Source organism: Pan troglodytes, chromosome 19, assembly GCF_028858775.2.
Source record: "Pan troglodytes isolate AG18354 chromosome 19, NHGRI_mPanTro3-v2.0_pri, whole genome shotgun sequence".
NCBI classification, from domain to species: Eukaryota; Metazoa; Chordata; class Mammalia; order Primates; family Hominidae; genus Pan; species Pan troglodytes.
Window position 1 is genome coordinate 29,117,955 of NC_072417.2, and position 125,386 is coordinate 29,243,340.

General features: G+C 47.8%; 3 protein-coding genes, 2 long non-coding RNA genes, 3 other non-coding genes and 1 pseudogene across 16 annotated transcripts in view; 4 read left to right on the top strand and 5 right to left on the bottom strand.

The window, feature by feature from the left end:
* Positions 1–4,582: 4,582 nt before the first annotated feature.
* On the top strand, positions 4,583–36,171 carry FBXO47 (F-box protein 47). 7 transcript variants are annotated; one of them, XM_054669890.2, is made up of 12 exons: positions 4,682–4,888; positions 6,409–6,503; positions 9,068–9,274; positions 10,049–10,219; positions 14,807–14,883; positions 17,131–17,208; positions 20,363–20,471; positions 27,574–27,750; positions 28,979–29,125; positions 29,795–29,937; positions 33,613–33,772; positions 35,054–36,171. In XM_054669890.2, exons 3-12 carry the CDS (start codon positions 9,094–9,096, stop codon positions 35,167–35,169), a joined length of 1,359 nt encoding a protein of 452 aa, XP_054525865.1. In that variant the 5' UTR covers positions 4,682–4,888; positions 6,409–6,503; positions 9,068–9,093; the 3' UTR covers positions 35,170–36,171.
* Positions 36,172–42,962: 6,791 nt separating this feature from the next.
* LOC104002845 (uncharacterized) lies at positions 42,963–46,098 on the bottom strand. The gene is made up of 2 exons (XR_675264.5): positions 45,113–46,098; positions 42,963–44,586 (listed from the first exon to the last, which is right to left on the bottom strand). It is a non-coding gene; the product is annotated as an uncharacterized LOC104002845 (long non-coding RNA).
* A 3,128-nt stretch (positions 46,099–49,226) lies between these two features.
* LASP1 (LIM and SH3 protein 1) lies at positions 49,227–104,643 on the bottom strand. 2 transcript variants are annotated; one of them, XM_016930795.4, is made up of 7 exons: positions 103,990–104,643; positions 96,125–96,219; positions 80,779–80,863; positions 72,787–72,894; positions 56,541–56,691; positions 55,876–55,979; positions 49,227–52,405 (listed from the first exon to the last, which is right to left on the bottom strand). In XM_016930795.4, the coding sequence occupies exons 1-7, from the start codon at positions 104,056–104,058 to the stop codon at positions 52,232–52,234; spliced, it is 786 nt and encodes a 261-aa protein (XP_016786284.1). In that variant the 5' UTR covers positions 104,059–104,643; the 3' UTR covers positions 49,227–52,231. The 2 variants fall into 2 exon arrangements, with proteins under 2 accessions (XP_016786284.1, XP_016786285.1); XM_016930796.3 differs by lacking the exon at positions 103,990–104,643 and adding an exon at positions 100,139–100,398.
* Positions 104,644–104,884: 241 nt separating this feature from the next.
* TRNAC-GCA (transfer RNA cysteine (anticodon GCA)) lies at positions 104,885–104,956 on the top strand. Its single transcript has one exon. It is a non-coding gene; the product is annotated as a tRNA-Cys (tRNA).
* Positions 104,957–106,536: 1,580 nt separating this feature from the next.
* Positions 106,537–106,608, bottom strand: TRNAC-GCA (transfer RNA cysteine (anticodon GCA)). Its single transcript has one exon. It is a non-coding gene; the product is annotated as a tRNA-Cys (tRNA).
* A 12,031-nt stretch (positions 106,609–118,639) lies between these two features.
* On the bottom strand, positions 118,640–119,122 carry LOC129137762 (small ribosomal subunit protein uS10-like; annotated as a pseudogene).
* A 1,402-nt stretch (positions 119,123–120,524) lies between these two features.
* On the top strand, positions 120,525–124,278 carry RPL23 (ribosomal protein L23). Its single transcript, XM_511444.7, has 5 exons — positions 120,525–120,666; positions 121,259–121,342; positions 121,632–121,760; positions 123,877–123,990; positions 124,132–124,278. The coding sequence occupies exons 1-5, from the start codon at positions 120,654–120,656 to the stop codon at positions 124,212–124,214; spliced, it is 423 nt and encodes a 140-aa protein (XP_511444.2). The 5' UTR covers positions 120,525–120,653; the 3' UTR covers positions 124,215–124,278.
* Positions 121,370–121,501, top strand: LOC112206164 (small nucleolar RNA SNORA21). The gene has a single exon (XR_002940364.1). It is a non-coding gene; the product is annotated as a small nucleolar RNA SNORA21 (small nucleolar RNA).
* The window catches only part of LOC129137763 (uncharacterized), an 8,662-nt gene continuing 7,378 nt past the window's right edge, over positions 124,103–125,386 (bottom strand). For both annotated transcript variants that reach the window (XR_008540545.2, XR_008540544.2), the window contains one exon: positions 124,103–125,386. This exon is cut by the window's right edge and continues 696 nt beyond it. This is a non-coding gene — a long non-coding RNA (uncharacterized LOC129137763).

The window sequence follows — 125,386 nt, forward strand, 5'->3', positions numbered from 1 at the left end:
ACTGTGCTCCAGCCTGGCACAGAAGGAGATCCTGTCTATAAAAAAAAAAAAAGGTAGAGTTGGAAGAGACAGCTTTCTGAGCAGAGAAATCAGCATGAACAAAGCCACCAGGGATGATAATGGGGGCTTCAGATTAAGGAGATAGGCTGGAGACCTAAAAATGCAGCCACATTGAGGCAGGCATTGAAGAACAAGCTTATATTTAATCAGAGGCATTGAAAGCTCTGGGGCAAGGGAATGATATGATCAGTAAGTAAAGCCCTTACATAAATCCCTGTTAATAAAACAAGCTTAATAAATCAACAAATATGTGAAGTTAGCTAATTCTGAGCCCATCAGCAAATATTTCTTCAATCTTCATCTGCTGTTTATGAATACAGAATTACAGGGCTGGGCACAGTGGCTCAGGGGCCAGGTGTGGTGGCTCATGCCTGTAATCCCAGCACTTTGGGAGGCTGAGGCGGGCAGATCACCTGAGGTCGGGAGTTCGAGACCAGCCTGGTCAATATGGTGAAACCCCGTCTCTACTAAAAATACAAAAATCAGCTGGGCATGGTGGCAGGCACCTGTTGTCCCAGCTACTTGGGAGGCTGGGGCAGGAGAATCGCTTGAACCCAGGAGACGGAGGTTGCAGTGAGCCGAGATCGTGCCACTGCACTCCAGCCTGGGTGACAGAGCGAGACTCTGTCTCAAAAGAAAAAAGAAGACTTAGAAGGGGCCTGAGCAAGCAGGGGACCCTGATGTTTCCATAGCCTCACAGTAGATCCATCTCTGTACCTGGCATTCTTTTCTATGTGAAGAATACAAAAGAGATATAAGGCATCTCAAGGGGTTTACAGCATCACTTAGGCAAGAAGGCACACTTATTGATGCAGGGTGTGAATCTTAAAGTGGAACCCGGAGGGAGATTTAGAAAGCAGGGAAGTCATTTTTAATGGGAGTTTTAGCACAAAGAGGTAGGGATAAATCTGTTAAGGAGGAGGTACCGCCTCCACCCCTGCTGGAGTAGCGGATTTGGGAAGGAGGGGTTACATTTTATTCAAGTTGGGTGCTCTGAGCATGAGCCATTGAAAGGCCAAAACTGTATTTATCCTGAGCTACCACTAGGCCAGGCAGAAAATAGGCGTGGCTTGAACGTAACAAATGGATGAATGAATAGGTGAACAACAGATCATAGAGGACGCTGATGAAACAGCAGAGAGATTTGAGTTTCAGGTGGTTGGCAAGGCAAAGTTACTATGGGTTATTGAAATAGGAAATGACAAGGTGGACCTGCAGTGCTTGTACCTAAATTGGATTGCCAAATCCAGCAGACACCTGCAATGCTCATGTAACAGACACCTTGCTCAACTGGGTGGCACTTGTCACAGAGGGCTACTCCTCATTCTTGAAGCACCGATGCTTCAGGATTCTGTGACCCCAGACTCTCCTGGTTTTCTCCAGTTTACTTTGCTAGATACTCCTTTTCAATCTCCTTTAAGATCTTGCCCTCCTTTTCCCAATGTCTGAGTGTCAATATTCCTCTAATGCTTACAATTATATTCCTCTAATCCTTAAATGTATATCTCCGGCCCAGACATTTTCCTCCAAAAGCACTCTGATTTTTAAATTCAACTGCCTCCTTAACATGACATCTTCACTTGGATGCCTCAGAGAAATCTCAAATTTACCACTTGGAAAATTAATTATCCACTAGAATTCTCTTAATTCTCCACTAGTTGGCCCGGCGAGGTAGCTCACGCCTGTAATCTCAGCACTTCACTGAGGTGAGAGGATTGCTAGAGGCCAGGAGTTTGAGGTTATAGTAACCTGTGATTGCACCATTGTACTCCAGCCTGGGCAACAGAGTGAGACCTTGTTCCGAAAAGAAAAACATAAGGCTGGGCACAGTGGCTCATGCCTGTCATCCTAGCACTTTGGGAGGCAGAGGTGGGCAGATCACCTGAGGTTGGGAGTTCAAGACCAGCCTGACCAACATGGAGAAACCCCGTCTCTACTAAAAATACAAAATTAGCCAGGCATGGTGGCGCATGCCTGTAATCCCAGCTACTGGAGAGGCTGAGGCAGGAGAATCGCTTGAACCTGGGAGGCAGAAGTTGCAGTGAGCCGAGATTGCACCATTGCACTCCAGCCTGGGCAACAAGAGTGAAACTCTGTCAAAAAAAAAAAAAAAAAAAAAAAAGAAGAAAGAAAAGAAAAGACAAAACTCCACTAGAAAAACTCCTCACTTGCATATCTCAGTAAATGGGATTAACTTCTACCCATTTATTGAAGTCAGAAACCTGGGAATTATTCCTGTCTCCTTCCTTTCGCTTCCTTCCACCCATATCCAATCCGTTAGGTAAATTCAGTTACTTCTACCACCAAAATATATCTCAAACCCATCCCTCAGAGCCACCATTCTAGTCCTGCAACATCCTAACAGATCTTACCCTCCACTCCTAGCCTCATTTATTCTCCACATAAAAGCCAGAGCAATCTTTTAATGATGTAAATCAGATCATAGCACTCTCTGCTTAAAACTCTTCAAGGACTTCCCATGACACTTCCCATGACACTTTGAGTAAAAGCTAAATTCTCACCACTAAGGATCCTTGTTTCCATTATGTGCGTCTGGCCCACTGCCAATGGGATGATACTTGGTCAAGGACCTCTAATCAATGTTGGAGACAGGGGGAAAAAAAAGAATTGTCTGCAGCTGGGCACGGTAGCGCACGCCTGTAATCCCAGCACTTTGGCAGGCTGAGGTGGGTGGATCACCTGAGGTCAGGAGTTCAAGACCAGCCTGGCCAACATGGTGAAACCCCATCTCTACTAAAAAACACAAAAAAATTAGCTGGGCATGGTGGTGGGTGCCTGTAATCCCAGCTACCTGGGAGGCTGAGGCAGGAGAATCACTTGAATCTGGGAGGTGGAGGTTGCAGTGAGCCAAGATCACACCACTGCACTCCAGCCCGGGAAACAGAGGCAGACTTCATCTCAAAAAAAAAAAAAAAAAAAGAAGAAGAATTGGCTGCAAAAGGATACAAAGCCAGGGCTGGGCCCGGTGGCTCACACCTTTAATCCCAACACTTTGGGAGGCAGGCAGATCGCTTGAGCCTCGGAGTTTAAGACCAGCCTGGGCAACATAGCGAAACCCCATCTCTGCTAAAAATACAATGGTGGTGCCCACCTGTGGTCCCAGCTACTGAGTGGCTGAAGCAAGATAATCAATTCAACCCGGGAGGCAGAGGCTGCAGTGAGCCGAGATCGTGCCACTGCACTCCAGCCTGGGCGACTGAGCAAGACTCTGTCTCAAAAAAAAAAAAAAAAAAAAAAAAAAATGGCCAGGAGTGGTGGCTCACACCTGTAATCCCAGCACTTTGCAGTGCTGAGGTACGCAGGTCACCTGAGGTCAGGAAAAAAAAAAGATACAAAGCCAAACGGATGAATATATGTGACTATATAAAATAACAGCATGCCAACTAATCCTAAATTTCCACTCAGTCTTTATGTAGTTCCTTATATATTTTGTGTTGGGTATAATGTAGAATTGATCTACAAAAGTAGAATCTTTCCCCCATTCCCTCTTCCCTCAGCCCTTCTCCTGACTGGCTCCTTCTCCTCCATCAGTTCTCAAATCGTCATATCAAAGGGACCTTGAGGATCAGTCTATCTAAAGTAGCTCTCCGCCAACACACACACACCCCATCATTCTGTCTTATTTCCTCTGTCACGCTGCTCTCACTGGAACTGCTCTCAACATCTGTAGATGCTCTGTCTGTTCATTCTATCTTCCCCATTAGGCTAATAAACTCCATTAAAGCAGGAAACGTATCTGTCTTGTTCTCTATTCCATCCTTAGGGCCTACTCCTGTGCCCGGCCCAGAGCAGGCTTCAATAAATAGTTACAGAATGAATGAAGAAATGAATGAATGAGAATTTAATCTTCTAGCCAGGAAGGCCTAGCTAGAAAGATTTGTCTTGATTCCATCTTGAGAGGATGGAGACACATCTTCCTTTGATTCCAGACAGATTTATTATTTATGTGTTTATTTAGAGACCCGGAGCAGGGTTATGGCTGGGGGTGGGGGTCTCCCTATGTTGCCCAGGCTGGTCTCAAACTCCTGGACTCAAGGGAGCCTCCCGCCTCGGCCTCCCAAAGTGTTGGGATTACAGGCGTGAGCCACCGCACCGGCAAGACAGATTTAAAAAGGAATGTCTGGAGGTTTTTTTTCCACCAAAAGGTTTGATGAAACCCCTTGTAACTTGCCCTACTGGAGTTAGTGGGGGTGGGAGGAACTCAAAAATTGTCTCAAAACTAGGTGAAGGGAAAGGCAGTGGAGCAGAGACGTGGCTCGCCGCGTTCAGGATCTTGGGCTACACCCTCCCCTTCCCCACACCACAACGGCTCCAGCCCCTTCTTGTCTTCAGCTTGGAGCGAAGGGTGGCTGAGGCCTGAGTTTGGGCTCCAGGAACCTCGCCCTTGTTAGTTATTCATGAGAAGGAGGGCACCATGGGAGCTGGCTCTCTTGCTATTCATAAAGCGGGGCGGGGGGAGGGGGGGGAAACTTCCTTCCCGCTAGGGCTTCTGGGAAGATCTACAATATTCATGAGGGAGGCGGGCACTACGAGAGCTGAGGCTGCTTGCTATTCATGAGGGGGCGGGCCTCCTTCCCGCGGGGGCTCTTGGGAAGATTCTACACTATTCTAGAGGCCGCGGGGACGCCTGGTGGGTAGGACTGCAGCTCCGGAGCCTACGGGAGTGTGACCGTCTCGCCTCCTGGCGGGAAGCTCTTGAGGAGATATTTTCTTTTCTAAACACTAAGAAATTTGAGGATGGTGGGGCAAAACGACTAACTCCCACTTTCCTGTGACTCTGTAGCCGGAAAAACTGTCAAAATCTGTGGTAAAAGAGGGGTTTTTTCCCCAGTATTTTATTGCGATAGTTTCATCTTTCATGGACTGAAGGGAGCGAAACATGTACCCCGTGTGGTCTGATTCTCCTGTTGACCAGTTTGTCCTTTAGGCTTCCCTAGTTTGCGGCTTTGGAGATGTTTGGGGGCAGCTGCCCGACAGATGGGGTGGGGCCCTTACAAGAGTTTTATGTTAAAACAGACATCCCTGTGAATGTAGTTTTTATCTTAAAGGTGTGGGGGGCGGGGAGGTTCATCCAGTTGAACCCTCAAAACCTTTCGCGCGCGGTCAAAATTAGTGGGATAGAACAGGGGGCATGAAACATCATTTTATTATTATTATTTGGGGCTGTGATTCTTATTCGCTGGAGGGGTGAGCGGAAACCAGAAATAATTTAGGATTATACCTTTAGAATTTTCACAAAAGCTTGCTTTTTCCTTACGAAACGTCCAGCTCTGAGTGAGGAAAATAAGGAACTATAAGTGGAGACTTGAGTTTTAAAAGAATTTGGGCTTATCATTTTTAAATTTTTATTTATATTTATTTTAAACATGTATATAGTTCATAGTTGACACAGTGAAGTCCCCGCCTGGTGACTGACAGTCTTTGAAGAGCCCACGGGCCCAAGCCCCACTGTCCACATTTCTCAGAGAAACAGGAAGAAGCCAAGGCCGGATTTATGCTATTGTAATAAAAATGCTTTAAAACACCTACTGTGTTGGCCGGGTGCGGTGGCTCACGCCTGTAATCCCAGCACTTTGGGAGGCCGGGGCAGGCGGATCACGAGGTCAGGAAATCGAGACCAGGCTGGCTAACGCGGTGAAACCCCGTCTCTACTGAAAATACAGAAATTAGCTGGGCGTGGGGGCGGGCACCTGTAATCCCAGCTACTAGGGAGGCTGAGGCAGGAGAATCGCTTGAACCCGGGAGGCGGAGCTTGCAGTGAGCCGAGATCGCGCCACTGCACTCCAGCCCAGGAGACTGTGCGAAACTCCATCGCAAACAAACAAACAAAACGCCTACTGTGAAAAGTTAAGCTTACAAACAGCCTTATGGATTAAACAAATTAAGATTATTTTACTTGGTGGAATGACACATAGCCATTAAAATATGATTACTTGTAGAAGGTTATTAGCATGGAAAGAGAATTCATTGAAAAAAGCAGATTACAAAGTAGTATATATAGTGATCCCTCTTTTTTGTTAAAAAGAAATATATGTATGTAAAAGTCTGAAATTATATAAACCAAAGTGTTTATAAGTGAACTTAATTTTTTTCTTCTTGTTTAGCTGTATTGTGTAAAGTTGTTATTTGTGTAATTTTTTTTTTTTTTTTTTTTGAGGCAGATTCTTGCTCTGTCACCCAGCTGGAGTGCAGTGGTGCGATCTCGCCTCACTGCAACCTCCGCCTCCCGGGTTCAAGCGATTCTCCTGCCTCAGCCTCCAGAGTAGCTGGGACTACAGTCACGTGCCACGATGCCCGGCTAATTTTTTTTTTTTTTTTTTTTTTTAGTAGAGAAGGGGTTTCACCGTGTTAGCCAGGATGGTCTCGATCTCCTGACCTCGTGATCCACCGGCCTCAGCCTCCCAAAGTGCTGAGATTAAGGCGTGAGTCACCATGCCCGGCCTATTTGTGTAATTTTAATGATAATTTTAAAATACCTCCTAATTTAAGTGTTCACTGAATACTGACCCCAATCGCTGTGGTATGGTTTCAAAGGGGTTCAGAGTGTACTTTTCACTAAACACTAAATTTCTTTGTTATGTTTTCAAATGTGTAACCAATTTTAAATTGATGTAAGTTGATATGTAACATTTCAAGATGTAGAAGTAACAATGTTACTTTAGCAATTTGTAGAAAGGAGAAAATGCATTTTGGCCAGATACGATTATATATCTTTGATGAAAATGCCTTAGTTGTTACTTCAGAAACAAGGAGCCTTCGATTGGAGTTGTAATTATGCGTATATGTATATGTATACACAAAAGACATTGTTTTCTGAATTAGAACAATAGAGTGACACAAAGTCGCTGTGTGGTACACATGTTTAAATAATTATTTAGTGTAATGGGCGGGCGTGGTGGCTTTCGCCTGTAATCCCAGCACTTTGGGAGGCTGAGGCTGGTGGCTCACCTGAGGTCAGCAGTTCCAGACCAGCCTGACCAACATGGTGAAACCCCGTCTCTACTAAAAATACAGAAATTAGCTGAGTGTGGTAGCACATGCCTGTAATCCCAGCTACTAGTGGTGGCACATGCCTGTAATCCCAGCTACTTGGGAGGCTGAGGCAGGAGAATCACTTGAACCTGGGAGGCGGAGGTTGCAGTGAGCTGAGATGGCGTCGCGCCACTGCACTCCAGCCCGGGCAGTAGAGCGATAATCCGTCTAAAAAAAAAAAATTATTTAGTGTAAGTAAATAATCAGTGATTTTAATAAGTTGCATTTAATGAGTTTAAGAAATATTTGTCTTTGAAATCAAGATGCGTAGGCCCTTTCTAAGATTCATCAGTGACTATTATTATTGTTATTTTTTGTTTGTTTGTTTGTTTTTCGAGACCAAGTCTCACTATGTTGCCCCAGGCTGGAGTGCAATGACATGATCTCAGCTCACTGCAGCCTCCGCCTCCCAGGTTCAAGCGATTCTTGTGCCTCAGTCTTCAGATTAGCTGGGCTCACAGCAACCTCCGCCTCCCAGGTTCCAGCAATTCTCCTGCCTCAGTCTCCCAAGTAGCTGGGATTACAGGTGCACACTGCCATCCCTGGCTAATTTTTGTATTTTTTGTAGAGACGGGGTTTCGCTATGTTGGCCAGGCTGGTCTCGAACTCCTGACCTCAGGTGATCCACCCACCTTGGCTTCCCAAAGTGCTGGGATTACAGGAATGAGCCACTGGGCCCGGCCTAATTTTTGTATTTTTAGTAGAGACGGGGTTTCACCATGTTGGCCAGGCTGGTCTCAAACTCCTGACCCCAGGTGTTCCACCCACCTCCGCCTCCCAAAGTGCTGAGATTACATGGGTGAGTCACGTCACTCAGCCAGTGGCTATTATTAACAGAAGGTGGAATTGAGGGAAGAATTATTACTATTCATGTATTTATTCTAGTCTTATTAACACACAGTGGCTTGTGCCTATAATCCCAGCATTTTGGGAGGCTGAGGTGGGAGGATCACTTGAGCTCAGGAGTTCAAGACCAGGTTGGGCAACACAGGCAGACACTGCCTCCACAAAAACAAATTTTTTTTTTTACTTTAGCTGGGCATGGTGGCTCTGTGCCTGTAGTCCCAGCTACTCAGGAGGCTGAGACAGGAGGATTGTTTGAGCCCAGGAGTTCAAGGCTGCAATGAGCTATCATCATGCCACTGCACTCCAGCCTGGGCAACAGAGCAAGACCTTGACAAAAAAACAAACAAAAAAAAAAAACAAAAAAAAAAACAAAACAACAACAACAAAAACCAACAAAGAAAAGAAGAAAGACTTTAATTCACTGCTTATTTGAGTATTATACAGCACATAATTGGTAATAGTAATGCCACCTACTTTTTTGTGTTGGGATTACAGACGTGAGCTACCACACCCAGCCTATATTCTTTTAAAAAGTCAAAATATTAATGTAGCTTTAAAATTTCATAGTAATGTTTTTCTATTTATTTAAAACTGAGTACTGACTTTTTTTGTTCGAAACAATAAAAAAAGAGATGAAAATAGAGACTTTAAAACTATTTAAATTTTAGCTGTAATAAAGTAAGTGGGGCCAGGCTCAGTGGTTCATGCCTGTAATCCCAGCACTTTGGGAGGCTGAGGAGGGCAGATCACCTGAGGTCAGGAGTTTGAGACCTTCCTGGCCAACATGGCGAAACCCCGTCTCTACTAAAAATACAAAATTAGCTGGGCATGGTGGCACATGACTGTAATCCCAGCTACTCAGGAGGCTGAGGCAGAAGAACCACTTGAACTCGGGAGGTGGAGGTTGCAGTGAGCCAAGATTACGCCATTGCACTCCAGCCTGGGCAACAGAGCAAGACTCCGTCTCAAAAAAAAACCAAAAATCTTTTGTAAATATGGAGAAACAGCTATTGCATATCATACTATCAACCTCTTCGTTTAAAAAAAATCTCTTTCTTGCTTTAATTTCCTTTCTTTCTTGTCTCTTGTACTTTGTTTTTCTGACCAGGATAAATTTATGAGACAAGAAGAAGAATGGCATCCAGAATAAATACAAATTTCACTTTGATTCCCAACCAGAAACTTAGACGTAGTAATCGTCAAAGCAGCTGTTATTCCAAGACCCTTGGCTCAGGCTTTCAACCCATATCAACATTTGGAAATTTTAAAGCCTTACCATTGGAAATATTCCAGATAATTTTAAAATATTTGTCAGGTGAGGTTTGGGAACTTATGAATAGCCTACACAAGACACTAGAGTATTTTAATTTTTCCCAAGAACTAGTTTGTCATCTTGGGCCATGCTAAAATGTTAATGACATTCATGTTAAGTTTAAGTGTTTATTTTCTAAAGTTTCATTATTATCAGGTAAGGAGTACAATGAGAAAGCACAATACTTAAATTATTATTATTATTATTATTATTATTTTGAGATGGAGTTTTGCTCTTGTTGCCCAAGCTGAAGTGCAGTGGCGTAATCTCGGCTCACCGCAACCTCCACTTCCCGGGTTCAAGCTATTTTCCTGCCTCAGCCTCCTGAGTAGCTGGCATGCGCCACCATGCCAGGCTAATTTTGTATTTTTAGTAGAAATGGAGTTTGTCCATGTTGATCAGTCTGGTCTTGAACTCCTGACCTCAGGTGATCTGTCCGCCTTGGCCTCCCAAACTACTGGGATTACAGGCATGAGTCACTGCACCTAGCCCTAAATTAATTTTTTTAAATCTTCCTTTGAACACAGCAGTACTTAAACTCTTGAAAACATGCCTGTAATTATGACATAGTACCTTGATTGGTAAATCCAAACATGTCTCTAATTCATTGAGAACCAGATTTTAAACAATTTTAAGGTTTTTCCCTTTTTTCCCAAAGGGATGATGATGGTGATAGTGATGATGATTGAGTTAACCTGTAAGTTAATAGACTGTGTTAATAGTGATGTTCTTGCATTTAAGCCATTGATACATACACATATATATTTCTTTTGGTAGTGAAGGATATCAGCATGCTAAGCATGGTGTCCAAAACAGTCAGCCAACACATTATTAATTATATCTCAACCTCATCAGGAAGCAAAAGACTTTTACTACAGGACTTTCATAACCTTGAGCTGCCTGACAGGAGACAAGACTCTGCTATACTGGAGCACTACAGATCTCTAGGTAACTTATGTAATGAGAATTGCAACAAGTAAAGAACTGTGCTTAATTAAGAGAAACTTAGTATACAATTCTGTAAGGCCAGTAGGAAATGGAATATATTCCAAAATATGCCTGTTTCTATGATGTTTTTACTCTTTAGTGTGAGAACACTCCCTTAACCAGTTATCTTTAAAGGTGAGAAAATGCATTTTGATGTAAAGTGTCAATTCTTGAGATTTCATATAGATATAACGTCACCGATGCTTAACGTCTAGTGGCTTATCAGTTTAGGAAATTGATGTATTTTTTATGCGTCACTTCCTGTGGATCAAGTGAGTTTTCTCTATCTCTTTTCCCTTTCAACCATAATCTAGTCCTTTAAAATAGAAATTTAAACACATTATTATGGAAGACTATTTATCCTTTCAGCAGAAACTACGGTTTTTTAAGTACATTTACTATTAAGTGGCTAAGCTATAATTAAACTGACCTTATCAAAGCAAATTCTGTATAATCTTTCTTCCTTAATTTGTAATCATTTATGCCTTTTACTCCATTCATTGATTTCATTGTCCCAGAGAGTGCTGAAGTAAAATTCTAATTTTGACTTGACTTAATAACACCGATTTAATTATGAAACCACTTTATAATTCATCAAAGCATGGCAATAAAACCAAATGTCAAGATGGTGTGATTTAAATAAAGGCATAACAGTAAGTTAAGTTAATACTGCCTTTTAGTAGCCCAAGGATGCTTAGATTTAAGATATTAAGAATGTGGATATGTAAATACATCAAAATGTATTTGATGATTACCTGTTTATTTAATAAGACCAAATGAAAGAAAAGTATCTGATCTGATTACAGTGTTGTTGGTTTCAGTATTTATGATTAGGCTTAGTAAAGCCTGTAACAGAAAATGGAAACTAATTTTTCCTACTTCTCATTATAAATATAATTTTTCGGCTGGCTGCGGTGGTTCACACCTGTAATCTCAGCACTTTGAGAGGCCGAGGCAGGCAGATCACCTGAGGTCAGGAGTTCAAGACTACTCTGGCCAACATGGTGAAACCCTGTCTCTACTCAAGATACAAAAATTAGCCGGGCATGGTGGCACATGCCTGTATTCTCAGCTACTCAGGAGGCTGAGGCAGGAGAATTGCTTGAACCCAGGAGATGGAGGTTGCAGTGAGCCGAGGTCACGCCACTGCACTCCAGCCTAGGTGACAAAGCGAAACTCCATGTCAAAAAAAAAAAAAGAGAAAGAATTATTTTTAATTCATCATTAGTTGTAGAGGAAGTGGTACCTGGGTAATACAGTAGAGCTTATACTTTGGTTTTGATCTGAAAGAAATTTTTCTCCCTGATCAAGTCTCAATTGCTTAAACTAACAAAAACACTAAGACAATTATATGTATAATTCAGTAAAAAGTACAAATATGTATTGATCTTAATTGCTTTTTTAAATGGTTTTATTCATGTAAGGATTTCAACTTTCTATTTAATTTTGATGCAAACACTTGGTTTATGACTAATTCTTTAAGTAAATGTTTGATATACTTACCATTTTCTCATGTCGTCATTCTTACCTGATGTATTATTGTTTTCACTGTTTTTTTTTTGAGATGGGATCTTGCAGTGTTGCCCAGGCTGGCCCGTACTCCTGGGCACAATCGATCCTCCTGCCTCAGCCTCCTGAGTATCTGAAACTACAGGCATGTGTGACTGCATCCAGCCTTATTTTCAGACATTAAAATAAGATTTTCAGAATGCTGTGCTTTGGGCCAGGCGCAGTGGCTCATGCCTGTAATCCCAGCACTTTGGAAAGCTGAGGTGGGAGGATCGCTTGAGCCCAGGAGTTCAAGACCAGCCTGGGTAACATAGGGAGATCCCCATTTATACAAAAAATTAAAAAATTATCTGGGCATGGCGGCCCAGCTGAAAGCTGAAAAAAGTCATGAGGTTCAGGCATATATTTTCCTACCATATATCTTATTTTTAGTTTGAGGACATTTGCCCTCATAGGAATGTTAACAGTGTATTGCCATTTTAGGAAAATAGAATGTTTAAAGTTAGAGGAAACAAATTAGAGGACAAAACCTGTTATCCCAGCTACTCAGGATGCTGAGGTGGGAGGGTTACTTGAGCCACAGAGGTTGAGGCTGAAGTGAGTCAATTGTGAAAATGCACTCCGGCCTTGGCAACAGAGTGAGACCCTGTCTCATATTCATACACACACACACACAATGCTTTGAAGAATAATTTTCTTTTTTTTTTTTTTTTTGAGGCAGAGTCTCACTCTGTTGCCCAGACTGGAGTGCAATGGCACAGCCTCGGCTCACTGCAACCTCTGCCTCCTGGGTTCAAGCAATTCTCATGCCTCAGCATCTCCAGTAACTGGGATTACAGGCATGCACCACCATGTCTAGCTAATTTTTGTATTAGTAGAGACAGGGTTTCACTATGTTGGCCAGGCTGGTCTCGAACTCCTGTCCTCAAGTGATCTGCCCTCCTCAGCCTCCTAAAGTGCTGGGATTACAGGAGTGAGCCACTGTACTCGGCCAATTATAAATTTTAATTTGTTTCTTCATATAAAACAGAGCAGATGGCCAATGTGGAAAGAACATTACATCTGACTCTATTTAGGGAAGAACTTTAAAAAAGTTAGTCTCTAAAGGGTATAGCAGAGCACCTGTGGTTTTTTTTTTTTTTTTAAACAGCCAGTATTGGGTTTTATGGTAAGTTGTAATCCTTAAAAATAGGAGTTTTATATTAGGCAATCAGCATACCAAAATAAGGCTGGATGCAGTCACACGTGCCTGTAGTCCCAGATACTCAGGAGGCTGAGGCAGGAGGATCAATTGTGCCCAGGAGTAGAATTCTAAGAATTAATGCCTGGAATTCCTTAGTTATGATATGCTGTGAAACTGGATACCAATGTATGAAGGGAAAGAACTCAGCTTAAAAACCAAACACTGAAAAATGTCTTTTTTTTCCCCTTAGTTGTCAAGTATGAAAAATGTCTTTTTATATACAAAAATAAAGAGGGTTTTTGTTTAAAACAATTCTGTTCATGTGTTACTCAAACATAGCAACTTCTAAAAATAAATTAGACTCCTGTAGATTCTTCAGAATTATATAAAGTAATTATAATATGTAAAAAAGTAAATACAAAGAAGATGAAAGCTGAAAAAAGTCATGAGGTTCAGGTATGTATTTTCCTACCATATATCTTATTTTTAGTTTGAGGACATTTGCCCTCATAGGAATGTTAACAATGTATGGCCATTTTAGGAAAATAGAACGTTTAAAGTTAGAGGAAACAAATCATACACTTCCTGTCACTGTAGCTCAAGTTACACATCTCACTGAGAAATTGAGGAGTTTTTTTTTTTTCTTTTTAAAGTATCTGTACACAAAATCATATACATTCTTAACATGCAAGTCCCATAAAAGGATATCTTAGAAGGAAGAGATGGATATTTCATCCTAACTGGATACTTTCTGTGGGGGAAAAAAAAATCTAGCTTCTGAAATTTTAAGTACTTATGACTTAAATTTTTGTATTTGGAGAGAAGGATACACAACCTGTTTTCTCGGCCCAACGCAATTTATTCCCAGTGCTTTGGGAGGTCAAGGTGGAAGGATTGCTTGAGCCCAGGAATTCGAGACCAGCCTGGGCAACAAAGCAAGACCCTGTCTCTACAAAAAAAAATGTTTTTTAAAAATTGGCTGGGCTTGGGCCGGGCATGGTGGTTCACACCTGTAATCCCAGAACTTTGGGAGGCCGAGGCAGGCGGATCATGAGGTCAAGAGATCGAGACCATCCTGGCCAACATGGTGAAACCTCGTCACTAAAAATACATAAATTAGCTGGGCGTGGCGGTGTGCACTTGTAGTCCCAGCTACTCGGGAGGCTGAGGCAGGAGAATCACTTGAACCTGGGAGGTGGAGGTTGCAGTGAGCGGAGATCACGCCACTGCACTTCATCCTGGTGACAGAACGAGACCCTTTATCAAGAAAAATAAAATAAAATTAGCTGGGCTTGGTGGCACACACGAGGATCACTGGAGCCCACAAGGTCGAGACTGCAGTGAGCCATGATGGCGTGCCACTGCACTTCAGCCTGGGCGACAGAGTAAGACCTTGTCTCAAAAAAAAAAAAAAAAATCGGTTTTCTCATTCTTTCCATGTTTTAGATTAACAACTCTTAAAACATTTTCCTTTGTGGACATGAGGTTAATTTCAAGAGATATTGAAATCTGTTTTCTGTGGAATAAAGACAAAATAAAATTTCTCTAGTGTGTCTTTGTCTTATTGTATCTTTTATACTCTATGTATTTTTCCATGTGTCCTATAGTAGCAATTTAACAATTTTTTGCAAGATTTTATGTCAAGGCCTCTTAGATGAGCATCAGAGTCACTTGGTAAATACCATAAATGGAAAGTGTTTTGCACCCTTCCTCCCAAACTTTCTCTTAGAAATCATATCAACTCATAGTCCACTGTGATATACCATACTTGACTTTCAGGAAACATTATTCTGTTCTCTATTGATGTTCTTAATTGTATTGTTGTCATTTTTTCTTATGTCTCTTTACTTTCTTAGGTCTACTGTTTAAAAGATGCACATTGCTGCTACCCACCAAGGAAAGGCTAAAATACATTCACAAGATACTCACAGAAGTAAGATCATACTTCTAAATTAGTTTACAATCTTGATTTCCAGTAAAGATATTTTATTATTATCTTATGCTCATTTTACTCTATATTAGAATTTCATGAATTAGCACTAAAAAATTGATTTATTATAATCTAATACTTTACCAAGTACTTCGAGATTATATAATGTCAAAATGTAGTAATCTTTCACTTGTTATAAAACAATTTTCATATATAACTAAGCACATCATTCAAGTTTATTAGGTTTGTCAGAGTATAAAGTATATTTTACACCACATACAAATCCTAAGGAAGTTTTAAAGTAGTGATTTAGATATTGTATTAAAGTGAAATAATTTCTGAATTTTGAAATTTTATTGTTTAAATGTGTAGAAACATAGGAAAGTATTTTTAATATATAAAATGACAAACATTTTATGATAATAGACTTGGAAATGTGTATTAATATGTTTGGGCATAGTCTCTTTATAAGACTCAATTTTATATACAAATCCAAGCATATGTCCAACTCTTGATAGTTCAGTTCTACACTCAGTGGTATCTGCTGTTTCTGATACACTGACTTTTTCTTTTTTTTTTTTTTTTTTTTTTTGTTGAGACGGAGTCTCGCTCTTGTCACCCAGGTTGGAGTGCAGCAGCATGATCTTGGCTCACTGCAACCTCCACCTCCTGGGTTCAAGCTATTCTCCTGTTTCAGTCTCCTGAGTAGCTGGGATTACAGGCACCCACCACCACACCTGGCTAAGTTTTGTACTTTTAGTAGAGATGAGGTTTTGCCCTGTTGAACAGTCTGGTCTCGAACTCCTGACCTCAGGTGATCTGCCCACCTTGGCCTCCCAAAGTGCTGGGATTACAGGCATGAGCCACCTTGCCCGGCCAATTTTTTCATGTCAGCATTTGCATTGAGTTCTGGTCTATATTATTATAGCAGCTTCCCAGATGACCTTTCTGTCATCCAATTCATTACTCCCGAAACCGCTCTGTATGCTGAATCAAGATTACTCTTCCTAAAGCATGACATTCATAAATAAAACTTTTTTTTTTTTGAGATGGAGTCTCGCTCTGTCCTCCAGGCTGGAGTGCAGTGGCGCGATCTCGGCTCACTGCAAGCTCCACCTCCCAGGTTCACGCCATTCTCCTGCCTCAGCCTCCTGAGTAGCTGGGATTACAGGCATGTGCCACCACACCCGGCTAATTTTTTTTTTTTTTTTTTTTCGGAGATGGAGTCTCGCTCTGCTGCCTAGGCTGGAGTGCAGTGGCACGATCTCAGCTCGCTGTAACCTCCGCCTCCCAGATTCAAGCAATTCTCCTGCCTCAGCCTTCCAAGTAGCTAGGATTACAGGCGTGTGCCACCACGCCCAGCAAATTTTTGTATTCTTAGTAGAGACGGGGTTTCACCAGGTTGGTCAGGCTGATCTCGAACTCCTGACCTCGTGATCTGCCCACCTCGGCCTCCCAAAGTGCTGGGATTACAGGTGTGAAACCCCGTCTCTACTAAACCGGCAAAAGGTTTTATACAAGAAGTTATAAAACATGGTGAAACCCCGTCTCTACTAAAAGTACAAAAATTAGCCAGGCCTGGTGGTGTCTGTAATTCCAGCTACTTGGCAGGCTAAGGCATGAGAACCACTTGAACCCAGGAGGCAGAGGCTTCAGTGAGCCAAAGTCATGCCACTGCACTCCAGCCTGGGTGACAGAGCAAGACTCCATCATAAAAAATAAAAATAAAAAATTATTATTATTAAGTAAATTGTGAACTCCTTGAGAGTAGAGACTTTTTTTTTTTTTTTTTTTTTGAGATGGAATCTTGCTCTGTCACCCAGGCTGGAGTGCCATGGCGCGGTCTCGACTCACTGCCAGCTCCGCCTCCTGGGTTCATGCCATTCTCCTGCCTCAGCCTCCTGAGTAGCTGGGACTACAGGTGCCCACCACCACACCCGGCTAATTTTTGTGTATTTTTAGTAGAGACGGAGCTTCACCATGTTAGCCAGGATGGTCTCGATCTCCTGACCTCGTGATCTGCCCACCTTGGCCTCCCAAAGTGCTGGGATTACAGGCATGAGCCACCGCGCGCAGCCGAGACTTTTATACTACTTTTATAATCCCCACCTATGTAACCAATGTTGATCAGAATAGGTGCTGAAAAAATTCTTGCTTATTTCCATTAAATTTGAATGTCAAACCATTGTTCCACCATTGTCAAACTATAGTTTCACTGACAAGGAGGTATTAACATTGTTTTCTCTACAGGTTTCCTGCTTTAAATTCAATGGCTGTGCAGCTCCTATGCAGTGTTTAGGATTAACATGTTATGGCATGTTTTTACAGGTACATTTTTTTTAATCAGAGAAGAAAAGGGATACCTTTGGAACTGATAACAAATAGAATATCCAATATCTCTTTTCATAGGTTAATAAAGTTATAATAATCTTAAAAAGAGCAAAATAAAATAAAGATTTGAGAATGTATTAATCTAATAGTGTTTGCTATCTCAGATTTTTGTTTTGAGTTTCTCAGTGGTAAAAAATGTTTGACATTTATTTATCCCCCAAACCATTCTATATGCTGAATGAAGGTTACTCCTCCTGAATAATTGGTGTCCTCAAAGTTTCTACTAGTTGAAAAGATTAGAAATATTATGAGGTGGTGTGTGTGCATGCGTGTATCTGTATCTATATAATGAGTTTAGTCTTGGGCTGGTTATTTAAGGTGTGATATTAGTAATCAGTTGTATTATTTCAAGAACATTTTGACTAATCTTTTATTGTAAACAAAGAAGATAATAACTAGCGTTTATTCATCTTACTATGTGCCAAACACTGTTCTAAGCAGTTCGCATGTATTGACTAATTTATTTTTATTTATTTATTTATTTATTTTTTGAGACGGAGTCTTACTCTGTCACCCAGGCTGGAGTGCAATGGCATGATCTCGGCTCACTGCAACCTCCACCTCCTAAGTTCAAGCGATTCTCCTGCCTCAGCCTCCTGAGTAGCTGAGATTACAGGTGCCCGCCACCACGCCTGGCTAATTATTTGTTTGTATTTTTAGTAGAGACAGGGTTTCACCATGTTGGTCAGGCTGGTCTCGAACTCCTGACCTCAAGCAATCCAACCACCTCGGCCTCCCAAAGTGCTGAGATTACAGGCGTGAGCAACCACACCCAACAACATGTATTAACTAATTTAAATTTACAACAACCTTGTGAGGCAGGCACTGCACCCGTAAGAATCTTGCTGTGCTCAGCCTACCAGCCACCAACTCCTACTCACCCAGATTCCAGGGGTCTAAGCCCTCCTACTAGTCGTCTTCCAAGACAGATTTTTGTTATTTAATTTTGTTTTTTACTTATTTCTTTCTTTCTTTGGGACATGTAATACCTATGTATGTATTCTTGTACAATTCCAAGGGTAGAAAATGTATAAAGTAAAAAGTTAGTCTCTCCCCTTGTCCACTGAGTTTCCTTCACCAGAAATAATCAGTTTTCAGTTTCTTGTATGTCCTTCCACAGGGAATAAGATTAGTTTTTATTAATTAATTAATTTATTTTTGAGGCAGAGTCTCACTCTGTCACCCAGGCTGGAGTGCAGTGGCACGCTCTCGGCTCACTGCAGCCTCCACCTTCCAGGTTCAAGCAATTCTCCTGCCTCAGCCTCCCAAGTAGCTGGGATTACAGGTATGCGCTACCACACCCAGCTAATTTTTGTATTTTTAGTAGAGACGAGGTTTCGCCATGTTGGTCAGGCTGGTCTCAAACTCCTGACCTCAGGTGATCTGCCCGCCTCAGCCTCCCAAAGTGCTGGGATTACAGACATTAGCCACCACGACTGGCCAGATTAATTTTTTTTTTCTTTTTTTGAGATGGAGTCTTGCTCTGTCACCCAGGCTGGAGTGCAGTGGCGTGATTTCAGCTCACTGCAACCTCAGCCTCCCAGGTTCAAGTGATTCTTCTGCCTCAGCCTCCCAAGTAGCTAGGATTACAGGGGCTGCCACCACACCTAGCTAGTGTGTGTGTGTATGTGTGTGTGTGTGTGTGTGTGGTTTTTTTTTAGTAGAGACAGGGTTTCACCATGTTGGCCAGGCTGGTTTCAAACTCCTGACCTCAAGTGATCCACTTGCCTCGGCCTCCCAAAGTGCTAGGATTACAGGCATGAGCTGCTGTGCCCAGCTAATGAAAGTGTTTTGTTTGTTCACATTCAAAAGTCATAAATAGCCAGGCATAGTTGCTCACACCTGTAATTCCAGCACTTTGGGAGGCTGATGCAGGCCGATCACCTGAGGTCAGGAGTTCAAGACTAGTCTGGCCAACATGACAAAACCCCATCTCTACCAAAAAAAAAAAAAAAAAAAAAAAAAAAAGTCATAAATAAATGCTCAGAATTGTCACATTGAAATTGGATCATTCTCATTTATAAGCAATATCATAAATGACAACTGGGGGAGGTCAAAGGGGTTCTACTCTAGTCTTAAAGCCACAGCATGGTTGTAAGTGAAATATCTAAACTGTGTTCAGGGTTTTAGTTACTTGCCTCACATTGTCAAAGTTCAGGATTCAGTACCATTTAAACCTTCTCAAACAAACAAATAAAAAAGTTCTCTCCGTTGCATTCCAGCCTGGGCAACATAGTGAGATTGAATCTCAAAAAAAAAAAAAGTTCTCTGAAAAGATACTTCCTTTCCAACCAAAAAGAAACTGGATTTTGGAGCTTTCCAAGTTTTGTTTATGTAAATTTGTTATTAATTTGATTGTTCCATAATGGGTAAAAATTGCACATCACCTTGATCATATGCTAAAAACAGTTACACTCATAAGGCAGTAGTGACTTGTGTTGTTTTTGTTTTGTTTTGTTTTTGAGACAGAGTTTCTGTCTGTTGCCCAGGTTGGAGTGCAGTGGCGCAATCTTGGCTCACCGCAACCTCCACTCAGGGATCAAGTGATTCTCCTGTCAGCCTCTCAAGTAGCTGGAACTACATGTGCGTGCCACCGCGCCCAGCTAATTTTTTGTATTTTTAGTAGGGACGGGGTTTCACCATGTTAGCCAGGATGGTCTCAATCTCCTGACCTCGTGATCTGCACACCTTGGCCTCCCAAAGTACTGAGATTACAGGTGTGAGCCACCGCACCTGGCGTGTTTTGTTTTTTGTGACAGAGCTTTGCTCTTGTCGCCCAGGCTGGAGTGCAATGGCATGATCTTGTCTCACTGCAACCTCCACCTCCCAGGTTCACGCAATTCTGACTCAGCCTCTCGAGTAGCTGGGATTACAGGTGCCCACCACCACACCTGGCTAATTTTTGTACTTTTAGTAGAGACAAGGTTTTACTATGTTGTCCAGGCTGGTCTCAAACTCCTGACTGCAGGTGATCCACCCACCTTGGCCTCCCAAAGTGTTGGGATTACAGGCGTGAGCCACCATGCCTGGTGTGACTTATGTTTTGACTTGATAGTCTGAATATCCACAATGTTTTCTTTATTTTCCTCAGACCTTAACAGCAGGTTGGGATGAACTTGAGTGCCATCGCGTTTATAATTTCTTATGCGAACTGACTAATCTCTGCCGCAAGATGCAAATGGCTGTCTGCAGCAAACCAGGTAAAAAACTATAATTTGCATATAATATACAGAGATTAAAATAGAAAAAATAAACAGAGTTTTAAAAATGTAATTAAAAGTAATTTGGGCCAGGTGTAGTGGCTCATGCCTAAAATCCCAGCACTTTGGGAAGCCAAGGTGGGAGGATCACTTGAGTCCAGAAGTTCAAGAGCAGCCTAGGCAACATAGCGAGACCTTGTCTCTACAAAAAATAAAAAATTATCCAGGCATGGTGGTGTGTGCCTGTGGTCCCAGCTACTCAGGAGGCTGAGGTGAAAGGATCACTTGACCCTGGGAGGTAGAGGCTGCAGAGAGCTGTGATTGCACCACCGCGCTCAACCTGAGCAACAGAGTGTGACCCTGTCTCGATAAATAAAAAAATAAATAGTGGGCCAGGTGCCGTAGCTCACAGCTGCAATCCCAACACTTTGGGAAGCCAAGGCAGAAAGATCCTTGAGGCCAGGAGTTCAAGACCAGCCTGAGCAATGTAACAGACCTCGTCTCTACAAAAAATTAGCCAGCCATGATGGCATGTACTTGTAGTCTCAGCTGCTCAGGAGGCTGAGGTGGGAGGATAGCTTGAGCCCACTAGACTGAGGCTGTAGTGAGCCAAGATCAAGTAACTGCACTCCAGCCTAGGCAACAGAGACCCCTTTTCAAAAAAAATAAAAATAAAATAAATTGTGGCATACATATACAGTAAAAGGACAAAGAAATGTAAGGGAATGATAAATATCGAATAAGACGGTGGGGCAAAAAGCAGTATGAGATTGGAGAAAGAAGGCTTCAACTGTATTGATGATATTTTATTCCTTAAGCCAGCTGGTAGATACAAAGGGGCTCATTATAGCATCCTGTAAACCTCTCTATATACCAGAAATATTTCATATTTTTAAATTATAGAACCTTATATCAAGCTGTTTCCCTCTGAGAAACTCCCACAATATGCACAAGGAGACATGCATATGAATGGTCATTGCAGGCAGAGGGCAGTGGCTCATGCTTGTAATCTCAGCACTTTAGGAGGCCGAAGTGGGAGGATTACTTGAGCCTAGGAGTTAGAGACCAGCCTGGGCGACATAGCAAGATCCTGATCTCCAAAAAAAAAAAAAAAAAAATTAGGCGGGCATGATCCAGTCACTGCACTCCAGCCTGGGTGACAGAGGAGGCCCTCCGTCTCAGAAAAAAAAACAAAACAAACAAAAAAGACCAGGTGAATGGATAAACAAAATATGGCATATGCTGCAACATGGATGAACCTTGAAAACATTATGCTAAGTGAGAGAAGCCAGGAACACAGGGACAAATATTACATGATTCTACTTACATGAGATACCTAGAACGGGCAAATTCATAGAGACAGAAAGTAGATTTGAGGTTACCAGGAGCTGAGGGGAGGGGGGAGTGGGGAGTTACTGCTTAATGGTTACAGAGTTTGTGTTTGAGATGATGAAAAACTTTTGGAAATAGTGTGGTGGTTGAACAACAGTGTAAATATAAATGATGCCACTGAATTGCATACTTAAAAATGGTTAGAATGGCAAATTTTATGTGATCTATATTTTACCACAATATAAGAAATTTAATAATATACTATAAACCATTGAATTGCACACTTTAAATGGTTGAATTGTATGGTATATAAATTATATTTCAATAAAGCTGTCATAAGAAAACAGTGATAGACTGGGCAAGGTGGCTCACACCTGTAATCCCAGCTACTCAGGAGGCTGAAGTGGATCACTTGAGCCCCTGAAGGTTGAGGCTGCAGTGAGCCATGACTGCTCTACAGTATTCTAGCATGGGCAATGGAGTGAGACACTGTCTCAGAAAAGCAAAGAAATAGTAATATACCATTTCACATTCCATTAGGATGGCTAGAATCAGAAAGTTCGATTTAAATAATAAGTGTTAGTGAGAATGTGACAACAATCCTAATATATTGCTGGCGGGAAAGTAAAATGGTGCAGTCAGTTTGCAAAATAGTCTGACAGTTTCTCAGATGATTAAACATAGAATTATATGATCCATCAATTTCACTTCTAGGTATATAGCCCCAGGAGAAATGAAAACATGACCACACAGAAACTTGTGCATGAATGGTTTTGTTGTTGTTGTTGTTATTGTTGTTTTGTTTTGTTTTGTTTTGAGACAGGGTCTGGCTCTATCACCCAGGCTGAAATGCAGAGGTATGGTCTCAGCTCACTGCAACCTCCACTTCCTGGGCTCAAGCAATCCTCCAACCTCAGCCTCCCGAGTAGCTGGGACTACAGGCACATACCACTATGCCCAGCTACTTTTTCTGGTATTTTTTATAGAGATGGGGTTTCACCATGTTGTCCAGCCTGGTCTCAAACTCCTGGGCTCAAGTGATCTGCCTGTCTCAGCCTCCCAAAGTGCTGGAATTACAGGCATGAGCCACCATGCCTGGCCTACATGAATGTTAATAGCAGCATTATTCATAGTAGCCAAAAGATGGAAACAACTCAGATGTCCATCAATGGGTCAATAGATAAACAAAATGTAGTAGTACATCCATACCATAGAATATTATTTGGCCATTAAAAAGAATGAAGTGCTGTGGGGGTTGGGGGAAGGAGAACATCAGGAAGAATAGCTAATGGATGCTGGGCTTAATATCTAGGTGATGGGGGCATGGGGGCAAGGGAAGGGATAATATTAGGAGAAATACCTAATGTAGATGGTGGGTTGATAGATGCAGCAAACCACCATGGCACATGTATACCTACGTAACAAACCTGCACGTTCTGCCCATGTATCCCAGAACTTAAAGTATAATAAAAATAAATAAATAAATATCTAGGTGATGGGATGATCTGTGCAGCAAACTATCATGGTACACGTTTACCTGTGTAACCTGCACATCTTGCACATGTACCTCTGAACTTAAAAGTTGAAGGAAAAAAAAAGAATGAAGTGCTGATATATGCTACAACATGGATGAACCTTGAAAACACTGTATTAGGTGAAATAAGCCAGTCACAAAATGCCACATACTATATGATTTCATTCGTATAAAAATCCAGAATAGGGGCGGGGCGTGGTGGCTCACACCTGTAATCCCAGCACTTTGGGAGGCCGAGGCAGGTGGATCACCTGAGGTCAAGAGTTTGAGACCAGCCTGGCCAACATGGCAAAACCCCATGTCTACTAAAAATACAAAATAATCAGCCAGGCGTGGTGAGGAGCACCTGTGATCCCAGCTACTCGGGAGGCTGAGACAGGAGCATCGCTTGAACTCGGGAGACAGAGGTTGCAATGAGCCGAGATCACACCACTGCACTCCCGCCTGGGTGACAAGCAAGACTCTGTCTCAAAAAAAAAAAAAAAAAAAAAAAAAAAAAAAATCCAGAATAGGGAAATCCATGGAGATGGAAAGTAGAGTATTGGTTGCATAGGGCTGGGGGTGGTAAAGGACAGAGAGATAACAGGATGATAGCAAAAAGAACACGATGTCTTTTTGAAGTGATGAAAATGTTCTAAAGTTGGCTGTGGTGATAGCTGCACATATCTGTGAATATACTAAAAACCACTGAATTGTACACTTTAAATGGGTAAATTGTATGGTATGTGATTTATATCTCAGTAAAGCTTTTGAAAAAGTAGTCCTATGTTAATCTAATTTTTTTTTCCTTCTTTTGGAGACAGATTCTGGCTCTGTCGCCCAGGCTAGAGTGCAGTGGTATGATCTCAGCTCACTGCAAGCTCTGCCTCCCGGGTTCACACCCATTCTTCTGCCTCAGCCTCCCAAGTAGCTGGGACTACAGGCGCCTGCCACCACACCCGGCTAATTTTTTTGTATTTTTTAGTAAAGACGGGATTTCACCATGTTAGCCAGGATGGTCTCGATCTCCTGACCTCATGATCCACCTGCCTCAACCTCCCAAAGTGCTGGGATTACAGGCACGAACCACCACGCCCGGCCGTTAATCTAAAATTTTTATATCCGAGTGTGGTAACTCATGCTTTGTAATCTCAACACTTTGGGAGGCTAAGGTGGGAAGATCACCTGAGGCCAGGAGTTCAAAACCAGCCTGAGCAATATAGTGAGACCTCTGTCGCTACAAAAAATAAAATTAGCCTGTGGTCCCACCTACTAGGGAGGCTGAGGTGGGAGGATTGCTTGAGCTCAGGAGTTCATGGTTGTAGTGAGCTATGATCAGTCATGCCACTGCACACCAGCTTGGGTGACAGAGCAAGACCCCATGTCTATCAACAACAGCAACATAACATTTTCTTTTTTTGTTGTTGTTGAGACAAAGTCTAGCTCTGTTACCCAGGCTGGAGTGCAGTGGTGAGATCTCAGCTCGCTGCCACCTCCATCTCCCGGGTTCAAGTGATTCTCCTGTCTCAGCCTCCTGAGTAGCTGGGATCACAGGCATGTGCCACTGCCACTGCCTGGCTACTATATATGTATATATTTTTATATATTTATATATATGTTTATATATTTATATATGTTTATATGTTTATATATATATTTATATATATTTATATGTTTATATATATTTATATGTGTGTTTATATGTTTATATATATTTATATATATGTTTATATATGTTTATATATGTTTATATATATTTATATATGTTTATATGTTTATATATGTTTTTATATATTTATATATTTATATATATTTATATATGTTTATATATATTTATATACATATATTTATATATGTTTATATATATTTATATACATATATTTATATATGTTTATATATATTTATATACATATATTTATATATGTTTATATATATTTATATACATATATTTATATATATGTTTATATATATTTATATACATATATTTATATATGTTTATATATTTATATACATATATTTATATATATGTTTATATATTTATATACATATATTTATATATGTTTATATTATTTATATATTTTTATATATATTTATATATCTATATATTTTTATATATTTATATATATTTTTATATATTTATATATTTATATATTTTTATATATTTTTATATATATTTATATATTTATATTTATATTTATATATTTTTATATATTTAGATATATTTTTATATATTTATATATTTATATGTTTTTATATATTATATATATTTATATGTTTATATTTATATATATTTATATATTTATATATTTATATATATTTATATATTTATATATTTATATATTTATATATATTTATGTTTATATATTTATATATATTTATATATTTATATATTTTTATATATTTATATATTTGTATATTTATATATTTATATATATTTATATATTTATATATTTATATATATTTATATATTTATATATATTTTTTATATTTTTATATATTTATATATATTTATATATTTATATATTATAGATATTTATATATTATATATTTATATATTTATATTTATTTATATATATTTATATATATTTATATATTTATATATATTTATATATTCATATATTTATATATATTTATTCATATATTTATATATTTATGTATATTTATATATTTATATATATTTATATATTTATATATTTATATTTTTAAATATATTTTTATATATTTATATATTTATACATATATTTATATATATTTATATATATTTATACATATATTTATATATATTTATATATATTTATACATATATTTATATATATTTATATATATTTATACATATATTTATATATTCATATATTTATACATATATTTATATATATTTATATATATTTATATATATTTATACATATATTTATATATTTATATATTTTATATATATATATTTATATGTATTTATATATTTATATGTATTTATATATTTATATATTTATTTATATTTATACATATTTGTATATATTTATATATATTTGTATATATTTATATATATTTATACATATATTTATATATATTTATATATTTATACATATATTTATATATATTTATATATTTATACATATATTTATATATTTATATATTTATATATTTATATATATTTATATGTATTTATATATTTATTTATATATTTATTTTATATTTATATATATTTGTATATATTTATATATTTGTATATATTTATATATGTATTTATATATTTATATATTTATATTTATGTATTTATATAGAAATATGTATGTATATATGTGTATATTTATATAGAAATATATATGTATATATGTGTATGTTTATATATGTATATATTTTATATATTTTTATATATATTTATATATATTTATATATTTTTATGTATTTATATATTTATATATTTGTATATATATTTATATATATATATATTTTTTTTTTTTTGAGCCAGAGTCTCACTCTGTCACCCAGGCTGGAGTGCAGTGGCACGATCTTGGCTCACTGCAAGCTCCACCTCCCGGGTTAACGCCATTCTCCTGCCTCAGTCTCCCAAGTAGCTGGGACTACAGGCGCCCGCCATCACGCCCGGCTTATTTTTTGTATTTTTAGTAGAGACAGGGTTTCACCGTGTTAGCCAGGTTGGTCTCGATCTCCTGACCTCGTGATCTGCCCGCCTCAGCCTCCCAAAGTGCTGGGATTACAGGTGTGAGCCACCGCACCCGGGCAATTTTTTTGTATTTTTAGTAGAGACAGGGTTTCGCCATATTGGCCAGGCTGGTCTTGAACTCCTGGCCTCAAGTGATCCTCCCACCTCGGCTTCACAAAGTGCTGGCATTACAGGCAAGAGTCACCGCACCTGCCATAAAACTTTCATAGAGGAAAATGAAGTGACACTTTCAGTACAAAGTATATTAATGATATATGTCTTTGACCTTTCTCTGCATTTATTTCTTTTTAAATCCAAAATTGTACAAGAGTCTGGTAAGCTTAAGCATGTCTTTTGATTGATTGACCCATTATTCAAAATATTGACTATAAATCAGGGAGGTAAAAGTAAGTAAGTAGATAGACAAATTATGAAGTTAGGGGAGTTTAAGAATAGATAATCTCTTGGTTACTTCCTGTTTAGAAACCTAGTTTACTATCACTAACCATAATGATTAATAAGTTGCTTTGATCACTATTCAATATGCACAGCAGCCTTTCTACGAAGAATGATTTACAATTCTTTTGTCTTCATAGGAAGTGCCCGAAAACTGGAGTTAAGAATCAGGCTCTTCTGTAGGAATGTCCTCCTTGATCATTGGACACATCGAAGTGATTCTGCTTTTTGGTTGACACGAATATTAAAACCATGGCCAATGGTGAATCAGGCAAGATTACTGTATATCATCTTTGGGCCAATATCTCCTCAAGATGGTGAGCACCCATCTTTCAGGGTTGTAACATAACTGGTTCATTATTTTTACTTTAGGAAGCATATATATATTTAGGAAGCATATATTATACACACACACACACACACACACACACACACATGCATGCACGCACACAGTGGTGCGATCATGGCTCACTGCAACCTCCACCTCCCGGGTTCAAGCGATTCTCCTGCCTCAGCCTCCCAAGTAGCTGGGACTGCAGGTGCGTGCCACCACACCCAGCTAATTTTTTTTTTTTATTTTTTTTTGAGACGGAGTCTGCTCTGTCACCCAGGCTGGAGTGCAGTGGCGCAATCTCGGCTCACTGTGAGCTCCAATTCCCGGGTTCACACCATTCTCCTGCCTCAGCCACCCGAGTAGCTGGGATTACAGGCGCCTGCCACCATGCCTGGCTAATTTTTTGTATTTTTAGTAGAGATGGGGTTTCACAGTGTTAGCCAGAATGGTCTCGATCTCCTGACCTTGTGATCTGCCCACCTCGGCCTTCCAAAGTGCTGGGATTACAGACGTGAGCCACCGCGCCTGGCCAATTTTTTGTATTTTTAGTAAAGACGGGGTTTCACCGTGTTATCCAGGATGGTCTCGATCTCCTGCAGGGTCCCACTTTGGTACCCAGGTTGCTCTCAACCTCTTGGGCTCAAGTGATCCTCCTACCTTGGCCACCCCAAGTGCTAGAATTACATACATGAGCTACTGTGCCTGGCCAAGAAGCATACACACACACACACACACACACACACACACACACACACACGTTTTTTTTGAGACAGAGTCTCGCTGTGTCGCCCAGGCTGGAGTTCAGTGGCCCAATCTCCACTCACTGAAACCTCCGCCTCCCAGGTTCAAGCGATTCTCGTGCCTCAGCCTCCTGAGTAGCTGGGACTACAGGCATGCACCACCATGCCTGGCTAATTTTTATATTTTTAGTAGAGACAGGGTTTCACAGGCTGGTCTCGAACTCCGTACCTCAAGTGATCCTCCTACCTCGGCCTCCTAAAGTGCTGGGATTACAGGCATGAGCCACCACGCCCAGCCAGAGACGTTCAAATCTATACTATTACCAGAATTGACTTCTTGTTTCAAAAGTTAAAATGAAAGTAGCTTGTATAAGTAATGGGATTCCATTGTGCAATTCACTTTCCTTTTTAAACAAGTCTTTATCACAAAGCCAACTATTCTGTCATAGCCTCGTTTTTGTTTCAATTCAGGACAGGTGGTTTGGCAGGAAATGATAGAAGAACCTACAGATGAATTCAGTCTGAAAGGTTTGGCTGATGCCATTAAGTTACTATATGACGCTAGCACTAAAGAGTGGACAGCAGATGATGTTATCAGTCTTGTAGATGAACTATCAGGTAAAAAATATATTTACTAACATAGAATAATAGAAATTTATTGTTAAAATGCAGTTATAAAATTATAAGGATAATTCTACAGGTAACAAATGATGTGCCTGTTGGAAATCACTGAATGCTCTAAAATATTTAAAGAGTTTGGCATTATGTTTGAAGAGAATGCATATAATCAACTTACTTTCCTTTGCTTGCCAATTTTATAAATAAACATTTATTATTATTATTATTTGAAAGATTCTTCATTTAATTAGCTCAATTACTCCCATGTTGTAAATTCTCAGAAACACCCTCCTAGGTTCTGTAAAAAGCCCTCTTCTGTGAGTAAAGGAAAGGTGAAACAATTATTCCTATTCCTGCATAATCCTTTAGATTCTAAAGTTTGCAAGGATGCTTTCCTTGCACAGGATTAGAACACTTTGCCTGCTGACCTATGTGTAGGAGAATTGCTTTGTTTATATTATTAGTACATTTGTAAGAGCCTCCATGACATGGCAATAACCTGTCTATGACTGAATGCCATAATTGGAAAACTAGAGCATTTTTTTCTGAGCATTTCCCTTGGCACTAATTGTATTTCCAATAAAGATAAAATATTGCATGTACTTAATGGTATTTACTATAGCTGTTGTGTGATTTCTCATTAAATAATTGTTCTTCCTCTAATAAAAGTGGTTCCCCGTGAGTGGCTTCTAGAGAATAATGCACGTCTCCTAATGCTAAGTGGAAACAACATCTGTTTCAGTTTCATGGCTAGTAAAGCTGTGAATGGAAGGACCATTGAACTGGCAAGGCTCGTAGTCTTTTTGGCTTTGGTAAGTAAAAATAAGTTTTTCTCTAGCAAGTTTTTTAACACTACAATTGACCTACCAGGGAGCTGCCCTGAAGGAACTGAAATGTGGACAAAAGATTTTGTAAAAATGAGTATTGAAGTATATATTTTTAATGTTTCTTTTTCAAAATATTAAAACATATGTTTTCTTTTGTTTTGTTTTGTTTTGTTTTTTGAGACAGTCTCACTCTTTTGTCCAGGCTGGAGTGCAGTGGTGTGATCTCGGCTCACCGCAACTTCCGCCTCCTGTGTTCAAGCAATTCTCCTGCCTCAGCCTCCTGAGTAGCTGGGACTAAAGGCATGCACCACTATGCCCCAGCTAATTTTTGTGTTTTTAGTAGAGACGGGGTTTCACTATGCTGGCCAGGCTGGTCTCGAACTCCTGACCTCATGATCTGCCCGCCTTGGCCTCCCAAAGTGCTGGGATTACAGGTGTGAGCCACCGCACCTGGCCTAATATTAAAACATGTCATAAACTATAATATTTGGAATCATCCCTTCTATTAACTTCTCCCCACTTCAAGTCTGGATTTTCATTATACAGTTCTGCTAAGTTATATTCTTTTTTAAAAAAATTCCATGTTAAAAAAAAGCATCCCATTTGATTTACTTCAAAATAATCACTGTGGGGTTGGGTTGGGGAGAGGACTTGGGAGTAAATGGAGATAGAGTTGAAATAAGATTGATAATTGTTGAAACTGGGAAATGAGTACTGGGAGTTTATTATATTATTCTCTCTAATTTTGTATAGTCAAAATGTTTCAAAATAAAAAGTCTTAAAAATATATTTAGGCCGGATGGGATGGCTCACACCTGTAAACCCAGCACTTTGAGAGGCTGAGACAGGAGGATCACTTGAGCCCAGGAGTTCAAGACTAGCCTGGTCAACATGGCGAAACCCGTCTCTACAAAAAAATACAAAAATTAGCTCGGTGTGTTGGCAACATCTGTGGTCCCAGCTATTCAGGAGGCTGAGGTGGGAGGATTGATTGAGCCTGGGAGTTTAAGGTTACAGTGAACCAAAACTGTGCCACTGTACTCCAGTCTGGGCAACAGAACGAGACCCTCTCCCCTCTCAATACACACACACACGCACACACACATACATATACACATACATACATATATATATAAAATATTATATTTATTTAATATTCATTTAACACAAATTTGTATTGAGCGCTTACTATGGGCCATAAATTAATGAGATTCTTGAGCCCAGGAGTTCGAGAGCAGCCTGGAAAACACAGCAAGACCCTGTCTCTACAATAAAAATGTTTAAAAATTGGCCGGACATGATAGCTCATACCTGTAATCCCAGCACTTTGGGAGACTGAGTCAGGCGGATCACCTGAGGTCAGGAGTTCGAAACTAGCCTGGCCAATGTGGTGAAATGCCAACTCTACTAAAAATACAAAAATTAGCCAGGTGTGGTGGCAGGTGCCTGTAATCCCAGCTACTCGGGAGGCTGAGGCAGGAGAATCACTTGAGCCTGGCAGGCGGAGGTTGCAGTGAGCAGATCATGCCACTGCACTCCAGCCTAGGTGACAGAGTGAGATGCTGTCTCAAAAAAAAATAATAATAATAATAAATAATTTAAAAATTAGCCAGGAGTTGTGGCACGCGTGCCTGTGAGCTCAGCTACTCAGGAGCTGAAGTGGGAAGATCACTTGAGTCTGGGTGGTCAAGGCTGTGGTGAGCCAAGATAGCACCACTGCACTCTAGCCTGGGCAACAGAATGAGATCTCATTTCAAAAAATAAATTACTTAAATAAAAGGCTGAGTGCATTGGTTCATGTCTATAATCCCAGCTCTTTGGGAGGCTGAGCCCGGAGGATCACTTGAAGCCAGGAATTCAAGACCATCCTGGGCAATATAGGGAAAGCCTCAATTCTACAAAACGTAAAATAAAACTAGCTGGGTGTGGTGGTGTGTGTCTATCGTCCCTGCTACTCAGAAGGCTGAGGCAGGAGGATCACTTGAGCCCAGGAGTTTGAAGCTGCAGTGAGCTATGGTCACACCACTGCACTTCAGTCTGCATAGCAGAGGGAGACCCTGTCTCTAAAAAATAAATAAGTAAATGAATAAGTAGGAGTTCACCAGGCAGATAGAGGGTGGCAGCAGATTATTCAAGGCAGAAGAAAAATGGGATCACGTGACTGTATTCAGGACACTGTAAGCAGTTCAGTATGATTTCTGAAGGGTAGAATCTGCAGAAGAGTAGCAGGAGGTGAGGTTAGACATGAAGGGAGAGGCTAGGTAAGGAAGGGTTTTGTGGGCCATTCTGTGGAGCTTGAACCCATTTTCTAATAGGGAGCTACTGAAAAGTTTTATGAAGGGGAGAGACATAATTGGCTTTGTGTTTTTGGCAGATCATTTTGGCAGCACTGTAGCAAATGTAATGAAGAGAAAATCACTAGGGGTGGGGAAGCCTTCTCTAGAAAGCCTTCTCTGATTAACATGTCAATTCTGATCATTAAAGTTCTCTGAATTGCCTCTGATTTGTCTTCTCTATCTTCATTTACTGTATGTGTGGAGTAGGTCATCTCCCAAAATAGACTGCAAGCTCTTTGAAATCCAGTACTGTGTCACTTATTTCTTTCATAGTTCCTAGTACAGTGCTTTACACATAATAGTCAATAGATCTTTCCTATCACAGTGCTATTATTTAGTTACACTACTATACAGTTTATTTTAATAATATGCATTATTTATTTGGCTATGTGAGTTAAATTGGCAATTAAGGATGTTAGTAAAGAAACCTTTTACTTTTCAGTCAGTTTTAGCTAGGAACATGTAATCTTTAAATATTTATCTTTTCAATAATGAAGAAACAAATATTCCCTAAAATTCTCAAGATGGAAAGTCGACAATACCATAGAATTCTCTTGCTTATTGAAATTGCCCATTTGTCTATCACCCTCATTGGACTTCTTGAAAATAGAGCCATGTCTTTATGGTTTGTCATTGTATCTTCAGCTCCTAGCAGGTGCTCCATAAATGTTTATTGAATGAGTAAATGAGCAGAATTTTTTTTCTATGTTCAGTAACTGTTTTCAATACATATATATATATATTTTTTTTTTTTTTTTTTTTTGGAGATGGAGTCTGGCTCTGTCCCCCAGGCTGGAGTGCAGTGGTATGATCTCCGCTCACTGCATCCTCCGCCTCCTGAGTTCAAGTGATTCTCCTGCCTCAGCCTCCTGAGTAGGTGGGATTATAGGCGCTCGCCACCATGTCTGGCTAATTTTTGTATTTTAGTAGAGACAGGGTTTCACCATTTTGGCCAGGCTGGTCTCGAACTCCTGACCTCAGGTGATCTGCCCACCTTGGCCTCCCAAAGTGCCGGGATTACAGGCATGAGCCACCGTGCCTGGCCTGTTTTCAATATTAGTTATTTCATTAGTAAATATTCTTCTATGATAATCTTAAATTAGGCTTGTATTTACTTCATACTTTTTTCCCATTAAAATTGTACCATTTGAAAGCAAAATAGTATTAGATACAAGAGCATTTCCCATGTATAGACTCAGTATGGTGTCAGGTATCATAAATTATGTAAAATCACAAACTATAATTATTCATCATTGTTCACCATTTTCAAATTCTATAGCTTTCTTCACATGAAGGTTTACAGTGCTTTATATGTCTAAATCAGGTGTGTGAGAAAGAACTGTACTGCATGGATTGGACAGTTAAAATGATGCAAAAAGTCTGCAAAGTCTTTAGCACTCCAGTAGAAAGAAAGAACTTCCTGCAGAATGTGGCAAATGCATTTGCATGTGTTATAATGGAAATGCTGCAATCAATTATGTCTGGTGAGTAGGAATGTACCTGGTGCACAGGTGTGCGTAAAAATGCGCTCTAGTCTCCACCTAAAACAGAGATATTTTTCTCTAACAGTCCAAGAATAGAAAAAAAAAAAAAGCTATTTCTATGTTGACTTTAAAAAATAAAAGCTAACAATAAGTAGAGGAAGCGGACTTTTGTTTGTTTTTCCTTGCAATATATTTAGTTCCTGGCTTTCATCACTTTAAAAATCTGGTATTGGTTTTAATGGAGAATATAAAGTTGAAGAGTCTGCTTTGAAAGGAACCACTTTCAATTTTGCACAGCAAAAAAATTTAACTTGCTCACTTACCAACTGTCACTAGTATAAAAATATATTTGTAAATATTATTTTACAGCTTTATTAAGTAACCAACATGATAATTAACCCTATTTTACAGATGAGAAAACTAAGGCTTAGAGAAGTTACCTGACTTACCAAGGTCTCAGAGTTAGAAGCAATAAAGCATGGATGAGCATCCTTTTCTTCTGACTTCTAATCTACTTTTCTTATATAATTCCATGATTTCAGTAGTTAACTTGACTTAGTAAAGTCACTAACAAAAAGTCTTCTGTTTAAATATTACTAGGGAAGGCCGGGCGCGGTGGCTCATGCCTGTAATCCCAGCACTTTGGGAGGCCGAGGCGGGTGGATCACAAGGTCAGGAGGTCGAGACCATCCTGGCTAACACGATGAAACCCCGTCTCTACTAAAAATACAAAAAAATTAGCTGGGCGTGGCGGCAGGCGCCTGTAGTCCCAGCTACTCGGGAGGCTGAGGCAGGAGAATCGCTTGAACCCAGGAGGCGGAGCTTGCAGTGAGCCAAGATTGTGCCACTGCACTCCAGCCTGGGCGACACAGGGAGACGCTGTCTCAAAAAATAATAATAAATAAATAAATATTACTAGGGAAAATTAGAACATCTTATGTTTCAAATAAATTATATACGTATAAGGCGGGTGGATCACCTGAGGTCAGGAGTTTGAAACCAGCCTGGCCAACATGGAGAGACCTCGTCTCTACTAAAAATACAAAAATTAGCCAGGTGTGGTGGTGCATGCCTGTAATCCCAGCTACTCGGGAGGCTGAGGCAGGAGAATTGCTTGAACCCAGGAGGCAGAGGTTGCAGTGAGCCGAGATGGCACCGCTGCATTCCAGCCTAAGCAACAGGGGGAGACTGTGTCTCAAAAATTAAATTAATTAATAAAATAAATTATATACTTAACATTTTAACTGTCATTTTCTTTTCCCCACTATGTATGGCATATAGGAGACCGTGATGAAGATGACAGAAGCTTTTTGAATTTGTTCCATCTTGTACATGCTCAGGCTAACTTCCATAAGGAGGTCCTGTATTTGACCATGAATACTCCTTTGTCTACCTAAATCCTCAGAAAGCCTTGCCTTTAGAGAACGTCACTGAACGAGTGATTAGAGGAGTGCTACTTTTTCACTCAAAAAATAGCATCCATGGGACTTTTTATCATCTAAGTAACCTAAGAATTCAAAAGCTGGATAGAATTTTAGAAGCAACTACATACATCATTATTAATATAAAAATAACAGGCAGACTCAAGAATGTACCGAGATTTCTCTGGAAAACAAGCTCTGCCTCTCCAGGTTTTAGTCAACCTAACACCAAACCAAAATAGAATGTTAGCTGTTCAAGAATCTGGGACCAGCCAACCTGTATGTATGCATTTTTGAAGCAAGAGAAAATTCCATTTTATAGTTAGACCCAAATTCACTAAATAGTGTGTGTATGTTCACTTTGTTTAAGTTGTATAGACATAGCCCAGAATGTTTTGTGAAGATTTGCAATATGGTGTTTTGGAATGTGTAGAATACAAATCATAGTTTTTACTACCTTCTTGGCATATGCTTACAAAGAACATTATATTTTGTTCATGTTTTACATGAACTAATGGATAAAAAACAAAGTATACATATATGTCTATATATATATATAGACACACACACACAGAGACATATATTTCCTTCTTTAAGATAATCATACAAAAGGTCTATACATACAGGAAGGTATATATTGTCTCAATGCAATCAAATCATCTTTTACTGGGGATTCAAATAAAATGTAGCAAATAAGAGAAAAATAAAATGAAAGAAAATAGCTATTCTGCTGCCAGAATAATCTTTACAAATAGTTTTTACTTCTTCCTAAAGCTTTTCTCCCTATCTTAAAAAGTGAGATTTGTCTGGGCACAGTGGCTCACACCTGTAATCCCAGCAATTTTGGAGGCTGAGGCAGGAGGATCCCTTGAGTCCAGGAGTTGGAGGCTGCAGTGAGTTATGATTGTACCATTGCACTCCAGCCTGGTGACAGAGTGAGACCCTGTTTCTAAACAAAACAAAACAAAACAAAATAAACAAGATTTGACAAAGGAAACTAAACGTATGGGTGGTTTACAGCAGCCCATGAGAGGGTGGGGTTCGGTTCTCTTCCCTCAAGTATATAGATTCCAAGAAGCTGCAGGACTGTTTCAGCCTGACTAGCATCTGCCACTACTGCTTTTGCTTTTACTATTAAAGTAGATAATAATAGTACTTGACAGGGCTGAAATAATGCTGGAGTCCTCCTGGATCTCCCATCCCATTTTTTTCTCCTTGGTTGAGCACTTTACTTCTGAAGACACATTGCTTCCACCTGGACTTCTCAGAGGCTGGCCTTCTTTACCCAAGCTCTTGATTTAACTCACCTTTGGAGCTGATGAAGGAAAGAAACACTAGAAGATATGGAAAGTATCTGCAGAAGTAGGGGGTAAATTGTGGGAAATTCTCAAATGTTTGGTAAGAGGGACTCAGTGAGAGATGAATAGGACTGAGGAAGAGTGAAAATTGTGGAGAAAATACAAATTGTGAAAACAGGATTTTATTGTACTTCAGTAGTAAAGGCACTTACCTTCATTTCTGGAAGGTGAGAAGTTTAACTGTCTTTCTTAGATGGATTTTCCAACTGTAATTCCATTAGTGGCAGGAATTTTTTTCTCCAGTTTTTCATTAGCATATTTATGCAAAAACAAAGTTCTTGCTTTTATCCTGGTTTCATTTTCTTCTTCTCAATGTAAGAATTCACCCTCAGTTGAATTATAAATGGAATTGAATTATAAAGATTAAAAGTTGGCAGATACCAGAGTATAAAATAATACCTTAGTTTTTTCATTTTCCCCTCTCTTTTTTCCTATACATGCTTGCAAAGCATAAATCTATCAAAACATTGATTATTCCAAGTTAAGAATATACCTCTTCAACTATCTGTGAGGGAAAGAAAAAATAAGGAAAAAAAAGTAAAATATTTAAATATAAATAGTGAATTTTTTTTTTTTTTTGAGATGGAGTCTCACTCTGTTGCCCAGGCTGGAGTGCAGTGGTGTGATCTTGGCTCACTGCAACTTCTGCCTCTCTGCTTCATGCGATTCTCCTGCCTCAGCCTCCCCAGTAGCTGGGACTACAGGTGTGTGCCACCACACCTGGTTAATTTTTTTGTATCATTAGCAGAGACAGGGTTTTGCCATGTTGGCCAGGCTGGTCTCAAACTCCTGACCTCAGGTTATCCACCTGCCTCAGCCTCCCAAAGTGCTAGGATTACAGGTGTAAGTCACCATGCCCAGCAATAGTGACTATTTTTAATATTTTACTAAATGGATTCTAGATTTCATTTCCTTAGAGAAAGAAATTTGGCATTGTAAAGTTTCCTTGAATTCCTTGAATTATCCGTCTCCACAGCAATTATTTTTAGCAAGTTTACAAAAGAAGCATGTAAAACATATTTGGTCTGGGTTTTGAATCTTCTTTATTCACTTGAACTGACATGACTGCTGCTGTAATTAAAAAAAAAAACCTCACATTATTTATTTCATTATTCTCAATAATTGTGAGATTATTATATCATCTTACCAAAAATTTGGAACATAAAAAGTTTGATTCATTCTTTGGGTGCAGGAAATAAACTGTGTCATTCTGCCACCAATAAAAAGCAAGCTGACAAATTGTCCATTCAATTGTTAAAACATACAAATAACATTTATGACCAAATTTGGAGTTTTTTCAATTCAGTGGTCCATTCTTTTTTGCCGAATACCTTTGTCATGAAGAATAAAGTGTAATGTCAAATTTTAAAGGGGAAATTAACTTTTAAAAGCATATATTGTTATTACCATTATTATCAATGTTTAAGTGATGGTATAGGCAGTCATTGTCACAAAAAAAAAGCATTTGGAAAATGAATAGTTTAAAAACATTAGGAGACTGTCAATTTCTCACTAACTCTGGAACAGTCATAACAACATAACTATGTAAAGTACTAACAAGTCAGATAATTTAGCCTGTACTGTTTTTTAAAGTAGAAGATTGGCTGCTGGGCGCGGTGACTCACGCCTGTAATCCTAGCACTTTGGGAGGCCGAGGCGGCAGATCACAAGGTCAGGAGTTCGAGACAAGCCTGGCCAAGAGACCAGCCTGGCCAACGTGGTGAAACCCTGTCTCTACTAAAAATACAAAAATTAGCCCGGCATGGTGGCGGGCGCCTGTAATCCCAGCTAGTTGGGAGGCTGAGGCGGGAGAATTGCTTGAACCCAGGAGGCGGAGGTTACAGTGAGCTGAGATCACGCCATTGCACTCCAGCCTGGGCGACAGAGCAAGACTCCGACTCAAAAAAAAAAAAAAGATTGGCCTAAATTAGCAGACCTGGGGGCCCAGCTCCTTTTTCGTTTTTGTAATGATTTCCTCAGCCTCCTTTGACTTTGATTTGTAGAATGATTTTTTACTCCCTGTAGAAGGCAAGTTCAATAACACATTATTATCTTTATCTTTATGTCTACACACACCATGCACCATAATAGTACTAACAAACTAATGATGCTATCTTCCTTAAAAACTAATTGAAAATGTACAACTTGTGATAAGCTCTCTGTATCTTGTGAAACTATGAAACTTTAACACTTTTATGGAGGACTCCTTCTCATGCCAATTATGAGATACCCAACAGAAGGTGCAGCTGGAAATATCATCTTATGTCAATGAATAACAAACACTAACCTCTTTGTGATTATTACTAAAAGGTTAACCTCCTTATGCAAATAGTACTCAATTGTATGATTACAGATTTTTATGTCAATAAATATTGTGAAGGGTAAAAATAAGGCTATTACAAAAGCCTCTTTGGTTATTGGATATCTTACTAACAATGTGACTTCTGTAGCACTTCCACTAGCAGGTAACTGTGAAACCTGTAAGAAATCAGGATATGGACATATGCTCCTTGGTTTTTGAGGCATTGCTAAGCTAGGAAAGGTGACCTGAAAGATAGCTGCATTGAACAGTCTTCTCCAGGTTAAAAAAGAAAAAAAATTCCAAAGGACTAAGATTGCATTCTTTTCATCAAGAAAACAAATATATTGCATTTAAGGGCAAGATTGAAGAAAAAAAGAAGAAAAATATAACTCCAGAAAATTCCTCAAATAACTAGAGACTGAAAAAAGAACCCCACAAACCGCAACAATTTGGCCTTTGAAAGACTCTTAAATTAAAATAATAATAGTAATACTTGTAGACATTCTGAGATCACTGCTTTCTTAAAGGTGCGTATAACGAAAATATGCATTGCTATTTCAGAAGTATTCTTTTTATGGTAAATTTTCTTTGATACTAAATATTTGATATTTGCTAAATTTTGTTTATTTACTATATAATAAAATTATGTTAAAATTGAAAACATTCCATCTTGTTCAGAGTTTGTCATTATGCAAGTAATTGAGCTTTTTGTGGGGGAACTTACCTTCATTTAAGTTGTTAATTATAGCTCTACCATGATCAAAAAAATGAAATGTCTTAATATAAATTAATATTGTAATTAGCTGTATATTTATGTATGTGTATACTTACACTTAATATTAACATATAAAATTAAATAATTTCATTTACTAGCAATAATTCATAAACAATAATCTATAGAACAGTATTCTGCACTGTTCTGCTATTTAATTCAGTGATTAAATCCATAAGCAATGAATATTCCAATTGCTGCTAAACTAGAAATGCTACAATTATCATAGCTTAATATCAGTTTCAAAAAATAAAATATGTAATTAAATATTGTGGATTACCTACAATTTCCCATGACTATAAGATCTTACAGTGTTTTTTTGAGACAGAGTCTGTCACCCATGCTGGAGTACAGTGGTGCGATCTTGTCGTACTGAAACCTCTGCCTCCCAGGTTTAAGCGATTCTCCTGCCTCAGCCTCCTGAGTAGCTGGGACCACAGGCACACACCACCACGCCTGGCTAATTTTTGTATTTTTAGTAGAGCTGGGGTTTCACTTTGTTGGAAAGGCCGGTCTCAAACTCCTGACTTCAGGTGATCTGCCCCACCTCGGCCACCCAAAGTGCTGAGATTACAGGCGTGAAGCACAGTGCCTGGCCTCTTACGGTGTTTGTTTTTTGTTTTGTTTGTTTTTTTGAGACATAGTCTTGCTCTGCCGCCTGGCTGGAGTGCAATGGTGCAATCTCGGCTTACTGCAACCTCTGCCTCCTGGGTTTGAGCAATTCTTCTGCCTCAGCCTCCTGAGCAGCTGAGATTTACAGGCACGTGCCACCATGCCCAGGTTTTTTTTTTTTTTTTTTTCTATATTTTTAGTATAGACGGGGTTTCACCATGTTGGCCAGGCTGGTCTCGAACTCCTGACCTCGTGATCTGCCCAGCTCAGCCTCCCAAAGTGCTGGGATTACAGGCATGAGCCACTGCTCCCAGCCTGTGTTTTGTGTTTTGTTTTGTTTTGTTTTGTTAAGACCGAATCTGTCTCTGTTGCCCAGGCTGGAGTGCAGTGGCGCAATCTCGGCCCACTACAACCTCCACCTTCCGGGTTCAAGTGATGCTCCTGCCTCAGCCTCCTGAGTAGCTGGGATTACAGGCATGTGCCGCCTTGCCCAGCTAATTTTGTATTTTCAGTAGAGATGGGGTTTCACCATGTTGGCCAGTCTGGTCTCCAACTCCTGACCTCAAGTGACCTACCTGCTTCGGCCTTCCAAAGTGCTGGGATTACAGACGTGAGCCACCACCACACCTGGCAGTCTCACAGTTTAAATTTTAAGTACAAAGATGTTCTTAAACATTTCTAATGTATCTGCCTTGGTGTATTTGATTTTATAACGGAAGTTGTGTCAATGGCTTTTTCTGTTCCCCTCTTAATATATGACTTTGGTTTTATTTTTGTTTAAAATAGATGGGCACAAAACTGACTTAGAAGAGGCCACTCTAGGCTTTGAAAATATCTATAGTTTGATAAAGCCAAAGCATGTAATTTACAAAGACAATTTTCCACTTCAGTTGTGCTTCGATGCCTTACTAAGGAAAAGTCCCATTATTTTTGAGTAATTTAAAATCAAAATGATATTTTGGCCAGGCACGGTGGCTCACACCTGTAATCCCAGCACTTTGGGAGGCTGAGGCAGGCAGATAGCCTGAGGTCAGGAGTTCCAAACCAACCTGGCCAACATGATGAAAACCTGTCTCTACTTTAAAAAATACAAAAATTAGCCAGGCATGGGGATGCACGCCTGTGCTCCCAGCCACTCAGAAGGCTGAGGCAGGAGAATCGCTTGAACCCAGGAGGCGGAGGTTGCAGTGAGCCAAGATCATGCCATTGCACTCCAGCCTGGGTGACAAGAGTGAAACTCTGTCTCAAAAACCAAAAAATAAAATAAATAAAATACATCATTCTTCCCCACAAACCCCGTTTTCATCAAGAAAGCAGGTATTGTGTAATGATTCTTAGCATTGTCACTTGATTTTTTCTAAGTAATTTATAATTATTCAGAGTGGTTTTTATCTCATTGACATTTTATTGGACAAAATTACCCTATGACACAAATTTATAAAATTTATACAAAATCTTATATTACAGAAGTAACTTTTTGCAGTGTTTTATTATGTTTTGGGATGCCAAAATACAAATAGTTTAAATGTAAAAGTTAAACAACTATCAAAATAACACAGTAAAACCCTGTTATAAGCTAGCATATTGTTGCATAAATATAAGCACAAAGTCATACATTTTTTCCAAAATGTATTGATTTATTTTTTTTAAATCATATTTTACAAGTAACTGAAGAGATGGGTAATCCTCTCTCCTTACATTGTACCCAATACCAGTGGTATATATCACCAGTGGTATATATCACCAGTGTATGAGTGAAATCTGCTGATTTTTTTTCACTGAATTGATTAGTTGTTTCAACTTTGTATGAATACAGACTGAGAAGCCTTGATGTCACAAAAGACCAGAGCAAGCTTGGTTAGACTATACTTTAAAGATCTATACCATCATAACTAACTCTAATTTGGACCCCTCCAAAATACTGGCGCATGCCTGAATTACCTAGGTAAGGATGTAGAGCTGCTGTCTTGGCTTGAAGACGGAAATTATAGTTCGAAACACTAAGATATACCAGAGTTAGAAGAATGTTTTAGTGGAAAATGTCACATCAAGGACTCCACTGAAGATCATTTCTAAATATATCCAGGTTCACAGCCATGCTTCTTGCATCCATGAATGTCAGATTACCTATCTTTTTGCTACATACCACGATGCAGTATCATACTTGTTAATATTCCTTAAACAGTTTAGGCAAATTATCACAGACATAATATATATTTGGAGTAAATAAATATGGCCATTTTCTCATCAAAATCTGGCTGTTGGTGAAAAAAAAAAGAGTTTTGCAGTTAAATTTTTGTTATAAAATGTCATGTTGGGGAGAATATTCAGAAAAGGGGGACTACCAGTGAACTATTAAGAGTTCGTTCCATGGGAATTCTGTTCTCGATGTAGTTTCCAAAGAGATAATGCGACCTTGGCCTAACACTTTCATTTGACAGAATAAACAGAAGACCTAAAGTTTATGTATTTATTTATTTTTATTTTATTTTTTATTTTTGTGGAGACGGGGGTCTCGCTATATTGCCTGGGCTGGTCTGGAATTCTTGGCCTCAAGCTATCCTCCTGCTTCTACTTCCCTAAATGCTGGGATTATAGGCATGCACCATAGCACCTGGCCTAGCCCTAAAGTTTAAATGACTTATGAAAGGTCATATAATTTGTTGCCAAAACAAAGCTTCCAGAATAGTGTTTTTTCTTGTCCATAATTTTTATGTTTTTATTATTATTTTTTTTGAGATGGGGTCTTGCTGTGTCACCTAGGCTGGAGTGCAGAGGTGTGATCTCGGCTCACTGCAACCTCCGCCTCCCAGGTTCAAGCGATTCTCCTGCCTCAGCCTCCTGAGTAGCTGGGATTACAGGCACCTGCCACCACACCAGCTAATTTTTGTATTTTTAGTAGAGACAGGGTTTCACCACGTTGGTCAGACTGTTCTCAAACTCCCGACCTCAAGTGATCCTCCTGCCTCAGCCTCCCAAAGTGCTGGGATTCCAGGCGTGAGCCACTGTGCCTGGCCTTGTCCATAATTTTTAAACACAACTTTTCCATTTCAATTGTGACATATAATGCCTCAATTTTTGTTTTAAAACATGGAAATTGGACACAATGTTATTACTAAAAACTAATCTTTCTCCTTGTTTATTTATTTATTTATTTTATTTTATTTGAGACGGAGTCTCGCTATGTCTCCCAGGCTGGAGTGCAGTGACATGATGTTGGCTCACTACAACCTCTGCCTCCCGGGTTCAAGCAATTCTTCGGCCTCAGCCTCCCGGGTAGCTGGGACTACAGGCGCGCACTACTGTGCCTGACTAATTTTTGTATTTTTAGTAGAGATGGGGTTTCACCGTGTTGGCCAGGCTGGTCTCCAACTCCTGACCTCAGGTGATCCATCCGCCTCAGCCTCCCAGAGTGCTGGGATTACAGGCATGAGCCACCACTCCTGACTCTCCTTGTTTACTTTTAAGCAAGAAAGGAAAATTAAATGTAGAACAATTATTATAGACTTGTAAAAGGAATAAACATCCCAGATTTGCAGGCCAATTCTACTCTGAATCCCAAAATATATAGTTTCTTCAACTCTAATGGGTCAGAGAACTATGTGGAAAGTTTTTTCCAGAAAAGATCTTTGATTAAAACACACACACACACACACACACACACACACACTCATTTTGGGGTAAGAGATTTTTCCTAAATAAGTATAGCCATCTTGTTTCTATCATTTATAATTCAATCAGGTGCAAAGAGAGGACTATATAACCATTTCTCCCTTTAAATGAGAAACTGGGATACAAGTGGTTTGAGGTCGGGAAGAAATGATACATTTTAAAAACTCAAATGACAAGTTCTTCCTGGCTGGAGAGTAAGACAAGAGAAACCACAAAACCCCAGACTGTGCAATCTGTAAAGACAGTGATAAAGTGACTACTTCATAGATGAAGATGGACAACTTGAACTTCCCCTTGAGTTTCACAAGGGAGTCCTGTGTGTGAGAAGGAAGGAACATATTTGAGTGTAATGTGCAGTTGCATTTAGATCTAAGGAAACTTAAAATGAATTTAAGTTTCCTTAATTCAAAATGAATTTTTGAGCAGTTCTCCACGGTAACTTTAATAAGTCTCCATTTCAACTTTCTGTTCTCAATCCCATCTACAGCTCAAACATATGCAGTATCTGCCAGCCCTGTCCATGAATTCCTGATGTCCCAGCCAAGTGCCTCTCAGCTCAAAAAGCCCCTTGCTTGCCAGGGGTCAGCCATGTCTGGAAGGCTCTGAAAGAGGTCTGCTGGGCAGCAGGACTGCTTCTGTGGATGAGAGGCCTCTTGTTGGACTGGAGAGACCAGGAGCTGTAAGAAACCCAGAAATAAAAAGTCTCAGATGGGGACAACTGCAAAGTACCAGGAGTTCCTCCCTCCTCTCCACCATATCCCACAATTGGACATCTCCCCGAAAACCCCACCCCAAGTAAAATTTATTTGCCGTCTCACCCTCAAATAAGAATGAGTCAATAATTAAGTAATGCAATTATACAAGCATAGTTGTAAACAACTATATTGCAAGTATGCTGACATGCAAAGATGTGTTTTACCTTTAATTACCGGAAGAAAATAGACAACTTGAGTTTGAGCACCTAACTTGAAGAAGAAATTAGGAAATAATAGTCCCTCCCCACCACATCCATCATTCCCAACCCGTTCTGCCCAAAAATCGTTTACATTGTGGATTTTATTTGTAATTTTTAAAGTCTTATTTTAAATTAGGTCCCAAAGAAAGAAGCTGGCATTTCTTATTCTTTTCAGAGTGGTCTAAGAAAAAAAATAGGAAAGCAAACTCTTTCTTTTTTTCTTTTCTTTTTTTTTTTTGAATCAATACCCGAGATAACAGCAGAAGCAAAAATCCACCGGTGCGTCAGCAAGCAGGGCACTCGGCCATTCAGCTCCATCCTTCCTTCTGAGCTGTTCTCCAGCAGGCTCCGGCCGCAGCTCCAGGCCACTAGAGCAGATAGATAATGTAGGACAGAATGACCAGGCCTATGATGGCAAAGAACATCAGGATGAAAATATCCAGCATTGTGGATTCCTAGGCCGACCAAGCCCCTGGATTCTGGTGAACCGTGAGCTGTGAGCACGGAGGTTGCAGTCGGTGGAGAGAAATGGCTCCCCTTCCCTCCACAGCTCAGCCCTGGTTCTTTCCCCTCCCCCTCCCGGGGGCCTGAGACTGAAGGATGCTGCAGCTCCACCAGCAGCTTCCTGCCCCCCCACCAACCACAGCCAACCAATCACAAAGCCTGGGGGTGGATAGCCAAGGAGCTGCCAGATTTAGACCCACAGAACCGCAGAATCAAAGGGGCTCAATTTCTCCCCAGGAACCCAATCCCACCCCTTTGTATCTAAATGGAGCCTGCATGCTCTGGATGTAGGAGGAGATAGGATCCTACCCAGCTCCCCCAAGAGGGAATCCTCCTGACTGCCTTCTTCGCGTTTCCTCTCACACACCTCGGGCAGATTATCTCAGAAAAATCATGGTTGGGTATTGGGTGGGCCATTGGCAACTTCTAAAGGTCACATTATGGGGAGACACAGACAAAAGTTTCGTGTGGATCTCAGTGGGCTTCCCTGAGGGATGAAGCTAACATTTATACATTTCCTACACCGGGCCAGATATCGTACATGTGGTGCAATTTCAACCTCCCTGTGAGTCTTTCATAGATGGGGCTCAGAGATGGTCAGAAACTTACCCTAATGGTTCATAGCTTAGATGTGTCAGAGACCAGCCGGGCACAGTGGCTCACGCCTATAATCCCAGCACTTTGGGAGGCCGAGGCAGGTGGATCACAAGGTCAGGAGTTCAAGACCAGCCTGGCCAAGATGGTGAAACCCTGTCTCTACTAAAAATACAAAAGTTAGCCAGGCTTGGTGGTGCATGCCTGTAATCCCAGCTACTTGGGAGGCTGAGGCAGAGAATTGCTTGAACCCGGGAGGCAGAGCTGAGATCGCACCACTGCACCCCAGCCTGGGCTACAGAGCAAGACTCCGTCTCAAAAAAAAAAAAAAAAAAAAAAAAAATTAGCCGGGCGTGGTGGCAGGTGCCTGTTATCCCAGCTATTCAAGAGGCTGAGGCTAAAGAATTGCTTGAACCCGGCAGGCGGAGGTTGCAGTGAGCTGAGACCGTGCCATTGCACTCCAGCCTGGGTGACAGAGCGAGACTCCGTCTCAAAAATAAATAAATTAATACATAAAATAAAAAGTAAAAGGCTGGGTGTGGTGGCTCATGCCTGTAATCCCAACACTTTGGGAGGCTGAGGTGGGTGAATCACCTGAGGTCAGGAGTTCAAGACCAGCCTGACCAACATGGAGAAACTCCAGCTCTACTAAAAATACAAAATTAGCTGGGCGTGGTGGCACATGCCTGTAATCCCAGCTACTCGGTAGGCTGAGGCAGGAGAATTGCTTGAACCTGGGAGGTGGAGGTTTCAGTGAGCTGAGATTGTGCCATTGCACTCCAGCCTGGGCAACAAGAGTGAAACTCCGTCTCAAAATAAATAAATAATTAATTAAAAATGTCAGAGACCAGGATTCAAAACTAGGCATGCTGACACCAAAGTCCATATTCTTCCTCTTGCCCCACACTGCTCCCCCTGTTGGTCCGGAAGGCCCCTACACCCCACGTGCACTGCTCAGCTTGCAGTGGACTGCTTTCACATCGATCCACCTACAGGACGAGCACCAGAGACCCCTCCTCCACCCACTCCTTCGCCTCTTTGCAGTCATTACCCACTGTTTTGTTTTCCTTCTTTCTTTTTTTGTAGAGACGAGGTCTTGCCATTTTGCCCAGGCTGGTCTCAAACTCCTGGACTCAAGCGATCCTCCCACCTCAGTCTCCCAAAGTGCTGGGATTGCAGGTGTGAACCACCGCACCCGGCCTAGTTTTGTTTTCTTTGGTATCCTCTTCCAAAAGCTCAGCATAGTGTTGTACACAGAGAGGACACTGAAGAATTCCCCAGGGGTATCCCTGAAATTTAACAAGTGGTTTCTTCTGAGGGGGAAAAGATAATTATTTTATTCTTTTTATTTATTTATTTATATATTTATTTATTCTTAGACGGAGTCTTGCTCTGTCACCCAGGCTGGAGTGCAGTGGCACGATCTCAGCTCAGTGCAAGCTCCGCCTCCAGGGTTCACGCCATTCTCCTGCCTCAGCCTCCCGAGTAGCTGGGACTACAGGCACCCGCCACCGCGCCCGGCTTATTTTTTGTATTTTTAGTAGAGACGGGGTTTCACTGTGTTAGCCAGGATTTTTGTGCCTTTTTATAAGCCTCAATTATTTTCTATTAAATTAAAACATTCCCTAGGACGTCTCTGAGGCCTAGTCTCCTTGGCCCCCACCCCAAATAGTATTTTTTTTTTAAAGGCCTGGGGTTAAGATATATTGGTAACCCCCTCCTAATGCAAGACCTCAGGAACTTAGGCCACTGCCAGAAGGAAATCCAGAAACTCCTCCCATTGGCCCATTTCCAGGAGGCAGAGCTTTCTGTGAGCAGGGAGTGGAGACTTGGCAGCAATGTCCCCCAAAGCACTGTTCCATCAAATAGATCTGAAGGTGAATGAAGCCTCCCGGGGAGTGGGGCAGGCCGACATGAGGCAAGCTTTGCCAACTAATTCCCTTCTATTGGGAAAGTATTGGGCTGCCTGCACCCCTGGAGGGGAGCAGGTGTCAGTGCTGTCTCTAATTATACCACCCAGGGCCGCCTCGGATGCTCCCCACACTGCCCCAGCTCGGCTGACTCTGGCCAGGTCATTCTCCAGATTACAAATGCTCAGCTCAGGAGAGCCCTCCTCCTCTCCACCCTGCTGTGATTCTGAGGCTGGAGAATGCCTTAGTTCTGAGCCCCAAGAGAGAAATGCCCCTCAAGCAGCTGGATCTGAGGCTGATTGGCAGCACTGAGCAGGGCCAGATTCCCCTCTCTACCACTGTCCTCTTCCCAAGCCCAGTGAGCAAGAGGGGAGGCCGCCTGGCCTTCTGGCCAGTCACAGACCCTGGGCACCTGGAGCAAAACATGGAGCCCAGGAGACACACATCTAAGAGCTGCCACAGACACAGGCACGCGGCCTGCCATGGCCAGGTGGCACAGCACCAGACTGTGAGCATCACATGGGGGTCTCAGGCCCCACTCTGCCACTAGCTGTGACTGCCACCAATCTGCTTTGCCTTTCTGGGTTTCAGTGAGCCCCTCTATAAGTAGTTACTTCTCTCACAGGGTTGTGAGGAAGAAGGAAGAAAGCGGATGTGTATTAAAGATTACATTCAGAAGGCACTGTGAATAGTGCTTTGGGTTGCCAGGCCACCTTACAGACAGCTTTATCCAGGTCCTGTCCCACTGTGGAATGCCCTGTCATCTCGTTCCTCAAATGCGTGGAGCTCCTGCTCTCTGCCTGGCAGCGGCAGAGTGCTAGAACTGCTCCCCAGCCAAGCTCATTCATTAATTCAACAGCTCTGCACCGCTCCTGGGCAGGTACCCGGGATTTAGAGATGAATTAGACTCATCACCTGCCCCAAGGGCTCTGGCTAGTGGGGAGACAGATATGTCACTGAGGAAGTGACACAGTAATACGAGACGGAGCTCAGGGAAGCTTCCGGGAGCATCACCAAGTTGGGCAGAGAGGAATGAGCGGGTGGAAAGCCAGAAGTAGGTTGGTGGGGAGTTCTCAGCAAGGAGGAAGTAGGGGCCAAGGGCCTAACAGACAGCAGCAAACTCCCCCTTGGCATCCAGACAAGTCATTCTCTCCCCGAGGGGCAGCAGAGGTCCCAGGAGGGCCACAGGCCAGTGCCCCCAAGCAGACAGGACACACACACACACACACACACACACAGTGGCACCTTACAGCTAGACACACACACACACACAGCAGCACCTTACAGCTAGAGACACACACCCACACACAGACACACACAACAGCAGCTCAGAGCCAGAGAGGAAACCAAGTCCGCAGGTAAAAATTATACTTTTATTTGAGTCACCAAGAGAAAGATTCACTTGTGGTTCAAGTCAAATGTTCAGAATCATAACAGGCCAGAAAGGTTTGATCCCGAGCACAAGCCCACGAGGGAGGGGACCAAAACAGACCAAAATGAGACAACAACCCCATATAAAAAGATGAACTGGCGGCTTCACACACTCACACACATACACATACACACGGATGAAATGTTTGGACAGAGGCAAATTTCACGTGGTCATTTCTGTTTCTTTTTAAATACAGGTTTGTAGGGTGGTATTTTGTTTTTTCCAGCTATAAAAAAAGGCCCAAAAGTGCATGTGTGAGGGGGGAAAGGCAGAAATTAAGCAATAAAGTCATTTTCCCTGGAGGGACATGAGAGGGAGAAAACAGGAGGCAGTGCTGGGAGAACGCACTTTCCTCACCACTGGGCTTCTTGCTATTCTTAGTATTGGTCCACAAAAGTTATATTCACATTCTAGCTTTGATGCCTCTTTCCTGGGATTAAATGAGCTGAAAGACCTCTGTGAACTGTAGAGAAGACCAGGGGCTCAGCCCAGCCCAGCCCAGCCCCTCAGGGCTCTGTGCTCTTCTAGGGATGGATGGTTTTGGTAAAGAACAGACGCCCAGCAGCCCCCGGTCACTCAGCACCAGTGTGACAGTCCCTCCTCTCTCTGGGGGTGTGTAAGAAAACGGTCCCTATTTTTAGGACAGGAAGAGTAGAGGGAGGGCCTGCAGCAAGATTCCATGACTGGCTTGCCTTATCTGGGAAGGAGAATTAAGCTGAGTGAAAACAGGCTGCTTCTTGCTGCTCCTCCCTTCCACTCACCACTCTCCCAAACTCAGGTCCTCTAAGGGGATGTGTCCCTGACCTTTGGTCCCCAAATCCACATTGTGCTTTGAGATCAAGAGGAAACAGAATGCACCAGCGCCACCCAAGACTCCCAAGAGATTCTCTGCCTCCCCGAGCCCCCAAATCGCTCAATATAAGATATTCCACTTGCCTCCACCTAGGCTGGGGCCAGAAAGGAAAAGGGATGGGTCAGGCAGGGCCTCCCCACCCACAGTCTTTTCCTCAACCTCTAATTCGGGGCAAACATCCCCAAATCAATTAACAAGCAGTTGACAAAAACACCCATGATGACTGATTGTTGAACAGGCCAATACCTTCAGGTCCTGCCCCTCACCTGTGGGTACAAGTGTGCCAAGGGACAAGAGGCCAATGGCAGGGCCTGGTTGGGCTCAGGATGAAAATGGGATGGGGACTCCCAGAGGGTGGCAAGAAAACCAGAGATGAATCAAGTGAGGCCAGGGTTGTCACAGCCACCCATGAGCAGAGAGCAGGAACTGGATATAGCACCGTCTTTCCCTCCCCATCCCCGAGGCTGTGCTTCCAGTTTTGCAGCCCTGGGACCCTCTTTCTTGCTTCAAGGGAGCTTTATGTAAGTGAGGGGGAGGTCTAGGGGAAGAGCCCCAGAGGGAGACACCCACAGGGTGACACTTCTGCCACCCTATTCTGTAGCCCCAGACAGAGATGGGGAAACATATGCCTGGAGTGACAGAGCCTTCCTCCACCGCTTAGCCCCAGCAGGCTGCAGACCCTATGGCAGCCCCAACTCCACACCAACCTCTTACCTTCCACCCTGCACACTGCAAAGGGCAGATTGGTGGGCTTCCTCCACTCAGAGATGGGGGGAAGGAGGAACTTCATTCCAAAGAAAACCTAAGGAGCTTCTCTCCCCCAGGAGCCCTCCCCTCTCACTGTGGGTTCTGAGGAAACTCTCAGGGGAAGACAGCTCTTCATACCCTCACATAACCCCACCCACACACAGGCCCAGAGACACCTACAGACACACCCCCTGCCCCATCTCTCACACTCACACTCACACACTTGCGTGTCAGACACCTGCAGACATACATGCTCCTGCCTCCGCACACCAGGTCTTGGAGATTTAGTGGTCCCTGCTGACTTTGTGCAGCTCCAAGTCCACTTGGCATTGGGCTGGGGAGGGGAGGTCATGGAAGGCTCTGAGACATCTTCCCATGAGGAGCAGGGAGGAGCGGCCACCTAACCCAGATCCTGGGGGCTGAGGGAGGCTGAAGACCAAAAGGTCCTGAGGCACCCTTGCCCTATACTTCGGGACCATGGCTTCCAGCCTAGGAGGCAGGCGAGGGTCCCTGGAGACTGGGGGTGGGCGTGGGGAAAGGGGCTGCGGAAGAGAACTCCTTGTTCCCCTCCTTCCGGTAGCTGTCCCTAAAATTAAGAAAGGCAAGAACCTGACCCAAGCTGTGCTTCCTGGGGAGCTCTTTGCCCGCTGCCGGTCTGCGTGGGCAGGAGGGCAAAATCACAGTGTGCGAAGGAACGCGCGGGGAGGGGATGAATTCGCCCCACAGCAGGAACCCCATTCTCCTGTTGTTGCCCCTGAGGAGGGAGGTAGGGAGAGAGACCCCAGGTGGGCAGAGCCCCCTCTTTGAGAAAGAGAGGTAGAGCCCATCCCACTGGTCCCTACACAGCGGCAGAGTCCCCATCGCCATCCCAGGAACCAAGAAGTGGATCCCACTCTGGGGAATGTAGGGAGCCCCTGACCTGGGGTCCTGGCAGTCAGGCTCACCCCAGCCCTGGAATGTGTGGGTATGTGAGGAGCTGGGCAGGAAGATGTGAGGGGAGAGAACAGAGGGGCAGGTGAGGCCCACAGGCCAACAGGTCTCCCATTCCAGCCCTGCCCCACGGGCCTCGCCCTCCCCCAGAGAGGCCCATGCCCGTTCCATCCAGAGAGAAAACCAAGAAGTCGATCAAGGGGGAAGCCTGCCAGAGGAGGGAGCCCGCAGAAGTGGCAGAAGAAGGCTTCAGTTGGCAACAGAAGCTGGAAGAGGGGTAGGAATCACAAGCTGTCGCGGGTTTTAAAAAACAGAGACACTGAAGAATGGACGGGTCACGCCCAGGACGGATGCGATGCCGTGGAATGTGCTGAAGACAGATGGGGGCGCTGCGGGTTCAGATGGCCTCCACGTAGTTGGCCGGCAGCATCCCCGTGTCGCCGGTGCGCTCCACCGTCCCGTACATCCAGCCATCGTCGATCTGCTGCACGTTGACGATGGTGTCCCCATCCTGGAAGGAGACCTCGTCCTCGTCGGCGGCGCTGTAGTCATACACCGCGCGGTACCGCTTCTGTGGGGGAAGTGTGGTCAGCCTAGGGCCCTGCATGCCGGCTCACCTGGGTCTGAGCATTTTTTTCTAACTCTCCACGACCCTGGAGCAGAGCCTGGGGGAGCAGTGAACTCAGAAATGGAGCACCAGGCTCTGCTGCAAAGATTCTTAACCTCTGTGTCTTGCTTTCTGAGAGCAATCGATCTTTTACAACCTTTGGCAGCTACTAAGGGCCAGAGGCAGAGCAGGGACCGGGTCACATCAGCTCTGCCCCACCTCCCTGAACAGGACTGCAGTAAGGTCCACCAGCCATGATGACAGAGCAATGTCTAAAAATACGACATGCAGGCCAGGTGCAGTGGCTCACGCCTGTAATCCCAGCACTGTGGGAGGCCAAGGCAGGAGAACTGCTTGAGCCCAGAAGTTTGAAATCAGCCTGGGAAACATAGTAAGACCCCCCAACTCCCTCTTTTTTTTTTTTTTTTTTGAGATGGAGTCTTGCTTTGTCACCCAAGCTGGAGTGCAATGGTGTGATCTTGGCTCACTGCAACATCCGCCTCCCGGGTTCAAGCGATTCTCCTGCCTCAGCCTCCCAAGCAGCTGGGACTATAGGCGTGTACCACCATGCCCGGCTAATTTTTGTACTTTTTTGTAGAGACACGGTTTCACCATGTTGGCTACGATGGTCTCAAACTCCTGGTCTCAAGTGATCCGCTCGCCTCGGCCTCCCAAAGTACTAGCGTGAGCCCATCTCAACAAAAAATAAAAAATTAGTTAGGCTTAGTGGTACATGCCTGTAGTCTCAGCTACTCAGGAGGCTGAGGTGGGAGGATGGCTTCAACCCAGGAGGTTAAGGCTGCAGTGAGCTAGCTGTGATTGCACCACTGCTGCACTCCAGCCTGGGCAGCAGAGCAAGACCCTGTCTCAAAAAAGAAAAAAAAAAAAACAGAAAAAACATGCCCTGTATGCTATTATTTGTATGATTATAAGCACCAGTAGTTTCTTTTAGAAGCCATGATGAGTCCTGTCCAAGTTCAGGACAAAGATCTTTCCTTGGGAGAAAAATCTTCAGAGGACAGAAGACGTGTCTATCAGGTTCCACCTTCCAAGCCTCAGCCAAAATCTGCCGCTTAAGCCCTAGATCTAGGTAATGTTCAGTAAGGCACACAAAAACCTACAGCGCCACCTACTACCAGGATGGAGTTTAAAAAAAGAAAGAGGAAAAAAAAAAGAAAAATAAATCCTATAGCTATAGACAACATTCTACCTCCCCTGACCTTCACTGCCCTTGACTTGTCTCTGAGGCTCCACAGGACAGTTTGAAACCAACAGGTCTATGGGATAAGAAGTCACACCTCCCATGAAGTAACCTCAGTCTCTCTCATCACCAATTCTGCCTCTATCTTGGGCTGAGCCACTCCCATCCATGCCTATATCCTGCAACAGCCTCCTGACGGTCTCCCTGCTTCTACCCTCAAACCACTGCCTCTTCTCAACACAGCTGCCAGGGTGGTCTTCCAAAAACCTATGTCGCTCTGCACAGATCACAGGTCACAGAGGCCTTCCTGGGGCCCACAAGTCCCTGCATAATCGGACCTCCCACCCTCTCCCACTCTAGTCAATTCGGGCTTCCTGCTGCTCCCTGAACTTTCCTAGAATATTCCTGCCTCAGAGCCTTTGCACTTCCTGTCCTCGTTGCACGGCTCACTCCTTCCTTTATTGAGGACTTTGCTCAAATGTCACGTCTTTTTTTTTTTTTTTTTTTTTTTTCTAGCTGGAGTTTCGCTCTTGCTGCCCAGGCTGGAGTGCAAATGGCGTGATCTCGGCTCACTGCAACCTCCACCTCCCAGGTTCAAGCAATTCTCCTGCCTCAGCCTCCCGAGTAGCTGGGATTATGAACATGCACCACCATGCCGAGCTAATTTTATATTTTTAGTACAGACAGGGTTTCACCATGTTGGCCAGGCTGGTTTCGAACTCCTGACCTCAGGTGATCTGCCCACTTTGGCCTCCCAAAGTGCTGGGATTACAGGTGTGAGCCATCGCACCCGGCCAAATGTCTTTTTTTTTTGGAGATAGAGTCTTGCTCTGTCACCCAGGCTGGAGTGCAATGGTGCAATCTTGGCTCACTGCAACCTCTGCCTCTCGGGTTCAAGCAATTCTACTGCCTCAGCCTCCCGAGTAGCTGGGATTACAGATTACAGGCATACACCACCACAGCTGGCTAATTTTTGTATTTTTGGTAGACAGGGGGTTTCACCATGTTGGCCAGGCTGATCTCGAACTCCTGACCTCAAGTGACCTGCCCGCCTTGGCCTCCCAAAGTGCTGGGATTACAGGCGTGAGCCACCACCCCCAGCCAAATGTCTTAATCCAGCTGCTTTCTATCCATCCCTCACCCTGCTGTCTTTCTCTTCACAGCGTGTCACCGCTGACCTTATGTTATACACCTATTTTCTTATTGTTTTCTTGTTTGTCCCCCTGACTGGAATGTAAGCCCCCAGAGGGCAGAGAGGTGGCTTTATATTCAGAGATGGACCCTACACATCCAGGACAGACCCATTGAGGAGGGAGGGACTGGCTGGGCTGCCTGGAACCTTATACTTCAGACTAACTCTTGCGCCCACAGTGCCCTGGGCAGTCCTAACATCCCTTTGTTTGTGTGCCCAGAGCATCAGACTCCAGCCAGCCATTATCTCAGGCGATTTTATCTCTCTAAGTATCTGTTCTGCTCCTACGTGAGCTACTTTGAATTCCCAGGCACCCAGCCTGGAGGCGCTGAGCCTGCCAGGAGCTTGGTAAGGGTGGCTCAGCGGCACCCATGGGTGGAGTGAGTGGCAGGACTTACAGAGCCGGGACTTCAGCTCTGAGGGCTCAGGAAGCCTGATCTCACCCCGTTCCTGCTGGGCTTATTCACTTGCTCTAGGCCGGCTCAGAGTAGGTGAACCAGACGGACGCTGCCAGGGTCCCCAGCCCAGCAGGGGATACAGAGAAGGTGACCAACACAAAGAGCTCTTTTTAGTTGGAAAAAGTGCTCTGAAGGCAGCCAGCGGAGTCGAGTGATGCAAAGCATCAGGGTGATGCGCTTTACACGACATGGCTGGGGAGGCCCCTCAGAGGCAGGGGCAGCCTGAGAGCTGAAGGATGTGGAGGCCATCCTCATGAAGCGAGGAGAGCAGCGCCCAGTGCTGGAAGGCCCCATGCAGAAAGTTGCCTTGTGTGTTCCCAGGTAGCTGGGGTAAGGAAACCCCACCCAAAGCAGGGTGAGCAACCTGCCCATGGTACACCAGAGCTGGAACGCAGGGCCCCAGTCCCAGCCAGCCGCTGCCCACTACGCCAACCAATTTCCTCTCTGCTCACAAGGCTGAGATCCTTATCATCACACACAACAGAGGGTGGGTGCAAAGGTCAGGAGAATCCATGAGCTGTGTCCAAGCCTTCCCGAAGGACCCCCTGCCTCTGGCCTCTCCCCTCCGGCCAGGGTTACTCACCCCGCCACCACCTGGGGCGCTGCGCTGTATGGAGACTGGGGCTGCAGGCTCCTTGTAGCCACCATAGGACTGGGCCACCGGCTGCTGCTGGGGCTGCTGGTAAACTGGAAGATGGGAGGAGACAGGGCTCGGAAACTGTCCTGCCAAACCCAGCCCCTCCCAGAGCTCCCGAGAAGTCCATACCATGCACTTCCACCCCGCCCCCAACCTGGCTCAAGCCCCACAGCTCAAAGGCTGATGTCCACGTGTGCACATTTGCCTGTGTGTTGTATCCCACGCAGGGGCTCTGAGCCCCATGACCTGGGGGCCTCTCCTTTCAATCCTCTTGGCCCAGTACAGGCCTGACCCTGGTGCTCACGTCCTCGTTCTGGATGAGAATGGAACTTGGGGTCTTGGGAAGCAGTCCTTTCCACGCCTGCATGCGTGCGTGCGTGTGTGTGTGTGTGTGTGTGTGTGTGTGTGTCTGTCTCTCGCCGACTTCCTCCCCACCCCAGCTGGCCCGGCCTCAGGTCCTCTGGTCCCCTCTTGCACACAAGAGGCAGAATCGCCTGTTGATTAAGAGCAAGGCTCCGGAAGGTGTATCTGTCTGTCTGTCTTCTCCTGGCTTCCTCCCCACCCCACTGGCCTCGCCTCAGGTCGTCTGCACCAACAGGACCCGCACTCACCCGGGGCACTGGTCGGGATGTGGTGAGGCTGCTGCTGCTCCAGGGGCCGCCGGTAGCTGCTGCCGTCCTGCGAATCCCGGCGCTCTGGCTCCATGCCCTCGCCCCCGCTAGGGCCCATGCGGCTCTTCTCAAACTCCTCATGGTATTTTATCTGCAAGGTCAGAAGGCACTAGGTGAAGGGTCCCACTGCAAACCACCCAGTTCCTTCCCGTGACCCTCAAGATCCCAGGATGGGAGAGACTCCCCAAGAGCTTTGGGTACAGAAAGCCAGGTCTCGCTCTGGAAGCACCAGCTGTGTGTCCTTGGACAAGCTACCTAATCTTGCCAAGCCTCAGTTTTCACCTCTGCAAAATGGGACACCAGTCTCCCTCAGACACTGTTGGAGAATGCAATGAAATGACCGATGTAAAAGGACCATGAGAACTGAAGAATCAGACCAAAGTGAGTGGTCCCTTTTCTTTTTTTTTTTTTTTCGAGACGGAGTTTGGCTCTGTCACCCAGGCTGGAGTGCAATGGTACGATCTCAGCTCACCGCAACCTCCACCTCCAGGGTTCAAGTGATTCTCCTGCCTCAGCCTCCTGGGCAGCTGGGATTACAGGCGCCTGCCACTAGGCCCAGCTAATTTTTTGTATTTTTAGTAGAGACAGGGTTTCATCATGTTGACCAGGCTGGTCTCAAACTCCTGACCTCAGGTGATCCACCCACCTCGGCCTCCCAAAGTGCTGGGATTACAGGCGTGAGCCACCGTGACCGGCCAAGTGGTCACTTATATGCCTGCGGCAGGGGCGGGGCTGCTCTGTTTCTGCCTGGGTCCACAGTAACCACAGCAGCAGCCCGTTTCCTGAGCTCTTACTGTGCCAGGGCCGTGCTAGGTGTTTTATGTCACAGGCTCATGTGAGCTCGTCAGCGCCTCTGAGGGGTAGATTGCAGACCCCATGTAACAGGCAAGAAGGAAGCGAAGGGATTGATAAGTGAAGTGAGTGGCCCAAGATCACAGATTCCAGAGCCTTGCTCTTCATCAACAGGTGATTCCACCTCTTGTGTGCAAGATGTCGTGGGTACTACAGCCTAGGACGCTCCGCTGAGAATCCCAGCCTTTAGGGATAAAAACTGCCAGACCCTCCCTGAGGGTGGGACATCCTTCTCGGGTCAGGTTCCAAAAATGAGCAGAGAGGCCCAAAGAAGTCATATCCCTCAGGACCACCCCACTAGGCGGACATGTGAGGCTCCAAGCCTTCAAGTCAGTCTCTTGCCCCCACAGTGCTCTACTGGCTACAGAGTCCCCCACCTTGACCACCACCACCCAGGAGTCTTGAGTTGGGCCTCATGTTGTTTGAGGGCTGTGACTGTGCCTGCCTGGGGCTGGCTGCATTAGCCATCAAGGTCAGGAGGGCAGGGGAGGCAGGTGCCCACCAACCCAAGCTGGGGAGGGGAGGGAAGCTGCACTCTGCCCAGACCCCTTGGGTGCTATGGTGGAGGACTTGGCCAGTTTGGGGGAACCAGAGCCCCTGCTACCTCCATCAGAGACCTAAGCAGGGTCAGCCAGAGGAAGCCCCACCTCCACTACCAGAAAGAAACCTCAGGGTCAACTGGCCCATTTGTGTCCAGAGCCTCGGCCCCAGCTCAGTCCTCTTAGCCAACTGAGTTAGAGAGAAATGGTCGTTCATTCACCTTGTCTTCTTCAGGCTGAGTCCCATGGTGGGAAGAGAACACCAGCCTCGGTGTTCCCTGCTAGATCCAGATCCTGATTGGCCCCAGGCTTCCTCCACCTCCCATCCCCCATGGCACCTTCTCCAGACACAAGCCCTTTCCTCCTCTCAGGTCTGAAAACTGTCCAGATGGCCTTCTGGGGCTGTGCCAGACTCCCAAAGACAGGCCTGCCAAGGTCTCCTGGATCTCAGCCCAAGAGCCAGACCCTGGAGAATCACGGGTGACTCCCTGCGCTTGCGGCACCCTGACCCTGTGGCAACCAGATCCTGCGGCACCCTGGCCCAGCAGCACCCTGGCCCTACCCTGACCCTGTGGCACCCTGGCCCTACTCTGACCCTATGGCACCCTGGCCCTACCCTGACCCTGTGGCACCCTGGCCCTACCCTGACCCTGCGGCACCCTTGCTCCCTCTCTCCTTCCTCCAGCCGCTCCATGTGGCATAAGGCCCACACTTTCACACCTCACGTGCCTGGATCCAGCTGCTCTAGCCCCACCTGGGCCAGCCCAGAACCGGCCCCTGGGCCCATATGGGACAGGGGAAAAGTCAAGGTCCCTATTCCCAGGCACGCATATATCAGGTGGGTTTTGAGGCCTGATATATGTAGTTCTTGAGGCAGCAAGAACTACACCACAAGAAAGGCGGGTGGTGAGGCCGAGCACGGTGGATCACGCCTGTAATCCCAGAACTTTGGGAGGCCAAGGTGGGTGGGTCACTTGAGGTCAGGAGTTCGAGACCAGCCTGGCCAACTTGGTGAAACCCTGTCTCTACTAAAACTACAAAAATTAGCTGGGTGTGGTGACGGGCGCCTATAATCCCAGCTACGCGGGAGGCTGAGGCAAAAGGATAGCTTGAACCTGGGAGGTAGAGGTTGCGGTGAGCCAAGATCATGCCACTATACTCCAGCCTGGGTGACAGAGTGAGACTCCGTGACTCTGTCTCAAAATGAAAAAAAAAAGACAAGTCGTAAAGCCTCACATACATATCTCATTGCCTCAAATGGGAAAAGACCTCCAGGTGAGCCTATTTATGGGGGAGGGAGCCAGCCCTGGCCAGACTGACCACGCCCAACCCCACTAGGAAGGGCACCAGGGCACTCCCAGACACGGGGCCCATGCCCTGTTCTCAGATCCCTAAGACAAGGCCAGAAGTGACTCTCCCAGCCCACTCCCTCAGCAGCACCCTGTCCCCTGGCTGGGGTGGTGGGGGAAGACAAGGGAAGGAGATACCAGCCAGCAGCCCTAGTTGATAAACTTCATGCATATCAGCTCGCCGAATCCTCCCCACAAGTCTCTGAGGTAGTCAATGTCATATCCCGATATCCAGAGAGGCTAAGGGACCTGCCCAAGGTCATCTGGACACATGGTGGTAGGGAGGGAAGGGATTAAGGTCAACCTGGAGGCAGCCCACCCTCGCCACTCAAGGGCAGTCCAGGCTTCTCTCATCCTTCAAGGTCCATCTCGGCACCTCATCCTCGGGACGCTGGCCCTGGCTCCAGGCTGAAGCCAGGGCTTCCATAGCACCTGGGACTGGGCTGTGCTGTTGGCGGGTGGTGTCCCCCACCCCCACTGGATGGAAGCTCCTGGAAGGTAGTGAAGGAGCCAGTTATTCTGATGCAGGGGTCTCCCACAGCACTGCACACCCCAGGCCTCAGGACTGGCTGAAGAGAACAGACCAGGATCCTGGAGACCCTTGAGCTTTGCTTCTTAACATGTGGTCTCTGGGCCGGGTGCGGTGGCTCACACCTGTAATCCCAGCACTTTGGGAGGCTGAGGCTGGTGGATCACCTGAGGTCAGGAGTTTGAGACCAGCCTGGCCAACATGGTGAAATGCCGTCTCTACTGAAAATACAAAAATTAGCTGGGCATGATGGCAGGCACCTGTGATCCCAGCTACTCAGAAGGCTGAGGCACGAGAATTGCTTGAACCTCGGAGGCGGAGGTCGCAGTGAGCCAAGATCACGCCATTGCACTGCATCCTGGGCAACAGAGTGAGACTCTGTTTAAAAAAAAAAAAAAAAAAAAAGTGGTCTCCAGACTACCTGTGTCTGACTCAACTGGGCTCCTTGTTAGAATGCGGGTTCTGGGGCCTTCCAGAAAATCTACAAAATCAGGGCTGGGGTTCTGGAATATGCATTTTGGAAAAAAGCTCCCCAGGTAAGTCTGAAGCAGGCTTCAAGTCTGAGAACGGGTGGTCTAGAGCAGAAGCTGGGAATCTATGGTCCATGGACCAAATCCAGCCCACAGCCGGCTGCTAAGAACGGGTTCCACATTCTTTAATGCTTGGCAGGGGGTGGTGGAGGGGGGGAAGAAGAACCAAAAGAGGAATAATATTTCATGACACATGAAATTTCTCTGAAATTCAAATTTCAGCCTCCAGAAATAAAGTTTTATTGGAACACAGCCACACCCACTCAATTACCTCTTATCTGTAGCTGCTTTCATGGCAGAACTGCAGAACTGAGCTGCTGCCATAGAGGCCATATGGCCACAAAGCCTGAGATACCTCCTACCTGGCCCTTTACAGAAAAAACTTAGTGACCCTTGTTTGCCAAAATATTCTGATGGCATACTCCTATTGGTTAAATGTATTTTAGCACAATCTTCCTGAATTATGTGTATTTTATAAGTTACATGGAAGTTATCACTTGACAAATATAGAATGTATATTGTAAAACTTGCACCAAAGAATGAATTGTGAAAGTATGAGATGGCCAGGTGCGGTGGCTCACACCTTTAATCCCAGCACTTTGGGAGGCCGAGGTTGGCAGATTGCTTGAAGTCAGGAGTTCAAGACTAGCCTGGCCAACACAGTGAAACCCTGTCTCTACTGAAAATACAAAACTTAATCAGGCATGGTGGTGGGCACCTGTAATCCCAGCTACTTGGGAAGCCAAGTCATGAGAATCACTTGAACCCAGGAGACGGAGATTGCAGTGAGCCGAGATCGAGCCACTGTACTCCAGCCTGGGCGACAGAGTGAGTCCATCTCAAAACGAATGAATGAATGAATGAATGAGATGAAAAAGAACCAGAACCAGGAGTTAAGAGTTTTCTTCCTGTAGGAACATGCTGCCTGTCCCACACCTTGATGACCCCTAGTGGGCTCTATCCTCTTCACTTTTCTTTCTTTTTTTTTTTTTGAGATGGAGTCTCGCTCTGTCGCCCAGGCTGGAGTGCAGTGACACAGTCTCGGCTTACTGCACCCTCTGCCTCCCGGGTTCAAGTGATGCTCCTGCCTCAGCCTCCTGAGTAGCTGGGATTACAGGGAACTGCCACCACGCCCGGCTAATTCTTGTATTTTTAGTAGAGACGGGCTTTTACCATGTTGGCCAGGCTGGTCTTGAACTTCTTGACCTTGTGATCTGCCCACCTTGGCCTCCCAAAGTGCTGGGATTACAGCCGTGAGCCACTGTGCCCAGCCTCCTCTTCACTTTCCAGAGAGGAAACTGGTGGGGATGGGTACAACCATAGAAAGGTGTGAGGGCTCAGGGTTTGAGTGCTCCATGAGGATGGGGGGAGGAAGCGGGACATAGAGTGAAGAGAGTGACAGCTCTCCCCCACCCTCAGGGGAAACTCAGAAAGCAGGACACCAGGACAAGGAGAGAAACTGGTCCTTCCCAGACGGGCTCAGGCCTGCAGGAATTTCCTCCAGGCCCTGGCAGGCACCTAGCTGGAAGCCAACTTCACTTCCTGTTCCCTAGAATGCTGGCCTGCCTTTTCCTGATCCGAGAAAATGGGGTGGGAGTAGTGGGGTGGGAAGAGGAGGAGAGGCAAAACCTGCTGTTTCCTGGAACGCCCCTGCCCCATCAGGGCTGTCCCAGCCTGGGCAGTCCCCTTTGGGCATCCCCTCCGCACAACGTCTCTGCTGCCTCCTCTCCCCCTTGGCACTGGCTGTGCACAAAAGGCAAGAGCAAGCACGTGGCCAGGCAGGGCTTACACGTTAACAGCTGGAAACACCTGCATGGTTGCTGCTCCTGCTGGCTGAACAGCCAATAGTTCCTGCAGCCCGGGCTGGGGGCATAGGGAGGGCAGTGGTAAGGGCCTGGACAGAGTCTGGGGGGAGTCCAGTCTGGACGCAGAGGGCAGTTTACTTAGGGGTTTGGGTCAGGATCAGTCCCTCCTTTCCCGGCCCCCTCCCTTCAGGCCAGAGCAAGGACCGGCACCCACGTGGCAGCACAGGCTAAGCCTGTTCCTGAGGTGAGGCAGCCAACCCTGGCCAGGCTGAAAATCCAACCGACCCCAGCATCCGCTGGGAGGGGCACTCCAGGTGATGTTCTCACAGACCCAGCACAGAAGGTGAGTCTCCTGAGCCCCACTCTCTTAGTGACCCCTGTCCACTGGTGTTGGTGGCGGGGAGGGCACAAGGGAAGGGGACACCCCTCCTGAGGCCTCCAGGCTCACGAGGCACCTGCCCTTCCAACTTTTGTTCTGAGGTGGGAAAGGTCAGCTTCCCTTGTTTCCTTTCTGCTAAGGAAAAGAGCCTGCCCCTGAGAACCTGTGACCAGGGAGGGAAGTGCAGACACGGAATGGACAGGGGCCTGCCCTGGGCCCCGAAGGTGCCAGCAGGGGGCCTGCAGGGACAGGTGTCCTTGATGTTGGGGGCCCAGATGAATGTGTGACAGCTTCCCTGGACATGACGCTATCTGCATTAGTGATGGGGTGACAGGGAGCCTTTTCCTCTGGGAGGAGAGCAGGTCTGGACCCCACAGGCTCAGTCCCTTATGATGGGCTGCACTGTCACCAGACCAATGCCTCATCCTTAGGGGAGCCGTATGCTTACCTACATGACCTTGGGAGTCACTTTCCCCTCTGGGTCTCAGTTTCCTCATCTGTAAATAAGGCCATGGTACCATCTGCTCCCAGGTGGTCCTGCGAACCCTGACCAGCTCTAGGAACCTGAGCAAACTCTAAGCTGAAAGCAAGTATGGACACGTGGGTATTCCCACAAAGGGCTGGGGAAACTGATCTTGCTTCTTAAAAAGTCATTACACATGGATAAATGTATCTAAAGTTACGGCTGGCTGACCCGACGGCTGGAGGAGTAGCTGCCTGAACCCAGGACACCCTTCCTGGGTGGCTCTATTAATGTTAACAACCTCTGCAGCTATACAGCTCTTCACACAGCTCGACCAAGCTCTTCATACCCTGACAATCATCGCCCTAAAAAATGGGCCGGACACGCACACTTTCATTCCCATCTTCCAGAAGAGGAACATGAGGCTCAGAAATTAAATGACTTCCCGAGGCAGAGCTTTCATTGCTCAATAACAGCCAAGACTGGTGACACAAGGACAAAATCACCGCTAGACAGGCCCTTTCCTGAGAACAGGTGTGGAGCAGGGTGACCACACGCCCAAGTCCCAGTTCATGTCTGCTGCTCAGGGATAAATTTCAATGCACCCCTTTTCACTCTCAACAAGAATGATAATCAGAAAGTCACCCTAACTCGAGAGAGAGGGACACCAGGCATGCAACTCAGGACAGGCGGCACAGAGGGGCTAAATGGGCTGAGAAAAAGTGAGGCTCAGCTCCTTCCAGCCTGGGCCCACTTGGATAAAATTTCCAAACCCTCAGCTTCCTCTCCTTCCCCTCGCCAGCAAATGAAGAAATTGTGTTATTACTTTCCTGACCCACCTACTGGTTTGTTAAGCAAATAGGCACATGAGGGGGATGTTAGCACATTCAGAAGGCAAAGAAACATTTCCCAGCTTCCAAGGGCCTGGCTCATCCCTGCTCCAAGCTCTGCAAAGTTCTGGCCTTCGGAGAGCCCTGAGTGAGGAGCACCCTAAGCCCAGACATGTCAGCACAGCCCCAGCCTGGAAGCTGTCCTGGGCCTCTGTGGACACAGGCCACACTCTACCTGTGCCCGTGAGGTCCAAGTACATGTGGGTTCAGGGGTCCAGGCCTAAGGACCCTCCCGACTCAGCCAGGACCCTACTAGCTGGGACTCCAGGATGACAAGTTAGGGTCCATGACAAAGCTCTGCTAGCTGATGTTCTGTTTTCTGACCCCCCTGCTCTCCCAACTGTGGTGGAAAATAAAAGTCTGACTCTCCATACGGTGCTCCTCACATGATTATACATCACAGTGAACGAGGGAACAGCAGGCTCTGGGTGGAATCATCAGCTCACCAGCTAGGGTCTTTTTTTGGGTGCCCTTACATGCATTACTCATTTCCTTTTCTTTTTTTACTTTATTTATTTATTTATTTATTTTGAGACAGTCTTGCTCTGTCGCCCAGGATGGAGTGCAATGGTGCGATCTCAGCTCACTGCAACCTCCACCTTCCAAGTTCAACCAATTCTCCTGCTTCTGTCTCCCAAGTAGCTGAGACTACAGGGGTGCACCACCATGCCCAGCTATTTTTTTCTATTTTTAGTGGACGCAGGGGTTTGCCATGTTGGTCAGGCTGGTCTCAAACTCCTGGCCTCAAATAATCCACCTGCCTCAGCCTGCCAAAGTGCTGGGATTACAGGCCTGAGCCACCGCGCCTGGCCTCATTTCCTTTTCTCAGCCAGCCCGAGAATACTGCCATTTTTTTTTTTTTTTTTTTTTTTTTTTGAGACGGAGTCTCGCTCTGTCGCCCAGGCTGGAGTGCAGTGGCGCGATCTCGGCTCACTGCAAGCTCCGCCTCCCGGGTTCACGCCATTCTCCTGCCTCAGCCTCCCGAGTAGCTGGGACTACAGGCGCCCGCTACCACGCCCGGCTAATTTTTTATATTTTTAGTAGAGACGGGGTTTCACCGTGTTAGCCAGGATGGTCTCGATCTCCTGACCTCGTGATCCGCCCGCCTCGGCCTCCCAAAGTGCTGGGATTACAGGCGTGAGCCACCGCGCCCGGCCAAATACTGCCATTTTACAGATAGGGAAACCAAGGCTCAAGATGTGGGCAAACAGTGGGTTAAGTCAGAATCCAGTTCTAACATCAGAGCCTCAGTTCTCAACCTCCAAGCAATACTGCTCCCCATTAGAGACTCACAATATTTTATTTATTTATTTTTTAGAGACAGGGTCTTGCTCTGTCACCAAGGCTGGAGTGCGGTGGCATGATCATGGCTCACTGCAGCCTCAAACTCCTGGGCTCAAGCAATCTTACCACCTCAGCCGCTCGAGTAGCTGGGACTACAGGTGGATGCCACCATGCACGGCTAATTTTCTTTCTTTTTTTTGTAGAGATGGTATCTTGCTATGTTGCCCAGGCAAGTCTTAAACTCCTGGCCTCAAGCAATCCTCCCACCACAGCCTCCCAAACTGTTAGGATATAGGCGTGAGCCCACCATGCCCCAGTATTTTATTTTTAAAACAAACAAAAGTCTGTACTCAACTTCATTAGTAATCACAGAAATGCAATCTAAAACCATCGGCTATCACACTCTACACGATCAAAATGCTAAAGTGAACATATCTGAGCACGTGGAGCAAATGAAACTCATCTCTGCTGGTGGGAGGGTAAATCAGTGCAGCCACTTGGAAAATAGTTCCGCATTATCTCGTAAAGTTGAAGGAGCACACTTTTTTTTTTTTTTTTTTTTTTGAGATGGAGTCTCACTCTGTCGCCCAGGCTGGAGTGCAGTGGTGCGATCTCAACTCACTGCATCCTCTGCCTCCCAGGTTCAGTGATTCTCCTGCCTCAGCCTCCAGAGCAGCTGGGATTGCGCCACCGAGTGCGCCACCACGCCCGGCTAATTTTTTGTATTTTTAGTTGAGACGGGGTTTCACTGTGTTAGCCAGGATGGTCTTGATCTCTTGACCTCATGATTCACCCACTTCGGCCTCCCAAAGTGCTGGGATTACAGGTGTGAACCACCACGGCCCGGCCCAAGGAGCACACATTCTAAGATGCAGCAGTTCCAATGTACATAGACCTCAGGAGATATGTACAAAAATGTCCATAGCAACTGGAAACAGTACAAATGTCCACCAGCAACAGAATCAATAAAATGTGGTATAAACAAACAATGGAATACTATATAGCAATGAAAAAGGACGTACTACCGCTACACACAAACATATGGATGAATCTTTAAACCCAATGGTGTGTAAGAGAAGCAAGATACACAAAATTACTCTGTGTTCAAAATCAGGAAAAGCAAAACTATAGTGTTTAAGAATACATAATTACATACTAAAATTATAATGAAAAATACATGCTTTCAAAATCAAACTAGAGGATTGTCCAACAAACCTGCCTTCAGAGTATTTTACTCTGGGGACAAAACTTTGTTTGACTATTTACTATTGATTAGGCCCAGACTCTAAAGACTGAAGCTCATTACAGAATATAAAATGCTCATTATTTCTGGCCAACTGAGATGCAAAGCATTTCTGCCTGCAGCAAAGATATCTTCAAAGTTTATGGTTTTATTTTCCTGTAGGACAATAGCCAATGTGTAACTAATGGTAGGCCCTTAACCATTTCTGTAGCTAAATGTATCCAGTACTCTCTTTTTTCCTTTTTTCTTTTTTATTTTTGAGACGGAGTCTTGCTCTGTTGCCCAGGCTGGAGTGCAGTGGTGTAGTCTCAGCTCACTGCAACCTCCACTTCCCGGGTTCAAGCAATTCTCCTGCCTCAGCTTCCCAAGTAACTGGGACTACAGGTGTGCACCACCACACCTGGGTAATTTTTGTATTTTTAGTAGAGACAGGGTTTCACCATGCTGGCCAGGCTGGTCTTGAACTCCGGACCTCAGGTGATCTGCCCGCTTCAGCCTCCCAAAGTGCTGGGGTTACAGATATGAGCCACCTCGCCCGGCCCCAGCACTTTCTTTCACAGACTAGCATTTACCTCTGCCTCTCATATTCCCCAGCTTTAATCTCTAGCTGGTTCCCTCATAATTAAATAAAGATATGGTAAGTACTTACTACATGGGAGTTATATTTTTAACACTGTGAACACTGGGCTCTTGACAGGCATACGGTAATACAATGTATGGTATACCTGCCTGGTGAAACAGGTGTTTATTGTATATGTTACTATGTGTCATATTTCACACATAAAAAAATTTTAAGGACACAAAATTGTATACAGAAAATCAATATGTAAGTAAATAAAAGAAGAGGCTCCAGTAAAGCGACTAAAGTTTTCCATACTTGAACACTGCTAGAGCTCATGACAAAGGCCAGGATTCCTAACATGTAACCTTTATCCCATAGCATGGACCCATCAAAAGGCAACTCTTCAGATGCCTTTAATGATGACACAACTACTCACCATAGATGTGTAATATACTAGCCCCTTTCCTCACTTCCACACATTCTCAGTACTAGACAATGGCCAAACTTTTCTGCCAAACTTCACTTTATGACCCTTCTCCGGCAACAGTGTAGAAAGCAGACAAGTGTGCCTTTAAAGTATTGATAACATTGACAACATAACTGGGTGTGATGGCGTGTGCCTGTAATCCCAGCAACCTGGGAGTCTTAGGCCAGGGTTCACTTAAACCCAGGAGTTCAAGGCTGCAGTGAGCTGTGATCACGTGACTACACTCCAGCCTGGGCAGCATAGCAAGACCCTATCTCTACAAAAAAAATAACAATTAGCTGGGCATGGTGCTATATGCTTGTAGTACCAGCTACTCAGGAGGTTGACGGGAGAGGACCACTTATGCCCAAGAGTTCGAGGCTGCAGTGACCTACGATCGTGCCACTGTACTCCAGCCTGGGCAATCTTGTCTCAAAAATAATAATGATGATAATAATAGTGATATCATTTATCCCATGCCAAGCACTTGGCATGTTCCTTGCAACCACCTGTCAAAGTAGGGCCTACTGTCCCATTTTTACAAATGAGGAAACTGAGGCTCAAAGAGCCCTGCCTGGCCCCAGAATGACAGAAGCTAGGATCTGGGCCCTTACCATCTCTTCCTACCTCACTGTCTCGCCACTTAGCAAGACTGAAGACAGACTGCACTTATCCAAAGCAGACACCCCAGAGGAGATCAGACACTTGTTTTTAAAATGCTCTGGCTGGTAAAAAGCCCTAGTCTGCAGCATATCCCTCCAGGGAAGCATATCCTCATTCTTTTGTAAGATGGCCTGACCTTTAGAAATAACTGGAGTCAGCTGGGCACAGTGGCTCACGCCTGTAATCCCAGCACCTTGGGAGGCCAAGGCAGGTGGATCACCTGAGGTCAGGAGTTCGAGACCAGCCGAGCCAATATGGCAAAACCCTGTGTCTACTAAAAATACAAAAATTAGCCAGGCGTGGTGGCATGTGCCTATAGTCCTAGCTACTCAGAAGGCTGAGGCAGAAGAAGCGCTTCAACCTGGGAGGCAGAGGTTGCAGTGAGCCAAGATCACGCCACTGCACTCCAGCCTGGGCGACAGAGCGAGACTCTATCTCAAAAAAAAAATAAAATTAAAATTAAAAATAAATAAAATAACTGGAGTCATTTGGTGCTAATCTGGGAAGCAAAGCAACAAGCTACATACAGGAACAGGAATGCTATTTTGGATACAAAACAAAAGGTGTGGCTCTAAACACCCTATTTTCCAAAACACTTCAGGAGGTTGGGACAACTTAGCAATGGTTTTATGTGTGGTTTAAAGCTCCCAGGCGCAGTGGCTCATGCCTGTATTCCCAGAACTTTGGGAGGCCGAGGTGGGCGGATCACTTGAGTCCAGGAGTTTAAGACAATATAGTGAGACCCTGTCTCTGATAAAAAAAAAAAAAAAAAAAAAAAAGCTCCCCTGGGAGGCCAGGTGAGGTGGCTCACCCCTATAATCCCAGCACTTTAGGAGGCTGAGGCGGGAGGATAACTTGAATCCAGGAGTTTGAGACCAGCCTGGGCAACATAGCAAGATAGTGTCTCTGCAAAAAAAAGAAAAATTAGCTGGGCATGGTGGTGCACACCTGTGGTCCCAGCTACTCGGAGGCTGAGGTGGGAGAATGGCTTGATCCCAGAAGATTCAGGCTGCACTGAGCCGTGAACACACCACCGCACTCCAGCCCGGATGACGGAGCGAAACCCTGTCTCAAAAATAAAAATAGGCTGGGCTCGGTGTCTCACGCCTGTAATCCCAGCACTTTGGGAGGCCGAGGCGGGTGGATCACAAGGTCAGGAGATCGAGATCATCCTGGCTAACACGGCGAAACCCTGTCTCTACTAAAAATACAAAAAATATTAGCCGGGCGTGGTGGCGGGCGCCTGTAGTCCCAGCTACTCACGAGGCTGAGGCAGGAGAATGGCGTGAACCCGGGAGGCGGAGGTTGCAGTGAGCCGAGATCGCACCACTGCACTCCAGCCTGGGTGATAAACCAAGGCTCCGTCTCAAAAAAATAAAAATAAAAATAAAGCTCCCCTGGGGTTCTGAGGTACAGCCTGATCTGGCACCCTCTGACTTAGGGGTTGGTGAAGCTTTTTCAGACTTTTAGGTGGTGGCTCTCAAACTTCAGAGAGCACCACAGAAACCCAGGGAATGTGTCTAACATGCTGATTCCTGGGCCCCACTCCCAGAGACGCTGATTCTGGCAGCCAGGGGAGAAGGCCTGTGAGTCTGCATTTTCAGTCAACCCTACAGGTGACTGTGCTACAGCTGTCTGGAGGCCCATATCCGACAGACTGTGATTGCTTTCATTAAAACCAAGAGTCTCCAGGCTTTGCATTCACACCCTACAGGTCTCTGCTAAAGCTGCAAAAGCAGCTAGCAGGTCGGGGTCGATCCCTTCCCCCAGCTCCTGCAGAGGACCATTAGCTCACTGCAGCACCGCGAGAAGGGTAAAAGATGGTTATCTCCTGAGATGCGGATGGCTTGGCCAGGGTGGTGAGTTTTGTCACTAGGATATTAACACCTCTAACTGGGGGAGGGAAGAAGAGGAGGTGGCTTAGGCTGAGTGTGGAGTGTTCTGGAAGCTTTCCAGAAAGGGAAGCAGGGATGACTGGGCTTGTCTCCCCTCCTCCAAAACCCACAGGGTGAAGCAATGAGTGAACAGCCAGGGAGCTGGGGTTGCACATTGGGAGCAAGTGTCACTGATAAAAGACTAGAGCCTCTACATGAAAAGCCGCAGAGGCTGAAGAGCCGACATTCCAGTTCTGTGAACCATTCCGGGTTTTCCCCATAATCTAAGACCATCTTCCCCCTCCCCCACTTTCCAAGCGGAGAGCTCTGAAACACAGACCTAAGGGTCTTATCCTTTGCAGGGTCTGAGCCAAAGGGAAGCTCCAGGGTGTGAGGCCAGGCCCTAGCATATAAAGAGTCAACTGTGACAGGCCTCTGGAAGTTGGAGGGGAAGGAGGATTAGAGTGCCCGCCCTAGGCATCCCCTGCTAGCCAAAGGGAAGCATGCCATTTCCTCAGGCCACCAATTTCAAACTGCAGGTCAACAAGCCAGTTGCAAAACCCATTCACAGTAAGTCTGCAACCAGCATCTTTTTGGTTTTTTTTTGAGATGGAGTCTCGCTCTGTCGCCAGGCTGGAGTGCAGTGGCCTGATCTCGACTCACTGCAACCTCTGCCTCCCGAGTTCAAGGGGTTCTTCTGTCTCAGCCTCCCAAGTAGCTGGGATTACAGGCACACGCCACCACGCCCAGCTAATTTTTGTATTTTTAGTAGAGATGGGGTTTCACCATGTTGGCCAGGATGGTCTCGATCTCTTGACCTCATGATCCGCCCACCTCAGCCTCTCAAAGTGCTGGGATTACAGGCGTGAGCCACTGCGCCTGGTCCTTTTTTTTTTTTTTTTTTGGAAACAGGGTCTCACTCGGTTTCCCAGGCTGGAATGCAGTGGTGCAATTACGGCTCACTATAACCTCAAACCTCTGGGCTCAGGTGATCCTCCCACTTCAGCCTCCTGAATAGCTAGGACCACAGGCGTGTGCTATCATGCCTGGCTAGTTTTTGTATTTTTTTTTTTTTTTGTAGAAACAGTTTTGCTGTGTTGCCCAGGCTAGTCTCAAACTCCTGGGCTCAAGCAATCCTCCCACCTCAGTCTCCCAAAGTGTTGGGAATACAGTCCTCAAAGGGGCTGTATTATGTGAGGGTGTATAGGGGCCTGCAACCAGCATCTTTAGAAAAGATCTGAATGTGGCCGGGTGCAGTGGCTCACACCTGTAATCTCAGCACTTTGGGAGGCCAAGGCAGGCACATCACCTGAGGTCAGGTGTTCAAGACCAGCCTGGCCAACATGGTGAAACCCTGTCTCTATCAAAAATACAAAAATTGGCCGGGGGTGGTGGTGTGCACCTGTAATCCCAGCTACTCCACTTGGGAGGCTAAGGCAGGAGAATCACTTGAACCCTGGAGGCGGAGCACCACTGCACTCCAGCCTGAGCAACAGAGTGAGACTCTGTCTCAAAAAAAAAAAAAAAAAAAAAGATCTGAACGCCCTCTAAGTAGGAAGTACTCATTCATGAAAGCTTCCATTCTGTTTTCCCTCTACATAAATGTATGCCTGTCAGATGGGTCAAGACGTACAATGTATATTTTACTGTAGGCTGAAGTCAGAGTTTGAAAGCCACCATTTTGGGCATGGCTGGTTCTACTGTCTGTGGGCTGCCTGCGCTTCTGAAATCCACCTGACCCACCACTGCAGCCCACTCTATGCATGGCCCAGCCAAGCTCTTAAAGGAGCGCCCTGCTGAGGTGGCCAGGTGGAGGGTGGGAAGGGATGTGGAGCCCAGGGAGTGGGTGCTGAGACCACCGGAAAGCCAGGCCCCCCCGGCAATCTCTATCCCCAGTTCCTCAGCCCAGAGCAACAACGGGCAGCTCACTGATCCCTTCCTGTTCCAGACACGAAGACAGCTGCCTGCCTAAACCCTCCCTGGCAGGACCTCCTAGGCCAGGCTGGCTGGGCAGCCCCTGCAGTTCTGTGTGCGCATCCCCCATGGTTGCTGCTCACCGCAGTGCCCTGCCCCCGCATGCCTAAAGCCACACAGGCTGCTTGCCTGTGGCTCTGCCAAGCAGGAAACTGAGGCCTGTTCTCTGGCCACAGGTGCCATGGAGGGCACACGATGCTGGGGACAGTTGATCCCCTGCCCACTCTCCATGCCCACCCCTGCCACAGCCAGATGCCACTGACCATCAGGGAGGCGGGGGGTGTGAGCCAGGGGGTGCAGGGCTGGCGGGTGAAGCTGGCTGGGGTTTTTACACAGGAAGGAAGAGCAGGCTGATGTGGGGGAGGAGGCCAAGGAAGGGCGGAAATGACTGCAATGTCAGCACCCAGGCGCAGACCAGGGGAGGCCAGGTGCTCCCCGCCCCCCAGTTTTGACCTTTGTGCTAAGATGAGACGTGCAGTCTTCACCGATACCCACGATATCCAGAAAAAAGAACAACAGTCAGAGAGAGTGGGGGCTGATTTAGCACACAGGCCCCCACAGAATACAGTCCCTTCAAGAAGAAAATGCTATGCGTGCTGGTCTGGGGGTACACAGAGAAGAGGCATCTGGGAACCCCAAGCTCTTCCCCAGGCCCACCCTGGAGGGCAGGGGCAGTGGAGGCACTGGCCTCATTCACATCTGCCAGGCTTGCGTCTGCCAGGCTGGCAGGAAGGAGACCAAACAGAGGGCAGCAGGGATGCCGCAGGGCAGGGCAAGAGCTCACGTTACTGATCTGGTCCTGGGTCTTCTTGATTCTCTGGAGCTCGGGCGTGTCTGCCACTACGCTGAAACCTTTGCCCTTGTTCTTCTCAAACTCCTCCTTGTAGCGCACCTGCAGGAGGGGAGGAAGAGGGATTGGAGTCAGCCCAGGAGCCGAAAGGGCCTCGGCTTGGGGCCCCTCTGAGGCAGCAACCAGTCAGGAGACAGGGACAGGGAGTCAGCAGAAAGACCCTGACCAGAAGTCCCCAACTCAAAGCAGAGGCCTCAGCCAAAAGGTGTTAGACTCGTAATAATAAGCCACTACCAAGTCTTCGGTGCGCAGTGAATGGCGGGCACAGAGCCCAGGGCCTTACATGAACCATCTCATTTAGATCCCACCATACATATAGCCACGCAATTAACAGCTCCAATTTACGGATCAGGAAACGGAGCCACAGAAAGGCAAAGTCCCCTGCCCAAGGTCACAGAGCTTAGCAGTCAATGTCCAGCACTACCAGAGTGCAAACCCTCATCTGCCTGACTCCTGACCCTTCACTCCCTGCCCATCCTGTCTGGAAGCTTATAGGAAAAAGGTTCTTTCCAGAGCTCCCACGGTGGCCCCAGCCCTCATGTTAGCCAGGATGTGGCCCTGCCCACTACGCCTGGGGGAGCTTTTCAGCAACCAGCTGAGTGAGGGCTGTGCCAAAGGACAGAGTTGGTGCCCAGAAAGGAGGGTGGTGAGACAGTCCCAGGGAAGGCTCCATCAATGCGCCTTTGACAGGCCCCACGGATTCTGGGAGCCTGCCGGGATGGCTTCAGAGGCCACCACCATAGGAGGGGAGGAAAGCAGCGGGGGTCAGACAGCATCTCAGCAGGTCTCCAAGCTCCAGGGAAGAACCCTTCCACCCCACCACAGTACTAGAGGGACTCAAGTCAGACATCAGAAAGGACTTCCCTGGCACGAAAGGAATTGAAATATGAGGAACAGCTTGTCCTCCCCCGGGGGTTTTGAAGAACAGAATGAGGCTGAGAAAACTCATGGAACAGGAAACTATTCCTTGGCTTCCAGAGACTTCACTGTCCACCTCATCAGCCATCTGTTCCAGACCCCACCAGCTGCTTGGATTTCCTCCACGGGGGCTGCACTGTCCTGGACACAGGTCAGCCCAGGACACAAACCCAGGCAGTTCCCTGGCAGGGAATCATCTGGCAGCAGCACCGAGCTGTGCTTAGACTGGAGCGACTGCACATGCGCATGCAGCCACGGCCACACCTGTCAGGTCCTCTGCACATGCCTGTGGGGGTCAGAGTCCTTGTTTGTGTCGTGAAGCCCCCAGTCACTCATCCATGTGGTTCCCTCTCCTTCTCTGTTCTGATCCAGACAAGAAGGGCTTGGATGTGCTGGTCCCCATTAGATCAGAAGTGAATGCAGTGGATAGAGGCACCAACCCACCCCAAGAGTCCAGAACCTGCCTAGCACCAGCTCTTCCTCAGCCCTGGAAGCCCTGGGCCAGCACGGTGACTCTTAGTGGGAGGCCCTTTGGGAAGCGGGCATCGGGGAAGGTAGGGCACTCAGAGACAGAGAAATGTAGCTCCAGATACAGAAGCCCTGCATCTCAAGCCCCTGGCCTCGGTTTCCTCATCTGTAAAAGAGTTGTGACAGAAATCAGGTATAATATGGGGAGGGGGCTTCTTATCACCAAGTCTGGGCACAAAGCCAGGCGGAGCTAGCACTAACGCAGGCTCAGTCTCCCACTTCTGAGTGATCTTGGGCCAACGACTTCACATCTCAAGACTCAGTTCCCACATCTGTAAAATGGGGACCATAACGCCAGTCACTCCAACCCACGATACAGACAGTGGCTCTAAAGCAGCAGCGCATTGTGGAGGGCCAGTGTGAAAGTGCTCTGTCAGCAATGAAGTGCTGAACGAGTGCCAGTCCCCCACTCCGTCCCCTGCTTCCTGGCTTTGCAAGGGTCAGGCCCCTAATCCAGGGGAATAATCGCCATGGCGACGCTGCAATGACATCAGCAGGTTCCCAGGATCGGGAACTGCTTCTGCCTCCCCCTCCCTGTTGGGGAAGGATCATTCATTTCACTGCTAACATAGGAGGCCCACAGAGGGTAGGGGTGAGGGGTAGGGGCTGAGAAGGGAGGGAGCCTGGGATCAGCACCACCTTGCTGTGTGTTTCTAAGCAAGTCAGTTCCCCTCTCTGGGTCCCCTGAAGGGAGCTGGCTAGCTGATCTCTAAAATCCCCCCCATTTGGAGTCTGTGACCATTTTTAAGCACCTTCAGACCCTGACTATGGATAATCAAGACAGGGAAGGCTCTTTGAAAGGTCTTTGGGTATGGAAGGGGTGGCAGAAGTGAAGGGTGGGGGGCCAGGGGTGTAGGGAGGGCCCAGCCCAGAGCCCCTCTTCAGGGCTCCCTTCTTGCCCTGGCAGGAGTGCTTGCCCCTGTTGTCTAGGATGGCTCACCAGGGTGCTGTGGGGGTCCCTGTGGAGGAAGGGACCTGCCCAAGGTTACAACCCAGTTGTCGCTCAGGCCAGGATGCAACTCAGCGCTTCGGTCAGAGGACCCCACTTCTGGGAGATGCCTGGGCTCCCAGAGGACCCCACTCCTGGGAGATACCTGGGCTCCCATTTTGGAAACTCTGGTGTCAGGCCCAGGACTGACTGACATCTGAGGCTCCTGACACCCAAACAACCACCATCCATGAAACTCTAATTTTTCTGTCAGTTCTTAGTTGTTCTCCCTGGATCTATCTTGCTTCTCATCCCAGCAGACAGGAGGTGCAGATCAACATTTGTTGGATGATGAATGAATTGAATGCAGACACGTAATCTCCAAACAAAGCAGCATAATTGGGAAAACAACTGCCTTGATGACCCAATATAAGAAGAAGGATCATTACTTAAAAACAAAAATTATGCCAGGCACAGTGGCTCACGCCTGTAATCCCACCACTTTGGGAGGCAGAGGTGGGTGGATCACCTGAGGTCAGGAGTTCATGACCAGCTTAACATGGTGAAACCCCATCTCTACTAAAAAAAATACAAAAAAAGTTAGCCAGGCGTGGTGGGCGTAATCCCAGCTACTTGGGAGGCTGAGGCAGGAGAATTCCTTGAACCTGGGAGCCAGAGGTTGCAGTGAGCTGAGATGGTGACACTGTACTCCAGGCTGGGCGACAGAGTAAAACTCCGTCTAAAAAAAAACACAAAAATTAGGCTGGACTTAAAAAACAAAAAGGCTCATGTCTGTAATCCCAGCAGTCTAGGAGGCCAAGACAGGTGGATCACTCGAGCCCAGGAGTTCGAGACCAGCCTGGGAACATAGTACGCCATCTCTATTTAAAAAAAAAAAAAAATTAATAAAAATCTCTAAAAAAATACAAAATTTATTGAGCGAAATACAATTTCCACTATTATGTGCCTACTATGTGTTGGGCCAACATACTTTGTAACCCATCCCCTTCTAACAAAAAAGAAACACTAGTTCTTAAAATTTAGGCAGGGTGCGGTGGCTGACACCTGTAATCCCAGCACTTTGGGAGGCTGAGGTGGGCAGATCACTTGAGGTCAGGAGTTTGAAACAAGCCTGGGCAACATGACGAAACCCTGTCTCTACTAAAAATACAAAAATTAGCCGGGCATGGTGATGCACGCCTGTAGTCCCAGCTATTCAGGAGGTGGAGGCGAGAAAATCGCTTGAGTCTGGGAAGTCAAGGCTGCAATGAGCCAAGATCACGCCACTGCATTCCAGCCTGGGAGACAGAGAGAGACCCTGTCTCAAAAAAATACAAATTAAAAAAAAAAATTAGACACACACAGATGGAGAGGAGAGCTGATGGAAAGGGCCGGGGCTGGAAGTCATGGTCAAAAGGTTGCTGTGTGTATTTCCCAGCTTCCTCATGTCCAAGTTCCATTTCCTCTCCTTTCCGGGAGAACAGTAGTAGCAAACACTGAATGCTGACTCCACGCCAGGAATCTTTAAATGCTTAACATATCCTCCTATCTCACACCACCCTCTGGAGAGAGGTAATCCACATTATTCAGACGAAGGCACTGTGCACAGAGGTTAAGCAACTTGCCCAAGGTCACACAAGCTGGTGGCAGCAGATGCGAGATTCAATCTCAGGCCAGCTAGTTCGGGTAAGAGTGATACTCTACCACCCATGCTGCTTACAAGATCCGAGGAGGATAGAAACCCCCCTGTAATTTCCCACGACCCCAGCAAGGTGAGCTGATGAAGGAAAAAATGGAAGAACAGTCTACTGGCACTTGGCACTTCTGCCTGGGCTCAGGGCCATACAGACACCTCCAGCTCAGTCCCACCCCAAAGCCACTGCCTCTGCTCAGCCTGGGGGTGGGATGGGAGCAGCAAATGAGAAGGGGGGCTGGGGGTCCAGCTGCCAGCCCCCTGCCTCAGCCAGGCCTGGGCAGGACCACCGAGAAGGTCATTTCTGGACAGTTCTGTGGTTACCTCCTCCACAGGGGAGGCTCCAGGTGTCCCAGACACCCAAAGTGCCACTTTGGAGACCAATATAGAGATGGGAAAATAAATAAAGCTGAAATAGCCTGGGCAGCTTCCCAGAGACAGGGAAGGGCAAGGCAGGCCCAGAAGGGGCATGGAGAGAAGCCAGCTGACCCCGTGGGGTGAAGCTGGGTGAGCTGAAGAGGCTCCCCCTTCCCTTCCTGCTAGCTGCAGGCAGCTCTCGCCAGCTCTGCCCCCACGGCAGCCACAGGAACCAGAACCTGTCACTGCTCCAGCCTGGCCGGCTCAGCCCTTCCAAGCCTCAAAGCATCAGGCCCAGCCCCCAGCTTGAGGCAACTGGGTTTGCTGTCCTCATTTTACTGGTGAGGAAGCAAAGCTATGAGAGGAAAGATAGTCTGAGGCCAGTCTCAGACCACACAGCTGGTAGGCGGTGGGAAGGGAGACAGAACAGGCCTGCAAAAAGGGCAGTACCCTTTCCTCCCCTGCCTATCCTGCCCTCAGCCCCCACCCCCGAGGACCCCCACCTCAGGGGAACAGAGCCGTGCCCTTAGTGCAAAGCCCTACCCTAATGTGGCACCCCTCAGAGCATACAAACAGGGTCGGTACACTCCTGCCCATGGACCCATCTCTAAGCTTCTTAAAGTGGGGCCAAAAGTCCTTATCAGAATCACGGGGGAGTCAAAATGCAGATTCTTGGGCCTCACCCAGAGCTGCCAAGCAGAAGTCCCTTGGGTGGGGCCTAGGAATCTGCATTCCAACAAGCCCATCCTACTTGCTGCTGACTGGTGCATCCTGCAGGGTGGGAGCACAGGGCTCGGTGCCTGTGCCATCAGCACTGTTCAGAGCAACGGGCTCCAGGGCCAGGTCATGGGGCTTGATGTCTGCCTCTGTCCCTGGGCTCTGCACAAGCGGGGCAGCCTCTGTAAACCTCAGTTTCCCTATCTGTATGATGGGGATAATAAGAGCCCCTCTTTCATCAGGTGGCTGTAAGGATTAAACAAAGTCAGGCATACACGCATACATGCGTGCATGCGTGCATGCGTGCACACACACACACACATACACACACGGACACGGTCTGGCCCTCAGTGAGACCCTAATGAAGAGTGACCGCCATTTTCATCTCCCAAGAGGCCTCCCCCGGGAACCCAGCAGGCCATGACCCTGGGAAGCAGGGGGCACAGGCCAGGGACAGGAGCCCCCAAACCCAGAGTGTGGTGCTGGCTTCCCCTGTGGGGGGCAGAAGCAGCCCCTGCCAACAGCATGCCCTGCCCACTTGCTGCCCATCCTGGGCAGGGGGAACAACGTGGAGGTGCTTCCTCCTCAAACCCCACCCCTCGGGGATAGGGTGCCGGGGCAAAAAGAGCTGCAGCCATGCTTTTGTGGAACTGACAAAGGCTGAGGGGTTTGAATTTCTCCCCTGAGAAGGGTGTGTGTGTGTGTGTGTGTGTGTGTGTGTGTGTGTGTGTGTGTGTCTCCAAAGACCTGCCATCTGCTCCCAGCACCTCTTCTCCGAGGTCCTTCTGAGCCCCTCCACCTCTGGCCCCCATGGCCCTTCCACAGGGCAGGGAATTGAAGGCAGGAGTCAGGGCCTGGCTAGAATCTGTAAAATATGGCCAGGCAGGCTGTGGTGTTCCCTGCTTCCTAGTAACTTCAGCTTCTGTGCCGCAGGTGGGTGGGTGGCAGGTGTGAGCTGCTGCTATCTTCCTCTGTGAGCCTCAGGCCCTACCAGGGCTGTGCAGCATCAAGGGCCCCAGACTTGGGAGTGACAAGACCAGGGCCCAAATCCTGGATCCGCATTCACTCACTCGGTTCCCCTATCTGTAAGACAGAGACGGTGGGTCTTTTACCTTCCCCCAGAACCCAGTCAAGGATAAACAGGGGAACTAACTAAAGGCACTTGCTAAACTACACAATTTCTTTCTTTTCCTTTTTTTAGAGACAGGGTCTCACCCCATCACCCAGGCTGGAGTGTAGTGGTGCGATCATGGCTCACTGCAGCCTCCAACTCCTCAGCTCAAGTGATCCTCCCGCCTCAAACTCCCAAGTAGCTACGACCACAGGTGCACACCACCATCTCTGCTAGTTTTTTTTTTTTAGGGACCAGGTATTGCTATGTTGCCCCAGCTGGTCTCGAACTCCTGGGCTCAAGTGATCCTCTTACCTTGGCCTCCCAGAGCACAGGGATTACAGGCGTGAGCCATGGCTCCCAGCCCTAAACTACAAAACTTCTCAACAGCATAAGGAACTATCATGTTTATTATTAAGGTAGAGACTGTTTATTGGGGAGTGGATAGTCCCTGGGTTAGACAAACCTACATTCAAAGCTGCCAGTGTCTATTTCCTCTTCTCTGAAGTGAAGTGATGCTACAGCTGCACAGGGCTGGGTGAGGATTAAACGAGCTCACACACTGGGAGCACTGAGCCCTCCATCGTCAGCTGTGAATATTATTATTGCCTCTCCTACGCGCAGGACCTCAGCCAGTCCCTCAAAGTCACTGGGCCTCAGTCGCCTCATCTGTAACAATGGGGAAGATAGCACCTTCCTCACAGGGCTGCTGGGAGGATGCTGAGAGAGGGTGCATGGAAAGCCTGACAAAAGGCAGGGTCGGTTCTCCCTGATGGACCCAGGCAGTCACATCAAGATCAGGCAGCAGGAGTCCCCTCTGGAGGAACTGGGAGAGATCCCCTCTCTGTGGCCCGGGTGGAACCTCTGCAGTCTTCTCCCGATCCTGAGTGGGTCCTGGGCGCGCTGCCCACGTGGTAAATTCCCCTACATGTATTCTCGCGCCTAATCCTTCATCGGCTGAAGCCCCGCCCCACCCCGCCCCACCTCATCACTGGCCAGGTTTGTCCCAGGAGCCCTCGCACCCCCAGGCAGGGTGGGTCAGCTGTTCTGTTCTCAGGACTCCAGACCCTTTGCTTATTCCTCCGTGTCTCCTAAAGACCAAGTTCTCCCTAGGCCTGGAACCCGTCCTCCCCTCCTACAGGGGCACACAGTCCCACTCAGCAGTGTTCTGGAAAGTCAAGCCAAAGGAGACAGAGGCGGAACAGCCCCCTATCCCGTGCCCCCATGGCAGGGCCCCCTTCACACCTTGCCCTTCAGTGGGTGGAGGTTTGGGACGCGGCTATAGAGGGTTGGCTGCCCAGCCTCAGACTGGCATGACCTGGAGGGGCAAATTCCCTGGTCCTCCCCAAACCCCTCCTTTGTGGGTGAGTGTGAATGGGGAAGAGGGAGGGGAGAGTGGCTTCCTGGAGGAGGTGGGCTTTAGGGAGCCCCAGAGCGGGCTCAAATAGACACCCACACCTCTCCAACCCCTCTAGGTAGGAAGTGGGAGAATGCTCTACCCTGCTCCTTTGATAAAGTCAGGGGTGGCGTCAAGATTAAAGGCAATGCTAGGATTTCAGCACCTTGGCCTTGCAGAGTAACCGCAGGGGAAGGTACTCTTGCCAAATGCCGACCTTACAACATCCCTCCCCAGCATCCCTCCCTGCCAGGCCCCGGCACCGCCCAGCCCCTCACCTGACTCTGGAGCTCACTCTGTTGCTTGAGGCGAAGGTTTTCCGGGGTGTCCGCCACCATGGTGAAGGACTGCTTGGGGTAGTGTCTGCAGGACAGAAAAAACAGAGTGGGGGTGACTCTGGGGGAGGGGCAGGAGCCTCTGGGCTTCTCACAGAGCATGCTCTCCTGGGAACTTCGTCCTATGCTTGGGCACCCCCTGGCCCGGCCCCACAGGAGGACCTCAGTGTCCACCACCAAGGCCGAGGGGAGACAAGCGTTTCTCAGACTCAGCTGGGACTGGCTGACCTGGGAAGACACAGCAGGCATCAGTGATGGGCCAGCCAAGGAGAACTGTCCTGAGCGAAAGGATGGCCACTGGGCCACTCTCTGAGGGTTGAAGGTTACCCTTGTTTGGGGATAATCCATGCCTTGTGCCTACCACACATGGAGGTCGAGGCAACTGGGCCCAGCTGGGGGAAGATGGGCACAGGTGAGTCAGGACTAAGCTTTCAGCTAAGACCAGAAGTGGAGACCGACCATGCAGAGGAGAGCAAGGGGGAGACAGAAAAACAAAGGGACACACATATCCAGGGGGACTTCCTGGAGGAAGTGGTGAGAGAGAAAACACACGGTTAAAGTGGTATTTCAAGGGGTTAACAAGGTCCAACCTAACTGGAGGGTAGGTGGGAAGGCCAGCTTGAGGACAAAAAAGGAGGTCACCTGAGGGTGACAGGTAAAATACAGGTTGAGTATCCCTTATTGGAAATGCTCAGGACCAGACGTGTTTCAGATTTTGGATTTTTTCTCAGATTTTAGAATATTTGAATATCCATACCGAGACATCTTGGGGATGGGACCATTTCCTATATACCTCATACGCATGGCCTGAAGGTAATTTTATACAATACTTTAAATAATTTTGTGCATGAAACAAAATTATTGACTGCTTTTTGACCTATGACCTATCACATGAGGCCAGGTATGGAATTTTCCCTTGTGGCATCACGTCGGCACTCAAAGCTTTGCATCTTGGAGCTCTTCAGACTCTGGATTTTTGGATTAGGGCTGCTCAATCTGTAGTAACAACAGTGAATTAGGCCGGGCGCAGTGGCTCATGCCTGTAATCCCAGCACTTTGGGAGGCCGAGGCGGGCAGATCACGAGGTCAGGAGTTCAAGACTAGCCTGGTCAATATGCTGAAACCCCGGTCTCCACTAAAAATACAAAAATCAGCCGGGTGTGATGGCGTGCGCCTATAGTCTCAGCTACTCGGGAGGCTGAGGCAGGAGAATCGCTTGAACTCAGGAGGCAGAGGTTGCACTGAGCCAAGATCCTGCCATTGCACTCCAGCCTATGTGACAGAGCCAGACTACGTCTCAAAAAGAAAAAACAAAACAAAACAAAAAAACCAAACAGTGAATGTTCCCCCTGTGCTAAGGGCTTATGTGCCCTAGTTCACCGAATTCTCACAGCCACCTGTGTGACTGGTATTCAGCGTACCCCTTTGACAGATGGGAGAACTGAGGCCAGAGAGGTTAAACAACATGGCCAAGACACACAGGGATCCAGATTTGCGCCCAGACGATCTCTTCAGTTCATGCTGAACTTAGCCGCCAATTTCCAGGCCCAGCACAGCCTGGTCCCCAGGAAGAGGGCCTGGCTTGGAGGCAGCCGAAGCCACGGCAACCCTCAGAGCCTGCAGAGACCTCCAGAAGACTCTGGTCCAACTCCCTCATTTCAGAGGAGGAAACGGTGTGCTGGCACCAGGCACTTCTCCCTTAGCAGTCTTCATAATTAACTTATTTATCACATCAATGTATTGTCTTCTCTCTCCACTACTTCTCTATGAAGGGAGGGATTTTGGGGTCTCTTTTGTTCATTGATTTATCTCAAGTTCCTAGAATAGTAGGCGATGCTCAGTAAATATTTGTTGAATAAACAAATGTCAGGCTGGGCATGGTGGCTCACGCCTATAATCCCAACACTTTGGGAGGCCAAAGCAGGTGGATCACTTGAGGCCAGGAGTTCGAGACCAGCCTGGCTAACATGGCGAAATCCTGTTTCTATTAAAAATACAAAAATTAGCCGGGCACCGTGGCGCATAGCTGTAATCCCAGCTACTCAGGAGGCTGAGGCAGGAGAATCACTTGAACCTGGGAGGTGGAGCTTGCAGTGAGCCAAGATCCGCCACTGTACTCTAGTCTGGGCGAGAGCAAGACTCTATCTCAAAAAAAAAAAAGTCACGCCAGGAATTGAAGCTGGTGCAGGACTAGAACTCAGCCCTTCTCCATCCCTCTCTCATCACAAGGTCCCCTAGCAAACCAGCTGCAGGAGAGACAGGCAGCTCTGAGCCATGTGGTTTGTGTGTATGTGCTGCTATGAGAAATGTCTGGGGGTCTGCATGGGCCCCAATTACTTCAGGGACTGGTGGGTGGCTTCTCCAAGCCGGAGCCCGTCAGGCCATTTTTAGCCCTGGGTGACCACAGCCCACCACAGCTATGACCCCTGCGGATCCCTGACTCACAGGCTGCACCCAGGTAAGCCATAGATGGCCTCCTGGGACCTCTTCCTAGGCATGTTCCACCCAAAACTGACACACTCGAGAGCTAAGAACGAGCTGCCCCTCTGCTCGGCACGTTCTCCTGCCGCCCACATGGCCGTGCATCAGAGCTACCTGTAAACAGGCGACTTCCCCTGAGGCCACCACTTGTGAAGGGCAGGGCTCAGGATTTGGAGACCTCAATCAAGGGAGCATAACTTGAAAGGGCCCAGTGCAGGGCTCTGGCCCTGCCACTGACTTACTGGGTGACCTTGGCAAATCCTTTTTCCCTTGGGCCAGTTTCACTGTCCCGGATCCAGATGATCCTAGCGGTGCCCGTCCCCCAGCCCTCACCTGGGTCCTGGCCACCCAGGTCAGCCCAGACTCGCAGCAGAGGAAGGGAAGATGAGGAAAGGCAAACACAGGTGTCCGCAGCTGGCAAAAGACATGGCCTGTGATGAATACGTGGCCAAGTCTGGGGTCGTCCCCATGCAGCCAGGGCCACCCACAGCTGAGAAGCTCCCTTCAAAGTTCCTGTACAATTCCAGGGCAAGGGACGATCAACCACGAGTCTGTTCCTAGAGACCAGAAAGGGAAGATCTCTAGCAGGGCTGGCAGGCCCTGAGGCCCTAAGAGGGAGCGCTTCCGAGACGAGACGACCCTCCTCCCAACATCAGAGCCATTCTGCAGACTGTATGGGCAGGGGCTGTGGCGAGGCGAGCACATGGAAGTAGAGGCACATGCGGCAAGAGCAGGGTAGGGGAGAGGAGACCTCCGGGCAGCTCTGGCCCAGCACTCGAAGACTCAATTCTGAGAAGATGAGGCTGGTTAGCATTTGATGGGGAGGGGTAGAGGCAAGCAGGGCAAACACATCCTCCAGACCCGGTCTGCAAAACCCTGGGGTTTCTCATTGGCCAGAATGCACAGGGTTAAAACAGGCCAGGCTGGGTGCAGTGGCTCACGCCTGTAATCCCAGCAGTTTGGGAGGCCAAGGAGGGCAGATTTCTTGAGCCAGGAGTTTGAGACCAGCCTGAGCTACAGAGCGAGAGCCTGTTTTTATTAAATAAATAAATAAAACAAAAAAGTGCTTGGAAGACTGTGTGGTAGATAGAGCTCCCTCTCCCCTCCCCCCTCTCCCCTCTCCCCTCCCCCCTCCCCCCTCTCCCCTCCCCCCTCCCCCCTCTCCCCTCCCCCCTCTCCCCTCTCCCCTCTCCCCTCTTTCCACGGTCTCCCTCTGATGCCGAGCCGAAGCTGGACGGTACTGCTGCCATCTCAGCTCACTGCAACCTCCCTGCCCGATTCTCCTGCCTCAGCCTGCCGAGTGCCTGCGATTGCAGGCGCGCGCCGCCACGCCTGACTGGTTTTCGTATTTTTTTGGTGGAGACGGGGTTTCGCTGTGTTGGCCGGGCTGGTCTCCAGCTCCTAACCGTGAGTGATCCGCCAGCCTCGGCCTCCCGAGGCGCCGGGATTGCAGACGGAGTCTCGTTCACTCAGTGCTCAATGGCGCCCAGGCTGGAGTGCAGTGGCGTGATCTCGGCTCGCTACAACCACCTCCCAGCCGCCTGCCTTGGCCTCCCTAAGTGCCGAGATTGCAGCCTCTGCCTGGCAGCCACCCCGTCTGGGAAGTGAGGAGCGTCTCCGCCTGACCGCCCATCGTCTGGGATGTGAGGAGCCCCTCTGCCTGGCTGCCCAGTCTGGAAAGTGAGGAGCGTCTCTGCCCGACCGCCATCCCATCTAGGAAGTGAGGAGCGCCTCTTCCCGGCCGCCATCACATCTGGGAAGTGAGGAGCGTCTCTGCCCGGCCGCCCATCGTCTGAGATGTGGGGAGCACCTCTGCTCTGCCGCCCCGTCCGGGATGTGAGGAGCGTCTCTGCCCGGCCACCCTGTCTGAGAAGTGAGGAGACCCTCTGCCTGGCAACCGCCCCATCTGAGAAGTGAGGAGCCCCTCCGCCCGACAGCCACCCCGTCTGAGAAGTGAGGAGCGTCCTCCCTCCTCGTCCGGGAGGGAGGTGGGGGGGTCAGCCCCCCGCCCGGCCAGCCGCCCCGTCCGGGAGGGAGGTGGGGGGATCAGCCCCCCGCCTGGCCAGCCACCCCGTCCGGGAGGGAGGTGGGGGGATCAGCCCCGCGCCCGGCCAGCCGCCCTGTCCAGGAGGTGGGGGGTGCCTCTGCCAGGCCGCCCCTACTGGGAAGTGAGAAGCCCCTCTGCCCGGCCAGCCGCTCTGTCTGGGAGGGAGGTGGGGGGGTCAGTCCCCCGCCCGGCCAGCCGCCCCGTCCGGGAGGGAGGTGGGGGGGTTAGCCCCCCGCCTGGCCAGCCGCCCCGTCCAGGAGGTGAGGGGCGCCACTGCCCGGCCGCCCCTACTGGGAAGTGAGGAGCCCCTCTGCCCGGCCAGCCGCTCCGTCCGGGAGGGAGGTGGGGGGGTCAGCCCCCCACCCGGCCAGCCGCCCCGTCCGGGAGGGAGGTGGGGGGGTCAGCCCCCCGCCCGGCCAGCCGCCCCGTCCGGGAGGGAGGTGGGGGGGTCAGCCCCCCGCCCGGCCAGCCGCCCCGTCCGGGAGGGAGGTGGGGGGGTCAGCCCCCCGCCCGGCCAGCCGCCCCGTCCGGGAGGGAGGTGGGGGGGTCAGCCCCCCGCCCGGCCAGCCGCCCCGTCCGGGAGGGAGGTGGGGGGGTCAGCCCCCCGCCTGGCCAGCCGCCCCGTCCGGGAGGGAGGTGGGGCGGTCAGCCCCCCACCCGGCCAGCCGCCCCGTCCGGGAGGGAGGTGGGGGGGGTCAGCCCCCCGCCCGGCCAGCCGCCCTGTCCGGGAGGTGAGGGGTGCCTCTGCCCGGCCGCCCCTACCGGGAAGTGAGGAGCCCCTCTGCCTGGCCAGCCGCCCCGTCCGGGAGGGAGGTGGGGGGGTCAGCCCCCCGCCGGGCCAGCCGCCCCGTCGGGGAAGTGAGGGGCACCTCTGCCCGGCTGCCCCTACTGGGAAGTGAGGAGCCCCTCTGCCCGGCCAGCCGCCCTGTCCGGGAGGGAGGTGGGGGGTCAGCCCCCCGCCCGGCCAGCCGCCCCGTCCGGGAGGGAGGTGGGGGGGTCAGCCCCCCGCCCAGCCAGCCGCCCCGTCCGGGAGGGAGGTGGGGGGGTCAGCCCCCCGCCCGGCCAGCCACCCCGTCTGGGAGGGAGGTGGGGGCGTCAGCCCCCCGCCTGGCCAGCCGCCCTGTCCGGGAGGTGAGGGGTGCCTCTGCCCGGCCGCCCCTACCGAGAAGTGAGGAGCCCCTCTGCCCGGCCAGCCGCCCCGTCCGGGAGGGAGGTGGGGGGGTCAGCCCCCCGCCGGGCCAGCCGCCCCGTCGGGGAAGTGAGGGGCGCCTCTGCCCGGCCGCCCCTACTGGGAAGTGAGGAGCCCCTCTGCCCGGCCAGCCGCCCTGTCCGGGAGGGAGGTGGGGGGTCAGCCCCCCGCCCGGCCAGCCGCCCCGTCCGGGAGGTGAGGAGCGCTTCTGCCCGGCCGCCCCTACTGGGAAGTGAGGAGCTCCTCTGCCCGGCCACCACCCCATCTGGGAGGTGTACTCAACAGCTCATTGAGAACGGGCCATGAAGACAATGGCGGTTTTGTGGAATAGAAAGGGGGGAAAGGTGGGGAAAAGATTGAGAAATCGGATGGTTGCCGTGTCTGTGTAGAAAGAGGTAGACATGGGAGACTTTTCATTTTGTTCTGTACTAAGAAAAATTCTTCTGCCTTGGGATCCTGTTGATCTGTGACCTTACCCCCAACCCTGTGCTCTTTGAAACATGTGCTGTATCCACTCAGGGTTGAATGGATTAAGGGCGGTACAAGATGTGCTTTGTTAAACAGATGCTTGAAGGCAGCATGTTCGTTAAGAGTCATCACCACTCCCTAATCTCAAGTACCCAGGGACACAAACACTGCGGAAGGCCGCAGGGTCCTCTGCCTAGGAAAACCAGAGAACTTCGTTCACTTGTTTATCTGCTGACCTTCCCTCCACTATTGTCCTGTGACCCTGCCAAATCCCCCTCTGCGAGAAACACCCAAGAATGATCAATAAAAAAGAAAAAAATAAATAAATAAATAAAATAAAATAAAATAAAATAAAATAAAATAAATAAAACAGAGGCCAGCTCCAGTGCCCAAAGACCGCCAGACAGGTGCACCTGACGTGCCCCACCCATTCCACAGTCTGAAGTTCCTACACACACTGCACTGTGCCTCACACACGATGAATATATAGATGTGCCCTCTGCACCGATGGGCGCCTCCAAGACAGTGACGCAGCAGCTGCATTGAGGCCATGTCCACACACCCCCTGCACCCCACACTGTGTCCCTCTGCTCACCCTACACCCACCAGACGGTCTCGGGAGCCCCTCCAACATGCAGCAGGCACCTTGGGTGGGGTTGGCAGGTACTTCATCCTCTTCAGAAGCACCCTTCCCCCTAGTCTCAGCCCCCGACAGCTGGAGTGCTAATCCCATCAGAAGGGAAGTGGGGGTGAGCCAGCCCAGATGTGAGCTCAGCTTAATTTGGCAGGAGTGAGGGAGGATTTTAATCCTGCATCAGATTAACTAGATTAAAGAGGCACTCCAGAGCCTCCAAGCTCCTTCCCCTGCCCACTAAGCCCAACCCCAGGCAGAGGAAGGCAGGCAGACAGCTTGGGCTATATTTCTCTTGCTGGGTCAACCCTGTCCCCTCCCCACAGCCCACAGTCCCCAGTCCCCAGCCCCCAGCCCTGGCGAGACGACTCTGCCTTTCCCTCTCCCGGCTCACTACGCTTCAGGTTTCCATGGCAACCTCATCTTCAGCTCCAGGCAGGAGAGCAGCAACAGCGAGAGAGAGAGTGAGGAGAGAGCGAGAGAGAGAGAGAGAGAGAGAGTGAGAGTGAGAGAGCGAGTGAGAGAGAGAGAGAGATTGAGAGAGAGAGAGAGAGAGAGGTCTACGGGGGTTGGGGAAGAGGCACAGACAGCAAGGGGATCCTCAACTAAGGAGAAGCCCATGAGGGCAAAGTCAGGAGACTGTGTCTATAGGATCTTTCTGGATAATTTAGGTGAGGAGGACAAGTGTCACGGGTTTGTTTCTAGAAGCAAAGGCATGAGAACATCAGTGCTGCACCCCTCCCCCCACCAGCATGCCGGGCTTCAAAGAAAGCTCCAACTGATTTGGCCTCCCTCCAGAAACAATTTTTGGGAATTCTACCTTTTCCCTTCCTGCCCACCCCATCCATTACCCCCAGATCCCAGCAGGGATGGTTGGAAATGTGTGCATGCCAACATGGGTGCTAAGACAGACCAGGGGCCACCCGTCCCAGCTGGTGACTCCGCTGGACCCCAACCCCATGACAGACTGGGCCATGGCGAGGAATGAGGGACAGGGTGATCAGCTGGGTGCAGGGCAGAGTCCAGAGCACAGCTGTCCTTTGTCCCATAGGCCAGCCTGTACTGGCCCCTTGTTAATCATTCCAAGTGGGTGGTGGGCTCTCTGCAGGTGCCCCACCCACCCTTCCTCCCTGCTATCAGCTGCTCTGGGGAGTTTGCAGGGAGAGGCATGTAGGACAGGAAGAAGCGGGGCAGGAACAGGGACTGGACAGGGATAGGGCAGGGCAAACAGGCAGCTATTGGCAGCAGCCTCGGGCTTCAGGACAATTTACAGAGACACAAAGCAACATCTTGGCACACTGAGTCCTGTGCACATTCTCTCTCAAAACCCACCACACAGCTTTAGGCTGGCATTCTCATCGTGCCGTTTTACAGATGAAGAAACTGAGGTCCAGTGTCAAGGACAGAGACCTTGCCCAAGGCATTCTCCTCTACACCACAGCTGCCCAGACAGCGAAGGGGAGGCCAGATGGACCCCAGCCACCTCCAGCACTCAGTTCTGGGGAAAGATGTGCTTGGCAGGTTGGGTGCAAAACAAAGCACTTCATCCTTCAAACCCAACTCGTTTCCAAGCTCGGCCATTATGAGAGATATTCTGGGGCCTCTCAGCCACACCTGCTTAGGAGCTGCCTATCCCTCTGAACTTTTCAAAGGTATATGATACAGGTCGGGCACGAAATGCCAGCACTTTGGGAGGCCAAAGCGGGCGGATCATCTGAGGTCAGGAGTTCAAGACCAGTCTGGCCAACGTGGCAAAACCCTGTCTCTACTAAAAATATAAAAATTAGCCGGGCGTGGTGGCACACGCCTGTAGTCCCAGCTACTCAGGAGGCTGAGGCAGGAAAATCCCTTGAACCCGGGAAGCGGAGGTTGTAGTGAGCCGAGATCACACCTCTGCACTTCCACCTGGGAGACAGAGAGAGACCCCATCTCAAAAAAAAAAAAAAAAAAAAAAAAAAAAAGCCGGACGTGGTGGCTCACGCTGTAATCCTAGCACTTTAGGAGGCTGAGGTGGGCGGATCACTTGAGGTCAGGAGTTCGACACCAGCCTGGACAACATGGTGAAACACCATCTCTACTAAAAATACAAAAAAATTAGCCAGGCATGGTAGTGGCCTCCTGTAATCCCCGCTACTTGGGAGGCTGAGGCAGGAGAATCGCTTGAACCCAGGAGGCGGAGGTTGCAGTGAGCCGAGATTGCGCCATTGTACTCCAGCCTGGGCAACAAGAGCGAAACTCTGTCTCAAAAAATAAAAATTTAAAAAAAAAAAAAAAAAAAAAAGGATATGATACTGAAGAGGCCCTGTGTCCCAGGAGAGGGGTTATCTGTGAGGACCTCTGGGTGGCCTTCCTGCTTGGTGGGACTACGGGGCAAGGTTTCCGGGCTCACAGGTGACAGGGACAGCTTGTCGGCCACCAGCCTCACTCTCCAGTCCTGCCATCAGCCACACTCCAGGGTCAGAAGAACAGGATAGCGAACCCGAAAGCCCAGCGCCCTTTCTACACAGAGCCTCGCCCCTTCCAGGCTTGGATCTCTTCAAAAACCACAGCTTTGTGTTCAAGGAGGAACAAAAATACATCAACAAAAGCAACAAGGAGCTTTTGGTTTTACCAAAAGGAAAAAAAAAAAACAGCCCCCACATCCTGCCTCTAGAAAGAGCTGCTGATTCCAAAAGCCCCTGCTGGGAAGGCTGCCCACAGGCGGGAAGGGAGGGCTCCCTGCTAACCCAGTTTCTCACCCGTCCATCCCCTCAGGCCTAAGGGGCTGAAGTGGTGGCGATAGGAAGCAACAAGGAGGCATTGTTCAATCAGAGGAAAAAAAAGAGCAGTCAAAAAGATCAAGGCTAGACTTGAGGAAGAACTTACCAGCCATCAGATTGCACACAAAATGAAAGAAAAAAAAAAAAAAAGCCTGCCCCTGTCGGTAATATAGAAGAGAAACAATTCTGCAAGTTGAGTAAGGCATGGAAACGCGGGCCTGTTTCCTCATCTGTAAAACGTAGGTGTTAGGAAGCAAAGTGATCCCTCAGGCTCCAGGAGGCCTGAAGGACAGGGATTTGGGGGTAAGTGAGGTGGGAGGGCTACCTGGAGGCCACATTTGGCTACTTGGGCTGGCCATTTGCACTTGCCCTCCCCCACACTGTCATCCCTAGTCCCCATTTTTCCAGTTAGAGGCAGACAATTTTGGGAAGGAGGGAAAGCCCTAGGCCCCAGTGCGGGGTTTGCCTACTCCTGCTCCACCTCTTTTTATTTTTATTTTCATTTTTACATTTTTTAGAGACAGAGTGTCCCTCTGTTGCCAGGCTGGAGTGCTGTGGTGCAATCAGGGCTCACTGCAGCCTCAACCTCCCAGACTCAAGTAATCCTCCTGCCTCAGCCTCCCAAGTAACTGGGACCACAGGCCCACACCACCACATTCGGCTAATTTATTTCATTTTTTGTAGAGATGAGGCTGGTCTTGAACTCCTGGCCTCAAGCGATCCACCCTCCTCAGTCTCCCAAAGTGCTGGGATTACAGGCATAAACCACTGCGCCCAACCCTGCCCCACCTTTTAAAAGCAGCTGGGATTAAAGACAGTTTGCTAGAATCCAGAGACACGTAAGCACCCAGCCTTGTCTGACACAGACCACACCCTACTCCCATCTGATGCCTAGGGGAAGGGGCAGAAACATAGTTCCTGGCTCCCCAGAATCAGGGACATCTTTACCCTCCTCAGTCGTTACCCCACAGCTCAAGGAAACTGGAGAATGAACCCCAGATATGTGCAGTCAGAGAAGAGGGGAAAGGTGCAACCAAGTCCCCCAATTTTCCTTCCCCAGCCCATGCCCACCTCCCACTTGACACCTCACAAGCTGGTTTCCCTGGCTGGCAACCCTGCCTCCTGTCAGTAGGGCCCTAAAGAGGAGGGAACAGGCAGTACTCTAGACTATCTGCAGGGAGACAACGATGCAGGTTTATGCTAAGCCTGGGCGTGTGGACTGATCTGCCCCACTTTTGGAAAATCCAGTTTACAAAACAAGTAATGGAGGGCATAAATATCTCTCTCACCAAGAGCAGACTCACCCCACCCACCCAGAAGCTTCAAGAAAGAATTCGGGACGGGCAGTGGCTCATGCCTATAATCCCAGCACTTTGGGAGGCCGAGGCGAGTGGATCACCTGAGGTCAAGAGTTCCAGATCAGCCTGGCCAACATGGAAAAACCCCATCTCTACTAAAAATACAAAAATTAGCCGGGCATGGTGGCAGGTGCCTGTAATCCCAGCTACTTGGGAGGCTGAGGCAGGAGAATCGCTTGAACTTGGGAGGCAGAGGTTGCAGTGAGCGGAGATCGCACCACCGCACTCCAGCCTGAGCGACAGAGACTCTGTCTCAAAAAAAACAAACAAAAAGAATTCTATTAGCAGTCCTTCCTCCACCACTGGCTATTGTGCAGAAGCCGGGAGTGCACCCTCAACCTTGCCACAGCATTGGCTGCATGGCTGCAGTCCTGAAGGTGGAAACACAAACACAGCCCATTCAGTCCAGCTCCCAAGTCCTCCTCCCCCGCCCCAGCACTGGCGTGGGTGTCTGCCTACACACCAGGCATGTGTGTAACTGCACGCACGTGGGGGTCCGCCACACCAGGTGGGCTGGCAGTGAGCTCTGGCCTATGTTCTCTCCCCTGCCTCTCCCCCAAACAAGTCTGATGCAAGGACAGAAACAGAAGAGGCCTTTTCACTGCCTACTTTACAGTCACTTTCTAGAGCTTAAATCTGAATCTTGAGAAACCACAGGGAAAGATAGCTTTCTTTTTTCTTGACCAGCCCCCTGCAAGATCCTAGCTCCCCTCAGGGCTCAGAGACTAGCCAGAGACAGGCAGAACATAGAGGCCTCCCTGCACACCAAACTCACACACTCACTGGGTGGGCCCAACTGCTGGCAAAGTGCCAGAAGAAACCACGTGCCCCTACGGGTCCTGCACTGGGCTTGGCCCAGTGTGGAGCACGTGATGCTTCAGAGAAGGAAGCCAGGCCTGTGGTCCACAAAGCAAGACCAGAACAGAAATGGCAGAAAGCTGTACCCTGGTAAACCCAGGATTCAGGAACCTGAATGTCACTCAAGGATAAGACCAGAGGCAGGAAGAAAACAGGAGGAGGCTGGGCTAAAGCAGGTAGATCACCTGAGGCCAAGAGTATGACAAGACCTCCTCTCTACAAAAAACTTAAAAATTAGCATGGCGCCACATGCCTGTGGTCCCAGCTACTAGGGAGGCTGAGGCAGGAGGATCACTTAAACCCAGGAGGTGGAGGCTGCAGTGAGCCATGATCACTCCACTGCACTCCAGCCTGGGTGACTGAGCAGGACGAAGTTTTTTTGGAGACCTTGTCTCCAAAAAACCAAAGCAAAATAAAAACAAAAAAAGTAAGAAAGCAGGAGGGAATGACAGCAAACACTCGGCCTAGCGTCTGGCACATAGCAAGAGCTCAATAAATCCTCTTTGGTCTAGGGTCCAACATCCCTAGGCAGGAATTTTTTTTTATCTTTAGTTTGTTTGTTTGTTTGTTTTGAGATGGAGTCTCGCTCTGTCACCCAGACTGGAGTGCAGAGGCAATCTTGGCTCACTGCAGCCCTGGCCTCCCAGGTTCAAGCAATTCTCCTGCCTCAGCCTCCTGAGTAGCTGGGATTATAGGTGCCCACCACCACATCTGGCTAATGTTTGTATTTTTAGTAGAGACGAGTTTCACCATGTTGGCCAGGCTGATAGAACTCCTGACCTTAAGTGATCCACCTGCTTCAGCCTCCCAAAGTGCTGGGATTACAGGCGTGAGCCACTGTGCCAGGCCTCCTGGGCAGGAATTTTTAACCATGGGGAAACCAAGGCTCAGACACGTCCAGAGAGCACTCCTTACAAGTGGGCGCCACACCTGGTTCATCCCAGAATCCCCACGGGTAACTTCTTGGCCCAGTGGATGCAGGGGAGGGAGAATGACTGCCTTGGGCGAGGTGCTACTACAGCTAAAGTGAAACACAGCTGGGTCACAAAGCCCCCAGGTCTCTCTCACTAGGCTCCTTCCCAGGAAACATCCCAACTGGGCCAAAGGTCAATGAGGCATGGCAGAGGCTAGGGCTACAAAAGCTGGAGGAAACATGGAGAGGCCAACCTGCTTCTTTTGGCTGGAGGCCAGGAGGGAGACAGGGGAACCTCTGCCTCTGCAAGTTGGAAGTATCACCCAGAGAAGAAACCTTGATCTGCCTCTTCTGGCTCCCCCAGTCCCTGCAGGAGCCCTCCACCCAACCTTGTGGCAGCTTCCCAAGAAGACAGTAAAAACAGTAAGCTGGAACTTTGGATGAGGCTGATAAAACGCAGAGAAAACAAGGACAAGCCTCTGATTTTTCTCCAGCTCCCAGTGCTCACTGAATTCTACGCTACTTGAGTCACTGGGCTCCAAGGCTCGGTCAGACTTCTGCGTGCTGGGGCGGAGGCTCAGAATCTAGCCTGAGGTGGTCCAGCAACGGAGGGGTTAACTGCCCTGGCTTCTCTGAACCCCACCCCACTCCCCAATGGAGGGAGGAAGTGGCAGAGAACCAGGGCTTGTGTGAGCCCTTAAGAATTCGAAGAATGTCCCATTTCCCTTGTGGGGGTGGGAGGGGTTGGTAGGGGGAAGAGGAACAGTAGAAATTAATAGAAGAGAAGGGGCAGCTGAAGGAGGGGCCAGGACAGAGCTGCAACCCGTCCTCTACCCAGATAACCTGCCCAGTGCCCTCCTTCTTCCAGAAGGGACAACTTCATGTTCTTCTTGGGCTTGAGATTTTTATCAGGACCTGTTTTCCCAGCACCTGGTGCAGGTTAGTATGTATTATAGCAGCAGGCAGGCAATAAATGTCTGCTGAATGAGCGAGCCCCTAAAAAGATGAAAGAGTGGTCTTAGCCAGGGAACGGGAGGGGGTAAGGAAGCAAGGAAGGTTTGGGGTAAGGTTAGGGGTAAGGCTGGAGGTTTAAGCCCCCTTTTTAGACAAGTCCCAAATTTTTTTTTCCCTGGGTGAACTTCAGCTGCAAAGAGCCTCCTGACTGAGAATTAAGAGAAAAAAAAAAAAAAAAACTGGACTCAAGTCAGATCCTAAATTCATGTGAACACTGAAATTACCATTACTTGAGTTGGTTGAAGTTTAAAAAAAAAAAAAGTTAAAATTAAAAAAACATCAAATTAAGGCTGGGCGAGGTGGCTTATACCTGTAATCCCAGCACTTTGGGAGGCTGAGGCGGGTGCATCACTTGAGGTCAGGAGTTCGAGACCAGCCTGGCCAACACGGTGAAACCCCGGTCTCTACTAAAAAATACAAAAATTAGCTGGGCATGGTAGCATGCATCTGTAATCCCAGCTACTCAGGAGGCTTAGGTATAAGAATCGCTTGAATCCAAGAGGCGGAGGTTGCAGTGAGCCAAGATCGCGCCACTGCACTCCAACCTGGGTGATGAGTCCTCTGACTCAAAAAAAAAAAAAAAAAAAAGCAAATTAAAAGAAAAAGAAATTATCATTTCATCATTACTTATAAGTGACTTGACCTTCCAAAGCCTCCACCTCGCAGGTGGAGGCGGCTGTGAGGCCCCAATACTGAGTTTGTACTTGCTACTCACAAGGTCAATTGGAAGATGGAAAGTTGCTGTACTTTCTGGGATTGCATGTGATGGGATGGGATGGGAGGGGAGGGGAGGTATTCCTCCAGGCTCTGGGATGGGGGACCCCACCTCTGTACTCCCTCCCTACCGTCGGCTGCTGCAGGTCCCAGTGCAGAAGGAACAGAGCTGCACTATACTCAAGATGACTATACTCAAAAGAAACACAGTCTCCACAGCCTCCCTCACCAGGCAGGTAAGAGATCTATCTGGCCCAGGCAACACCCTTTATGCACCCCTGCCCATTCTCAGAAAATGAACACCAAAAGGGCTGGCATGAGGCTTCCAGAGAGTTTTCTTGAAGGAACCACTGGAGGAAGGAGCCCCCAAAGCCTAGAAGTACCCAGGTGAGAGAAGGAAACTGTCGATTTTGAAGACAGAAATAAGGGAAGGTAAACAGAACAAAGTCCTCAACCCCAAATACAACAGACAGGTCACTCATTCTTGAAAGACCACGAGGAAAGCCCCCTCTTTTGTAGCAGGGGACAGTGGAAAGAAACGTGCTCGCCTTACTGCCCGAAATTGGGTTAGAGCCTGTCTTTCCCTAGCCATCCCACCTTGAGAGTCTCTTCCCTTCCCTAAGCCCCATTTTCCTCATCTGTACTTTAAATGCACTTTAAATGGGGGATAAAAGCACTTTAAATGGGGATAAAAAGTGCTTGCTTCATTCAGCTGTTGTGAGGATGAACTGTGATGTTCAAGTAGGGGATGGAAGTGTTCGCCAATGTCACCTTGCGGTTATTGGAAGGGAAGGAAGAACTCACTCGGGGAGGGAGCCAAGGTGCCCACCCAGCCCCCTGCCCAGAACAGGACTCACGCGTTGCAGTAGGGCTTCTTCTCGTAGCCCTTGTAGTTCTTCATGTTCAGTGTCATCTTGCAGGTCTCGCAATGGAAGCATGCTTTATGCCAGAACTGGGGATGGAGACAGGAGGACATACATCAGATACCAGGACTTCTGAAAAAGGGGCTCAGGCCCTAGGAAGGGGCACTCAGGAGCTGCTGGGACTGTCCTAGGCCCATGGCTGTGGGGAGAACATGGAATCATCCCAGGTGAGCTGGGGGCATTTCAGGTCACAGGCTTTGGCACTCCCCTCCCCTCTCTCCTTCCTCATCCTCCACCAATGGGCCATTTGAACCCAGGAGGAAGAGACAGGCAGGCATGAAGGACAGGGGGGAAGAGCCCAGTTATAGCAGCGGCAGCAGCCCCCAAGTCAGCTCCACCCTCCCCAGGGAACCCCTCCTGCCCAGAGCTGGAGAGGCCTCATTGCTTATGCAAAGCTGCGCTGGGTTGCTAGGGAGCAGCCGCTGAACATGAAGGAGCAGCTCCTCTGGTGGCACCAAGGCCTCAGAAGAGGAAGGCCCAGCCCCCACACACCCAGGCCCAGAACCCAGGTGCTCCTAGCTCCTGTACCAGGGCCCAGCACACCCACCAGCCCCACATGAGCCCCAGGTGGTGCTACAGCTCCGATACCTCCCACTTCCTGTGGGATGCCTGGCCAGAGGAGTGGGCTGGGTGTCCCAGGCTCTGTCAACACAACACATCCTTTCTACCCTTCCCTCATCCTCTCCCACCCCAGTAGGAGGGCAGGAGAGCACCCGGCAGCGGGTCTCCCACTGAGGCACTGAAGGGCTCTACTTCAAAGCCTTGAAGGTGGACACCCCCATAGTGGACATCAAAGCTCTACCCCACTAACTGTATGGCCTTGGGCGGGGCCCTGCACCTCAGAGGAGCCCACTTCCTGGTGTGTACAATGGATGTAATAACACCTGGCCCTCCTGGGATTGTCCAGGACTGAGGAGAAATCACCTTCAAAGCCCTCAGCACAGCACTTGGCACCTCTGAGCACTCAGATGTCAGGTGCTGGGCACAGCAGGTGTGAACCTCAGCCGAGGGGGTCAGGGCTCACACTGGAGATTGTGTGTGTTGGGGTGCAGAGGAGCTTCACTGTGCCAACCACAGCTCCAATCCATTCATGCGTGTGAGAATGTGGGACACGGCCGGGCACGGGGGCTCACGCCTGTAATCCCGCACTTTGGGAGGCCGAGGCAGGCGGATCATGAGGTCAAGAGATCGAGACCATCCTGGCTAACACGGTGAAACCCCATCTCTACTAAAAAGACAAAAAAATTAGCTGGGCGTGGTGGCGGGTGCCTGTAGTCCCAGCTACTTGGGAGGCTGAGGCAGAAGAATGGCGTCAACCCAGGCCACTGCACTCCAGTCTGGGCGACAGAGCAAGACTCCGTCTCAAAAAAAAAAAAGGAGAATGTGGGACACAGGGCCCATCCAGGGTGGCCGACGGAGGGAAGAGAGTGATGACAGAAAGAGAACAGATCTAGGCCAGGAGCGGTGGCTCATGCCTATAATCCGAGCACTTCGGGAGGCTGTGGCAGGCGGATTACTGGAAGTTGGGAGTTCAAGACCAGCCTGGCCAACATGGTGAAACCCCGTATCTACTAAAAATACAAAAAAATTAGCCGGGTGCAGTGATGGCGTGCCTGTAATCCCAGCTACTCGGGAGGCTGAGGCAGGAGAATCACTTGAACCCAGGAGGCGGAGATTGCGGTGAGCTGAGATCATGCCACTGCACTCCAGCCTGGGGTACAGAGCGAGACTTAATCTCAAAAATAAATAAATAAATAGGCCGGGTATGGTGGCGCATGCCTGTAATTCCAGCTACTTGGGAGGCTGAGGCAAAAGAATCACTTAAACCCAGGAGGTGGAGGTTGCAGTGAGCCAAGATTGTGCCACTGCACTCCAGCCTGGGTGACAGAGCAAGACTGTCTCAAAAAAAAAAAAAGAGAAACGATCTAACAGGCTCCACGTGGCAGCCTGGAGGGGTCTTTGTGGAACCCCTGAGAAGTATTGATGCTTAGGCAAACCCATGACAACAGGATCTAAATTCACCCCCAGAAGCCCAGGATGATGCGCTGGATCACCACCAAACAGGGGTCCACTGCCAGGACCCCAGAATAATCCAGGCCACCTGAGTGACCTGGCTGGCCTGTTCCTGCCCCATTTCCCAGTAGTCAAGGGAGACATTCCCCATTCCGAAAGAAGGAGGCCAGGAGGCAGGCCCAGGGGGACTTTTGAAGGAGCCCAGCCACAGAGCTGGTTCTTGGCCATTTGTCAAGGAATTCCCCCAAGGCGATGCTTTTCAAAATGTTGTCTCCAAACCCCCGGAGAGGTGCTTCTGAGACACTGGGAGGAGGGGATAGCAGAAAGAAGGCTGAGAATCTGGGATTCAACCTCCCTACCATGGCCCACTTCAACCAGAGACCCCCAGGGTAATTTCAGGGGGAAATCACCTTCTAATAGGGTACTGGTTCCCTATCAAGAAGACCCAAAGGAAAAACCTAATGGTGGAATATTAAACAGAATGCTAGGAGAACCACTCTTGGGGAGGAGGGCCAGCCGGAAGTCTGGAAGCAAAGAAGTGGCGGGTCTAAGCTTGGCCCCCTCCCCAACCTGGGCCTATCCCAGTGACCCAGGGCCCCCAAACCCCTATGAGGCAACTTAAAGACTCCTTCTGGTGCATAACCCAATAGACAGAACCCACCGGGACACTAAGACAGACTGGTCCCTGCCCCCACAGGCCCCTGAAGTGGTGCATACCCCAACACACAGAACCCACCAGGGACACTAAGACAGGCTGGTCCCTGCCCCCACAGGCCCCTGAAGTGACAGCCCCACTCCCTCCCCCAGTAACTGGGAGGCATTGGCAGGGTGCCCCAGCCTGGTCACCACCCAGTCTGCTGGCCTCTGCCTACTTAGCTGCACACGCCCCTGCCTGGGCCCCTGCCTCCCCCTACCCCCACAGGGGCCTGCCAGGAAAAACATTCTCCAGAATCCAGACCATGACCCACTTTCACACACACACACACACACACGAAGGGCTACACACTGTCCTAGGACCGCGGACCTCCAAGGCTGCCTCCTGATTGACGTTGGGGAGACAAAGGGAGAGAGACCCCTACTCCAGATGGCCAGGCCTGCACCCGGAGCCAAGCCCCTTGGAGAAGGAGGGTGGGGTGTACTGAGCAGGCAGGGGGCACAGGGCCAACACTGGACCCAGTGGTTCCAAAGACCCCTCCAGGCTGCCACGCGGAGGAAGCAGAGCCCCTCTTCTAGGGGATGGCACCTATTTCTATCAGTAGCTCCTTCCCACCTCCCTCACAGGCTCCACACTCTCATCCAGACACACAAGGGTGGGGCAGAGGAGGGTGGTCACCTGTCCCCCTGCAGGGGGCTCCGAGCAGAAAAATGGAAACCAGTTACTATGAAGCACAAGTGTCAAGTGGAGCTGCAGCCACTGTCTCCCAGAGTGCTGGAGGGTCAGGAGAGGAGGCCGTTCCACCCCTAATGCTTGGCACCTCCAGCAGCTTCAGGCGACTCCCCTACCCTCTCTGGAGGAAGGCCCCAAAGTTCAAGAAAACCCACCAGCTCCTTCCACCGTGTCCTTTTTGGGGTAGGAAAATTGTGGGGAGGGGAGGCAGAAAATGGCCAGTCCCTCCACAACCGCTGTGAGCCAAGCCTGGACCCTAAGATGAAAGAACCCCTGCCTTGTCTCAATGGGGTCTGGGGAAGGACACTGTCAGGGAAATACGTCCAGAGGACCCCACAGTGATCCCGTCTGCCTCTGCCCTGCCCCATGGGCTCTGTCCCAGAGCAAGAGCCCCCCTCTTTTAAAGGCCCCAGGCAAGATGATTTCAGCAAAGCATTCCTGGGCCTCAGGACTCAAGGAAACTGCACCTCGAGGCATGCACCTCTGCCCCTTCCTGCTGCCTGCAAAGTCCATGGCTTCCCTGTTCACAGAAACCAGACAGACCCTACCTCTGCTGCCCGTTAGAGGCCTCTCAGCCTGGATCCGAGGCTCCAAGGCAGGGTCATCTTGATCTTCCCTTGCCTACCTGCAACCCACTCTAAAGAAAGGTAAACAGGCTGGTAGGGGCAGAAACCTGCAAGGATACCCCTCACTTGGGACAGCCTGTCCCTCTGTGGCTCTGGGTTGAGGGGGATGTGGCAAGCTTCGTGTCACTGTGCCTGCAGCCTGGCACCTTGGCCTCTGAACCCAGGCTACCTGGGGTGGCCATGACTCAGGGATGGATTATGAGACCGTCTCTTCCCTTCCTGTTGCCCAGGGTTACACTTTCTCCCTCCTGCAGAGGCAATGCCAGCCCCACCCTGGCCGGGGCACCAGCCTAGCTTGGTTGGCCACCTGTCCCGCTGGCTTAAAGGCATAGATCTTTGCTGCACCTCCACAAATTCTGAGGACAGGATTATTCCCAGTGGCCCCACGCCCCCATACAAGACCCCAGGCCCAGAGCATTCCTCCAGATAGGGTCAGGAAGGGATGGGACCTACTTTTGGCACAAATGAGATGTAAATAAAATATAAATATGTATAAATAAAAGTACTTTCTGCAAACACACTGGCAGAAGAGCTGAGCAGAAAGAACTGTGGATGTGAATTTCAGCTCTAAGAGAGGGAGATGAGCCACATGGGCTACCTGAGCCTCCGTTTATGGAGTGCATCGTTTACAAGAGCGAACACACCTACTCTGTGAGGCTGCTGTGAAGACTGAGCCCAGCATATCGTGATAACTAGTAGCTATTACGAAGGGATGGTCACAAGATCATGGTGGGGTACTCTAAGCTTCAGCTAGCAAAACGGGGCACCATAGCTGTGAGGACTTCAACCCCCTCGAGTGGGGAGGGAGCGCTGAGACAAGCAGAGGCAGAGAGCCCACCCTAACAGGGGATTCCAGGGGAACTGGCAACAGACCAATCCTCTACCTCCACCTGTTTTCAGAAACCTGGGGAAGCAAGCCAGGAAAGAGGGACGTGGCGAGGTTCTTGACAACACAGCTCCCTAGATACAAAGCAGGTGCACAAAGTAGGTGCTCAATAAATATTTGTTGAATGAGCAAATGAGGTCACCCTGTTTCTCCCCCAGCTCTAATCCCAGAAGTCCTCTGGAGAATCAAATCTCGACCTCCTTCCTCAAACACTGTCATCAGCAATACATATTTATCCAGCTTGCAAAGCATGCTGGGTACTGCAGGTTGGGGGCAGGGTGGCCTTCAGAGGTGACAAGGTTTTTACCCACCTATGCCTTTGGGAGATAAGGCTCAGGGAGGAGAAAAGGCTGAAACCAAGGACACAGCCTGTGCTTTGGGCCACGTAGTGGGCTGAGTACCATGGGGGATTGTAGAGAAACGGGTGAGTCTAATTTGACTCTTTTGCTGTAAATGGGAGGCCTTGGGAAGTTGGTTAGCAACTATGGGACTGAAGTTGCCTATGGGACTGAAGGTTCCCCCTCCTCCCTGGTCACAGCCCAGCATCCTCCAGGCACTGGCTCCCCATTCCTGGTCCTATCCTTACTGCCTGGAGCAGGTGGGGAGGAATAGGTCTGATGCCTGGATATTTCAGGTCTCCTGCTCAGTACAGGGGGCGAGGTCTCTCCAGGGCCACTTCCTATAGGGAGAGTTCTAAAAAGAGGAAGGAATCACCAACTCCCACTTCCCTGGGCAACCCCCACTTGAACGTCCTCTTCCAGCTAGGGTAAGAGAACTGGGGAGGGCACCCTGCCCATCCCTGCTCCCCTCCCCTCGGGTACACGGCACTGAAGGTCCTTCCAAGGGGAGTGGTGTGGAGCTGAACAGAGCATCCCAGAGAGGTAGGGAGGGCATAGTCTATACAGCACCCTCTTTAGCACTCAGGGACTTTAGTGCACTGCCCCACCTTCAAGGAAATGACATCATCATACCCATCTGACAGATGGTGAATACTGAGGCCTAGAGACATTCATAAAACTGGTGGGAGCAGACCTGGAACAAGGACCCAGTTTCCCAACTCCTGGAGTGGCAATCCTGCCTTCATGTTTTGCTTTTTCCTTATACGGGTGAAGTGCCCACTGCCTCTTCCCAATTCATGACTGTGGAGAAGAAGGGGACCACAGGGAACTCAAGATGCAGAGGCCAAAATCTCTGCCACGAGGGGCGGGCGAAACCCCAGTGTGCAAGGACAGGTACATTCTCAAGGGGAGACTTCATTATCTGATAGCTCTAAGCTCAAGTCCTGCCCAACAGCGGCTGGCATGGTCATGGGGAGATCAACAACTTTCCTCGTGCCCACAATATACCCCCTCCTCTCCTCCTGCCCAGTCAAGCCCAGGACCAGGAGGGACAGTGACACAGCAGCGGCCCCATATGCCCACACTCCCCAAGAGCAAGTTCAAATATGTTTCAGAACCTCCAACCCCAACTCCTCACGCTGACTCAGAGGCCAAAGGTCACTGAGGAAGCTCACACCCCAAGGGGGAGGGGAGAGATAAGGTGTCCAATAAACTATCCTCTCCTGAACAAAACCTGGCTCCAGGTCAGTAATGAACTTGGCCCCAGGGCTCTATACCCCTCTTTCATCCAGTGTTCCCACCCTTGCACCTCTCTTCCATCCAGTCCTCCCAGCCCTCCCAGTTCAGATGGAAAGGACAGAATACCTGGACTTGGAGCCAGCTTTGGGTGGTGGATGAAAGACGCGGTGAGGAAGGGCACAAAATCACAGAGGCCTCCCCTCCAGACTGGGGAGGGGATGCAGAGGGGCAGGTTTTACCTTAGGATCTTACGGAGCTTACAAGAGAACAGGATCCTACCCTAAACTGTACGGGAAACACCCAGTTCTACTCTCCAACCCCCCTCCAAAAGTCTAATGGCAACCAGATGAACAAGTCCAGCACTGGGGAGACAGGGCCCCCAGGGGACACTGATCTCCACAAGGCCACCCTCCCCTCCCCCCAATACCTCCCCCTTTCCTCGGCTTCCCCAGAACTCAGCCAACCCCACCCTCCACTGGAGAAACCTGCTTTGAAAAGTTAGCTCTTTGTTCTTCCACACGGTCTCCTGGCTCTGTGCACAATTTCAGGAGATCTCAGCTAAGCACCCTCCACCCACCCTACTCTGCCACCCGACCCCACCCAGCTCAGGCTGGACGGCCCAGCACCGGGAGTTGGCTTTTAATTGGAGGTGGGGGTTGGGAAGCTGTGGAGGAGGTCTGCGAGTCCTTTAACGACTGAATCCAAGGGGGTGCAGGTCGTTCAAAAACGGGGCTCTTGCGGCAGAGCCCGGGTCCTTACCCAAAACCCCCCGCATCAGATGCCACACACTCGCAGGCTGATAGCCCCCGCCCCGCCAGGCCAGGAAGCCAGGCCACCCCCGCCGGAGCGGACGGTTTTGCAGGGCCCCCCAGCCTCTGCCCCGCCCCCCCGCCCCCTCCACCAGCGCCCCGCGCTTCCGCCTACTTGGCGCTCGGCGCAGAGCGGAGAGGGAGCGGCGGTCTCTTCTCACTCTCCAGGCCGTAGGGGGCGGGACTGCACCCCTAACCTTCCCCCAACACACCCCGGGGCCTGACTTCCCTGCTCCTCTCCCGTCCTCCCAACCCCGGGGCACAGAGCCCACCCCTCTCCAGCAGCGGCTGCCCACTACGCGTGGACTTCCCGCCTCGCCCCAGATCTCCTGGTTTTCAGACTGGGATGTGTCCCCACACCCCATGACACCGCCCGCTCGCCCTCCCTCCATTCTCCTGGGATCGCGGGGATAAGGCGGCAAAGACCCGGCCCTTCTCTCCTCCCTGGATTCGGAGCACTGCGGGGGATTGCAAAGACGCGTCTCCCGGTCCCGGGCTCACCTTATCCAGACAGTTCACCTTCTCCGTGGGATACACGATCTTGCCGCACCGGGCGCAGTTGGGGTTCATGGTTCCGAGGAAGGCTGGGGCGGGGACGCCTGAGCTCACGCGCGTCCTGTTCCCCGAGGCGAGCTGGCGGGAGGCGGCCGCGGCTGCAACTACACAGGGAGCAGCGACGGCGGCTGGAGCTGGGGAACTGGCCTCCGCCTCCGCCCTCCTTCCCCTAATAAACACAGCGGGGAGGAGGGGCTGCACTGGGGCGGGCACGCGCCTCGGGCGCGGGCAAGGGCACGCGCAGCGAGGCGCGCTCTCCGGGCGACGTGGGGCTGCGCGGGGGCGGGTTCCTGGGGGGACGGCGGGGCCCGCGGTGCTGGCGCCTCAGCGCTCTCAGGCTGACTGCGCCCGGTGCCCAGGGCCCTTCCCCAGCCGGAGGCGGCGCAGAGGCGAGCAGGCTGCACATCTGGGGCGCCCGGGCTGCGGGAGGCGGGCTAACCCCTCAAGCCCGTCGAGGGTGGGGTTGGATCCTCCTGAACGCTGGAACTGATTCACCGCATTCGGGGACTTTCTACCCGGCATGAATCTGCGGACCGAACGGGGACCCCCTACCCTGCCCCTCTTAGCTCTCTTCCGGCCCACACCCTTTCCCACATTTGTGGGGCGGAACCCGTCCCTCCCTCTTGGACCCTGCGCGCTGCCGGGCCCGGGCTAGTGCTTCCCTCTCGAGCCCCTGCAGTGCACCTTCCCGGGGTTCCCCGGATGCGGGCACCGTCTGCGTTCAGCTTGACCCCTTTTTCTCCAGCATTCCTTTCTCCTTCTGTTACACCACTACTCACAGTGTAGCAGCTGCAACAATGCTTAGCACCCAAGGAGCCGCTTCCAGGCGCTGTAGAGGCGCGGGGGTATAGCTCAGTGGTAGAGCATTTGACTGCAGATCAAGAGGTCCCTGGTTCAAATCCGGGTGCCCCCTCAGTGGTTTGGCTTTTCCTTCCCCTTGTTAACCATCTGTTTTTCATTCTTGACTCACATTTTAACACTGGGTCCTGACTAAAAAAAAAAAAAAAAAATGAAAAAATGAAAAAGTATCTTCCTCATTTTTCAACCTTAGCAGAAATCTTTCGGTGTTACTTTGTGCTCAGCGGGAGGAGGGGGTGGGTATAAAAGCTGCGCGACCGCATTACTCGCGCCAGAGGTGTAGGGATTTCTGCGGCCACGGCCGCCAGCCTCAGATGGGTCAGACAGTTCGAGGTGCCGGGTTTGAGGGACAGGATGTTTCCAATGGGGGTAGGGAGACAGGAGAACGCCTCAACTTGGCGTTCCTTTTGGGGATGGAGGGTGGGTCAGGCGAGGGAAACCCATAGACACAGCCCTTCTCCAACTTCAACTTTCTGTATTAATGGTGACATGGACGTGCTGTGTTCATCCTTGACTATTAATGTACAAAAGTAAAGTTATAACCCAGTGCAAACTGAGATAAACGAATACAGTGTTTCTCAAACTTGAACGTGCATCAGAATTACCTGCAGGGCTTGTTAAAACACTGCTAGTTTCTGATTCTGTAAGGGGGCCCCGAGAATTTGCATTTCTACCAAGTTTCCAGGTGCCTCTGGTGCTGCTGGTGTGGGGACCACATTTTAAGAACCACTGAAGTAAGAATAAAAGGCCATGGAGTTTCATAACCTAAAGATGGGGACAAGTATCTGCTGGCTGCGTGCCTGACAGGGTCACTGTTGGGCCGGAGGAAAATGGTAAGTGTGACGGGAGACAAGGGCGTCCCCCTCGACTAGGTTTTGCCCAAAAAAAGGAAAAATAAAGGAGAAAGGAAGAGGCGTGCTGCCTGGGTCAAAGGGCAGCTGCGATATTTTAAACCCGGAATGTGGTTGTGTCATTCCTCGGACCCCGGGGAAACGCGCATTTTTTTCTCCTGGCTCCTATTACTGTGAGCTGTATCGCTAGGCTGAACAGAGAGATCACAGATCAGCAGAGCTGCGGTTCCGTGCAAAACCCAGGAGGAACCAGTTTTACCTCTCCTTTAGGCCTTGAACTTTCCATGTATAGCTTATCAAGCCAAAGCCCTGCCTATGAGCTGAGTCAAGAAGGAAGATGGGAAAATTGCTCGCTGTCTACCTTCTATCTGTGTGCCCTGTCCTGTTCGAGTTCGCGAGTATATGAAAACCTCTGAATTTGGATTACTTCTCCTAGTTTTCATAGTCAAGTACGAACTACTGCCCCGTCCAAGACATATTTTTTACCCCAAAACAAATTATAATTAACGTTAAACCAATGGGCATCGGAGATGGAAATCGATACGCGCCTTTGTTCTACAACTGAGAGTACTGGTGCGCTTATCGCCACTTGGGGTATGAGGGCTCAGATCCACCTAAAGGCAGCCTCTGGTTGCTGTTCTCTCCCTCTAGGGTACGGGAATCCTTTCAAGGTGAAAATTAGGTAGGTGGAAGATACAAACGACACCTCCTGTGAGTTTTGCATTCAGAACTCGCTGACTCAGGTTATTCCTGGATGGCTGTGAAAAAAACTTAAAGAAACCCAAGGGGGCACCCGGATTTGAACCGGGGACCTCTTGATCTGCAGTCAAATGCTCTACCACTGAGCTATACCCCCTCTGCTGGTAACTTTCTGGTAAATTGTTTTTACATCGATTGATCCCAAAATTTTCATACTTTCACCATTCGTTCAAAATTAGTGTCTCTTTGCTAGATTATACTGAAATTACCAATGAGGAAGGAGAAATTAAAAGACTAGGCCAAGATAGGCCAGGCACAGTGGCTCACGCCTGTAATCCCCAGCACTTTGGGAGGCCGAGTCGGGCGGATCACGAGGCCAGGAGTTCGAGACCAGACTGACCAAGATGGTGAAACCCACATTCCCCCCCTCCACCTCCGTCTCTACTAAAAATACAAAAAATTAGCCGGTAGCGGTGGCGGGAGCCTGTAGTCCCAGCTACTCAGGAGGCTAAGACAGGAGAATTGCTGGAACCCAGAACCCAGGAGGCGGGGGTTGCAGTGAGCCGAGATCACGCCACTGTACTCCAGCCTGGGCGACACAGCGAGACTCCATCTAAAAAAAAAAAAAGGCTAGGCCAAGACGTGGTGGCAGTTTGAAAAGCATGTGAATTTAGGTGCCAATCTGCTTTGTCTAGGTTCAGTTCTTTTTTTTTTTTTTTTTTTCTCCAGACGGAGTCTTCCTCTGTAACCCAGGCTGGAGTGAGTGCAGTGGCGCAATCTCGGCCTCCCGGATTCAAGCGATTCTCCTGCCTCAGCCTCCCGAGTAGCTGGGATTACAGGCGCCCGCCACCGCGCCCAGCTAATTTTTGTATTTTTAGTAGAGATGAGTGTTCCACCATGTTGGCTAGGCTGGTCTCGAACTTCTGACTTCATGATCTGCCCGCCTTGGCCTCCCAAAGTGCTGGGATTACAGGCATGAGCCACCGCACCCTGCTTGGTTCAATTTTTGTTTGTTTGTTTGTTTGTTTGTTTTCCATTTTGTGGAGATGGGGGCAGGTGGTGGGTGAAGGAGGCCGTCTCCCTATGTTGCCCAGAGACGGAATTTCGCTCTCCTTGATCAGTCGGGATTGCAATAGTGCGATCTCGGCTCACCGCAACCTGTGCCCCCCAGGTTCGAGCAATTCTCCTGCCTCAGCCTCCCGAGTAGCTGGGATTACAGGCATGCGCCACCACGTCTGGCTAATTTTGTATTTTTAGTAGAGACGGGGTTTCTCCATGTTGGACAGGCTGGCCTCGAACTCCCGATCTCAGGTGATCTGCCCACCTTGGCCTTCCAAAGTGCTGGGATTACAGGCGTGAGCCACCACACCCGGCCTAGGCTCAATTCTTTATCCACAATCCCACTCATCTCTCCCCGCTAACAAGTCAGAGAACAACCTCCTGCAAAACTGGATAAAGTTTTTCCTTGGTCTCTCCAAAAAGAATACGAACACGCCATTGCACTCCAGCCTGGGCAACAAGTTTCGCTCTCAACAAGAGCGAAACTCCGTTGCAAAAAAGAAAAAGAAAAAAAAAAAAACTAAGTAAGAAAGAAATCCTGCAATATGCAATAACGTGGATGAACCTTGAGGATATTATGCTAAGTGAAGCAGGCCAGTTACAGAAGACCAAATACTGCATGATTCCACTTATATGAGGTTTCTAACATAGTCAGACTCCCAGAAGCAGAGAGTAGAACGATTGTTGCCAGGGGCTGGAGGGAGTTGCTGATCAATAGGTCTAAAATGTCAGTTCTGCAAGATGAAAAAACTCTAGAAATAGGCTGTACAACATTTTGCCTTCAATTAACAATACTGTATTGTATAGTTGAAAATCTAAGAGGGTCTGCCAGGCATGGTGTCTCATGCCCATAATCCCAGCACTTTTGGAGGCCAGGGCAAGAGGATCACTTGAGCCCAGGAGTTTGAAACCAGTTTGGGCAACATAGTGAGATTCCCATCTCTACAAAAAAAATTTAAAAATTAGCCAGGTGTGGTGGTGTGTACCTGTAGTCCCAGCTACTTGGGAGGCTGAGGCAGGAGGATTGCTTGTGCCCAAGAGGTCAAGGCTGCAGTGAGCCAGGGTGACGGAGCAAGACTCTGTCTCAAGAAAAAAAGAGAGAGAGAGAGAAGCCAGTTGGGAATCTATTGTAATAATACGGGTCAGAGATGGTGGTGATGTCTTAGACTACAGTGTTTTATTAGTTTTATATTGCTGATATAACAAATTACAGTCTATTTGCATAAAACAACAGAAATTTATTATCTTCACAGTTCTGGAGGTCAGAATCCCAAAATCAATTTCACTGGGCTGGCTGGGCTCGGTGGCTCATGCCTGTAATCCCAACATTTTGGGAGGCCGAGGCAGGCAGATCATGAGGTCAGGAGTTCGAGACCAGCCTGGCCAATATGGTGACATCCCTTCTCTACCAAAAATAGAAAAATTAGCCAGGCATGGTGGCTCACGCCTGCAGTCCCAGCTACTCAGGAGATTGAGGCAGAAGAATCGCTTGAACCTAGGAGGCGGAGGTTGCAGTGAGCGGAGATGGTGCCACTGCACTCCAGCCTGGGTGACAGAGCAAGACTCCATCTTAAAAAAAAAAAAAAATCCACAGGGCTAGAATTAAAATTAAAATGTTAGTATGACTGCATTCCTTCTGTAGGCTTTAGGGGAGAATCCGTTTCCTTGACTTTCCCAGCCTATAGAGGCCGCTACATTGCTGCCTCATTGCCTCTTCCCCAGTTGTCAAAGCCAGCAGCATATCATCCTGTCTCCGTCTAGCCTTGGTTTCCATGCTTCCATGTTACCATCTCCTCTCTCTGTGACTCTGATCCTCCTGCCTCCCTCTTGTAAGGACCTGTGGGATTGCACTGAGCTCACCTGGATAATCCAGGATAATCTCACATCTCAAGATATTTAATTTAATCATATCTGTAAAGTTGCTTTTATCATGAGAGGTAACATAGTCACAAATAGATTCACAAGGAGACTGGGATGTAGACATGTTTGGAGGGTCATTATTTAGTCTATTACAAGTAGGAACAAGTAGAACAGCCGAGCTAGAGAAGAATGCAGGTGGCCGGGCACAATGGCTCACGCCTGTAATTCCAGCACTTTGGGAGGCCCAGGTGGGCAGATCACCTGAGGTCAGGAGTTCGAGACCAGCCTTCTCAATATGGCAAAACCCCACTCTACTAAAAACACAAAAATTAGCCAGGTGTGGTGGCACACACCTGTAATTCCAGCTACTCGGGAGGCTGAAGCAGGAGAATCAGTAGAACCCAGGGGTGGGAGGTTGCAGTCAGCCAAGATAGCACCCCTGCACTCCAGCCTGGGTGACAGAATGAGACTCCATCTAACAAAAAAAAAGGCCAGGCGCGATGGGTCACGCCTGTAATCCAAGCACTTTGGGAGGCCAAGGTGGGTGGATCACCTGGGGTCAGGAGTTCGAGACCACCCTGGCCAACATGGTGAAACCACGTCTCTACCAAAAATACAAAAAATTAGCCAGCCATGGTTGCGGGTGCCTGTAATCCCAGCTATTCCGGAGGCTGAGGCAGAAGAATTGCTTGAACCCAGGAGGCAGAGGTTGCAGTGAGCCAAGATCACACCACTGCACTCCAGTCTGGGCAAGAGGAGCAAAACTTAGTCTTGGGGGGGAAAAAAAACAGAAAGAAAGAAAAGAGAAAAATCCCACTGAGAAAGGGGCGAGTTTAGGGGGGAAAAAAAGAGTTTATTTTTAAAACTCTTAAAAGAAAGTAACAAAGTACAGCCCCATGTCCTCACAGACATCATGTTCCAGTATTGGGATGAACATGTTTCATTTAAGGTGCTTAACTGATATTTAAGAGTATGCGTTTCGAAGCCTGGCGCGGGGGCTCACGCCTGTAACCCCAGCACTTTGGGAGGCCAAGGTGGGCGGATCACGAGGTCAGGAGATCGAGACCATCATGGTGAACACGGTGAAACCCCGTCTCTACTAAAAATACAAAAAAATTAGCCAGGCGTGGTGGCGGGTGCCTGTAGTCCCAGCTACTCGGGAAGCTGAGGCATGAGAATGGCATGAGCCTGGGGGGCAGAGCTTGCAGTGAGCCGAGACCGCACCACTGCACTCCTGCCTGGCTGACAGAGGAGACACCCTCTCAAAAAAAAAAAAAAAAAGGAAGAGGCAAGCTCTTCATCTGACAGCAAGAGGAGAAAGAAGGTGTGGAAGGTTTAAGAAAGGAGAGACTGTGTGAAATAGTCATTTTGGAGCATGAAAAAGTAAACATATTTGGGCAATAGTGAAGCAATGCTAGACAGAAAGCATGTTTTACATTGATTGGCGCAAACTTGTGCACCTTTTTTCTTCAGCAACATTTAGCTGCTTGGGTGCAGGTTTGGTGGAATCCCATCGGTGAGTTTAACTAGGCTGTAGTTTGGTGATTACGACCAGGGATTACCATGAACCAGGCACTGCGCCGACTACTTTGCAAAATGCAAGAAAGAATGCAACATGATCCCCACCCTCAAAAAATGCACAATCTTGGCCGGGTGTGATGGCTCACGCCTCAACTCCCAGAACTTTGGGAGGCAGAGGCGGGCGGATCACTTGAATTTAGGAGTTCAAGGCTAGCCTGGCCAACATGGTGAAACCCCGTCTCTACAAAAAATACAAAAATTAGCTGAGCCTGGTGGTGTGCACCTGTAATCCCAGCTACTCAGGAGGCTGAGGCACTAGAATCCCTTGAACCCAACAGGCGGAGGTTGCAGTGAGCCGAGATGGTGTCAGTGCACTCCAACCTGGACGACAGAGCGAGACCAAAAAAAAAAGTAAAAAATGGGTAGTGAGAAGGAAGAAAATGAACAGGCAATCACAGGTAAAAGACTTTTCTGGCCGGGCCGGGTGGCTCATGCCTGTAATCCCAGCACTTTGGGAGGCCGGCGCGCGCGGATCACCTGAGGTCGGGAGTTCGAGACCAGCCTGACCAACATGGAGAACCCTCGTCTCTACTAAAAATACAAAATTAGCCGGGGTGGTGGCGCATGCCTGTAATCCCAGCTACTCGGGAGGCTGAGGCAGGAGAATCGCGTGAACCCGGGAGGCGGAGGTTGTGGTGAGCCGAGATCACGCCATTGCATTCTAGCCTGGGCAACAAGTGGGAAACTCCGTCTCAAAAAAAAAAAAAAAAAGAAGAATACTTTCCTAATGGAAACCTGTTGATGTTTGAAGGAGCCAGGGGAAGAGGAAGTGATTGAAGATGCTGGAGAAAATGGAGACAACGGAGACACACCTGGCCCGGAAGCAGAGATGGTCTTGGGAAGGACAAGGGAAGTACTTCCTCTTGTGTGCAAAGCACGGGGCTGAGGATTCACTGCAGCTCACGTTGCAGGCACAGAGGCTAGAAAATTGACTTGAAGCATTCCCAAATGCAGCCGGACGCGGTGGCTCACGGCTGTAATCCCAACACTTTGGGAGGCGGAGGTGGGCAGATCCTGAGGTCAGGAGTTCGAGACTAGCCTGACCAATATGGTGGAACCCACGTCACTACTAAAAATATAAAAATTAGCCCGGCGTGGTGGCGGGTTCCTGTAGTCCCAGCTACTCGGGAGGCTGAGGCAGGAGAATGGCGTGAACCCGGGAGGCGGAGCTTGCAGTGAGCCAAGATGGCGCCACTGCACTCCAGCCTGGGCAACAGAGCGAGACTCCATCTCAAAAAAATAATAAAAATAAATAATAAAATAAGAGAATTCCCAGATGCCAGAGGTAAAAAAAGGCTGTAGTGAAAAAAAAGGGGCGCTATAGTGATGGAAAAGAGGGATCCCACTGCACATCCGTACAAGACCCTCAAGCCAGAATCAGAGAGGACTTAGACTTCTCTTTTCTCTCCCACCACTTTACTTGGGTCCAGATCACTCGAAATAGTTTATCATAGACACCAAACTATTCTGAATCACTGCAGGCAATGTCTGATCAGAAAACACTACATTTAAGACGCAGTCTTCCTTTCTCTGGTAGAGGGGGTATAGCTCAGGGGTAGAGCATTTGACTGCAGATCAGGAAGTCCCCGGTTCAAATCCGGGTACCCCCTCACAGCCACCGTATTAACACAGTGACGGGCAAGAAAGATAAAGCTCTCGAAGCATTCTGTGGTGGATACTGGGAAAATAATAAACTACGTATTACCCCCTTTTCACCTTCATAGACTTCACCTTCTACAAAGTATATCAACATACAAACTGGTAAGTTATAGGAGGATGTGTTATCTGCAACTTTGGAGTGTTCTCTGAATCCCTGGTAGTTGGAAGTGTGATGTGGGGATCCTGGGTGTCCTTTAGGCCCTTTCTGCGTGCAAGAAAGGATTTTTTTTTTTTTTTTTTTTTGAGGTAGTCTCGCTCTGTCGCCCAAGCTGGAATGCAATGGCTTGATCTCAGCTCACTGCAAACTCTGCCTCCCAGGTTCAACTGATTCTTCTGCCTCAGTCTCCCGAGTAGCTGGGATTACAGGCATGCGGCACCTCACTCGGCTAATTTTTGTATTTTTAGTAGAAACAGGGTTTCTCCATGTTGGTCAGGCTGGTCTCGAACTCCTGACCTCAGGTGATCCACCCGCCTCGGCCTCCCAAAGCGCTGGGATTACAGACGTGAGCCCCCGCGCCCAGCCAGAATAATAATAATAATAATTATTATTTTTGAGATGGAGTCTCACTTTGTCACCCAGGCTGGAGTGCAGTGGCGCCGTCTTGGCGTCTTGGCTCACTGCAAGCTCCGCCTCCCGGGTTCACGCCATTCTCCTGCCTCAGCCTCCCGAGTAGCTGGGACCACAGGCGCCCGCCATCACGCCCGGCTAATTTTTCGTATTTTTTAGTAGAGACGGGGGTTTCACTGTGTTAGCCAGGATGGTCTCGATCTCCTGACCTCGTGATCCGCCCGCCTCGGCCTCCCAGAGTGCTGGGATTACAGGCGTGAGCCACCACGCCCGGCCTATTTTCTTGATAATATTAATGAGACCCTTTCTGTGCAGAGGAAAGAATTATTTTAATAATAATGTCATTTTTTTTCTGTCTTACTCTTGCTCTTTCATGAGAATACAGTGGAGATTTCCAGAGATTAAATGTGTGAAATCACAACAGATTAGTGTAAAAACATGAAAAACCAGTTCTTTCATCAAGCCAGGTATTAAAGGGATTTAAAAAAAAAATAAGTAAAGCAAAGCCACCCTTCTCACTAAATTATTTTTGTTTGGAAAAATATAGTTACATTTATTTATTTTATTTTATTTTATATTTGAGACAGGGTCTCTGTTGCCCAGGTTGGAGTGCAGTGGCACAATCATGGCTCACTGTAGCCTCAACCTCCCAGGCTCAAGTGATCTTCCTGCTTCCGCCTCCTGTGTAGTTAGGACCATAGGCGCACGCCACCACACCCAGCTAATTTTTTGATATTTTGTAGAAATAGGATCTCACTTTGTTGTCCAGGCTGGTCTCAAACTCCTGAGGACAAGTGATCCTCCCGCTGGGATTACAGGCCTGAGCCACCAAACTTGACCTATTCCTCATTCTAAAATGTTATTTACTTTAGCAAAAAATGGGTTTATTGTTATCTTACGTGAAGTAATAACTTTCTTAACTTTAATTTATAATATGGTAAATGTCATCAGATATAACCTATATAAACAAAAACTCCTTGAGGTCTTTAATAATTTAGGAGTGTAAAGGAGGCTGGGCAAGGAGGCTCATGCCTGTAATCCCAGCACTTTGGGAGGCCGAGGTGGGCTGATCACCTGAGGTCGGGAGTTAGAGACCACCCTGACCAACATGGAAAAACCTCATCTCTAACAAAAATACAAAATTAGCCAAGCGAGGTGCCGCATGTCTGTAATCCCAGCTACTCGGGAGGCTGAGGCAGGAGAATCGCTTGAACCCGGGAAGCAGAGGTTGCATTGAGCTGAGATCACACCATTGCACTCCAGCCTGGGCAACAAGAGCAAAACTTCGTCTCAAAAAAAAAAAAAAAAAGGGCCGGGCACAGTGGCTCACGCCTGTAATCCCAGCACTTTGGGAGGCCGAGGCGGATGGATCACCTGAGGTCAGGAATTTGAGACCAGACTAGCCAACATGGTGAAACCCCGTCTCTACTAAAAATATAAAAAAATTAGCCGGGCGTGGTAGTGGGCGCCTGTAATCCTAGCTACTCAGGAGGCTAAGGCAGGAGAATTGCTTGAACCCAGGAGATGGAGGTTGCAGTGAGCCAACATGGTCCCACTGCACTCCAGCCTGGGTGACAGAGTGAGATTCTGTCTCAAAAAAAAAAAAAAAAAAAAAAAAAAGAGTGTAAAGGGGTCTAAAATGAAAATATTTGAGAACCACAGCTCCTAGTAAAGAAGTGGCTCAGAGAATAAACTGCTGGGGTTGTGAAACGGCTCAGAGAAGAAATGATATCTGAGCAGAGTTTTAAAGAACAGGTTGGACGGGCATGGTGGCTCACGCCTGTAATCCCAGCACTTTGGGAGGCTGAGGCAGGTGGATCATTTGAGGTCAGGAGTTCGAGACTAGCCTGACCAACATGGTGAAATCCCCATCTCTACTAAAAATACAAAAAAAAAAAAAAAAAATTAGCTGGCCATGGTGGTGTACACCTGTAATTCCAGCTACTTGGGAGGCCGAAGCAGGAGAATCACTTGAATCCTGGAGGCAAAGGTTGCAGTGAGCTGAGATGGTGCCATTACACCCCAGCCTGGGCAACAAGAGTGAAACTCTGTCTCAAAATAAATAAATAAATAAATAAATAAATAAATAACACATAGTGGCTAAAGCAGGTGAATGCATAAATACAAGAAAGTGTGAATCTAAGCTATATGTCCAGAAATCCTAAGTGGTTTGGTGTTTCTGGTGTGTGAAATGTAAGAGGCAAGGTGGCAGAAGATGGAGCCAGGGAAGAGGTAGGCCATTTCAAGTGACTTGGATGCTTAAACAGCTTGGACTGTATTCTATAAGTACTAGAGGGTCGGCACATGTTTTTTGTTTTGTTTTCTTGTTTTTTTTTTTTTTTTTTTTTCCTTGAGATGGAGTCTCACTGTATGCCCAGGCTGGAGTGCAGTGGGGCAACCTCGGCTCACTGCAACTCTGCCTCCTGGGTTCCAGCAATTCTTCTGCTTAGCCTCCTGAATACCTGGGATCACAGGTGCGTGCCATCACCCCTGACTAATTTTTGTATTTTTATTAGAGACAGGGTTTCACCATGTTGGCCAGGCTGGTCTCAAACTCCTGGCCTCGGGTGATCTGCCTGCCTCGGCCTCCCAAAGTGCTGGGATTACAGGTGTGAAACACCATACCTGGCCAGCACATGATTTTAAGCAGTGGGAAATTATGGTCTGACCATATAGAGGCCGATGCAATAGCTTTGAAACAAAGGCAGAACGTGGAAGGCATGGGCAGAAAAATTTAGGAAACAGAGTCAAGTTGATAGACCTTGGTGACTACATCTAGGAGCCTGGGAGAAGAGAATTAATTGTGTCCCTGTTTTTTGGTTGAGACACTGGTGGTAGTACCAACCAAGAACACTATTCCCCCTATAACCATAGCCTTCTCCATCTTGGTTGACGGCAATGATATCTTCCAATTGCTCAGGCCTAAAGCCTTGGAGACATTTTGATTCCTATCTTTCATACCCCACATTTTATTGGCTCTACCTCCAAAACACATCCAGAATCTGACTACATTACATCCACTACTACCATTCTAGTCCAAACCACCATCATTTCTCTCCTGGGTTACTGCAATAGCTTCCTAATGGATCTTCTTACTTCTATCCCTGTGTCCTCTCCCACAGTCTAGTCTCAACAACTCAACCACAGTGATCCTTCTGACACATTAGTCAAATCATGTCCCTCCTCTGCTTAAAATCAAAGAATGTTTCCTCATTTCACTCAGCCAATGCCAAAGTCCACAGTGGTTTCATTCCATGACTTCCTTTTTTTGAGACAGAACTCTCGCTCTGTCGCCTAGGCTGGAGTGCAATGGTGTGATCTTGGCTCACTGCAACCTCTGCCTCCCAGGTTCACACGATTCTCCCACCTCAACCCACCAAGTAGCTGGGATTACAGGCACCTGCCATCATGCGTGGTTAATTTTTGTATTTTTGTAGAGACAGGGTTTCACCATGTTGGCCAGGCTGGTCTTGAACTCCTGACCTCAGGTTATCACCTGCCTTGGCCTCCTAAAGTGCTGGGATTACAGGTGTGAGCCACCGTTCCATTACTTCTGACTGCATTTCTTACTACTTTGCTCTTTACTCGTCCTGTCCAGTCACATCTGGCTTCCTTGCTGGTGCTCATTCGGTTCAGTCACACCCCTGCCTTAGGGCTTTTTATTGGAAAATGACAAAGGGTTTCTCTCTGTAGCCCAGGTTGGAGTGCAGTGGTGCAATCATGGCTCACTGCAGTCCCCAATTCCTGGGTTTAAGTGATTCTCCTGCCTCAGATTCCCATGCCACCAGCTTATTTTATTTTATTTTATTTTATTTTAAGACAGAGTCTTGCTCTGTTGCTCAGGCTGGAGTGCAGTGGCGCAATCTGGGCTCACTGCAACCTCCGCCTCCCGGCTTCAAACAATTCTCCTGTCTCAGATTCCTGGGCACTTGGGATTACAGGTTGCCCACCACCATGCCCAGCTGATTTTTGTATTTTTAGTAGAGATGGGGTTTCACCATGACGGGCAGGCTGGTCTCAAATTTCTGACCTCAGATGATCTGCCTTCCTCAGCCTCCCAAAGTGCTGGGATTACAGGCATGAGCCACTGTACCCAGCCGCCACCAGCTAATTTTTAAATGTTTTGTAGAGATGGACTCTCCCTATGTTGCCCAGGCAGGTCTCAGACTCCTGGGCTCAAGGCATCCTCCTGCTTCGACCTCCCAAATTGTTTCGGGATTATAGATGTGAGCCACTGTGCCTGGTTTCATGTCAATATCTTTTTTTTTTTTTTTTTTTTGAGATGGAATCTCGCTCTGTCACCCAGGCTAGAGTGCACTGGCGCGATCTCGGCTCACTGCAACCTCCACCTCCTGGGTTCCAGTGATTCTCGTGCCTCAGCCTCCCGAGTAGCTGGGGACTGCAGGCACGCACCACGCCTGGCTAATTTTTTGTATTTTCAGTAGAGACAGGGTTTCGCCATGTTGCTTGGGCTGGGTCTTCAGCTCCTGAGCTGAGGCAATCTACCAGCCTCGGCCTCCCAAAGTGCTAGAATTACCGGCATGAGCCACCATGCCTTGCTAATTTTTGTATTTTTAGTAGAGACAGAGTTTTGCTATTTAGGGCAAGCTGGTCTCTGACTCCTGACCTCAAGTAATACACCCACCTTGGCCTCCCAAAGTGATGGAATTACAGGCATGAGCCACCACACCTGGCCCCATTTTTGTTTTGTTGTTTTTTTTTTTTTTGAGACAGAGTTTCAAACGCTCTTGTTGCCCAGGCTGGAGTGCAATGGTGCAATCTCAGCTCACTGAAACCTCCACCTTCCGGGTTTCAAGAGATTCTCCTGCCTCAGCCTCCTGAGTAGCTGGGATTACAGGCATGTGCCACCATGCCCGGCTAATTTTGTATTTTTAGTAGAGATGGGGTTTCTCCAAGTTGGTCGTCAGGCTGGTCTCAAACTCCCGACCTCAGGTGATCCGACCGCCTCGGCCTCCCAAAGCGCTGGGATTACAGGCATGAACCACTGAGCCTGGCTAATGTTTGTATTTTTGTAGAAACGAGGTTTCACCATTTTGGCCAGGTTGGTCTCGAACTCCTGACCTCAGGTGATCTGCCCGCCTTGGCCTCCCAAAGTGCTGGGATTACAGCCGTGAGCCAGCGCGCCCGGCCGATTACCAGTTGTTTTTAATATAGATAATTACATAGAGATAGATATATCTATCTCTATCTATCTATATAGAGAGATCTATCTCTATCTATCTATATAGAGAGATAGATCTATCTCTATATAGAGATCGATCTCTATATAGAGATAGATATAGATCTCTATATAGATAGATAGAGAGATAGAGATAGATAGAGATAGATAGATAGATATCGGCCGTGGAGGTTGCGGTGAGCCAAGATCGCGCCACTGCACTCCAGCCTGGGCAACAAGAGCGAAACTCCGTCTCAAAAAAAAAAAAAAAAGAAAAAAGAAAAGAAAAGAAAAAGAAAAAAAAAACTGGTAATCAATTTATTAAAATAGTTGACTTAAGCATCTGCAATGGTGACTTCCACCTCAACTCCTGGCTCAGTACTGATGGAAGTAATCTGCTTAACAATCTCAGAAGGACTGTGCAAGTCAATGAGTCACTTGTGGATTCTCATCTGGAAATGATCCCATGTCTTAGAACCTTCACCACAAAGTTTTTCTTGAAGTGATTCTCAAAGTCTTGGCAGGCATTCGAACTGGTCCTTTCACTTTGAGATTATTTTCTTTTGCTCCTCTGATCAAGTCAGCACACACCTTCTCCAGGGATTTTACGATGCGGCTCGTTAGAGTGACTCGAATTCGTGAACTGCCACCTCCGCCTCCCTGGGTGTTTTTCCGGTATCCTTAAAAGCCATGGCTGCTGCGCGGCTTCCTGAGCGACTGGTTCCTCGGCGAGGGCGAACAGCGGTGAGTCAGTAGCAGGAGCGTGCGGATCAGCGATCCACAACACCTACGACCGCGTCTTCCTCAAAGAGCTATTTATCTATACACATTTTTGAGACGGAGTCTAGCTCTGTCGCCCAGGCTGGAGTGCAGTAGCGCGATCTCGGCTCACTGCCGCCTCTGCCTTCTGGGTTCAAGCGATTCTCCTGCCTCAGCCTCCGGAGTAGCTGGGATTACAGGCGCCTGCCACCACGCCCAGCTAATTTTTGTATTTTTAGTAGAGACGGAGTTTCCCTGTGTTGGCCAGGCTAGTCTCGATCTCCTGACCTCGTGATCCACCCGCCTCGGCCTCCCAAAGTGCTGGGATTACAAGCGTGAGCCACAAGGCCCGGCCACTATTTATATTTTACACTTGATCTTGGCCAAAAGGCCGAGAAGCGATACTATTTATATTTTTATAATACATATCCCCATCTAACATACTACATACTGCAATTATTTATTACATCTTTTGTTTAGTGTCTAATATCCTCCTCCACCTGCACCCCAGCAGAATGTAAGCTCCAGAAGGAAAAGAATGTTGATCTATTTTGTTCTCTGATGTAATCCGCTGTACGCCCTGGACAGAACCTGCTGTAAAGTAGGAGCTCAATAAGTATTTGAATTAATGTATCGTGGGAAGGAAAGAACCCAGAGAATAAGGGGCGGCTGAAGCTGTGAAAGGAGCAATTAGGCCTGGCGCGGGGGCTCACGCCTGTAATCCCAGCACTTTGAGGGACCAAGGCGGGCAGATCACTTGAGATCAGAAGTTCGAGACCAGGCTGGCCAATAACATGGCGAAACCCCGTCTCTACTAAAAATACAAAAATTAGCCCAGCGTTGTGGCGGGCGCCTGTGGTCTCAGCTACTCTGAGGCTGAGACAGAGAATTGCTTGAACCCGGAAGACGGAGGTTGCAGTGAGCTGAGATCTAGCCACTATACTCCAGCCTGGGCGACAGAGTGAGACTCGGTCTCAAAAAAAGAAAAAAAAAGTGTGTGTGTGGGGGGGACGGGTCAATAAATGGAGCAATACTGCATATGTAAAATACAGAATGGTATGATACCAAGAACACATAGATGGAATGATCTGCAGCACTTCTCAACTGTATTACATTCAACGAAACCGTTTAGAGCTTGTTCTCCCTCCCTCCCCCACTTTCTTTGTTCCTTGGGGAACCCCCACACGGCACAAACCGTGTTTTAATTCCTATTCTCTAGTGTGCAGATAAGTGCCTGGCACTATTAAGTGGTCAAAAGAGGTCGTGAGCAAGTTAACAAATCACTGTTTCCATGTCCCTAACTACTCTTAAGCTCGTAGAGAAGATATTTCCTATCTCTTGCGCTTCTACTTCAACTCCCACTTCGCAGAGAGGGCTAAAAGCGACGTCGTAAACTTATTACGTAATAAGGCAGCGCCCAGAGGCGGAAGAGGCCGGTTTTTGCTCCGGCCACGTGAGGAGGGTGGGCGGGGCGTTAAAGTTCATATCCCAGTGTCCTTTGAATCAACTTCCTTTTTTCTTTTTTCCGGCGTTCAAGATGTCGAAGCGAGGTGAGGTTTTGTTTCTGTAGGATCCTCCACCATCTGTCGTGCAGTGGCTGGCGGATTCGTCAGGAGCGGTGGCCCTAGGCAGCTGGGGCGCTTTGCTCTCCTTCAGGCCGGAGAGAGAGAGCCAGGCCACCGCGAGAGCACTGCCAGGGCCCTCGAAAGTGGCAGTGGGGTGCTGGAGAGTTGAGATGGCAGGATCCCGACGTGAATGTAGTCTGGATACCGCGAGATCGGTCCGCGAATAGGGCTATCGTAATGGGGTTGAAGTTAGACTGGATTAGGCCCTGGTTTGCGCGACCTCTGCGGTTTTATGCCTTGCAGGAGTAATTGCGTTTTGCGAAAGTTAGAGCAAGGGCTGAGTCGTCTAGGTTTCTTAATTTCGATGTCAGAGTGTTAATAGTAAGAAATAGGCTACTTTCCGTGAGAATCGGGTGGCACATGGGGACGGCATAAGTAAAATCCGAGCGAGCTAATCTATAGCGTACAGTCTATCAAAGCATGTGCGGTGAATTACAGCTTGAGTATGAGGGGGAACTCCGAACCATGTCTAGATTGTGATCTCTTTATCCTGTTTCCCTTCCCTTTATATCCACAGGACGTGGTGGGTCCTCTGGTGCGAAATTCCGGATTTCCTTGGGTCTTCCGGTAGGAGCTGTAATCAATTGTGCTGACAACACAGGTGAGGTCTTTGCACGTTGCTATACTCCCCCTTTTAAAAGCACTCAATGGGCCTGTGGCTAATGACCTATTGAGCCGTCAAGAAAGGGGAGAGTGAAAACATCGCTTTTGGGTGAAGTGGCAACATGTGTTGTTTGCTTCAATCGGTGGTGTGACAAGGCGTTCTTGCGGACTAACTGCTTGGGCAGTGAGTGGAGGGAGGGGCTTTGGAAGTGTTTGGGAAATGTTATACTGATGGAACGGCCGGATGGCCCTCAACATTTTTTATTTTTATTTACATTCTTTTGTAGGAGCCAAAAACCTGTATATCATCTCCGTGAAGGGGATCAAGGGACGGCTGAACAGACTTCCCGCTGCTGGTGTGGGTGACATGGTGATGGCCACAGTCAAGAAAGGCAAACCAGAGCTCAGAAAAAAGGGTGAGTAAACACTGAGCCCACCTTAATACTGATGAGTAGTGGGGGGACGCTTTCCTTTATTGGAAAATGGATCAGTTTTCAAGGCCTCAAGTTTGTTTTCCATTGAGAGGCAGTGTGAGATAAGTATCTTAAGTTTTTGCTCATATTGTGTTGGAGGGGGGACCATCATCTTGTCACTTCCATACCTTAGTTGTTTTTTTGTTGTTTGGTTTGGTTTTTTGAGATGGAGTCTCTCTCTGTCGCCCAGCCCATACTGGAGTGCAATGGCACGATCTTGGCTCACTGCAACCTCCGCCTCCTGGGCTCTCAAAAAAAAAAAAAAATTACAAAACGAAAACAACAAGCTGCCCGTTGCTTATTTTATTGTTATTTGTTTTTGAGATGGAGTCTCACTTGTTGCCCAGGCTGGAGTGCAGGGGCACATATCTGTTCACTGCAACCTCCACCTCCCAGGCTCAAGAGATTGTCCTGCCTCAGCCTCCCGAGTAGCTGGGATCATAGGTGTGCACCACCACACCCAGCTAATTGCTCATTACTTAATCTCAGGCTCCCCACTCAAAATTTTTCCTGTCAGGTGTATGATTTAAAGGGGGAGGCCTCAAAATACTTGCAGCTTGTGTCCTGTCTGGCTTTAGAACTTCTGGTGTTTGGTGCATTTTAACTTCAGCGCTTGCACTTTTTTCCTGTGCCTGCCTAATCTGTCTCTACCCTGGGATGTCTTCTCTTCTAAAGAGTTCCTGGCCATCCCTTGATTTACAAATGTGATGTTGATTTGTCAGCCCTGTATTACAGTTACTCCTATTCCTGTATCCACCCCACGATGCTGTCCAGTAGATTTTTAGCCTTTGGGTTAGAAATTGTTTTTTGTTCACCATTAATATCCATTTGAGAGCTGGGTAGCACTGTGATTGTGATTCAGCAATTGCATGGGCTTTTTCCTCTTCTCAGAACACTTCCTGGGTCTGATTGGTGGCCCAGGGAGCTGTCAGAGAAGAGCCGAGCAAATGGCCTTCACTTTGTAGATGAGATGGCAGGAGGGTGGATTGTTGGTCTCAGTCAGTGGTGGGACAGACCAGAGCTCCGAACACTTCAGTTTTAAAACTAGTTGTGAGTTTCCAATTCTGTTAATGTCTTTTTTGGTCCTTGTTTCTGCTAAATGAATACATCCCCTCCCCTTGGAACTTAATATCAATAAATAACAAGCACAGAAATATGCAAAAGGGCCAGGTCTACTTGAAGAATTTGTGAGGATTAAATGGTTTATGAGTAGAGGTGGGTCAGTCAGTAAGTATTGGCTACCTCATGTGTGTCCCATTACTAACTTGGTTAGACTTATCTATTTTTTGTGTAGTCTTCCTGTCATTATAAAAATTCTGTGTAAGGACCCCATGCTAGTATCAGTGAAGATTGTGAATCCAGGTGTGTCTGACTCTACAATAGTTCTTCACAAGCATTATATTTCACTGTGTAGTGATACTTCATTTTGAAAGTTGGGAAAAGCGTCTTTTTCACTTTAGTACAGATGGGTGTAAAAGTTACTTAGGACACTGGAAAACAGTTCATTAAAAGTAAAACAAAGCCTGGTGCTTGGGCCCAGGAATTCAAACTGTTTTCCAGTGTAAATCTGAATAGCTTGGTCTCTGCTCATTGCCAGGACTGGGAGGAGTTGGGGGTCCCAGGTCCCATTTCTACATCCCAATTCAGTGATACTGGGATCTTAATAACCTACCTGTGAGGTAAAGTTGGAAAAGGCATAGGCAAGGATAGTTGTCCTGAGAGTTTTACACTTGTGAGAAAATACTGGCAGCTTTGATTTTAAGATGTGAATAGATGATTGTGGTTCACGCCTATACTCCCAGCACTTTGGGAGGCCAGGCTTGCCAACATGGCAAAACCCTGTCTCTATGAAAAAAAAAAAAAAATTCTGGGCATGGTGGTGTGCACCTGTAGTCCAAGATACTAGAGAGGCTGAGGTGGGAGGATCACCTTAAAGATTGATATTTACACTGTCACTGTCTCAAATGCTGAGTGTACATTCTGTCTAGTTGGAAACTGCTTTTGTGGTGGCACTGCGACTTGACAGGTTAATGACTGCTGTCCTTTTTTCTTCTCTCAGTACATCCGGCAGTGGTCATTCGACAACGAAAGTCATACCGTAGAAAAGATGGCGTGTTTCTTTATTTTGAAGATAATGCGGGAGTCATAGTGAACAATAAAGGCGAGATGAAAGGTAGGAAATCAGTCCAGCTTGTTCCTTAGGTCTCTGAGGTTGGGTGGATTGTCTAGAAGTACAGGCCAAGGATCTTCTGTGTTTGACGATGTCTTAATCTGTCCCCCACATGTTTTTATTTTATTTTTTTTTTTAATGCAGGTTCTGCCATTACAGGACCAGTAGCAAAGGAGTGTGCAGACTTGTGGCCCCGGATTGCATCCAATGCTGGCAGCATTGCATGATTCTCCAGTATATTTGTAAAAAATAAAAAAAAAAACTAAACCCATTAAAAAGTATTTGTTTGCAGTGCTTGTCTCCCTGTTCACTTCGAGGGTTCAAGCGATTCTCCTGCCTCAGCCTCCTAAGTAGCTGGGATTACAGGCACCTGCCGTCATGCCTGGCTAGTTTTTGTATTTTTGGTGGAGACAGGGTTTCACCATGTTTGCCAAACGACTCAAACTCCTGATCTCAAGTGATCTGCCCACCCAGGCCTCTACAGTGTTTTTGACATATGCTGACCATCACTTTTCTGAAATGGAAACTCTGGGCATTTTTTTTTTTTAAAGCAATCCTTGCTTTTTTGTGAGTTTGCAGACTTTCAGCGTCTTCCAATTGCTGTATTTACAATTTTGGCCTCAAAAAGTATTATTTGGGTTTTGAGTCCCAAAAATAATAGTAGATACTGCTCAATGAGTGGCTATACATGGTAGCTTCTCCTGGAGTGAGAAAGGCATTCAAATGGCTGGGCGCGGTAGCTGGCGCCTGTAATCCCAACACTTTCGGAGGCCAAGGCAGGCAGATCATGAGGTCAGGAGTTCAAGACCAGGCTGACCAACGTGGTGAAACCTCCTCTTTTCTAAAAATACAAAAATTAGCTGGGCGTGGTGGCGCACCGCCTGTAATCTCAGCTACTGAGAGAATCGCTTGAACCTGGGAGGTGTAGTTTGCAGCGAGTCGAGATTGCACAATTGTACTCCATCCAGCCTGGGCAACAGAGCAAGATTCCGTTCCCACCCCCGCCCCAAAAAAAGGCATTGAAGTTAAGATAGACTGTATAGTTAGATCCTGGACACACACATGAATTTTGAGGAATGATGTGTTTGTTTATGTATGTACATTTTAGCAGTTAACAGGTTTGGAGTAAACTGAATATTTATAAAACAACAGTAATTGCCATGTAGGTTTACTGTCATAGTGGAAGATGATTAAGTTGATGGTACCTACAGGTATTCTGCTATGAAAATGTTTTAACAGGATGATCGTGTAATTTATGTTCCAAGCTCTAGTTTGAGAATGGAAGAATGTGGTAAATTTTTGCCAACTGAACAGGCATAAAGCGCTGTTAATAAGGGACTTGGCCTTAAGGTAGGAGGTTGTTAGTATTTCTTTCTAAACTGTGTAAGAGTTTATTTAG

Coding starts and splice junctions, on each gene's coding strand:
- FBXO47 (XM_054669891.2), top strand. CDS start 9,094: ATGGCATCCAGAATAAATACAAATTTCACTTTGATTCCCAACCAGAAA. Junction 10,220..14,806: donor GGAGCACTACAGATCTCTAG/GTAACTTATGTA, acceptor TTACTTTCTTAG/GTCTACTGTTTAAAAGATGC. Junction 17,209..20,362: donor GTTATGGCATGTTTTTACAG/GTACATTTTTTT, acceptor TATTTTCCTCAG/ACCTTAACAGCAGGTTGGGA.
- RPL23 (XM_511444.7), top strand. Junction 121,761..123,876: donor ACCAGAGCTCAGAAAAAAGG/GTGAGTAAACAC, acceptor TTCTTCTCTCAG/TACATCCGGCAGTGGTCATT. Junction 123,991..124,131: donor CAATAAAGGCGAGATGAAAG/GTAGGAAATCAG, acceptor TTTTTAATGCAG/GTTCTGCCATTACAGGACCA.
- LASP1 (XM_016930795.4), bottom strand. CDS start 104,058: ATGAACCCCAACTGCGCCCGGTGCGGCAAGATCGTGTATCCCACGGAG. Junction 80,864..96,124: donor AAGAAGCCCTACTGCAACGC/GTGAGTCCTGTT, acceptor TCTGTCCTGCAG/ACACTACCCCAAGCAGTCCT. Junction 56,692..72,786: donor CCCAGGACCAGATCAGTAAC/GTGAGCTCTTGC, acceptor CTGACCTTGCAG/ATAAAATACCATGAGGAGTT.